At 38.2% G+C, this 144,179-nt stretch overlaps 1 protein-coding gene across 1 annotated transcript; it reads left to right on the top strand.

Moving 5' to 3' along the window:
* The first annotated feature begins 85,159 nt into the window (after nt 1-85,159).
* adra1d (adrenoceptor alpha 1D) lies at nt 85,160-143,581 on the top strand. Its single transcript, XM_039751820.1, has 2 exons — nt 85,160-86,661; nt 142,735-143,581. The coding sequence occupies exons 1-2, from the start codon at nt 85,707-85,709 to the stop codon at nt 143,292-143,294; spliced, it is 1,515 nt and encodes a 504-aa protein (XP_039607754.1). The 5' UTR covers nt 85,160-85,706; the 3' UTR covers nt 143,295-143,581.
* The last annotated feature ends 598 nt before the right edge of the window (nt 143,582-144,179 follow it).

Genomic DNA, 144,179 nt, shown 5'->3' with positions numbered 1-144,179 from the left:
TAAAGTTGAATGGTAAATAAAATAATACTACTCTCGACATGGTAAAAAATAAATTACATTTATTGAGCATGGGAAAGGTGCTATATATTATTATTATTAATTTATTATTATTATTATTATTATTATTATTATTATTATTATTGTGAAAGAATAAAACCAAAAGGGTATTTTAAAGAAGTGAATGTAGCAGCACAAAATGATGAAAGTTAGTTATTGTATTTTTAATGTAAGTTTAGTATTTTCTAGAATTAAAACTCTTTAGAGCGTAAACTGTACTTGTTTCAGCATTTATTGATGTGGAAATAAATGTAATAATACTTTATAAATACTTTTTTTTGCAGTTTCACTAATAAAAATTCCATCAGGCTCACAAGTTTTCTTTGTCTGTACCACATAACGAACCACATCTGAGTTTTCTATTTTAAAATATTAAACTCTATTTTACTTTCAAATGAGAAAAGCTATGACTTCCTTATATAAATTTGAGATTTCTCTATATACTATTATAGTTCCAGTACTTTCACAAACAATATACAGTTGTGCTTGAAAGTTTGTGAACCCTTTAGAATTTTCTATATTTCTGCATAAATATGACCTAAAACATCATCAGATTTTGAGACAAAAATATTATACTTGGTCATTTATTAATTAAAGAAAATGATTGAATCTATACTAATAAAAGGCAAAGCCCTCACTGACTCACTGACTGACTGACTCATCACTAATTCTCCAAGTTCCCAAGTGGGTAGAAGGCTGAAATTTGGCAGGCTCATTCGTTACAGCCTACTTACAAAAGTTGGGCAGGTTTCATTTCGAAATTCTATGCGTAATGGTCATAACTGGAAGATATTTTTTCCATTTACTGTATTGGAGTTGAGCTCGAAAGCTGTGGGTGGCGGAGTTTCATGTGACATCATCACGCCTCCCACGTAATCATGTGAACTAACTGTCAACGCAGTGCGTAGAAAACCAGAAAGACCTCCAAAAAGCGCTGAAGAAAACATGCATTATATAATTGAGAAGGCAGCGAAACAATAAGAAGCGAGTAAGTGACATATACTACCATATTCATGAGCGCTGCTACTTCGGAAAGAAAGCAAGGTGTAAACCTAAACTTTAAATTAAGTTCATAGACAGGCTGCCGCTGGCGTTTCTCATGCCCATGGGTAATGCGGGATACAAGTTTAATGAGAGGACGCAGGATATAAACGAGAGTTTTGATCACTTTGTAACTAAGTTAAAATTGCAGGTGAAGGGTGTGCTTATGCAAATTCCAAGAGACTGTGTTTGTGGGGGATTGACAGTTAAGGCGGGCGGGGGAGTCACGTCATCATCTTCCCTCCCATTTACCTCATTTCGCTCTGAGCTGAGCTCCGCGGCTAACGCCGTCTTTCGAAGCAACTTTGTCACACTGCCACCAAATACTCACAGAAAAATCCACAAGTTAATACACACGCTGTCTCTAGAGTTTCTCCACACTGAATCCTCCAGGCACTACTTACAAAAGGTTACATTGACAAGCGTGTTACATTATTTTTAAAATCTTTCCTTTTCTTAGCACAAGCACAGCTGAGAAGCTTCGATGCATGTGCTCCATAACGCGTTAAAAAATAATGCATTTAATCACACTTTAGATTACAAGCAAAGGAGAGCTTTTGTCAATGCATGATTTCCTGGTACACCGATTACATTGATCAGCGCATCCCGATTCATTTTATCCTCGCACCACCTTGGTTTGAGAAGAAGTATGAAAAAATATGAGGTTAACACAGAAAACAGATCACCAATTCAAGCTTTATGAATAATCGATTCGCCATCAATAATTGTTTTGGTAAAGCCATACTCAGTGTAATCCTCCTTCCATTTTATAATTTTTTCCGCCACAAGCCATGATTAAATGAACGGTAAAAAAGTAAGAGCGAAGTGAGGGTGACTTATTTAGGCAGGCATATATATGACAGCAACACTCAAGACAATGTCAATCATGTTAAAATGTTTCCTTTTCTTTTCATTACTTCTTTACTATTAAAATGTTTATATATATATATATTTTATATGAATGACCTTCTTTAACACGTGTCTGCAAAACTGGGGTCTCCTGCCCAGCAAAAGTCGAGCAGCCGGGCGCCGCATAGTGCCGGCCTTTGAGGTATTTTGCTATATATATAGCAGCTCGGATTATGAAGACACGCACAGGAGTGGAAGACTGACAGTGCCATCACAGCCGATTAATGGCAGGGATGTCTCACTAGTCTACACAAGACCCACCACGACTGTCCCCAAACGGCGATCATATCGTCAGCGAACACAACTCTCTATACTATATAAAAGAAAAAGGCAACTTTCCTTTCTTTACACCTTTTTTCCTTTTATCCCAAACCATAGCCTTTCTCTCTTAACGCTGCAGAGGACACAAAACTAATTTTCTTTAATTGCTGGTAATGCCGGTAAGGCACATTACTAGAGGCAGAAATTTGAAGCGTTCACATAGAAAATGTAATTTCTATACCACAGCCGTCATGTAGCGCCTTTCAAAAGGGATCTACTACCTAGAGATGATCCATATACATTTTAGCTGCTGTTAGTACTACTTACCTGTTGTGTTGCACAGTCTTTAAAATGTAGTTTACCCTAACCACTCCAGTAGTGCTCAATGTACCTGTACTTCTTAAAACGTTAATGTTTTACTGTTTAATAACTTATAGACTATATTTTATTATTTTTCCCTTGCACTCAGTGACCAAAGCTATACACACACATATTGACACATACATATATGTACACATATATATACCTGTGTGTATGTTTGTATGTATGTGTATATATATATATATACACACACACACACCCATCTACATTATATATATATACACACACACACACACACACATACATACATACACACAGACACATATATATAATTTGTGTGTGTGTATATATGCATGTGTGTATATATCATGTAGATAAGTATGCATATATATATATATATATATATATATATATATATATATATGTGTATATGTAGATATGTATATAGATATGTATATATGTATATAGAAGTGATGATATGTATGTGTATATATATGTATATATGTATGTATATATATATATATCTTGTCACACTTGGGTCACAGATTTGCACAGAGATACTCGGGATCGTGGAAAAAAAGAAGGAATTTTATTCAAGCACTGCAAACAAACATTTGACACTTCAAACTTGCTCCTTGACAAAGATGGCTGTTTCGTCTTTCAATTAAAGGTTACATGAGTTTCTTCTTCTTGAATGTAAGCGCGCCAGGAGCAGAGGCAGTCTGAGAGAGAGAGAAAGCAAAAGAAATCAATACCAAATCTGACAGGCTTTTTAAGTCGGCAGAGTACCGCGAGGCTGTATATGCGCGTTATAGTGCAAGGTTAATGAGCAATGCGAGGGTAGCCTGTGTTTCGGGCTCTGTGGTTTTCCCAGGGGCGTCCGTATCTTCTTGGGGTGCGATCAACCCTCCAGCTCACACCCTCCCCCTCAGCTTTATTCACATTCGTGTGAATCAAGCGACTCTCTGTACCAAGTTCATGTTCATGTAGTCATGATAATACGTCTGCGTTGACGTGTTCAGAACCTGGTCGATGCTTAACTGTGAAACTATAAGGTTGTAAGGGTGAAACCATCTCATTAGACGAGAGTTTGTATCTTTCTGTCGGTACAACCACTGGAGTGGAGCATGATCAGTTACCAAAGTGAAGTTTCGTCCCCACAAGTAATATCGAAGTGCCTCCACAGCCCACCTGATTGCCAAGCATTCTTTCTCAATTGTAGAATAATTACGCTCTCTAGGTAATAATTTCCTACTTAAATATGTGATTGGATGTTCCTCTCCATCAAAAATTTGAGACAACACTGCGCCACACCAAATGCACTGCGTCTGTTTGCAAGATAAAATCTTTTGTGAAATCCGGGTTTCTTAGAACCGGGTAAGAAGACAATGCTTTTTAAATCGCTGAAAGAGCGTTCGCAATTTTCTGTCCCATCGATAGGTCGGTTTTCTTGCCTCTAGTAAGTTCTGTAAGGGGCAGCTCTATGTGCAAAATTTGGGATGAATTTCTGTAGTAACCAGCAAGCCCAGAAAGCGCTGTACCTGCTTCTGTGTCCCAGGTCTCGGATAAGCAAGCATTTCTTCTATTTTCCTTAATTGTGGCCTAAGTAGACCCTTGCCCATAGAATAGCCTAAGTAATGAGTTTCGGACATGCCCAGTTTACTATTTTTTGGGTTAGCAGTAAGGCCAGCCTGTTTCAAGCTCCCAAGAACGGCTTCAAGCCGCTCTAAGTGTGTTTTCCAATCATTGCTGAAAATCACGACATCGTCAAGATATGCCCCAGCATATTCAGAGTGAGGACGAGGATCTGATCCATCATGCGCTGAAAAGTTAGAGGTGCCCGTGAAGACCAAATGGGAGTCTTGTAAATTCATAGAGTCCGTCAGGAGTCGCAAATGCCGTTTTCTCACAACTGCTAGCCTCTAAAGGCACCTGCCAATAGCCTTTCGTGAGATCTAGCGTGGAGATATAGCTCGCCTGACCCAGTTTTTCCAACAGTTCATCGACACGGGGCATGGGATAAGCATCAATTTAGAGACCTTATTCAAGCGTCTGAAATCGATACAGAACCGAACCGAACCGTCTTGCTTTGGGACTAATACGACTGGGCTGCACCAGTCACTTCTACTTTCACGAATTACACCCAGTGTCAGCATCTTTTTACCTCTTGGCACAATATTTCGCGCTTCGGTATCCGAAGGCGCATCTGTAACGCGAACATCAGGTTCAGTGGTAATTTTATGTTTTGTAATGTTAGTCTTGCCTGGTAAATCTGAAAAGACATCAGTGTTCCGTTCTATCAAAGATAACAGTTCTGTCTTTTGTGTGTCAGTAAGATCGTTACCAATGGTAACATCGGTCTGAGAAACAGCAGCCAAGGAAGTGTTAACCTCTTGTCGGTCGTGCCATTCCTTCAAGAGGTTAATGTGTAAAATCTGGAATGGTTTGCGCCGGCCCGGTATTCTAACCTTGTAATTTACGGACTCACGCTCCTCAATAAGGGCGGGGCCCTGCCATTTAGCTAAGAATTTGTGTGGATCCGAGGGAACCAGTACCAAAACACGATCGCCAGGTTTGAACTCACGGAGCTTACTGTGCCTATCGTAAAGACGCTTCTGAGTTTCCTGTTCTCGTTGTTGGTGTTCCACAGCAATAGAGGAAAGCATAGAAATTCTGTCTTGCAACGAAATTAGTCGATCTGCAAAGCTTGGACCTTAGCTGCTCTCTCGTTTCCTATCCATTCCTCACGCATACCACATCCAGGATGCCTCGCGCCGCCTGCCGAATAACAACTCAAGGGACTCAAGCCAGTAGATGCCTGTGGTGATTCTCGCACCGCGTACAAAACAAAAGGTAGGACAGTGTTCCATGTTGTGGGATCATTATGAGCAACTCGCCTGATCATCTGTTTCAATGTTTTGTTAAATCGCTCGGTTAAACCATTCGTTTGAGGATGGTAAACAGTAGTACTCAATTTCTTAATAGCAAAGCTGTCACACAATTGTTTCATCACGCGAGAAGTGAAAGGTGTGCCTTGATCAGTTAAGATTTCTCTAGGGATACCAATACGAGTAAAAGTTTCACATAGTGCTTTGGCTACAGCGAAGAGTTGGCCTTTTTCAGCGCAATCATTTCTGGATATCGTGTCGCATAATCAACCAACACCAGCAAATATTGGTACCCATCCTTAGTCTTAGGTAATGGTCCCACAATATCTAATCCCACACGCTGAAAGGGAACTTCCAATATGGGCATAGGACAAAGGGGAGCCGAGGAGGCTTATAAGCAGAGACGATCTGGCAGTCTGGACATGAAGTACAAAACCGTTCAACATCTTTTCCCATATTTAGCCAATAAAATCGTTTTGATAACCGGTCTCTAGTTTTGTCGGCACCGAGGTGCCCCCCCAAGATGTGTGAATGTGCCAGATGCAAAACAGTTTCTCTATGTGCTTCAGGTACCACCAGTTGTTCAATAAATTCCCCCTCCAAATGATCTGAGATCACTCTGAAAAGGCAACCGTCCTTTTCTATAAAGTGTGGGGTTTTCACACCCCCGGAACTACGCTCTTGGTAATAAGAGTCATTAGCAGGGTGAGCCTGTTTAAATGCATATTCTAATGAGCTATCAGTATGCTGCAAACGCACAAAATCTGATTGTTCGTTAACACTCGGTTTGTGTTCGGAGGCGTTTGCAATCTGGGAAGATGTAGAAGGAGCAGCCCATTCTGGAAGATTGTCGGGGGTGACCTCCTCCGTCTCGCTGAGAGATCGGGTTCAATTTCTAAGTTGGGATTTAAATTTTCCCCGGCCGCTACCAGTTCTTCGTCTTGGTTTTCTTCTTCTCCCCCCCCACTAAGTTGCATATTGGACTGATCTACTGGTCCCTGACATTTATTAATCAGTTTAGGAAAAAGGGCATTTCTCCGTCCTATGAGTAATGGCCATGGGCAGGAATCCGACACTGCAGTCCAGACTTTAAAATGCGACCCCTATAAGTTAAAGGAAGAAGTAATGTTTGATAAACTTTAACATCACCATGTACACATCTTATTTTTACAGTCTCACAGTCTCTAAGGAATCTTTCATCAAGACAGTCTCGTCTCACAATACAAAGTTCACTCCCCGAATCTATCAATGCTGAGATTTCTCTGCCCCCAATTTAACTGGAACAAATAATCCATCCTTTCCTTCCGCGAACATGTAATATTGAACAACAAACCTCGCCAGTCCAACTTCCATCGACTGAGCTGGAGACAGACGACATTCTCTTGCCAAATGACCGAGTTGATTACACCGGAAACATCGACGGTCGGCGCCGCTGCCAAAATATCCTCTGCGACGTCCTCGTACAGCTGGTGCAGCTTCACCAGAAACTGGCATCTCTGTTACGACCGGGTTCCCAGAGGCCTACCTGACCCCATTTGATTTTCCTTTCCACCAGGTTGTCGATGTTGCTGTCGCAGAGCGATGTCGCAGATGTCCAGAGCGCTCGTTCCCTGTTTGCGAAGAATTGGCAAATCCACCATCACCGCTTTTCCTCCAAGTTGCTTGTGAACCTTCCAGTCGTCTTGACATAATCGTTAACGACTCAATATCATGGCGTAGAAATTCATCTCGAATAACTGTTGGTATACCGTTCAACAGTATATTCATTACCACTTTCTCTACGACTCGCTCCATCTCACTTCCCTCAAACCAGCAGGTCACTTTATGTATCAAATCTTGAATTTGCGCACAGATCAGGCCATCCATATTCAGCTTCCAGCTGTTTAATTCGAACCCTTTTGCCAAAAAAGTCTTAGTTTTACGTAAAACCACTTGGTCTTTCAGGAACTCATAATCGCCAAGCTTGTCTCTGGGCACATTACGTAAAGAGTAAAGAGCATCTCCAGATAAAAAGGGCGTGATTATAACGGCCCACTGTCGTCTGTCCCATCCCAGCATGGTTGCGACTTGTTCAAAGGCTATCAAGAACATCTCCGGGTCATCGTTAGGGCCCATTTTCGTTAGTATATTCTTAGCATTTTCAGGTAGAGGTGGTAAAGGGATGTACGGTTGACGGTTAACAATTGGAACATTCGGATCACGAATATGTCGTTGATTTCCCACAACAGGAATCGTAGGGATGTCATCTTCCGAATCAGCTGGGAGTGGAATACTTTGAGCCAATTGGTATAAATAATCTTCAGCATCCATCTGTGCAACCACTCCTGGTACCACTTGCCACACTTGGGTCACAGATTTGCACAGAGATACTCGGGATCGTGGAAAAAAAGAAGGAATTTTATTCAAGCACTGCAAACAAACATTTGACACTTCAAACTTGCTCCTTGACAAAGATGGCTGTTTCGTCTTTCAATTAAAGGTTACATGAGTTTCTTCTTCTTCGAATGTAAATGCGTCAGGAGCAGAGGCAGTCTGAGAGAGAGAGAGAAAGCAAAAGAAATCAATACCAAATCTGACAGGTGCTGCGCACGGCTTTTTAAGTCGGTGGAGTACCGCACAAGGCTTGTATCGCGCGTTATAGTGCAAGGTTAATGAGCAATGCGAGGGTAGTCTGTGTTTCGGGCTCTGTGGTTTTCCCAGGGGCGTCCGTATCTTCTTGGGGTGCGATCAGCCCTTCAGCTCACAATATATATATATATATATATATATATAGTGAACGATAGGGGGCGCTCTCGCTCCCTTGAACCCCTGTCCACGACTCCAGACACAAGGTAAAAGTCCAAATGTTGACTTTATTTTTCTTCCACAGTGCACAAAGCACACTCTCCTCCACAATACTCATATAAATCACTAATACTAATCACAAATACACAAATAACCAATCATCCAGCTCCCAGACGCTGCCACGTTGCCACACTTCCACCCAGCTCAGCTCGCCGTCTGTGAGCTGCCACAGTCCTTTTATATCTCCTGACCCGGAAGTGTTTCTGCCCAATAGTCCACAAGTCCTTATTCCTTCCGGGTCAGGGTAAATAGTCCTTTTTTTCAACCCGGAAGTCCGTTGCTCTTCCTGTGACGAACCTCTGGGTGACAGGGCACGAAGAAGCCCTCGGTCCTCCCTGCAGCTCCCTCCTGTGGCCCCCACGGCATCCAGCAGGGCTTTGCATAAAAACTCCAATGTCCATGATGCCCTGCTGGTCTTCTGGGACCTCCACGCTGCAAGGAGGGCTCCATCTGGCGGCTGGGGGTATTGGCCGGGATAAATGGCCGGCCATCCTTCACAGTATTCCCCCCCAGCGACGAATTATTATTCGGAGCGGCCTGCCCCGAGAGGGAAGTCTTCCTCCAAGAGGACGTCCTGGTTGAGCCTTGATTAAAACGAACATCTTGGTCCCTGGAGAACCTAAGGGGAATATTATTCCAAATCGACATCTTGTCCCTCTCTCTCCAAGGACAGTTCCGCCAAATATGGCCCAACCTTCGGCATCCTCTATTCCTCCTGGGAGCCCGGCCGGGGACCACAGTATATATATATAGATATAGATATGAGAACAACACTCATATCAATAACAAAACAATTACATTAACTATCATGTTACGTTATTTTTAAAATTTTTCCTTTTCTTTTTCATACCTTCTTTAACACACTACTTCTCTGCTGCGAAGCGCGGGTATTCTGCTAGTATTACATATTTGTGAACCTTTGCTTTCAGTATCTGGTGTGGCTCCCCTTTGCAGCAATAACTGCAACTAAACATTTTCAGTAACTTTTGATTATTCCTGCACACTGGCTTGAAGGAATTTTAGCCCATTCCTCTGTACAGAACAGCTTCAACTCTGGGATGTTAGTGGGTTTCCTCACATTAACTGCTCGCTTCAGGTCCTTCCACAACATTTCGATTGGATTAAGGTCAAAACTTTGACTTGGCCATTCCAAAATATTAACTTTATTCTTGTTTAACCATTCTTTGGTAGAATGACTTGTGTGCTTAGGGTTGTTGTCTTGCTGCCTGACCCACCTTCTCTTGAGATTCAGTTCATTGACAGATGTCCTGACATTTTCCTTTAGAATTCTCAGATATAATTCAGAATTCATTTTTCCATCAATGAAGGCAAGCCATCCTGGCCCAGATGCAGCAAAACAGGCCCAAACCATGATACTACCACCACCATGTTTCACAGATGGGATAAGGTTCTTATGCTGGAATGCAGTGTTTTCCTTTCTCCAAACATAACGCTTTTCATTTAAACCAAAAAGTTCTATTTTGGTCTCATCCGTCCACCAAAACATTCTTCCAATAGCCTTCTGGTTTGTCCATGGAATCTTTAGCAAACTGCAGATGAGCAGCAATGTTTTTTGGAGAGCAGTGGGTTTCTCCTTGCAACCCTGCCATCCACACCATTGTTGTTCAGTGTTCTCCTGATGGTGGACTCATGAACATGAACATTAGCCAATGTGAGAGAGGCCTTCAGTTGCTTAGAAGTTACCCTGGGGTCCTTTGTGACTCGCCGACTATTACATGTCTTGCTCTTGGAGTGATCTTTGTTGGTCAACCACTCCTGGGGAGGGTAACAATGGTCTTGAATTTCCTCCATTTGCACACAATCTGTCTGACTGTGGATTGGTGGAGTCCAAACTCTTTAGACATGGTTTTGTAACCTTTTCCAGCCTGATGAGCATCAACAACTCTTTTTCTGTGGTCCTCAGAAATCTCCTGTGTTCATCCCATGATACACTTCTACAAACGTGTTGTGAAGAGCAGACTTTGATAGATCCCTGTTCTTTAAATAACACAGGGTGCCCACTCACACCTGATTGTCATCCCATTGATTGAAAACACCTGACTCTAATATCACCTTCAAACTAACTGCTAATCCTAGAGGTTTACATACTTTTGCCACTCACAAATATGTCATATTCGATCATTTTTTTATAATATGTTTGTCTCATTTGTTTAACTGGTTTCTCTTTATCTACTTTTAGGACTTAAATGAAAATTTGATGATGTTTTAGGTCATATTTATGCAGAAATATAGAAAATTCTAAAGGGTTCACAAACTTTCAAGCACAACTGTATTTCTTTTATTCTTCTCCTAATTTCCTAACACAGTAATTTGTGCCATTATATATGTCTTTTCAAGTGACACTAATGAGGAAAATGTGTCCAGAAATCAAAGCCTCAGCCATGAATGGGTAAGTGGAAGACAAAAAAAGAATCAAGCTCTGAAACTTGAACAAAAAATGTTACAACATGTTTTTTTGAAGGTTACAGATGTCAGGCATCAGGATCAAGGACCAGTGGAACATTAAGAAGAAGAAATCTCCATAAGTGTAAAATTAATAGATTTTATTGTTCGAAAATACCAAAAATAAATAAATGTAGTTGTAAAAGCATTCTAAGTACACTTATTCAAAATCAAGTGATCAATAAATAGTCAATAAATGTTTCTGCTTAAGATCCCAATGAAAGTCCAAGTCTAATACACTGTCATGTATGTCTACAAAATAAAAGGATATTTAAAATCTGGAGAGATTAGAAAATAAAATGTTCTGCTAATTATTAAAAGCAAGGTTATACTCTTCTACAATAACAACAACAACATTTATTTATATAGCACATTTTCATACAAACAGTAGCTCAAAGTGCTTTACATATTAAAGAATAGAAAAATGAAAGACACAATTATAAAACAAAATAAATCAACATTAACATCGAATAAGAGTAAGGTTCAATGGCCAGGGGACAGAAAAACAAAAACTCCAGACGGCTGGAGAAAAATAAAATCTGTAGGGATTCCAGACCATGAGACCGCCCAGTCCCTCTGGGCATTCTACCTAACATAAATGAAACAGTCCTCTTTGGATTTAGGATTCTCACGGAAGGGCTTGATGATGATGATGGTCACGTAGACTTCTGCCTTTTAATCCGTCCATCATTGTTGGAGCATCATGAAGCTTTGAGTAGGTGGAGGTGGGCAGGCCACCACCACAAAAAACGGAAAAAGAAACAGAAAGAGAGTAGGGGTCAGTACCGATTTTAGAGCCACCATGAATAGTTATTATGATGAATTGAACATACAGAGTATCAGGATTAAGTTAAATTACGATTAAAATGAAGTTATAAAAGGCCATGTTAAAGTAATGTGTTTTCAGCAGTGTTTTAAAGTGCTCTACTGTATCAGCCTGGCGAATTCCTATTGGCAGGCTATTCCAGATTTTAGGTGCATAACAGCAGAAGGCCGCCTCACCACTTCTTTTAAGTTTTGTTCTTGGAATTCTAAGGAGACACTCATTTGAGGATCTGAGGTTACGATTTGGAATATAAGGTGTCAGACATTCCGATATATAAGATGGGGAGATTATTTAAGGCTTTATAAACCATAAGCAGAATTTTAAAGTCAATCTGAATGACACAGGTAACCAGTGTAGTGACATCAAAACTGGAGAAATGTGTTCTGATTTTCTTTTCCTAGTTAGGATTCTAGCAGCTGCATTCTGCACTAGTTGCAAACGATTTATATCTTTTTTGGGTAGTCCTGAGAGGAGTGCATTACAGTAATCTAGTCGACTGAAAACAAACGTGAACTAATTTCTCAGCATCTTTCAGTGATATAAGAGGTCTAACTTTACTTATGTTTCTTAAGTGAAAAATGCTGTCCTAATGATCTGATTAATATGTGATTTAAAATTCAGATTACAGTCAACAATCACCCCTAAGCTTTTTACCTCCGTCTTGACTTTTAATCCTAATGTATCCAGTTTATTTCTAATAGCCTCATTGTATCCATTATTGCTGATCACTAAAATTTCAGTTTTCTCTTTATTTAACTTGAGAAAATTACTATTCATCCATTCTGAGATACTAGTCAGACATTGTGTTAGTGAATCAATAGAATCAGGGTCATCAGGTGCTATTGATAAGTACAGCTGTGTGTCATCAGCATAGCTGTGGTAGCTCACGTTGTGCCCTGAGATAATCTGACCTAACGGAAGCATGTAGATTGAGAATAACAGCGGACCCAGGATAGAGCCTTGTGGAACACCATATTGGATATCATGTGTCTTCGAGTTGTAATTCCCACAACTAACAAAAATTTTCTCCCTGTCAGGTAGGATTCAAACCAATTTAAGACACTGCCAGAGAGGCCCACCCATTGACTAAGGCGATTTCTAAGAATGTTGTGATCAATGGTGTCAAATGCAGCACTCAGATCTAAGAGGATGAGAACAGATAAATGGCCTCTGTCTGCATTTACCCGCAAGTCATTTACTACTTTAACGAGTGCAGTTTCTGTGCTGTGATTTGTTCTAAAACCTGACTGAAATTTATCAAGAATAGCATGTTTATTTAGGTGGTCATTTAACTGCATAATGACTGCCTTCTCAGAACTTTACTTAAGAAGGCAGGTTAGAGATGGGTCTAAAATTTTCAAGAGCTGAGGGTCAAGATTATGTTTCTTAAGTAGGGGTTTAACTACAGCAGTCTTAAGACAGTCTGGGAAGACCCCAGTATCTAGTGACGAATTTACTATGTCAGAACATTATCAATTAGCACGCCTGATACTTCTTTGAAAAACCTTGTTGGTATCGGGTCAAGGACAGGTGGAGGGTTTTAATTGAGAGATTATTTTTTTAAATCAGGTAAATCTATCCTAGTGAAAGAGTTTAATTTGTTTATAACAGGATGCTGGGGTTTAGGGGATCCTTAGTGTTGGGGAGATATACTATGTTATTTCTAATATCATTAATTTTTGATTGAAAATACAGCGACAGCCTCACAGGTTTCACTGGAAGCACTTAGGAGGCATTCCTTTGAGCTACCTGGGTTTAGTAGGCGATCAATTGTTGAAAATAAGACTCTGGGATTACTAGCATTGTTATTTATAATCTTGAGAAATAGCAGCGTCTCTCAAGACGGACAGTGTTATTGTATTCTGTTATTTTGACTTTTAATATTTCGTGGTGGATAGTAAGTTTAGTCTTCCTCCATTGACGCTCAGCTCTACGGCATGTTCTCTTTAAATCAGACACTCTTTGGGTCTTCCATGGTATAACAATGCTAGAAGATTTTTTCACTGTCTTTTCAGGTGCAACTATGTCAACAGCAGCTCTCACTTTAGAATTAAATCTTTCCACCTTACTATTTACATTGTCCTCGCTATTATAGCTGGCACTATAAACGGACTGATTGCTTAAAATGTTTGTAAGTTTTAAAGCTGCTGCGAATCAAAGAAGCGTTTTTAACAATATGCTTCTCATGAGTGTTTTTATCATTATTTCTATATTAAAAGTAGAAGAAAATGGTCTGATAGACCAATATCAATGATCTGTTTTATATCAACTTTCAGTCCTTTAGTAATCACTAAGTCTAATGTATGACCTGCTTTATGTGTAGGCTGATTTATGAGTTGTCTCAAATCAAAAGAATCCAGGAGGTTCATAAATTCTTTTACTTTTAGATCACACTGATTATCTATATGAAAATTAAAGTCGCCAACTATTAGGAGTGTGTCATAGTTAGTAATTAAAATTGACATTAAGTCAGAGAATTCCTCAAAAAGCGCGTTATATTTAGGAGGTCTATACACGGATAGTACTAGAACTTGAGAATCTCCATGAATAACAACGGCGAGATACTCAAAGGACTTGAACTTACCAAAACTGACATCTTTACATTTTAATCGCTCGAGTAAATGTTAGCCAATCCCCCTTTTCCCTGGCGGTTTGCATGAGTAAAACTGTAATCCGGAGGCAGATTCGATTAAAACTGCGCGCATCTGAATTAAGCCATGTTTCATTTAGTGCAATAAGATCTATTTTTTTATCACTAATAAGATCGTTGATAAAAAACGTTTTGTTAGTTAAAGCTCTAACATTTAATAGTGCCATATTTAATGTTTCGGAGGTGCAGAGATGAGTACTATGTGCGTTATTGTTATTTGGAATAGGAACTAAATTATTATTATTAGCGCTGCTCTGTGTGCATTTTTTGTTTAATCTGTGATCTGTTTTTATAGTTTTAATACATTGTTCCTCTAAAATAGTGATTTTAATTAGATTATTGGAGTTTATGCCGTATTTCCTAGGTTTTCTACGTGCATTGAGATTGCTTATTACAGTATTAATGGTGTGCACTTTAACGGAAGACTCTATTAAACATTCATCATGTCCTGGCACAGCAGTATTATTTCGGAAGGGGTTAAGAGCAGAGATAGATAGTCAAGAAAAACGAATTACCTTCGATATGTTTTCGGAGAGGACCCGGCGCGAAACTGTTCGGATGCAGGCCATCACGCTTGAAGAGACGCGCCTTTCCAAAAGAGATTCCAATTGTTGATGAAACCGACATCCTTCTTCTTGCAGAAACCCTGTAGCCAGTTGTTCAACCCTAGCAGACGACTGTAGTACTTGTTGGATCGTCTGACGAGAGGTAGTGGACCCGAAACGAAGATCTTTGCCGATGGGGTCCTCTCCTTCGTGTCTTTAATCAAAGCTGCGAAGTCAGCCTTCAGGATTTCTGATTGTCGGTGCCTTATATCGTTTACGCCGGCATGCAAGACGATTGATCCAACTGCCCTCTCCTTGTGTTTCTCGTAGACTGCTGGCGCACGTTTCATTACATCTCGGACACGAGCACCGGGAAAACAAGAAACAAACGATTTTGCATTAGGGCATGCGACATTAAGGTTTCTAACGATAGAATCACCTACCACTAATACATCACCAGGTGCTGAAGGCGAAATGGGGACGCGTAGAGGGTCAAACCGGTTCTGAGATAAAATGCTCGCCTGTGCCGATGGAGGTGCTCTGGCCTTGAACCCCCGCCTGCATAGCTGAAATCCACCTAGGTCAGCAGCGGCGTCGCTCCTATGAGACGCGGGGGTGAGGTCGGCACAACGCGGGGTTGATGTTTCGCCGGTTCCAGATGGCAAGGACGGTTTATCCAACAGCCGGGCCTTCAGATTTCTCAGGTATTTCCGTCGGGACAGGAGTTTCTGAATCTGTTCATCAAGTGCTTGGAGTTCCTCAACTACGATTTCAACGCGAGTTACCCCACTGTCGGCCATTTTCTGCTTCGTGCCCTAGGAGAAATGAGAGAGAGAGGTTAGAGTTCATTTTAAGTTCTTAGGACTGGATGTCCACTTCATATTTGTAAGGGGTATAGCACATTCAGGAAAACTGAGAATAAAGCTTCTGTACCAGCCCACCAACCCAAGAATGTAATGCAGCTTTAGGTAGTTGGAGGAGTTTAATTTTTGATCACAACTATCTCCTCCACCTGTGGCATGAATATCCTTAAAAACTATGAGTGAATCTCTCAGTAGGCGTGGGTTCGATTTCCATCACTGTCATCATGTGTGACGGTGCGTGTTCTGCTCCATGCTCCCATCCCCTTGCTTTGTTTGGTGTCCTCATTGTCCAGCTCATCCAGTTAAATTATCGACGGGGATGGATTCAAGAGGCCCTGAAAGAGAAATGGGAGCATGGAGAAGAACTCTCATCGTCACAGAGCCATTAATACTACTGAAGCAGTCTAATATCTGAATGCACTAAAGTCATATTATACAGTATCCATAACCAAAAGTCCTATCCAAGAAGAAACTGCTGTAAGATGTAATAAAATGAAAATATTGCAGCGATCCCGGTGAATAACAACTGGAGAACTCAAAGCTGTTGTTACAGGGTAGAATTGGCATTGCTAGATTTGAGCACAAGTTTTATGTTTAGTTTGCACTTGTAGAACGGAACACTTTTTATATGTATGTTTTATAGGGAGTAGAGCACTATTTTATATATATTTTGATTACTGGATTTGTGTGGCAACATTATTCTGTTTGTTTGCTATTGTTTTTTCTTTTTTTTTTCCTTGTTTTCTCACACCAATCTTCTACAACTGGACACTTACGTGTAAACGTTTTCATTGACTGTTTGATCCATCTCCAGTGCATCCAGAAAGTATTCACAGCACATCACATTTTCCGCATTTTGTTATGTTACAGCCTTATTCCAAAATGGATTAAATTCATTTTTTTCCTCTGAATTCTACACACAACACCCCATAATGACAACGTGAAAAAAGTTTACTTGAGGTTTTTGCAGATTTATTAAAAATAAAAAAAACTGGGAAATCACATGTACATAAGTATTCACAGCCTTTGCCATGAAGCCCAAAACTGAGCTCAGGTGCATCCTGTTTTCCCTGATCGTCCTTTTCTGCAGCTTAATTGGAGTCCACCTGTGGTAAATTCAGTTGATTGGACATGATTTGGAAAGGCACATACCATTCTATATAACCTGGCCAAGACGATGAAAGAATAGTGTCTCATTCAGCATTAACATTACAAGGCACGAGCAATGGGGTCTGGGTGTGTGGCGGGTGTCCATGGCCTAGACAGAGTACCCCAGTTTTTTCAGTTTGTGGTGTATTGGAGTGATGCAATATTGTAGTATGGTACATACGGAGCACTGCCCAGTGTGTGCTTTTTTGTAGATGCAGTACTGACGGAGAGCATATATAGAGACACCAGGCTGAAGGCTTGTGGATGAAGAATGCATGTGTTGTGTCGGGGCAGGGATCGCTAAAAATGGTGCTCTGAGGGATTTTTTTGGTTTTTCCCTGTTCTTGCCCTTTTTAAGGAAGGACCTTACATGACACTCAATGACTTTGTAAGACTTTGAAATTTTTGTTTTTATTGAGGCTGATGGGGATTCAAGTGGGTCTCAAATGGTTGAATTATGGGTTTAATGTACTGTATGTATGTTAGGGTTATTTAACAAGTAAAATAAAACTAGTTGTACTGGTGTCCTGGAATTATTGTGCAACCACAACTCTGGGATAAAAATAACCTGAACAGTAAGCTTGGATCAGTGTGGAATACTATTTGGGTGGTGTAGACAATTCTTTGAATACTTAAGAGGGGGAAAGGTGGGAGTGTCTGGGTTTTGATACTTAGATACTTCCTAGCTTCTGGTATAATTTGCATTAAAAACACTGTCAAGGCCCCTTCCAACGTATTTTACTTAATTTGGTTCCGTACAAATGGAGTACTATCATTGGCTCTGTTATTTTGGGTTACAGAACACACTTCCAAAACTTTAAGCGCTTATCAAAGCCCTATAGCTTTCCTACTTGAACTGTTTTATGTATACGTCTGCCGCACTTGTCAACACCATCTGTCCCCTTTAGGCTCCTCAGTCCTAATCCCTGCACCCTGCACTTCTGCTCCCACCTACCACTAAGACCTTAAGACCTTAAGACCTACCAAAGTCACTTACCCCTTAGGAGGTGTGTCCACCCCTTACAATTAGAAACCTCACCTTCCAGCCCTCCCATTCCCACAGAAAAGGTTAGGAAGTGACTGCTTGTGCATCACAATATATTGTACGAAAAACAGTAGTGCTGTACATCATTTTTAAGGTAAATTGATTACTGATGACATAATAGTAGTGGGTCACATTTCTAATGGCAACATAACTAAATACAGAGAGGAAATCAGAGCCCTAACCAACTGATGCGAGGAAAACTGACTCTTCCTCAGCTTAGCTAAGACTAAAGAGGTAATAATGGGCTTTTAAAAGTAAGGAGGCATACACTCCCCTATCATCATGAAATGGACTACTGTGGATAGGGTGTACAGTTTTAAGTTACTTTATGTACATAGCATTAACGATCTCACATGGACTGTTCACACTGAAACGTGATGAACAATGATCAACAACAGCTCTTTTTATCTCATTTAGCTGAAGAGGCTTGGCATGTTTCTGCACCACTGAAAGCATCCAAATTGGATGCATCACTGTCTGGTTTGGGAACTGCACTGCTATCAACTTCAGTGCCTTGCAGAGGGTAGTGCATTCTGCCCAACAAATAATTGGAGGTTACATTTCCAACCTATAAAACATATGTTAGGTGGTGTGTAAGGAAAGACAGGAAAATTAATTAATCAGGTCCTGAACCAGCAGGCACTGGAACAGCTTCTTCCATCAAGCTGTTAGGATGCAGAACTCTGCAGAGTGACTGATACTAACCCTTATGAGCGCTCCCTCACGTAACGCACACATCCATGCTGCTGATACATTATTTGTACGTTCCATTGCACATTTTTGTGTTATTGGTATGTATTGTATAGAGTACAAAGCATGTGTAAGTGTTTACTTATGTAATGTGTTTGTTTTTGCACAGTGTGTGATATTTAAATGTTCTATTATATGTATACTCTATTGTGTTAATATTGCTCTACTACTGTGGGCCTTGCATACAAGTTTTTAACTCACTTGTACATTCATGTTAAGTGATACGACAGTAAAAGTAACTTGACTTGACTATAAAAGGTGATACTGTAGATGCTTTCACCATCAGGAGCTATTCAATTAACTTGCACAAATATGTATCTATACATTCCTTTATCATCACTACTGAGTGGTAGAGTAGCTGAGTTTATGACCATATTGCATATCTTGATGGTTTGGGTTTAAACAGGAATTGCAATACATAGTTTACTAAACAGAGTTAAATCTTTGAATTTTGCAGCAGATAACAAATCTTTATTTATGCAACCCAAAATATAGTCTGATGAATTCCTCCTTCCTCTCTTTTAAATGACAGCTAAGAGTGGCAAAGTGTGTTTGACTCTGGTAGATTATTTAGTCATATTCAAATTATCATCCTAACAATACACAGTTAAGACAGCTTTTTTACATGAATAGCTGACTAGTTGTATTAAAACTAGTAATCCAAAAATCAATTGCAAATGACTCCAAAACTAACCCCTGTGCACAAAACCTCTCTATGCATGGATGCATGCACCAAAAAAAAATAAGATTAAGTAAACGTAAGGGTTCTTGGTTCAATACCTTTTCAATATGTAATCATTTTAAAAAAACACTGCTCTGTATGCAAGATACTATTTTAATCTCCAGTATGAACTGATTTGAAATTAATTTTATCTCTACTTTGAAGATATTGATCGTATTGCTGAAAAACCATCAGAATTAAATATCTATAAAATATTAAGGAAAACATGTTTGAATAATTAAACTGTTGATAAGATTATATTTCCTTTGAAAGTAAATAGAAAAAGCTATTATGAAGTTTATAGAAACCTCCAACTCAAAAATACAAAAATGTTTCTAAACTGAGCACCCTTTTTAGCTCAGTGTACATATCTCCCCAAAAAAAGAAACCACACCTTAGACAATCAAGGTATGCACTGGGCAAACACTCTGTTAATTTTGTTAAAACTTTCCATGAACATTTAGTCAATAGTATGTGAGTGGAGTCAAAAGTGTGGGTGTAATGTGCACTTTATTGGGACTGGTTTAATGGATACTCAAGGAAAGATTTGGATGTGACAGTCTAATGACTGTTTAGTTTTTTTGCTCTCAAGGCAACACATTCCAGCTGCAGATCTTCATTCCATTGAGGAGGTTATCCCTTTGCATTTTACGTCAGTGATGATACAATAAGGTTCCCTATGGTTAAGATCAGGGTTATGGAAGAGTTATCAGCTACAAATAAATATGACTTTCAAGAAACTGACATAAACATGCAGTCCAATTGGCTTCTTGGTGAAGCTCCTCAATTGTGGTGCTCCAGAAGTCTACAGCTAGGCCCTTGTCTCTCAGGCAGGGAGACTGATGTCCCTAAGATGAACCGCAAATGCTCATATAGTTATACCCCTTACACTTCTTGATCTTAAAAAAAACACTTGAGTTTGTAGATGGTACTCAACGAGGCAGGCTAACCAGCTGCTGCAAAAGATCCATGCCACCCTTCCAGCTGGAGCATAATCTCTTATTAGAAATTTCCTCCATGGCAGAGTTTCACCTGAGTCCAGTGAAAGCTTTCCTGATGTGACCGTAGTATTAGCTGGTTTAGAACCTGACAATACTGAAGTCATGCATGCACAGCATAGACTGACTTCATTAGGCAGTACTGTGGGGAAAGAGCTCTACAGACTATTTGTGCTGGCATATCACTGAGAAGAAAGAAAGAAAGAAAGAAAGAAAGAAAGAAAGAAAGAAAGAAAGAAAGAAAGAAAGAAAGAAAGAAAGAACACACCCAGGTTAAGCTTTTGTCAACTTCTGCTTGGGTAAAGTGTGGCAGTATTCTAAAGAAAATGGGTAAATAATTCAATGTTATTCTTCTTTCTGTCTTTCCCTGTGAACATTGCAAATAATGATGTGCTAGCATGTAGAATGAAATGTAAGGCATTGTTAGGTTTTCGTTTTTTCAGTAGTTTTCCAAATTATTTTATATGACCTGGATGATCTTAATAGGTGAGAAAGGTCTATCATGAATTGCCACGATCTACCCTTTAAATAAACTAAATCTAAAATGTTATAAAAGCTTTGTAGACTTTTGATATCCACGGTATGCAGTACTGTACTAAACTACATTTTCTGCTTTCTTCTACTTATAAACATTTTACAGAGGTACCAAGTTTGCACCACACTTCCCATGTCATACTTGTATGATTCCAAAACCTAGAAAATGATAAATAATGGAGTTATTCTATTTTTCTCTCATTGATGTTAATATTAACAAATCGTGAATGGCAAGTTCCCTGCTATTATTTAAGCAAATATCATAAGTCAAAAAATTAAACATTAGATTTAATTTCTTTTTTTTCTTTTCATCACAATTGGTGGGGAATTCAATGACATGCTCAGTTACAGGGCTTGTCTTAGACTTTACAAATGTAAGATGGAAACAGCCAGAATAGTTTAACACTTTAAAAATGTGCTGCATACACACATTTTACATCAATCAGGTTTACGCAAGATTTTATTGCCTTTTTTGTTAGGCATGTATGGGCACCGATATGGTAGATTAAATAGTAATGATGATTTTCAAGGTGCACAAAACTTTAAATTGCTTTACACAGAAGTCACAGGATGGACAGTTATTGCAATTGTATAGTTTTTCGTGGTGTTGCCTGATTGTTTTTATTTATTTTTATTTCTTTAAGGTTGTTTTTTTAATGAATGTTTCGCACATACAGTACCACCCAGTAGGATTAGTTACCTGCCCACTACATTTTATGTGCCATGTAAGTCTCACCCTTACTTATATACACTACAGTACTAGTGTGTTGTACCGTGTTAGCCATTATGAATGTAGAGAAGAGCCAAGTTGTACCGTGTTAGCCATTATGAATGTAGAGAACAGCCAAGTTGTACCGTGTTCCCTTATACACACTACAGAAAGACAACCATGTGCATCTTAGCCTACTTTCAATCATTTTGTTCTAAGGTGTTTTTAGTTGTATTATTTGTTTAATTCAGATTTTAATCTGTAAAGTGAAAGTGTAAAGCAAGTGAAATCTCACCAGATCATTTATAGCTGTGGTGATGAAGATGAGTGTTCCAACTTTTTCCTGTTTTGTTTGCAGTTTGTTGAGATGATGAGCCACTGCTAATTTGTATGCTTTTACATTTGTGAAAACTCAAAGTACAAGCTATAGAAAAGAAAAACCAGTATTATTTTTAAAGCAGAACATTACAAAACAATTTTTCTCAATCAGACATATAATAATAACACAATAGATTCGACCAATTACTTCAAAACAAGTACAAAGAAAATAAGGGAAAATAGAAATACAAAGAATAAAAACAAAGTTCAGCTACCACCAAAAACAACATTCACATACAGCGAAAAGGGGTACAGTATATCCAAGACACTAATGAGTGGATTACAGTTACAGTTACAGGAAATTATTACAGTGGGATGTGTTTCAGCTTTGACAGAGTTAGGGACTCTCATTCACTTATTCCGGTGTGATTAGCTACAGTATATGGGAACTAGAAGGAAATCAAATTGCAAAAAAACAGAAAGAAATAATAAACAGTGTAGTCCTACCTCAGTATTAACTAGGGTTAGTGTGACAGAAAGGATCTTAATTTAGTTTAACTATAAAAATACTTAAATTTAGTTCTTGTGATGCTATTTAATTCAAAAAGCAATCCTCACACCATATCTGATAGTTGATGATAATGTCATAAACTTTTTTATCAAAAGCTTTTTCAGAATCAAAGTAGGTGACATACATTTGCTTGACTTTACATATTCCTCCTTGCTTGTCAGAATAATATCAACATAGTAATAGTAATAATCATCCAATAATATATCTATGCTGGACTGTTCCTCTTTATTTTGTTTTTTATAACCATTAATATGCATTTAAGGTGTACATTAATCTAGATAACCACTTGCTGGTTTGTGGCTGCACAAAACCTCCCCATGTAAATAACATTATCCTACCAACAACTGAACAAAGTAAATTACTGTAGGATTACGATAGTGTTCTTTTTTAATCAGTTTGGAGATCAATTAACCACAGCAAGCCCTATTACATAGTGGGAAGGGGCATCCCCATGTTAGACACCCGTGTATGTGTGAACCTTTGTGCATAAGATGGTTGGAGCTGGCACTGCCAGTGTACACCCACTTGGACCCACACACTGCTCTTAGCAGTTCCTAGTTGTTAGATCATGCTCAGAAAGCAATGACTGGCAGGAGGTAGTATTACTTAAATACTCAACATATTATTTAGCATACAGTACACTATTTAATTATGTTATGGTTGTTGCTGGTTTCTTAAAGAGTTCAGATAACTTATCAAAAAATCATATTTGCTTCATATTACCTTGCAAAGCATTTAAACTTTTGGTTTTGCAGATTTTTACTGTTTTATGTCAAGGTTATTTGTGTTTTCCAGCTGGCTTCCTGGGTTCTCTGACATTGACACTAGTTAGTATGGCTATGTGGTGCTATGAAATGTTGAGCATGATGATGGATGGCATACATGTGTTTGCTTGTGACATAATAAGAATTATTGGCACTTTGGAGAATGGAGGAAGAACTGGTACTCCTCAGAAAATAAACTAAAAAGATAAAACAATATTTATTTAGAAAAAACACTGCTTTTTCGCATCAGTTTGTTTTATTGGTTTAATATGTTTGGTGCTGATGATTTTGTTCGCTTTTCTGAGTCTTTTTCCTATCACTAACAATCTCATTATCATTTTCTTTGTCTTGCTAGGTGATAATAATTTTTTTTTTTTTTGCATTTTCTGTTCTAGTTTAAAGACTGTAACATGGATTGAATAAGAGTTTCAGAAAGTGGTTAAGAACATTCTTGTTTATTCTGCAATCTTTTCAGTTAGCTCCACACTTGCATGTAGCAGCAGTGTTTTTTATTTGGGCACCATATTACTGAGTGACATCTCTCTGGCCTCCCTAGCACTGCTCTGTTTTGTCCCTATTCTTGCCTGTTACGATCCAAAACCTTTGTCTTGTCTGTATAGTTTTTTGGTTGTTGGCTAACCATTAGCTTCCACACCCTGTTTGTCAATGAGGATGAGGCACCTTGTTAGAATCAGTCACTTTCAGTAATGTTGCTTGAGAGTTCCAAAGACATCCAAGAATGCCCACTATAGGGAGATGGTATCATCAAACACAATGGTTAGATATAACAGCAAAGACAGAATCTGTATAAAATAAAAGATTTATTCTTAACAAAAATGCTCTATAAACATGAATCTCCATGAAACACAAAAAGGCAAAAAGGAGTTACCAGCAAAGACAATCCAAAACTAACAAAGTCCCAATACAATAATCCAAATCAAAGAACGGTGAAAAAGTAAAAATTACAGAAATCAAAAAAGTACAGAAATAATCACAATGAAACGGTCACTAACTCCCAAGCACATTCATATAAACAGCAAGAGATTTTTGGTTGCCCCTGCTTTTATAGGGCTGAGGGCAGTCCCTTGTGGTGATGGGCCTGAGGCTTCAACTCTTCTAGCCAGTGTTTACATTTGCCCTCAAGCTAATGCTCATGAAGTGCAGTAGCAACTTGCTCAGATTGAAAAAGACAACACAGACATCATTATTTTGGGTGATTTAAACCATGTCAATTTTAACCAAGTCCTTCATAAATATCAACAGCAAATAAAATGCCCTATCAGAGATGGAAATATTCTAGACTAGCAAAATACCCGCGCTTAGCAGCGGAGAAGTAGTGTGTTAAAGAAGTAATGAAAAAGAAAAGGAAACATTTTAATAATAACGTAACATGATTGACAATGTAATTGTGTTGTCATTGTCATGAGTGTTGCTGGCAATATTGTTTCAATATATATATTGTGGCATCCGGCTGGGGCTGGATCCTGGCCGGGACGCCCAGGAGAACCGGAGGAGGGCTTGTACCTCATCCAGACCGCAAGGGGGCGACTGCCCTGGTTATGTTGGGGGCCACGGGTAGAGGGCTTGGAAGCCCAGCCCTGTAGGGACCCGTGGCCACCGCCAGGCGGCGCCCCGGTGCCTGAACAACCCTGAAGCCCAGCACTTCCACCACACCAGGAAGTGCTGGGTGGAAGAAGACAGGGGACACCTGGAGGGCTTCCGGGTGCGCAGCCGGCACTTCCTCCACACTGGGGCATGTCTGCGGAGGAGTTCCGGGAAGCAGCTGGAGCCCATCCGGATTCCTATTTAAGGGGCCGCCTCCCTTCAGTCAGTAGCGGAAGTCGGGTGGAAAAGAGATGGAGCTGGAGAGAGGACTGGAGGCGGCCAGAAAGGCAAATTAACTGTGAGGCCTGGACTTTGGGGGATTGGTGCAAGAGGCACTGGTAAGTGCACATGAAGTACTCTTGTAAATATTGTAAATAAAGGGTGTGTTGGGTGAACCTAAGATGTCCATCTGTCTGTCTCCGGGCCAGTGTTCACTATATATATATATATACAGTGGAACCTCTAGATACGAGTTTAATTCGTTCCAGCACTGAGCTCGTAGCGAATTTCTTGTATCTAGAACAAAACTTCCCCATTGAAAATAATGGAAATCCAGTTAATCCGTTCTGCACTCCCAAAAATATCAACATAAAAATCAATTTTCCTAACAAATAATACTGATAAATAATATTTAAATAATAAATAATATATACTGTAGTTTACCTTTAATAAATAACACTGGTAAATAAAATGAGTTACTGTGGGGAAGGAGAGTTCCCCTCTGATTCAGGAAGGCTCTCTCTTCTTGGGAATTTTACCCCACTGGAAGCAGGTTCTGGGTCAGAATCACTTAACTTTCTTTAAGTTGCAGGTTGCTTTACCAAAAACTTTTTTAATGACACTTGCTTCTGTCTTCTTTTTAAGATGCCCCTAAAATGCGACACTACATTGTCATTACACAAGTTCATGGTGCGCCCACACACTGCTTTATTAGGGTGATTTTCTTCAAAGAAAGTTTTTACTTCTTCCCATTTTGCCAACACTTCTTTAATCTTACTGGCAACAGTCTTCTTAAGAGGTATCGTGGAATAATTATTTTCACGTTAAATGCGGGCAGCGTCAGCTTGGGTGAATCCCCGAGTCGAGGCAGATCGGGAAACGCGTCACGCATACCCACAGCCTGCCTCGTGGCTCTTTACGCGAGCCAATGCACATATTTAGATCCAAATTTTTCGCTCATACTTTCCTCGTATCTTGAATTTCCCGTATGCAGAGGTGATCGTATCTCGAGGTTCCACTGTATATATATATATATATATATATATATACATATATATATATATACACACACACACACACACTCACATATAAACATATATATACACACATATATATATACATATACATATACATATTGTGGAGGACTGCCAGCTTCCCATGCCGGTCTGCACCCCCAGGCCGCCAGGAGGAGCTCTCCTGACAGCAGGATCATGCCCCGAGGTCCAGCAGGGCCTTATGGACTTTGTAGTGTTTATACACAGCCCTGCTGGATACCTTGGGGACCACCAGGAGTCACTGTGGGGGGGCTTATAGGCTCTGTGATGCCGTATGACCCGGGAGTACGTCACGGTCATGTGACAGGAAGAAATGTTGTTGAAGTAAAGGACTAATTGCCCTGACCCGGAAGGAATAAGGAACTGTGGACTGTTGGGACAGAAACACCTCCGGGTCAGGGGCTATAAAAGGGCGGTGCCTCGCTCCAGACAACGAGCTGTGCTGGGTGGGAGAGGAGCAAAGTGTCTGGGCGAGGAAGAGAGTATTGTGTTTTGGGATTGTTAGCTTATTGTTTATGAGTAGTGTGGAAGGTGCTTGGTGCACAGTGGATAAAAATAAACAGTCTTGGACTTTTACCTGGTGTCTGGAGTTGTACCTGAGGGTTCGAGGGAGCACTAGCGCGCCCTAGTGACACAATATATATATATACACATATACAAATATATACATATATATACATATATATTTACACATATACATATATATATACGTATATATATACATAAATATACAGTGATCCCTCGCTATATTGCGCTTCGACTTTCACGGCTTCACTCCATCGCGGATTTTAAATGTAAGTATGTCTAAATATATATCGCGGATTTTTCCCTGGTTCACGGATTTCTGCGGACAATGGGTCTTTTAATTTATGGCACACGTTTCCTCAGTTTTTTTGCCCAGTTGATTTCATACAAGGGACGCTATTGGCGGATGGCTGAGAAGCTACCCAAACAGAGCACGTATTACATATTAAATAAAACTCCTCAATGATATATGATATACGATATGCCTCCTGCGCGGTGCTTCTCACATTTCAAAGCTCTAACAGCCCGTATTGATTTTTGATTGTTTTTCTCTGGGGTGTGAGCAGAGGGGCTGTTTGCACAGAGGCTGTTTGCTTAGAAGATACAGACGCTTCTCTAAAAAATGCTGAAAAGACTACCTTCACATTGGTCCCTTCATTGCGGCTGCTTTATCGCGCGGTGCTTTGTTTACTTAAAAGCCCAACAGCCCTATTGATTTTTGTTTACCTTTCTCTCTCTCTGACATTCTCTGCTCCTGACTCACGCACTCCTTTGAAGAGGAAGATATGTTTGCTTTCTTTTAATTGTGAGAAAGAACTGTCATCTCTGTCTTGTCATGTAGCACAGTTTAAACTTTTGACTAAAGGGTGTTATTTCATGTCTAGAGGGCTCTAATAATGTTAAAAAACGTATTTAGAAAGTCGTAAACAGGTTTTCTATGCTCTAACTGCGAAAACATTTATAAATAAAGATTTAAAAATAAAGAATCCTACTTCGTGGAAATTCATTTATCTGGCTGGAGCGGATTAACCGCGATAAACAAGGGTTTACTGTATAACTGTGCGGAGAATATTTATAAACAGTGTGGGAGAGTTTCTAAGGGCTTAAAATATATAAAAATAACCATACAAACATATGGTTTCTACTTCGCGGATTTTCACATTTTCTGGAACGCAATCCCCGCAATCGAGGAGGAATTACTGTATACACATATACAGTGGTGTGAAAAACTATTTGCCTCCTTCCTGATTTCTTATTCTTTTGCATGTTTGTCACACAAAATGTTTCTGATCATCAAACACATTTAACCATTAGTCAAATATAACACAAGTAAACACAAAATGCAGTTTTTAAATGATGGTTTTTATTATTTAGGGAGAAAAAAAATCCAAACCTACATGGCCCTGTGTGAAAAAGTAATTGCCCCCTTGTTAATAAATAACCTAACTGTGGTGTATCACACCTGAGTTCAATTTCCGTAGCCACCCCCAGGCCTGATTACTGCCACACCTGTTTCAATCAAGAAATCACTTAAATAGGAGCTGCCTGACACAGAGAAGTAGACCAAAAGCACCTCAAAAGCTAGACATCATGCCAAGATCCAAAGAAATTCAGGAGCAAATGAGAACAGAAGTAATTGAGATCTATCAGTCTGGTAAAGGTTATAAAGCCATTTCTAAAGCTTTGGGACTCCAGTGAACCACAGTGAGAGCCATTATCCACAAATGGCAAAAACATGGAACAGTGGTGAACCTTCCCAGGAGTGGCCGGCCGACCAAAATTACCCCAAGAGCGCAGAGACGACTCATCCGAGAAGTCACAAAAGACCCCAGGATAACGTCTAAAGAACTGCAGGCCTCACTTGCCTCAATTAAGGTCAGTGTTCACGACTCCACCATAAGAAAGAGACTGGGCAAAAACGGCCTGCATGGCAGATTTCCAAGACACAAACCACTGTTAAGCAAAAAGAACATTAGGGCTCGTCTCAATTTTGCTAAGAAACATCTCAATGATTGCCAAGACTTTTGGGAAAATACCTTGTGGACTGATGAGACAAAAGTTGAACTTTTGGAAGGCAAATGTCCGTTACATCTGGCGTAAAAGGAACACAGCATTTCAGAAAAGAACATCATACCAACAGTAAAATATGGTGGTGGTAGTGTGATGGTCTGGGGTTGTTTTGCTGCTTCAGGACCTGGAAGGCTTGCTGTGATAAATGGAACCATGAATTCTACTGTCTACCAAAAATCCTGAAGGAGAATGTCCGGCCATCTGTTCGTCAACTCAAGCTGAAGCGATCTTGGGTGCTGCAACAGGACAATGACCCAAAACACACCAGCAAATCCACCTCTGAATGGCTGAAGAAAAACAAAATGAAGACTTTGGAGTGGCCTAGTCAAAGTCCTGACCTGAATCCAATTGAGATGCTATGGCATGACCTTAAAAAGGCGGTTCATGCTAGAAAACCCTCAGATAAACCTGAATTACAACAATTCTGCAAAGATGAGTGGGCCAAAATTCCTCCAGAGCGCTGTAAAAGACTCATTGCAAGTTATTGCAAACGCTTGATTGCAGTTATTGCTGCTAAGGGTGGCCCAACCAGTTATTAGGTTCAGGGGCAATTACTTTTTCACACAGGGCCATGTAGGTTTGGATTTTTTTTTCTCCCTAAATAATAAAAACCATGATTTAAAAACTGCGTTTTGTGTTTACTTGTGTTATATTTAACTAATGGTTAAATGTGTTTGATGATCAGAAACATTTTGTGTGACAAACATGCAAAAGAATAAGAAATCAGGAAGGGGGCAAATAGTTTTTCACACCACTGTATACGTATAAATACACACATATATATATATACATATATATACACACACACACACATACATATATACATATATATGCATATACATATCTACATATATATATATACATATCTATTTAAATATATATATATATATATATATATACTAGGGTGGGACTTGATTAAAAAAATTAATCTAATTAATTAGAGGTTGTGTAATTAATCTTGATTAATCGTATGTAATCGTACATGAAAATTTGCCCCAAATTTCAAATGTTTTTTTTTAATTTAAAAGGGTTTTAGTGGGCGACAGAATCAAATAATAGACATGAACATATTGTAAACTCAAGCTCTTTTAATTTCTGAAAAAAAATGTATTTAAACTGCATTTCAATTGAAAACAGAAACAAAAATATCATCCCTGGCTAAAATTGGGCAGACTTAAAAATAAAGTGGTATTTTAAGTACTTTAAGTACATTTTCAGAATGGTATTGTCTTTAAATAATAATAACAAAAATTTCAACATAAAGTGCAGTTTTTCTTCTTAAAAAAATAAGGCAGACACATAAAAGGTAATTTGACCAGCTTCACCTTTAAACTCTGAGTAACCTTAGCCAAAATTATTTTGTACATTAGGCTAAAACAGTGTGATCATTGAACATTTTGTAATTAGATGTAATTAAAATTACTAACGGTCACGAAAGTCCAATGGTCCCCATTAAGAGTCACAAAGTCCGCGCTCTGTAATGCATCTAATTTTGCTTGCTTTTCAGTGTCATAAAGCTGTTGAATTTTACTTGAAATAGTCTTTCGGAACGGCAGTTGGAAAGTTGGATCTCCTGACGCTAACCGTAGCACATTTTCTAACCCCCTATCTTCCACCACTGTTAGTGGTCTACAGTCCAAAGCAATCCATTTTGCAAGAGAATTTGTAAGTTTGACCGATGTTGACTTACTAATTTTGGTCCTGAAGCCAGTCATTTCATGAGGCTTGGGCTGCCGACACCTTTTGTTGGTACTCAAACTGCTAGTGCAGTTTCTGTGCTCGCTGTAACATGTTTTGCATTTAGATGGTACCGTAAGGTTGAAATGCGTCGGTGGTATGCAAACTCATTTTTGCACAGTTTGCACAAAACCATGCTTTTATCAAGGCTTCCGTCGGGTAGTCTTTTGAAATGAAATTTGCCTCTGATCAGTCCTAGCAACGCGCTTTCTTCTGACTCTTACATTTTTGTAGCTCTGATGTGTGCATCAATGTAATCGATGTACCTGGAAGTCATGCATTGACAAAAGTTCCCCTTTGCTTGGAATGCAAAGTGTGATTAAATGCGTTATTTTTTTAACGCTTTATGGAGTACATGTATCAAAGCTTCTCAGCTGTGCTTGTGCTAAGAAAAGGAAACATTTTAAAAATAACATAACATGATTGTCAATGTAATAGTTTTGTGACCGTCATCAAGGATTTGATTATCATTATTTCTTTCAATCAGGTTCGTATTTGGAGGATGTGTTGTGTTCAAGTTATATTCCGTGTTTGTCAACCGTTGTAAAGATAACAGGTTTTATTCATCGAAGTGTTCACCACCCAAATCGGTACTCGTAAATGTAAGATGTTCAACAGGCATTCCCGGTATTAAGTTGTGGAAATTGCCTGCGAATATTTCCAGTCCTGCAAAGTCAGTTGACATGAGCCGCTCGGAGTACATGCATCGAAACTTCTCAGCTGTGCTCGTGCGATCTCGCGATGTCAACGGCTTTATTTAATGTTAGCTAAGACCCGGCACTTAACAGTTTCTTTTCACAGCAATTTTAACTCCGTTACAAAGTGATCCAAAGTCTCGTTTATACCTCGTATCTTCTCATTGAACTTGTATCTCGCGAATACCATATTCGTCGTAGGCATGACAAACGGCAGTGGAAGTGTGTCTATAAACTTAATTTAAACTTACGGTTCACACCGTGCTTTGTTTCTGCAGTAGCTGCACTTATGAATATGCTTGTATGCATCACTCGCTTCATAATCTTTTGCTGCCTTCTCAATTGTGAAATGGCATTTTTTGTTCAGTGCTCTTTGGAGTTCTTCCTTGTTTTCTACATACTGCATTCACAGTCAGTTCACGTGATTACGTGGGAGGCGTGATGATGTCACACGCAACTCCGCCCCCCACGGCCATCCAGCTGAAGTCCATTACAGTATATGGAGAAAAATAGGTTCCAGTTATGACCATTACGCGTAGAATTTCGAAATGAAACCTGCCCAACTTTTGTAAGTAAGCTGTAAGGAATGAGCCTGCCAAATTTCAGCCTTATACCTACACGGGAAGTTGGAGAATTAGTGATGAGTGAGTGAGTCAGTGAATGAGGGCTTTGCCTTTTATTAGTATAGATCACTGCTCTACAGCTGTTAAAGGTGCTGAGCATACCTTCTCCTGTGCCCCACTTAGTAATTCTGACCATTCTATGATTCACTTTATTCCTGCTTACAAACACTAAATGAAAACTATAAAGTCAGTAAAGAGAACAGTTAGAAAGTGGACCAGCAAGGCAACACAGGAGCTTCAGGACTGCTTTGCCTGACAGACTGGAGTACCTTCAAAACTGCCACCTCCATCATACATGAATACACTGATGCTGTAACTTCATGTATTCGTTTTTGTGAAAATGTCTGCATTCCAGCAAAAGCAATGTTGAAGTTTAGCAATGATAAGCTTTGGTCACCCCAGTCAGACAACTGCGCCAGGACAAAGAGTGTGCTTTCTGATCTGGCAATTGTGAGGAATACAGGAAAGCCAAGTATATCTTGGATAAAGGGATCAAAGGTGCAAAAAGAAAGTACTCTGCAGGAAAGAATGCCTGCAAATAACAGTGCATCACTATGGAGAGGCCTTAAACAGGTCACTAACTTCAAGAAACAAACATCAGACAGTTTTGTTGATCCCAGCCTGGCTAATTAGTTAAATCAGTTTTTTTGGTTGCTTTAAAAGACAATGAGACATAAATCTGATGGTTACACTATTAATACTCAGCTTCTTTTCAGCTTCCTCCTCCTATCATCACTGCAAAAGATATGCCACTTATTCAAAAAGCAAAATACTAAAAAAGCTGCAGGCCCAGGTTTTATTTCCCCTTCCAAAGGCAGGCACCGTACAAACCAGTTGTCCGTAGTATTTGCTGACATTTTCAACCAATCACTGGATCTGTGCCATTTTCCCTCCTGCTTCAAAACCTCCACCATCATTCCAGTAGCAAAAAAAACCAAAGGTCACAGGCCCAAAAAACTACAGATCAGTAACTTTAAACTCTTGATAATGAAGACCTTTGAATGCCTTATTCTGAATTACCTCAAGAATGCCACAAAAGACTTCCTGGACCCATTTCAGTTTGCACACAGAGCCAACTGGTCTGTGGATGATGCAGTGAATTTAGGTCTGAGCTTTATTTGCTAACAGCTTGAAAAGCCAGGGGCATATGTGAGGATCTTGTTTGTGGTCTTTAGCTTCTGCTTTCAATACAATCATCCCAGAGCTCCTACATAAGAAACTTACCCAGTTCAACCTACCATTAGATCATAGACTTTCTTACAGATAGGATACAGTACGTATAGTTGGGCTCACATGTCTGACCCATTGACCCTTAGTACTGGTAAACTGCAGTGATGTGTCCTTTCCCTACTACTCTTCTTCTCTTATACAAATAACCGTACCTCTGGCGATTTGTCTGTCAAACATTTTAAATTTACAGATGATGTAACACTAAGAGACCTCATTTCAAAAAACAATGAGTTCATATACAGACATGAATTGGAAAATGTGACATTGTGGTGCAGCCATAGCTACTGTATGTGGATCTTAACATTTAAAAAACTCAAGAGAGAGAAAGATAGGTTTCAGGTAACAGTCACCTGCTCACCTATCACTTGCTACAAATAGCTCAACTGTTGGGATGACAGAATAATTTACGTTTCTGGGCACTGTGCTGTCAAAAAGCCTTAAATGGGACAATAACAACATGCATTATTAAGAAAGCCGATCAGAGAATGTTCTTTTTGTGTCAGCTGCAAAATGACACCTCTTACTGGCTAACTAAAAAGATTACAATATGCAAGCTTTCGGCTGCAGAAATTCAACCTCCTTCAAGCAATATTGGTCCACCTCTACACAGCCATCATTGAGTCCATTCTGACCTCATCTATAACTGTCTGGTTTGGTGCTGCCTCTGTTCAGACTAAGGCCAATCAACAGCATATCATCAAAGACTGTGAAAGGATCATAGGCTGTAACGTATCACACACTGAAGTCCTACACGAGTCCAGGATAAGGAAGAGACCCACAAAGAACATTGCTGATCTGACTCACCCAGGACATCAATGTTCCTAAGACTACCCTCTGGCAAACATCTAGTGCAATGAAAGCTAAAACAACCCTTCCCCTAAACAGTTTTTTCCCATGTGCAGTTATTCTTATTAATCAGGTCTGAGCTTCTACTCAGTATCCATGTACGAGGTGAGACACAAAACTAACCGGATTGGTAAAAAAAATATATATTTATTGATGCATTACAGCATTCTAAACATTGTCAGCTTCTATATACTACCCCTTCCGATCTCTACAACACTCCATAAATATCTTCCATCAATTGAAACAGTGCTGGACGTCTTCTTGCTTGATGTTCTTCAACAGGTTTGCTGTTTTTGTCTTCACTTCATCCATTGAAGAAAAATGTGTTCCCTTCAGGTCACTTTTGATTTTTGGGAACAAGTAAAAATCACAGGGAGCAAAATCAGGAAAACAGGGAGGATGATCGAGGACAGGAATGGTTTTGTTAGTCATAAACTGCTTTATAGAAAAAGAGAAAATTCGCAAGAAATTTGATGTTGAATCGCTGTTCAATTTTTTCACCCGATATTATCATGGCAACTTGTGTAGTGATTATTCTGCAAATACTGACTGGGCTATTCACAGGATATACTTAGCCAGTCGGCAGTTTGAGAGGACGTGTAGGAGAGGATATAGTTCTATGATTCATGTTCGGCCGACCTCCAGACGGTTTTCCAGGAAAGCCCCAAGCGCAGTTCGGTTATTTTTGTGTCTCACCTTGTTTACCAGCACACTAGGCTACCTGGACATTTTAATCCTACTCTCTCTTTAGTTCTTTTTTTATATTGCCCTTGTATGCTATATTATATTTTATCATTTTATATTTTATCTTCTTATATTTATCTTTTGTATTCTGTGTTGTCCTTGTATGTTGTACCAATACTATCAAGACAAATTCTAGTACACATTTGTGTACCTGGCCAATAAAGCAAATTCTGATTCTGATTCTTGGGGAATCACCCACAAAATACAAGGCAAGGGAATTCAGCAAATAATAAGCATAGCTGACTCAAAAATTAACAGAAAAGACATAAAACAAAACTTTGAACCCTAACCATGGGAGGAAGTATGGGTGACATAGATGTAACACTTTCAGTTTGCAAGAGATGCCTACTGATCCATGCAGTCTATATCACAATTCTGGCAGCTGTACAAAACACATTTTGAATTGCTGCTCATGAATCTTTCTGTCTTTGATTTAGAGTCTAGTTGTTTTTTTCCCTCTGTTATGAGATCCTCACCTTTTTCTGAATGCATGGCTCTGACTTGTATCCGTCCTGACAATATTTATGCTTTATTTTTTGACAGAATTCTTTTCTAGAAATTAGGTTGTTGATTTCTAATCACACCTTGTCTCATCATTTCAGGCCACTTTTCCTGCCTTTTCCTTCCATAACATGTATTTAGTTATTTTACCTTTCAAATCAGTAATGATAGTATAGTGTAACATAGCTTCTACACCTTAAACATTTTTCAGTTCTTTCCCGAACCTTGGAAAAGCTATATTAAGGGTGTGTAAATAACAATCTTATATGACCCTTGTAATTTTTTTTTTTGGGAGGTATAACACATTTTATATTATCTCCACATTGAAATAAACCGATATATTACATGTAACTGCTGGTTTATTTCTTACTCTTTTCTTTATGTAAACTTACATAAAGATGAATGTATCACTTAGCATCTTCTTACCAGTGTGATAATTTCCCCCATGTTGTTTTAACACTCATTTAAATCTTCCAGGTTAATTAGTGCATGATTTGTGATATTCACCTCCAGCTACCTTTTCTCCAAGGTTTTCTTTCATTTTAATTAACAGTAGCTCTGATAGTAATGAGTGGTGAAATTCACCAAAGGCCTCTAACTCTGTTGTGGAAAAATCTCTAAGGTTCACAACCATTCATTTACTGCATTTGTTCTTAATGTGTTTATTTAGCTAAAAGACAGGGAAGCTACAATATTTTCATTAAAGTCCCAAATAAATGTAATTACTGTAATGAAGCTCTACTAAATGCAATTTTTGCATCACTTGAACAGCACTTACAGGGTTTTTTGCATTCCTCAAAAGATGTTTCTGTATGAAAATATTTACATGGCTTGACTGATAAGAAAAATGCTTTTTTCAATGAGGCAGGATTACTAGACAAAGAAAATTAGGGTGAAATCGCTGGCTTTCTTTGACAACTAAAATCTACATAACTCTAACTAATAAATATAAACTAAATATTAGCCAGAAATATAAGATGTCAATGAGTGCTATCAAAATATTTGTTCACAATGAGATTCAATTACACACATATGAGTTACATATACAGTAAGTACTACCATTTATTAAAGTAAATGTCCTTGTCTTTTCAGAAAAAAAACACATATTTCAAAGGCCAAACTGTAATTTATAATGTGAATAACGTGAGGAAATAAAAAACTTATAAGTGGCAATATTTTTAATTTGCCTTTTTAGTTTTCTTTTTCAAGATTGACTCTAATGCATTTTCTGTTTATCTTATTGAAAAATATACAGACAGTATAAGAAGTGAAACAAAAAAGACATAGTGAAAATCTTATTTTTGTAATCTATACTAATAAAAGGCAAAGCCCTCACTGACTGACTGACTGACTGACTGACTGACTGACTCACTCACTCACTCACTCATTCACTCACTCACTACTAATTCTTCCCGTGTAGGTAGAAGGCTGAAATTTGGCAGGATCATTCCTTACACCTTACTTACAAAAGTTAAGTAGGTTTCATTTTGGTATTCTACGCGTAACTGTCATAACTGAATCCTACTTACGTACATATATATACGGCCATAGCCTGCAGCTCGGTCACTGTGTAAGGCGGATTTGCGTCCCCCATCATCACACCTCCCACATAGTTGGCTGTCTGCCTATATTGCGTCCCCCATACACACACCTCCCACGTAATTGAGTGCCTGCCCATATAAGGCCGTCCGTCAGCAGCAATCCAAGCTGTGAGTAAACAGTAAAAAGGAGGCATGTCAGGCATTGTGCTGCATTTTCTGATGCAGCTAGGCGAAAACAACTTTGTGACGCTGCCACCAAATACTCGCAGAAAAATCTACAAGTTAATAGAGATGCTGTTGCTAAATACTCATGGGCAGTTCCACAAGATCATAAACACGCTTCCGCTAAATATTCGCAGTCAAGTCAAAAAGTTAATACCGGAAATGTCTGTTAAACATCTTAGATTCGCAAGTAGCTATTTGGGTGTTGAGATGTCTATCGAGGTGATCACTGTAATATTTATATGTCATTGAAATGTATTATTATCAGGCATGGTTTCGGCACCTATGTCATCAGGAAGGCACCACAAAAAGGGACCTCAAGGTTACTATTATGGAAGTTAATTTAGAGCATTAATGCCGTGAATGTAAGAGCTGTAATAAATAAAGTTCCCCTGCATACTTTAAAAGAAAGTCTCGCCATCATTTCATTTTTCACAATTTGTGAAAACAAGACATGGTGTCAGAATAGAGGACAGTCTTGGATTTTGTTGGAGTTCCCTCGCCATGAATTGACTGGGATTCTCTTAACCTGCCGGGAGAATGGAAAAAGTTCCGACAGCACGTAGAGCTGATGTTTTCTGGCCTGCTAAAAGGCAAAGACGAGAATGAGAAATGCAGCTACCTGCTCCTGTGGACTGGGGAAAAAGGAAGAGACATTTTTAACACGTGGACTCTCACCCAGGAGGAAGCCAAGGTACTGAAAACTTATTATGACCATTAGGCGTTTGTCATGCCTAAGATGAATACGATATTCGTGAGATACAAGTTTAATGAGAAGACGCAGGGTATAAAGAGACTTTTCATCACTTTGTAACAGAGTTAAAATTGCTGGTGAAGGACTGTGCTTATGCAAACGAAGATGAGATGGTCAAGGATAGACTAGCGTTTGGCACAAACTCAGCGAAAGTGCGAGAGAAACTTTTAAGTGCCGGGTCTAAGATAACATTAAATAAAGCCATGGACATTGCAAGATCACACGAGATAGCACAAGCACAGCTGAGAACCTTCGATGCATGTACTCTGAGCAGCTCACCTGAACTGACTGTGAACGCAGTACACAGACAACAAGCAAGAGCTCCAAAGAGCGCTGAACAAAAAATGCATTACACAATTGAGAAGGCAGCAAAAGAATATGAAACGAATGATGCATACAAGCATATTCATAAGTGTAGCTACTGCTGAAACAAAGCACACGGTGGAAAAAGTCAATGTCCAGCTAAACAAGGACAGTGTAAAAAATGTGGTAAATTGAACCACTTCGCTAAAGTTTGCAGGACTGGGAAAGGTAAACCCGTGCATGCAGTGTGTGATGTTACAGATAAAGAGGAAGACGAGCTGTTTATTGATGCAGTAAGAAAGGAACAACCCTCTGAAACTGAACAAGCCTTTGTAGACATATCAATAGGAAAGCAAGGTGTAAAGCTTAAGTTTAAATTAAGTTCATAGACATACTGCTGCAAAGTATTCGCAGGCAAATCCACAACTTAATACCGGGACTGCCTGTTAAATATCTTAGATTAACGAGTGGGTAGTGAACACTTCGATAATGAAACCTGTTATCTTTATAACAGTTGACAAACACAGAATATAACTTGAACACAACACATCCTCTAAATACAAACCTGATTGAAAGAAATAATGATAATCAAATCCTTGATGACAGCAACACTCATAACAGTCACAAAACAATTACATTGACAATCATGTTACGTTATTTTTAAAATGTTTCCTTTTCCTTTTCATAACTTCTTTAACACACTACTTCTCCGCTGCGAAGCGCGGGTATTTTGCTAGTATTTTACAAAAGCACAATGTTCTTAAATATGTCTAACCAGTGTCATGGGGAGCAGATCTTATCCTGGTCATTTCAAGCACAAGCCAGGAACCAACTCTAGACAAGGTGCCAGGATATCACAGGACCCTACCTACACACACATCCATGCTGACACGAGTTCAATTCAGAGTCACCAATAAACAAACTCAAGAAGAATTAGGGACACAAGCAAATCCCATATGCAGTGCCTGTGATAGGTTATTTTGTGCCCTAGGTCAAGCTTATTAGTGCACTAACCAACTGTTCGGTAGCTAACCTGTGTGGCTAGGTCCCCAACACTTATGATCTGCACCCTAGGCGAATGCCTAATTCGCTTTAACGGTGGTGCCAGCCCTGCTAATATGGACAAAGACAGAAACCAGTAGGCTTGATCCTGATAAAGCAGGGCTAACTACTACATTCCCACGCAACAACTGCTTATTTCAACAGAATTTTTACAGTATGTCAAATCAAGTTTTATATCAAGTTGTGCTTTCCAGACAAGACCTTCTAAACATTTTCTTTATATCTTCTTCTTGAACTAGAGTCATAGACACACAATTACCTTAGGCGGCACTTTGGTAAAAGTGGCATTTTCATATGAATTATATTCAACAGCCAAGAATCAAATCTTTGAAGCTATATGTCACTGCATGATATTGTAGTTCATTAGCCTGATTTTGGATTCTGAGGATTCTGAGAAATTAATTCATGCATTTATTTCTAGTAGGATTGACTACTGCAATGCAGTGCTCACAGGATGTTCAAACTGTTCTTTATACAGCCTCCAGTTAATCCAAAATGCTGCTGCAAGAATTATTACAAGAACAAGAAAATACAAACACATAACTCCAGTTCTTAAATCCTTACACTGGCTCCCGGTTAAGTTTAGGGCAGATTTCAAAATCCTCCTTTTAACATATAGAGCATTAAATGGCCAAAGTCTGGCTTACTTGTCTGAATTTATCATGACTTACAAACCAGAATGCCCATTAAGATCTCATGATGCCGGTCTGCTTAGGATTCCAAGGATTAATAAAATAACAGTGGGATGTCGGGCTTTTAGTTACAGGGCCCCTAAACTGTGGAATGGTCTGTATCCTACTATAAGAGATGCCCCTTTGGTCTCAGCTTTTAAATCCTGGTTGAAGACTCACTATTTCAATTTAGCTTATCCTGACTGGAGCTGCTGATTAACGGTACATACTGCATCTCTGTTGTTAGTCATTAGCACTAAAACATAAGTAACATGATAGTTATAATTGGATACTAACCCTCACCTATTCTGTTTCTCTTCTCAGTACTCAAATGTGGCACTTGGTGCTACGTCCCACATGAAAAGTTGTTTTGCCTGCCTAAGGTAAAGTCATCCCTGATGGAGGATCGCAGGAATCATGGGAAAAAGGGGTCCTTTTATCGGATTGGCTGGCCCAGCACTGTTTCAGCCGTGGAATGGCCAAATGAGGGAGGCAACTTGATGGATGAGGTCTCCAGGACTCTAAACAAATCCAAATCATATTATGTGATATCATCTACTGTTAAATTCTGCAACATACTTCTAAAATTTTTATTTGTATACTGTATTGAGGATTTGTTCTGTTCTGTATACTGTATTGTATTGTATTGTATTGACCCCCTTGTTTTTGACACCCACTGCACACCCAACCTACCTGGAAAGGGGTCTCTCTTTGAATTGCCTTTCCTGAGGTTTCTTCCATTTTTTTCCCTACTTGTTTTTTTTTGGGAGTTTTTCCTTGTCTTCTTAGAGAGTCAAGGCTTGGGGGCTGTCCAGAGGCAGGGCCTGTTAAAGCCCATTGCGGCACTCCTTGTGTGATTTTGGGCTATACAAAAATAAATTGTATTGTATTGTATTGTATTTTGTAATAAGCAAATATTAATTATGTAATTTTGTGAAAATTGTATATCCTGGAATGTTATTAGGCTGTCTGTCACATGTGCAATGTCTATTAAATGCCTCTTATTTTTTTTGCCTTTTAGCTTGCAGGACAGAGTTTGAATGTGCCAAGGCAGTTGAATTTTGCAGTTGCAAAACTGAATAAAAAAACTTTTGACAGTCAAATAGAAGTGGTGAAGAATGAATACTTTTTATAGGTTTTAATGATTTTTTTGTGTGTTTCATTGTTTTAAAGTTTATCTTTTTCTCTTTTTATTATTTATTATTTATATTTATTAATATATTTAGTGAAACACAGATCTATGGTCCTAAAATAACATTACACAAAAGGCTAGATGTAAACAACTGTAAACTCTACCTATTATTTACAAATGTACACTTGATTATGAATTCTGAACATGTATGAACTGTGTCCTAGGGTGTTACCAATAAGATGCACTTGTGGGGACTGTGTTTTAATTACAATAAACTTTTCTGTCCACCAATAAAGTGCCAATTTATTACTATCGATTTTTTTTAAGTTCCAGAACATATCTGGTGGAAAAATTGAGTTTCCTGATAACACTGGCAGAAAAGATCCCCAGCGGCATTTTACATGGTGGCATCCAGTGTTTCCATCATCCTCTTTTCCAAAACTGCTCCCTGTGATTGCACAGGTTTGCCTGATAAGTTTGTTCAGGCATTGTGTATTTTTTGTGCTCAGGTTGCTTCTCTAGGAGACTGCAGTGTAGAACACCACACTGGTCACTATGGACTGGCAAAACATTTTCAGCAGCTTGCTGCACACATCAAAAGACCTGTGTCTCTTTCGAAAATACGGTCTGCTCTGGCCCTTCCTTCACCACTGTGTTGTCAGACAGGTCCAGTTTGATGTTCATGTGAATCCCCAGGTAACTGTAGCTCTCTACCTCTTCCACATCCTCCCCCTCAACTGTGACTCATCTCAGAGGCTTCTTGGCACGCTGGAAGTCCACCATCAGTTCTTTTGTCTTCCAATTATTGTTTGGCTGCCTCGGTTTTTATTTGGATTTTTTCCTTTGACTTGGCTTACATTTTTTAATTTTAAGTTTGTTTAGTAGATGTATTTGTTAATCTTCCAGTGAACAGCATGAAAAAATTGCTAAATTATGACAAATATCACATAGTCCAAAGACCAAACATGTAACACATGTACATCACTGTTTTTGATTTTTCTACATAATAAAGAGATTATTCAGTAGCTATATTTGGGAGGAGTATTGACCTCACACTCTTCTCAGACTTATGTCAGTGAGCAGCATAACATCCATATGAAATGTTTCTAAGTAACCAGTTTTCAGGTTCTTTGTTTCTTTCGCATCCATGTCTGTGTTGTCCGTAGAGCTGACTGATTCACAATCAGGCTATCATGATCCATCTGGGTGCCTAGAAAAGAAACAATTCTTTTTTCTTTAAGTGTTTTGGATTGCTGATATTATGCAAGAGGTCCTCAGTGATGTGGCCCCCTTAAAAAGTACAGGTTCTCACTGTTTCCAGTGCAACCACATGTAGTAAATGTCAATAGGAGAACAACCCCTTCCAATTCCCCTTAATTCCCCAGTCAAACTTTTTTTCTGAAATTGAGGAAAAGATTGTTGTAGGACATTAGAACAACACTGACAAGAAGAGTCTATCCTGTCCAATAATCCTGCCAAACCTATTCAAATTTCTTCAAAATAACATTAGGTCAAATCCCAAACATCCCAAATTATTACTGTCTGCTGTACCATAATACTTAGTAACTTGTTCCACATATACATGGCTGTCTGTGGGAGGAAAATCGTTCTAACATTTGTGTAGTATCTAACCTTGACCAGTCTAATGCACAACTACGCAATTAAATAGGAAGTTCAACCTTTTCCCTGTAGGTTGCCTTGACATTGTCATTGTTAGTCAGAGCCACTATTGTTGTATTGTAGACAAGCTTGATGATAGACTTGTCAGGCTGAGAAAACAATTAGGCATAAACAGGCTTATCAGCAAAGAAATTCATATTCCCTGTAATATTCCAACTGTTTTGCTCTTGGGGAGGCACGGAGGCACAGTGGTAGCACTGCTGCCTCGCAGTAAGGATACCAGGTTTTATGTCCCTGCATTAACTTTGCATGTTCTCTCTGTGTCTGCATGGGTTTCCTCCCACAGTCCAAAGACATGCAGGTTAGGTGAATTGGTGATCCTAAATTGGCCCTAGTGTGTGGTTGGGGTGTGTGCGTTCGCCCTGCAATGGACTGGCACCATGTTAAGGGTTTGTTCCTGCATTGCACCCTGTGCTAGATAGGATAGGGTCCAGCAGATTCCCATGACCCTGTTCCCGACTAAGCCAGTTAGAAACAGACTGACTGCTTTGCTCTGGTGTTCAAAGTGAGATGGACTCCAGTCTATCACTCAGAATGTCCTGGAACTAGTTAAAGAAACAGGACCCGAGGGTTGATTACTATATTTAGAGTGTCAAAATCAGCTGTCATGGGAAAAAAAAATTAATTAATAAATCAATTAATCCAATAAATAAACAGAAATATTTATATAAATGTCACTGAGTTAACTATTTTTCCAGCAAAATGAAGCAAAAATAAAAGGAACAACGCATGGTACAAACCTTAAGTGGCCCTATCACTATCCTGAAAAATAAGTAGCTAATGGCATTACTATAGAAGAGCTTGCTTCACCCCCAACTTCTTAATTAGCTCATTAATGATTATTAAATATTACAGGAATGAAAATAAAATTCTAAAGTCAACAGTCTTAAAGAAAGCAGGAGGGCTAAACTATAAAACATATACAAAAATGGCACACACTCAAGTACAAATTGCATAGATGTATACAAAACAAAAAAGTCTGACAGTTCCAAAAAAAGAAGAAGAGCCGAGAACATCCATTCTTCTGCTTGTGTCAGCATTTATATTGTTGCAACCACGATTATGTGTCCACATGCCATGATGTCACATGCCCTAACATATGGTGACCATCATAACATAAGGCAATTGTCCTAACATTATGACATAGCCATCATCCTGCATTCACAAAAAACTGTGTTTCTTTTGCTAAGGTGGATTAGTGTTTTGGGAATAGCTGTAGGAATTGAATCCTTCATTGGTAAGTCCAGTGTGTCTGGTATGTCATGACCAACTGCTTGAAGCAAAGTGATAGAGCTCAATACCAAGGACTTGTAGTAATTCTTACACATAATCTTAACTTTTGTGTTGATGGAACAATGGTGGTTATGTTAAAGAAGGTAGGAACTACTATATATCTAGAGCCATGGACATATCATATATGTCATAAAATATGCCTGCTAGCTGATTGCTACATGTTCTGAGTGTAGTGTTGGGAGCGCCATCTACACTTGAAGTGTCTGAGTGTTACTAAGTCACTTTTGAGATCGCCTAACTTTGTCTGTGTGCATTGTGAGAAACTAGCCACTTGGCAGACTTGTGGTTCACCTGGCTGTTTGGGACTTGTCAGGTTAAAAAATAATATAGAAAGCGTTAGGCTTACTGGGTAAGGAGGACTCAGTGGTTATTTGCATGAATTTCTTCCCCTATAATCCAGTTCTGAGTTTTTTGTTCTGTGGTTATTCTTTGTAGCATTATTGACAGCTTTGAGATCGTCTTGGCTGCTCTGTGTGTTTTTTAATGGCCAGGTTGAAATACCGCAGTATGGGCTTTCAGTAGGAAAGTGAATGCACAGTTAAGGCATGGTCTTTGATGATGAAATGTCCTTTTTATTCAAGTAATTACAATATCATTAACACCTTTCTGGATGTAATAATATGTACCATATATACTCACATTTAAGTTCTCCCACATATAAGTCGGGACTTGATTTTACAGGAAATTTCTGGTATTTTATAATGTCGGTCGTACAAGTCGAATGCGGAAAACTCACGCTATTGGCCCAAGAGATTATGATATGTTAACGCCCACCTGAGAGAGTAACCACGGAGTACACTGCTTATTTATATGCATTGTGCCTATGTGACCACACGGTAATACCCATACTATTCTTAAGCGATGTTTGCACTGTTTTGTGTTTTGTGTATTTCACACCCTCATACACCTTTATCATAAGAGCATCCCTTATCTATGATGGAGCGTTTGATCAGAAGAAAATATGAAGCTGGTTTTAAATTAAACGTCGTTGAAGTGGCGAAAGAAATTGTTAAATGCACTGCTGCAACAAAATTCGATGTGTCTGAGAAACTGATGTGAGATTGGAGGAAGCAAGAAGATGTAAAAAAATAAATAAATTAAGTGTTGTATTTATGAAAGGGTGTATAAGCTGAGGTCTGATTTTATGATCGATTTTTCGTGTTTCAAGACCCGACTTATATGCGAATATATACCGTATTTATTTATGTTAACTGCTCTCCTCTCAGTTGTAGCTGCTTTGGGCATACTGCGATCAAACAGGCCTGGAGCATTGATTCCACTCTATCCAGCCACACTTCAAGCTGTTTGAATGTAAGAACCAGGAACAAAGAGATACAGTATGGTCTGAGCAAGCAAATTGGAAAGGATGTTTGGCCTTAAAAGTGTGAAGGATATTTGTATAAATGTGATTGATGTTTGATGCAAACCATAAACAATGACAATGACACTCTCTGAATGTATAGATTCCTGCTGGATAATCTTCCCAGGAATGCAAACCATGATTTTTTTAAATTACAGCAGCCTGCTTATGCAAGTAGAAGGTTGTCATTCTATCATCTGATATTCCAAATCTTATAAAAAAAATAATAAAAAAAAAAAAGTTACTTTGTCTCTAGCATAGCACCAGGAAAAGTTTAGTGAATTTCTGTATATTTTGCATTTTATATATAGTAGTGTAGACATCATACATTTTTTTGTTTTGTTTTGGACTTGTTCGCTTTGTGGAAATAGGTAAGTATTTAAGGAATCCTTCGGGATGTTCCAAGCAGGTACTCTCAGTTGGAGTCACTGTTGTTAACATTTTATTAATGCAGCCACTAGATGGTCTCCTAAAAAATATAAAATTGAAAAGACTTATTTGCCTAACTAATGGCATAAGTCAATAATCATCGACACCCAGCCAACAGCATTATTGTAAACTCTGTTTGTCTTAGAAAAGCAATTCTGTGCATCACATAATAACAATAAAAAGATTCTCAAAAGGTTTTGGAAACTTTAAGTCTAGATACATGCAATACTGATGTATATAACATGTGGCAAAAACACTGAAAAGATGCATTTCAGCTAAAAAGTTAAATCCTGATAACATTATTTAATGAACAGAATAAAGAAACCCCGTTAATATGTTGAAAACCTGGGGGTTGTTTAGGGTCTGATAGGAAATATGTGGACCAAATATGACCTGTACAGGAAACAGATGGGCCATTTTCTAAATCCCCTTGGGTTAAAGTAATCAGTCTGAGTGATTTGGTCTCTGTTATGCAGCTGGAAATTGAGATATTTTTATGTTTCTGCTTTTTTTTGTAAATTGGAACATGCTGAAGAGAAGGAACAGTCATCAGACCAAATGGAGTAATACTAGGTGGTATCTGCTGTTGAGGTTGTGTCATAGCTACTTGTGAAAAATAAAGACTGGGAATACTCCTTACTTTTTAGTAATTGAAACATTAAGTGAATTTGATTTTTATAGAGAAACATGAAGAAGACCCCAAGGTTACATTAAGGATTTGTGGACAAATAAAGATTTTGTTTAAAATACAAAAAAAGACAGATGTGCATTCCTCACTATGAAGTACTGATGAAATACAAAATAACAAACAAAGCAGAAAGGTGACTAAAAAGTCTTCCATGGTCAGTAGGCAGTGCATATGGTTATGATAAAAAAAAAGTATGAAACAGCTAAATATACAAGCCTACACAACCACCATCTGTTAACCACCCCAAGACAACCAATGTTTTTCCTTTGGTAAGTCCTTCAGAATCTGCGGTAAGCGCTTGGCGAACAATGGTAGATCTAAGCATCTTGCTAATCTCCAGTCATGGCTTCTTAATTATGCTACTCAACAAGTTCTGGTCTAACAGAACTAGTACGAAAATGGATGTCTGCTTTTGCGTTCTTTTATTTTGAGCTACTTTTTCAGCTTCCTAAATTAGGGTTTTTTGGCTTTGATTTTGGCACTCTTATTATTGCAGATTTTATTTGTTTCATTCTGGTTTTGTCTTCTGCATTTAACTGTAAGATTTATCTATATGAGTTACTGCTGGCCATGGATTTTGCATGTTAAAAAAATATGAATAGTATTTCATATTATTTTCATAATTATTTCTGGCCTTTCTTCAGATTTCAGGTTTACGCTTTGTATATTTAATCTAGGAATTGGTAATTAAACATTTTAAAATTAACTTGTATTCATTGTTTCTTTTCATTTTAAATTTTTTTCTTCTAGTTTAACTGTTCCTTATGCTTTGTTACATAAAATGAATTGTACACTTTTTTTTTCTTAATCCCTAAATGACTGCTACCTCTTCCTGCTTTGCCGGCTGCCCGACTTTTGTAGTATTTTTGCAGTGCAGGAAACGCCACTTTTTGCAGACATGTTCACGTGAGCAAAACTCTCCGTGCTCTTTAGAGGTCTTGCTTTCTCTGCGTACTGCATTCATATTCAGTTCACGTGAGCCGCTCGGAGTACATGCATCGAAGCTTCCGAGCTGTGTCTGTGCTATCTTGTGCGATCTCGCGATGTCCACGGTGTTATTTAATGTTAGCTAAGACCCGGCACTTAAAAGTTTCTCGCTACAGCAATTTTAACTCCGTTACAAAGTGATCCAAAGTCTCGTTTATACCTTGTGTCTTCTCATTAAACTTGTATCTCGCAAATAAAGTATTCAGCGTTTTTCTTCAGCGCTCTTTGGGGTCTCTTTCTTCTTTTCTATGTACTGCGGTCATAGTCAGTTCACGTGATTATGTGGGAGGCGTAATGATGTCACACGCAGCTCCGCCCCCACGGCCATTGGGCTAAAGTCCATTACAGTATATGGAGAAAAATAGGTTCCAATTATGACCATCACGCGTAGAATTTCGAAGTGAAACCTGCCGAACTTTTGTAAGTAAGCTGTAAGGAATGAGCCTGACAAATTTCAGCCTTCTACCTACACGGGAACTTGGAGAATTAGTGATGAGTGAGTCAGTCAGTCAGTCAGTGAGTGAGTGAGTCAGTGAGGGCTTTGCCTTTTATTAGTATATATATATATATATATATATATATATATACATATACAGTATATATATATATATCTTTCATATGATCATATTACAAAATCATTAATACAAAAACTATAATTCTTGATACTGGCATACTATTATAGCGCAGTATAACAAGCCTATATTTTTTATCTCACTGTTCTTGCTCTAAGCACCAAGGGAAATCTAAAAGTTGGAACAACTGATTGCTTAGGTAACACATTACTGAAAATTAATTTAACCAAATGTCTGTCTTTGTGTTAGTTTTATCATCTTAATATGATTTAATTTTTCACCAGCTGAAGTGAAACATACAAAATATCCTATGTTAGATCAATAAGAACCTCCAACTGCAAATGAAAAATTACAATATTCCAAAGACATAATTTTTTTAAAAGAGGTTTAGGCCTGCACTTTTCATTAAATCAAACATTTACTCATTCCTGTTTATTTACGTACAGTATTTATTTTTTATCTCTGGGTGTACTTGAAAAGATAGGCTGTGCCAAAGGAAAAGTATACCACAAGACATTCACATAAAACATTTAGAGTTATGGTTTAAATTTCCTGATCACTGTTGTGCAGACTATTGTCTGGTTTTCCTTGGTCTATTATCCTTTTGAGTGAATCTCCTACCAAATTAAAATGATCACATGCTGCAAGCATAATACAGCCTATACATCCATATATTTTTTAATATTGTCTGTCCAGGGTCACACTACTGGGATCTGTGAGCCAAAACTTAAAGCAAACTCTTTTTTGGAAGATTTATTATTTTATGGCAAATAAAAAAATAAGCATTCAGTTGTTGAATATACAGTATTAGTATCAGATAAATGGGAGCATAGGCATAGATAGATAGATGGTGTAGAAGATCAGCCTGGCTACAGACAGACAACAAGGACACACGAAGTCCAAAACACTCACGTTTATTATACTCTTCCTTATTTACAAAACACCATGCATAAATCAGCACAATACTCAGTCCCTTTTTACTTCTCTTCTTTTCCTTCTGCCGCCTTCACTCCTCCAGTCGCAAGCTCCTCTGCCTTCTGATTCCAGCTCTTCTACTGGAGTAAGGTGGCCTCCTTTGTATCCGAAGCTGTCAAGGCACACCCCTCTCATGTTCCGAGGTATGAATTGCCCTTCTCCTGGTCCTCTGCTCTTCCAGGCCTCCCGGTAGGGCATAACCCCCGGCCATCCATTACAATTGATAGATAGATAGATAGATAGATAGATAGATAGATAGATAGATAGATAGATAGATAGATAGATAGATAGATAGATAGATAGATAGATATTTTATCAGTGCCAAGGGTAAAACTGCATGCTACGCACAAAAAGTACCCAGAATACACTCAAAATGAAAGAGAAAAATATATAATAAAAATGAATACATTTGTCCATAATGTAACTAAAACGGGCATATTAAAAATGACAGAAAAAGCACAATTTAGTCTGTTTTAGCAGTAGGGTGCTTTTTAGCAAATTGGGATTCATCCCTACAAAATGAGAAGCTTTTAGTCAGAGTCAAATAATGCACTGCTGTCTTCAATAACATGCAGAGACACTTAGGTGTGAGATCAGAGAAAAAGGAAATTAAAAATAAAAGACTTTCTTTAATGACAACGGTAGATCAAAATGTGTATACAGTGGTGAAAATTCCCATCCCTATTGCAGTATTTCCTTTATATTCACTTCTAGGCACTCTTACAACTGGCATCATGCTTTTTTATTAGATGATTCTTTACATTTTAAAATTTCTCTGCTTATTACTGTTAAGCATCATACTGTATACAGTATTTACAGAATGTTAAATTTAAACATTCAGTGCAGTACCATTTGTGCCCATTTGCATCTTACACTTTAATAAACCAATTAACATGACATAAAGAATGCATGCAGGCAATATGTTGAGGCCATAATAATTCAATAAAAGTATAACCATTAATAGTGTTTGGCTTGACTAATGCTGCAAATCAGAATATAATCCATCTTAAAAAATGATGCATATATTCCATTTAAGAAAGCACACTTTAAGAGCATTAAAGAGATTTTGAAAATGTAGTAATAAAAAAATTAATATGAGATTGTCAAGTGAAAACAAGAAAAAAAAATCTTTCCATAAATAAAGTCTGCCAATCTGTCTCATTCAGTGGAAGACCTTCTGCAATCTTGACATTCATTACACGCGAAGTATTCTTTTCCTGGCTGCTCTATTTTTTCCTGGAAATAAGCATTCATTATTAATAATGTCAATGACAGTTTTTGTCTTCAAACAAGTGTTCAACTATTTTTCCTCACCCAACTACCTTGCAATGGAGATTTGTTGAGTTTTATGTTGTCATAATCCCTTTTATCAAGATTGATTTTGAATTATTCAAGTTTATTCTAATCTCTGTGATTATATAGACAAATATGGTTAATACTTTTTGCCTTATGTACAGTCTTATAGCCCCACAGGAATAAACATGATCTTTGCAGTTTTGTTACATACAGTATTCACTCATTCCTGAACACCTATATGTTATTAATTTTCTTGTTGTTATTTTGTAAATATTTAAAGTATCTTTTTATAAAAATCAGAAGTCAAAGGCATACATGTATGCTTCTACATATCTTAGGTGAAAAGTATTTTTAAAGTCTATATTTTTATTTTACAGATTTACCCAGATAATAGTTTAGAAAGTGAGGACTACAGGACAGGATATTCCTACTTTACAGTCAATGTGATTTTTTGGCCATGGATGTTTTCTGTATTCTTCTCGTGTTTATGGGTATTTCCTCCCATGGACATTGCTATCACATTACATAACAATAAGGTGATTGAGACAATACATGTAACAACAGGTCAGTGAGCCTAACAAGTGCCATGAGTAAATTAATGAAAGCAACTTATTAAGGAAAAGCTGGAGCAGTGCAGGTGAAGAGCAGTTGTATTAATGAACACTCAAAGAGTTTAGAGATTGTGTTTCACTCAAAGCTAGATTTCTATGACAAAGTAAAGTAGGAGTTCCTTGGCCTAAATTGCAGTATAGTTGCACAGTATTGTTGCACCAGCAGTACAATGCCAAGAAGTGAACGACAATAGAAACGAGTAACAGTTAAAAATGAAACCTTAAAAAATGATCCAGCAACAGTTACTAAGTATACCTTCACCTGATTCTTGAACTTGACAAAGTATCCCTTACATTGGCTTATCAAAGCAAAATGGGTTCAGAAAATGAATGGATGGACTATGAATTGGTACTTAATGATTTAGAAGATTATTGAGAGGTAAGTGCTGCTCTGATTAATAAAGCTGAAATCAGACAAACTGCTGCATAACCATTATATCAGAGTGTTTAAGAGTGTTAGTGAATTCATATATACAGTTGACCATAGATACATTTTCAAATGTCAAGAGAAATTATTTCAAATTGGAAGCTCACAAATGGTATCCAGTTATAAAAACTTGATTGAGCTGAATTATATTACTATATGTGATTAAGGATAATATGCATCATGGGTAAATTAATGGTAGCTGCTTTTAGGGAAAACACATGTCAAGAAAAAGTGTATTAAGGAACTGTCAACATGGATAGGATAGATTGTATTTCATGAATGAATGATGAAAAAATTCTATGAGAAAGCAATAAAAGTGTATGGTCAGAGATATACAAACTACTGTATACATCTTGAATTTCAGAAAGATATTAAAAGTCTTCCACAGGACAGGCTTGTAATGAAACTAAAAGAAGCTGGAGACTGAGGCACAGTGTGAACAGTGGATGGGTGGAAAACTCTTAAACACAGAAAACAAAGTGTCATTGTTTAACACACTTTATCAAAAATGTTTAATGCATTTTATTGAATTTATTAAAAGCAAATAACATTCCATACAAGCAAGTCAAATTTTACAAAACTAAGTTCACATCAGATCATTCCCCACCCATGTGAAAGAGAGATAGGCCAGCAGAGTAAGTCTTTAATAGTAAGAAAAATAAATAAGTAAATAAAAGTGGGAAGAGAAACAGCTTCCCTTATTTAAATGCTTATTCTAAAATGTCACTGATTAAATCCTGCCAGGTTTTAAAAACGTTTTTCACAGATCCTCTAAGTGAGAATTGGAATTTTTCCAAATTAATCCAATATATAACATCAGTTACCCGCTGATTTAAAAGAGGAGAGTTAGAATTCTTCCAGTTAAGCCTATGTGCCAATAGTGAAGTAAAGGCAATTACAGTTTGTCCTTCTTCATCTTAAGCCCATCTGGAAGTACACCAAACACAGCTGTTAGTGGATTATGAGGGATTGTGACACCAAAGCTGGCTGATAGGCATTTAAAGATTTTGGTGCAAAATTATATTAATTTGGTGCAGGCCCAAAACATAAGACCCAATGAGGCTGGAGCTTGATTGCAAAGTTTGCAGGCTGGATCTTGCCCTGGAAACATTTTGGACAGTTTTAAACGAGACAGATGTGCTCAATATATAATTTTAAGTTAAATAATTGTATGGTTTGCACATATGGAGCTAGAGTGAATTTTGTGCATATTACCTTCCGCTCCTTTTATGAAATGTTGAGTGAGAGATCCTTTTCCCACTGTACTCTTGGATCTTTGAAAAGGAGGGACTTTAAAATGTTTTTTGTATATTACAGAAAAGCTGTTTCAGTCCACAAGACTGATCAATATTCTTTCTGGAATAGAAATGGGTGCCAGGTGAGGAACATTGGGCAGGTTTTGTTTAGCAAAGTTTCTAATTTGAAGGTAGTGAAAGAAATGTGTTTCTGGAAAGGTCAATTTGGAGAGTTAATTGTTCATAGGATTCAAAGACGTTGTCTATGTACAGATCTCTAAGTGATTTTAATGTTTTCCAGACATTAAAAACTATACATTTGAGAGGGTGGAAAAAGGTGGTTATCATGCAGAAGTGCCACAGATAAAAGCTTCTCTATCTTGAAATATTTCCTACATTGGTTTCATATTCTGAGTGAATGAAGCGCAATTGGCTTGTTAGTATATTGGCGATGACCTGTATTTATTGGGGTACAAAGCAAGGAATATAATAAAGTACCGCAGTATTTTATTTCTATTGCGGACCAAGTCTGTGTATGTTCATCTATTTGTGTCAATGTCCAGGTTTTTATAACTTGTATATTTGCCACTCAGTAATAAATTTGAAAGATAGGTAGAACCATGCCACCTTCTGCCTTAGGTCTTTGTAGGGTCGCTCTTTGGATACCTGGATGTTTTGAATTCCAAATAAATGGGTTTATGATTGAATCTAACTTCATAAAAAATAATTTATTAATGTATATTTGAATGTTTTGAAATAGAAAAAGAAGCTTAGGAAGGATATTAAAAGTGTTAATTCTCTAGCTAAAGTGAGATGAAGGGTGAACCATCTATGCAGACAGCAAACTTTTTTTGATAAAGAGCTTTATGTTTACTTGTGATGTTTACCCCTAGGTATTTAAACTGATCTGCGATGATAAAAGGGAAGGTGTCCAATCTAATATTGTGTGCTTGAGAGTTCTCCGGAAAGAGCTTACTGTTATTCAAATTAATTCTGAGACCAGAAAAATTTTGAAATTCTGTTAGTGTTGTTAGGACTGCAGGCACAGTATTTTGTAGATCTGATATATATAGTACCATATTTTCTGCATATAGTGAAATTTTCTGTTCATGTCCTTCTATGATAATCCCCTTTATCTCATAAGTCATTTTGAAAGTGAACTGCCAGTGGCTCAATGGCAATTGCAAAAAGCAGTGGTGACAAAGAGTATCCTTGTCTACAACCACGTTCTAGTTTGAAGTAGTCTGAATTAATATAATTAGTACAAACTGAAGCTTCTAGACTGGTATACAGTAATTTGATCCATGCACATATGTTTGAGCCAAACCCAAATTTCTCCAATGTAGTAAATAGGTAGTTCCATTTAACCATATCAAATGCTTTTTCTGCATCCAACAATAATAATATCTCGAGGGTGTTAGACTTTGTGGGTGAATATATTACATTAAACAGGCGCCGAAGATTGGAAGCTAAGTGTCTGCCTTTAATAAATCCAGTTTGTTCTTGTGTTATTACCTAAAGAAAGACTTTCTCATTCCATTTAGCTAGGACTTTGGAGAGTATGTTAACATCATTATTCAAAAAGATTGGTCTGTATGATGCACATTGTAATAGGTCCTTATTTTGCTCAGGAAAGATAGTAATTAATGTTTGGTAAAAAGTTTGAGGTAGAATTTTATTGTCTCTAGCTTCTGTAAATGTTGCTAATAAAAGGAGAGCTAACTTAATTGAGAATTTTTTTTATAAAATTCGGCAGGTTAGCCATCAGGGCATGCTGCTTACCCACGCTGAAGTGAGTTTATAGCATCTAGTAATTCTGAGAGTGCCAGAGGTTTGTCCAGTTCCATTGCACTGAGGGTATCTGTAACACATCCAGAAATGCATTAGGCTTTATCTTGTAGAATATAAGGACTTATAGTAGTCTCTAAATATGTGCGTTATATTTTTATGGCCAATGATTTTGTCTCCATCTGCATTGGATTGCAATGTGAACTTCCTGTTTGTGGATTTGTTGAGCTGAGATCTTATTAGCCTTCTCGCCATGTTCATAGTATTGATGTCTTGATTTAATAATGAGTTGATCTGTTTCTTTAGTTGTCAAGAGGTTTAGCTCTGTATTCAAAGCCTGTCTTTTCCTATAAAGTGCCTCATTTGGACACCTGGCATGTTCTTGATCTATTCTGGTAATTTCAATGATTAGCTCTGATACCTTCTTGGTTTCTGATTTATTTTTGTGGGAAAGATATGAAGTAATCTTTCTTCTTAAGAAACCCTTCAAAGTTCCCCTGAGTATTCCTGCAGAGATCTCTGAGGATAAGTTTGTCTCTAAAAAAAAAACTGATTTGCTTATAAATTCTGTACAGTTCTCTTCTGCTAATAAAAGGGGTTAAGACATCAGTTTTGAGATGAGTATGTTCGGCATAGTGATTTGAGTAAGTTCCATGATCAAAGGGGCATGGTCGGTGACAACAGTTGTGTTGTACTTACAAGATTTAATCATAGGCAACAAATACTTATCTATAAAGAAATAATCAATTACTGAGTAACAGTACTGCACTGGTGAGTAGAAGGAAAATTCTCTTGACTTTGGATTTAGAAATCTCCAAGGGTCTAATAAGTTGTGGTCAGTTACAAACTGTATAATTGCTTTTGCAGTGTTAGATGACATCGCCCCTGTAGCAGGAGACCTATTTAGGTCTGGATTTAAAACACAATTAAAGTCACCAGCCATTATAATTTTATGAGTGTTCACATTGGGATGGGTGCAAATACATTGTGGATGAAGTCCCTATCATCCATATTGTATACATAGATATTTATCAAAATCATTTTACAGTTAAACAAAGTACCCATGATGATCACATACTGTATTGCCCTTCAGAATCGGATACTACATCTGATATTACAAATGAGATTGTTCTATGTTTAAGAATTCCCACACCTTTAGTTTTCTTTGTAAAGCTGGAATGGAATATTTGGCCAGTCCAGTCTCTGTGCAGCCAAAACTGATCCTTGCTTAATAAGTGGGTCTCCTGTAAAAATACTATTTTAGCATTTAAACCTATACTATTCTAGCATTGTTAGATTTAAATCTCTACACAATGGACACTTTGGCATGGTAGTCTTTCACTTAAGCTGCAGCTGCAGGCCCCCTCTTTCAGCAAACGTGTAAGTTCTTCTCACAGTGCCCCTCACTGTAGTGCAGTTTCTGGGTCTCATCTGATCAATTGATGGCAAATGACATCTAGAGTTATCTATATATGGCACCGTTTTCTAAACTTGATCAATGAACAAAAAAAATAAAATAAAATAATAACCCAGCCTTGATGGGCAAACTTTGTACATCAGCAAAATGTTTGATTTATGTGCACCCAAGAAACCAAAGGTAAAATGTCCACTCCTTCCTTTAGAATCCTTTCCAGCCACTAACTTTCTGCTCTCTACCAGTTCCTAACTCATGATCTATAGCATGATCCAAACTATCTGAGATTGTCACTGTAACAAATGCTGGAGTGTTCCCATTTTAACCCAAAAGGTAAGCTAGTTCTGGAATGTAGGTAGAATAAAGAAGATGCCGCATTTTATCCGGCCATGCTAAACGATAGCAAGAACAATTGTACATAAAGCAACACATTTGTCTAGCTGAAGGAGAGAGTCAACTGATCACCAACTGCCCAGCAGACATACTGTACTTTTGATGCTAAGAAAAAAGATCACTGTGTGTGAAACCCGAAAGACTGTAAGCGGCAGCACAGCCCTCAGCTACAAGGTGCGAGAAGCCAAAACAGAGAGAAAAGCTTTTGGACAAAGAAAGACAAAGAACACTGACAACCTTCCATATGTGCCAGAGAAACTCTCCACGACTCCTGTAGGAATCGGCACTCAGAATAATTCCACCTGGGGTCAATTCCACTTGACTCTAAAAACTGTTATCTGCAAGTCATTTAGAGTAAAGGCAGCAAATGTATTAACATATACTGTGTATTTCTGGCTGTTGGTACTGCCTTAGCTGAAAGTGAAAACCATTGTTAAGGGTAAGTTGTTGGCTAATATAAGCTTCTTCTTCTTCTAAATTTAGTAGAAAAGCTAGAATATCAAATCAAATCAAATATAGCCTTCAGTATTGGCAGTCACACAGCATTTTCAAAGTCATTCACACATATCATGTGCTGTGTGAGGTGAGGTAAATGAATGCAGGTGAACAGTGAAGTACTCAAAATGCAATCCAAAACTGTGACAAGAAAAGCCAGTCCTGAACAAATAACATTTCCTGGGTTATTTCTTTAGATTAATATAAGGGAACTATTATTCATGCATTTTGTTCCTTTTTCTGTAGGAGAGAACAAATTCAAACCAAGTTATGACATATTTACAGTATGTTTGTGTTGCCTGTTATTCTTACCTTTGCCTGTGTATGCTTGCATATATCCATCTTTGTTACCCTTATGTTATGAACAAACTACATTTTTAATATACTGTATTGCATCAATTGTGTTTGGGAAATTTGTTGAAAACAGTCTATCCTCACATCCAACAATTTGATTTGTGTAGACTTTTTCCAGTTTGCCAAATTTACTAATGACATTTCTTAGAACTATTTGTACTTCTGGATCCCCTACAGAGGTTTGAAACTTAAAAGTACATGTTAAGAGAAGGATCTAGAACTTGTGGTGGACCCATCACTTTATAAGAATAAAGCAGTTAAGATTAATAGGCTAGTATGTTGTATAGGGTGATGTGTGCAGTACATGTAAAGGAAGGTTATGCTTAAGTTATAGCAACACACTTGGGAGGCCTCACCTGAAATACTGTGTAAAGTTTCATCTTCATATTACAAAAAATACATAGCAGCCCTAGAGAAAATCCAGAAAAAGTGACCACAATGATTCTAATACTACAAGCACATGAGTTGTAATGGAAAATTTAAAAAGCTTAACCTTTTCAGTATACATAAACTGTGATGAAGAAGTGACATAACTGAACACTTCAAGATTATGAAGGGAACTAGTAGAGCAGATCCAATCTGTTACTTTAAAATGAATGCTTTAACAAAAACACAATAACATTGTTAGTAACTTGCTAAGGGTAAATTTCTCGTAACTGTTACAAAGTTTTTGTATGAAGTTTTCCTTCACACAATTATACACAGTGCTTGAAGTGGTACACAATTACTGGGGGTACTCTGTTTATGATGAGATACATAAATTTGATCAAAAAGCCCCTGCAGGGTTTAGGTCCTCCATAAACCTCTGAATGCTGCTGGGCCTGTGTACCGGTATTAAACAGTATGCTAAGAAATGTAGAGTAGAAATTGGAGTTGTTGCCGGTACTGCATTAACTTCTGAGTGCCGCCCCACTTCAAGCAATGATACACACATGTAATGAGGTACGAGTTGTAGGGATCATTTAAACTTGATATTATTTTGGAGAAATTAAGTGGACAGGAATGAGAAGCTTGTCTGAATGGCCTGTTCTTATTAAAATTATTCAAATGTTTCAATAGTTACAGGTGTCACACACATGTGACTAGGAGCAAGCTGAATGGACCAAGTGGAGGTGATTACCCGCTGAGCCAGGGGGTGGCGGGGTGCTCTAAACCTATTTCTGTTATCTCTGCAGACCAAAAGCGGGAAAACCTGATTGATTTAACATCACTTCCTGTTCCAGCGCCCAGACTGATGTCACTTTCTGTTCTGGCACCCAGACTGCACGTCACTTTCTGTTCCAGTCAAATGACATCACTTCTGGTTTACAGCCTATAAAATCTCCATCTTGGCAAAACTAGTTCAGTTCGATTTGGGAACTCAACCTGAGAACATCCTATTGTTTCTTTAAACCTTTTGCAGCCAGGGACAATATACGGGTGGTTGCCCCAAACCTTTTTCAGTGTGTTGAGACTCATTCTTTCACACAGGTTACTTGTTAACTGCAAATCCCACTGCATGTGGTTTAATTGTATCCCTCTGCAAGTGAAGTTACATATGTTTATATGAATTGGACAGCAAAATACTGCAATATAGATGAGCTGTTCTACCTATTTTTTATCCCATGAAAGAAGAGTCATTTTCAAAAAAGAATGTTTTGATATGAATGGCTTTTTTATAACCTTATAAATTTTGTGTTTAGTGAAAAATTACCAACCTGTAATCAACCTGCTACAGATAAGAGACAATATTAATGGTCATTAAGGGAGTCAGCAGCGTGTTTTTTTTTTTGCACAGTAATATTTTCACTTTTTTATGCCTGTTTATCACAACATTTAACCTGTACACTGTCTTGGAGGAAAACTATACAATCCTGAATGAAAATGCTCACACTCATCAAAGTGTGCAGATTTTGTTTTGGAAGTAATTCAGTCAGAAAGGACTTATAAGCTCAGGACTTTTGAACAGTGAAGGAGCAGGTTGTCTACTAATGACTCAGCAATGGTTTAGAAAAGAAAAAGATACCAGCTACTTATCCAAGCTGCTTACCAGTGGCATGTTTAGGATGGAGTAACCACTGCCTGTACCTGGCTCACTAAACATCTTATTTTCAGTTTTAGGAGGAATTTGGACTTAGAGACATGCAGTCATAATCCAGCAGATGGTAGCTTTGAACTATTAGCTCCACAATCAACCATAAATATTAAATGTCTGATCCTGTGGTTCTTCTTGTACTGAGCAGGGATGAATTTCAGCAACACATAATTATCAGGGTAAATCTAGAGTGTCGAACAATGGTCCAATCTCAGCTCAAGTTTCCAATTAGTGGCTGAACATAGTTATGCTTGATTAATTTGTTTTGTCAATGTTTGGAAGAACTGATATTGAATGTCAGAAAACAACCTCACTATGAATGATTCACCACCACAACCAACGTAACCCTGTGGTAACTTTCTGACGCATCCAATTTAAAATGAAAAATCCAGAAAGATTGTGAATAATGGGAGAAGGGTTTTCCCCACTGTTGTTCTTTCTGTTACTAGGCACTTTCAGCCTAAGGAAGATGGAAGAGTAAATGGGCATAAAGTCTCTTTATGTAGTCTACAGAGAAGTGGGCAAAGTAATTGGGGGTGGAATAATATATATATTATATATATTAGAAATGTTAGAATGTTTGGAAACAGAAGAAAGGTGTAGAAGCAAGGCGAAAAGAAGAGATAAAAAAGTGGTCTAAAACATGAAGGAAAATGATATGCAAGGAGGGATGAGAGGCTAGATTAAGTTGAAGGCCAACTGCGTGAATAGCAGGAAATACATAAACAAATGTCAGACAGAATAAAATGGATATCAATTGGAGCTGATGAAGTGATCACAAAGTAAAAAAAAACAAAATAACTACGGAGAGGAGGCAATTAAGAAGTTCTTACTTGAACATGGAAGGCTACAGATTATGCTGTAAGAAAGGTTTCTGAATGGCATAGAATTCCAACCTAGAAACAGAATAGAAAGGGGGAAATAGAACAGTAAAAATGTCCTTAGGCGTCCAGAGAGGTCCTGTGCTGTCACTGCTTCTAGATGTGTATGGAATACGATAAAGCCTGTGTGGAGGAGAGTGCTTTTGGCAATGCCAAACTGAATGAGGTAATCCAAGTTTCAAGCAGAACTGTGGATTCAACAAAATGATCAGACATAGGCAGTAATGAAACCTTCTTTGTTGAAAAGTGACTGATAGTCTGACAAACCACCAGAAACGAAAGAAAATGTAGTAAAAGGAAAGTACAAGAAATGTAGATTTGACTGCAATGGACATTAATCCAAGAGCACAAGGTAATGTCAAGGATATGATGATTACAGGAAGATAAAATCAGTGCATTTGAAAAAAGGTCAGAGAATCCACAAATATATGTAATATTAGAAACTGGCCAATCTAAGCAAGAATGAACACTGGTGAAATTCATTTAAAACTGCAAACCAGTTTCAGAGTTACTTAAATTGCTAGTATTTCTAGCTTAATAACATGTCAGATGAACAAGTGCAGTAGATATTTCTGAGCTGGCAGGTCTATAGCAGTTCTTCTGCTTTAAATTTTATAAATTGTTTTCTTACATTGCTTTCTTCTTGTAGACTTAAAACAAACTGAATTGTTATTTAACGAAACATTTCTAGTTTAAAAACTTACATCTCATTGATACTTGTTTTCAAGGAGAAATCAGTTGACCTGGGATGTTACCACATGATTCAAAAACTTCTTAGTCACTATCCAAAATGTGATGAATGTGTACACACTGGAGATTTTTAATCAATGAATGGAAATTTGTAAATCATTTTGTTTTCTTTTCAGCATAAAACTGCTTTACCTCATCTGGCATATCAAGATGCAACCTTGAAGTAAGCACAAGAATATTGCTGTCTCTTGCAAATGTACTGCATGCAATTTATAGGAGGTGCTCCATCACACTGGACAGCTGTGCTTGTTATTTATATATAAATGTATCTGCATAGTGTTTAAAAGAAAATTATAAACTGAGATAAAGCCATTGTTTTATAATGAAAATGTCACTGATGTAGAATCAATCTTTGTCCTTGCATAAACCTTAACAGTAAAAATAAAGAAATTCCTAATGATGGATAATTCCTTTTCAGTAAAGGGTTTTTTATTGTCATGAGACACCAATATTTAGCATTACTTTTTTCTCAGTTTTACAGAAATGTTTTATTGTGCTTTAAAAACTTCTGTTATCAATATAGTGACAATCCATTTACTTTTACACGTGTTCCATAAAATGTTTCACGTACTACTCATATATATGCCATTTTGGAGGTCAGTTTGATTTTCTCAATGGTCAGGGGGCTTTTTATTATTCACTTCTAGCTATTATTTACAATAATGTTGTCTTATAGTCCTCAGACCTGCACTGTCCATGCATTAAACTGGAATTAATGAAACCAACTGTTTATTTTACAGCACCATAAGAGAAAATCAAATTTCAACCCACAATAATTTTAGATGTGTCATTTCATTACCTGAATCTTCAAGGTTTTGGCATTATTTGCTTCCCTTTATTTACACATATGCATTCAAACACATTTTATTTTGTAGCAAAATCTGTGGAAAAATGCAAAACAGAAATGTCTTGTTTACTTACATATTAACATTCTGAGCCAATACTTTGCACCAGCAAATTTGACAGCCACTTGCCGTCGTCAGTAGGTATTGTGATGTGTGAGTCCCTGTCTTACACCCCAAACCACGAGGCTGAGTCTCAGTACTTTAGCAAAACCAACTTTATTCAGCTTTAAAAAGGAACAGCACAGTTATTTATTGTAGCAGGATCTACCACTCTCCTATACACAGACACAGCCATCAGGCAGGGTCGTGGCCAGGTTAGTGGCCAAGTAATCCTGTTCCCTGCATTTATAATGTTCCTTGCATCACCCATCGACGGCAAGCGCTTAGAGCGTGACCTCAATCGGCTTGGATCTGCTTTTGCTGCGAGCTGCTACAGCGTTGGGAGCCTGTGGTCGCCCTGGCAACTGATAAACTGTCTTCCACAGACGCAGCAATCGTGCTTCAGGACACTCTTCGGTGTGTTGTCCCATTTGGGGGAGTCCCAAACAAGTTCAGAAACCTTACAGTATATATAAATTATATATACAAAGAAATATTGTCACAAAAGCAGACCACAGACATAAAAAGGTTTGAGGCAGCCACCCACATATTGTGCCTAGGCTGCAAAATGGAGTTAAAATTGAATGAGAGGTTTGAGTCCAAAGCAGAACTAAATGTAATATAAAAAGATGGTGGCTTTAAAGCCCGAGACCGGAAGTGATGTCATTGGGACCAGAACCAATAGTGACATCTTCTGGCCCTGAAGTGGATACATGGCACTGGAACCGGAAGTGACATCTTCCATGGAGCCCCCGGCTGGAAGTGATGCTATCCATGACGCTGGGACCTGGCAAGATTTCTCATAGATTATCAGAAGATTGAGAAGAAGAGTCAGTGCAGCTCGCCACCACCTGGTAGTACTATTCTTAAGGCCATTCAGATGTCTCCCAATCACACGTGAGTGACTATATATATATATATATATGCAGGTACCATCTATGGGACAGCAAAACTGTCCCTGCAGTCCTAAAATCAGGAAGAGAACCTTTCTTGTCCAACTCCTCAGTCCAAGAGCAATGCTACAAAAAAGCTGTGATGGTGAAAATGAGATGAAAAGTCCATACCAGTTCAGTTTAAGTCTATATGTTACTACAGGCTACTAAAGCTACAGTATATTCACAGTGCAGTTAAAAGTGACTTAATTCCAAGTGTTGGGTCATAGCCAATTGCTTGCCTGATCAAATTAGTTTTCCAAGAGATTAAGATCTGAGGTGACTGTGTATCAATGTCTATTACAAATTTGCAAAATAAATAAAAATAATTAATTAAGCAGATAGATGCAACAAAATAGTCAAGAATTCAAGAAACATACTGTCTTGCTGACTTCAAACTATTTACTGTGCAGGATGTCCATGTATTTATCAGCTCATAATGCCAAAAGCATGGTTTGAGTAGGATCATCATTATTAGACCTGTACAGAGAAACTTGAGGGCGGAGATAGGAGTGGTGGTGAGATCATGTGAAAGGGTTTGATGCAAAACAGTGCTTTGCCAATTTCAGAATACTGAAGGGACATTTGAGTATGGTAACAAATGTCTGCAAGACCTGGTAAAATGTAAACGTGAAGAGTAACATTTTGGAAAATAATGAAGGAATTGGGAAATATCATTAGTTTTTTTTTTTTTTTTGAAATTCATATTTCTCTAAAAAGATTGAATATGAATATGAATGAAAAAATACACTTGAACAAGTGTATAAACAAGTACAAACATTCGTTGTTGTCTATTTAATCCACCAGCCTAACAGGTGCTTTGCTGCGTTGGTTTTCTATAAATCATAAATTTAGGCCCCTTAAATAAACTGGATTAAAATAATCAGATATCCATCCATCCATTTTCCAACCCGCTGAATCCGAACACAGGGTCACGGGGGTCTGCTGGAGCCAATCCCAGCCAACACAGGGCACAAGGCAGGAACCAATCCTGGGCAGGGTGCCAACCCACCACAGGACACACACAAACACACACTAGGGTCAATTTAGAATCACCAAACCACCTAACCGGCATGTCTTTGGACTGTGGGAGGAGACCGGAGTGCCCGGAGGAAACCCACGCAGACACAAGGAGAACATGCAAACTCCACGCAGGGAGGACCCGGGAGGCGAACCCAGGTTCCAAACTGCGAGGCAGCAGCGCTACCACTGTGCCACCGTGCCACCCCAATAATCAGATAATTTAATAAATTCAAAGTATAATTATTGTCTTTAAATGTTTACCCATGATTCATGTGTACTGTTTATTCACAAAAGTATGCAAGAAAAGGTAATATTCAATCCATCCAATCAATGCACAATGACAGACAGTTTTTCCAGAGAGAGAGAGAGAGAATAACTTTTTTAGCATTCTAGGACCAAAATATGAAAAATATAATCAGTTAAGCAGATGGTACAGGTCTATGGATGATAGAAATTTAACAGAATTTTAACATATTTTAATGTAAGACTGTATGAGAGATGCTTATACACTGAAATAATTCAGCATTTAGGGATGCAGTCCTGTTGTTGTCTTGATTGTTTAATTTTATTTTGTGATGTCTGTGTCTCCTATACTATGTCAACTTCATATTAATGATGATGATTATCCTTACTGTTATTGTTGGAAATACCTATGCTGATCCTATGTTTTTTTTAGCCCTCCAATGTTTATGACAAGTCAGCACCCATCTAAACATATAAGTATATAGGGATTTTGGTGTGTTCTACTCTGCAGATTTTTTAAAGCGGCAAATTTCAAGTCTTTAAACAGTTTTACACTGGAATTGTATTCTGGATGGAGACTAGGCTAGTCAAGAATAATTACTTTTTTTAGAACAACTACACTGTTACTTGGAATTCTTAAACTGATCAAAAGTAATTACTCTATCTACTCTGCTTTCTTTGAGTATCAATTATTTGTTATGTCATCACAAATATCCCAGTGTTTGGAACTCAGCACCATCTCTGCAATTTTTAATCTGAGTTAACCAGGTGTCCTCTTGTAAACGGAAGGCACTCTATTAATGGGGTCTTTTGTCTGGTGGGTTTGGTTTAAATAAAAGTTAACCCACATGGCATAGGGCAACATCTATCCAGAGAAGACAGCTGGTGGTTGCTGAGGTTCGGCAGCAAGAGGAGGCAGAGAGACATGCAAGGGCAGTCTCACATTCCAAACAGGGCTAGCAGTCTAGCTGGGAAAATCTGGTGCATCACATCTCAAGCTCATGTGGAAGGATCTGTGGGAGATGGAGGGAAGCTGAATGAGCACATCAGAGCCACCTCTGATGTTCTTCCCACAACAATGAACCTACATCACTGGATTGGAGAAGATTCATCATGTTCTTTCTGCCAAACCCCAGCCATGTTACATCACATCCTCATGGGCTGTAAAACCAGTCTATCCTAAGGCTGCTACACCTGGAGGCATAACCAGGTTCTACAACAAGTGTCTGTTACCCTGGAAGAAAGAAGATAAGGAGATTTACCACCAATGAGCCACCCCACCCCTAAATCACCTCCCATTCGTAACAGCAGCACAACCGCTAGTGAAACCATCTACAAAAATGGAACTGACCCTCCTGGGGACTGCCTGGGACTGAAAGATGCAGGTTGATCTAAATTAGAAGCAACTTTTTTCCAGTAGAAATTATTATATCAATTCTTAGGCCAGACCTGATCTTGTGGTCAACCTTGCAGAAGTCCGTGTTTATTATAGAGTTAATAGTGCCATGGGAGGCAGCAGATGATGAAGCATATGAACGCATAATTCTTAGGTATGTAGACATAGCAGCTGAGGCAGAACAGCGTGGCTGGCGTACCCAGGTGCTCTCAGTAGAGGTAGGATGTAGATGATTAGTAGCCTCATCAAGAATTAGGCTTCTGAAGGGGATGGGAGTAGGCCATCAAGTTGCTTTCAGAAGCTGCCAAATGAAGCAGCAACTGGATTTGACTGAAGAGAAAGGATTCCAACTGGGCCACAAAATGACAAACAATGGGTACAAGCAGAGGGAAATGCACCTGGGATGCCAGGCTGCGCTGTTGAGCCCTATGGAGGTGTCATGAGCCTATTAATGAAACACCAATGAAGCATGGTGCCCACCTAATTAACCGAATGAAGCAATTGCCCTATACCCATTCAACAAGTCGACAAAGTGCTGAATATTGGGTTTGTAATATCAAGTCCTATGAGCTTGACCTATGATTCTTCTCCGTTCCGTTGCAGTGAAGGTTCTAGACCTTCTTTGAAGAATTTCTGTTCTTAAAAGTGTTGTACAACTTCATTCACATAAATGTAATCCATCCATCCATTTTCTAACCCGCTGAATCCGAATACAGGGTCACGGGGGTCTGTTGGAGCCCATAAATGTAATTCATCTTCTTATTCAGAGGCTAACTAGTATATGTTTTATTTTTTTGAGTTTCTAGTTTACTTAACTTTAAAAAAAAAAGACCCTGGGTTTATTTCAAATTCTAGTAAAATGTATATTTTTCTTTCCACATCTGAAAAAAAATGAGTAAAACTTATGAGATTTTTTTACAAAATAAATATAAGGATATTCATTAATTTACTAATTCCCTATAGAAACCAAAAGTCAAAAATAGTCAACTTGTGGAGAGTAGAGATGAACAAAGACAGAATGAAAAGTATCAAGTATGGGCCTACTTATATAGGATGCCACTCTCTTCATTTCCACAGTACCACTATCAAAGACCTTAATCTTATCATTCATATTGTTATTCTCTTTGCTCGTCTAAACATCTGGGGCCTCATGTATAACGACGTGCATAGAACTCGCACTATAACATGGCGTAAGCACAAAAGCCGAAATGTGCTTACGCACAGCAAAATCTAGATGCAGGAATCTGTGCGTACTCCAACTTCCACGTTCTTCCGCTACATACTGTTAATCCCGATCAGCGTGAAAAGTAACGCTCGTGCACACGCTTTATGTAATGCCCCAACTCCTCCCAGAATTACGCCTCTTTGAATATGCAAATCAATATAAATTGCCCTTAAGCTCAGCCATCTGTGAAAAGACAATGGGAAAAGCACGGGGGAAAATATAAGAATTTCAGTGAATACCAAGTGGAGGCAAAAGAAAAACATACTATTTGTTCAAATAAACCGTGGTATAATCAACAAAAGGAAGTTGATCGAGTGACATAGCGTGTTGGAGAAACTTGAAAGCTCACGTTCACAAAATTGCACAGTGCCAGAAATAAAAAAGAAGTCACATATCAAAGTTGCCGTAAAAAGGCGAGTTGTAGCCCACTGTCTGAGTGTCATATGAAAGCTTATTAGGGTACAGAGAAAAAAGGCACACAGTGGGGAAAAAGCACGAAATGTCAACTTCAATCTCGACATTTCCACTTTAATCACGTAGTTTATTTTGTCATTAAAGTAGAACATCATAAACTTCATCTTAAAATCGTTTAATTAACCAGTTTCTAAAATCACATCGTAATTAAAGTAGCACGTTAAATGCTTTGTTTTGTATTTGATCTTCTATGTGCCTATGTGTGTGAATCACTACTTGCTTCTTAAACCGGCTCTCTTCCTCCAACTGGACACAGAATCCATTACATTCGTGATATTACAGCTCTCTGAATAACTAAAATACTGAGATGTATACGTGATATTTTTATGATGAAAGGAGTTAAAGCACATTATTGAACATGTGTTTCACTTCGATGAAATAATTTATTGCAGCAGTACTCAGGGGCGGCTCTAGGCTTGTGGTTGGCACTGGGCAGAGGAAGAATCGGTGGCTCCTTCGCCCGCCAATGTCATTAAGGTAGCAGATGGCCACGTCCGTTGCAGACACTGCATAGTCGCCTCGTGCTCATGACACAAGCATTTAACTTTTGCCGAAATTTGTCGCTGCGTTTTTAGCTGTGTTGTTATTTTCTCTTTCTGTTTTATATTCAATATATATTTGGGTAGCCGCCACTGCAGTCCTTGCTTTTCTTTCCTCAAGTAACCGATCGCCACACAATCAGCTCTGTAATAGAAGTTAAGCAATCTGTAAGCTTAGCGCCGATTCTTCAAAACGTTTAAGGAACATTGAAATATCTTCGTAGTACATGTTTAATTATTCTATCCTTCACGACACTCCCAGTGAAGAATATAGATTATTTAAATGAAGTTAAAGTTTTATCTGTATAATTAAATAAACATATTTTGCTGCATTTCACCTTAAATATGTGCTTTATAAAGTGGCTCAGGTTGTGCGATATTATAACTGTAGTGCAAGTTTACAGTGGGGTGATTGTACTTATAAGTACAAACAGTTTAACAAGGTGCAATTGATTGAGTCTATTTAAAGTTCTTGGGATGAAACTGTTTCTGAACCGCGAGGTCCGTACAAGAAAGGCTTTAAAACGTTTTGCAGTGGCTGAGACAGCATGTCCTTGAAGCTGTATAACGATAATTCTCTTTCCAATCAGCTGGCGCTGTGATTCACACTCAGATACGGTGATATAAATACTCTGAGTGCTGCAGTGAGAGTAATATGGAAAAAGATGATCTGCTGTGGCAACTCCTAACGGGAGGAGCTGAAAGAAGAAGAAGAAGAGGAAGAAGGAGAAGTGAGGGTAACAACGCTAAAGCAGTTATGGTTTTTGGAACACTATAGCTGTTCCCTGGACCATTATATTGTTACAAGTTAATTACAATCAGATGCATTACAATAATAAACAATATGTGGTTAGTTTCAGTGTATTTATAAAGCCGCGTCAGGAAAATAAGGTGTAACCAGACAGGAACAGTAGCACTGCTTTGACGCTGGGTGCCGCCAGTCTGCAAAACCGAGCGGAGAACTTGCGTACGACAAGGTATGAGGTACCATGGGAAAGTGCGTGGCTTTACGCCAAGTGTAGGTTTTATACATCGTGATTTGAACGTGGAAAAGTTCTTACGCAACATTTCTGTGCATACGCACCGTTTATACATGAGGCCTCTGGTCTCTTTTTCTCTGTGCCAGTGACCCTTTGATGTATCTCAGCTTGCCCACTACAAACTTATCGAACTATTCTGGAGTTACTTCTGAGTTCAAGGGAGCTGTACAGTGATCCCTCGCTATATCATGCTTCGACTTTCGCGGCTTCACTCTATCGTGATTTTTTTCTCAAACACGCTTACGTCACTACGCATGCGCTTTCTGAGAACTTTTATCTAAGCCCTACGATGGCTCCTAAACGTGCTGCTTTTTCTAAGCCTTCTGACAATAAAACTAAGCGCCGGAGGAAGATGCTTACTATCCAGGAGAAGGTGAAACTCTTGGATATGATTAAAGATGGCAATACCCTACAAAAGCCTCCTCACGCATATGAAAAGACAGCGCCAGGAACTGCCTATCAAGATGTTCTTCAGCTGCGCACCCAGACACCCACTGCCTACTCCTAGTACTCCTTCAGCGGAAGAAGACAACAACGCACCTGCTGAAGATACTGCACCACCTCTGAAGACTCTCCTACTGAGGTCGTGCCTTCATAGGTTAGTGGTTGTGTGTAATTAAATGTACAGTACAATAATCTACTATATAAAAGCGTTCGGGATTGTTCTTCCATCCCGTAAGTGCAAAGCGTAGCGGTATTCCGCTTATTACAGACTTACTACTTGCGGCTTGAGTGCAAGCGACGTGATGTGAGCAGAGTTCTGGTGCTCTCATTGTTCCCTTGCTTTTGTGCGCGATGCGCTGGAAAAGTAGACAAAATTATGTCTCTGGAAATAATTAATGTTGATGGAGTACAAATGCCTCACCGCGTAGTAAATATCAGGGGAGATAGTGCTTGCTTATTCTCATCTATAGGTTATTTAGTGCATGAAACTCCGTCTTTAGCGGTACAGATTCGGGCTGACATTGTACGACTTTGGTCAGGCACTTGAGGGGATAAAAAAAAACTTTCGCGAGATGTTATGAATGGGCACTTTGATGTTCTCATTCCCTACACTTACATGCCTGATGTACACATGGAGCGCACAAAAATTGGTCGAGTGCGCCTAGTAAAATGATATTTGTAACGTCTAATATGTCTTATGTTCTCTTATTTTGTCTAATATATTGGGTAATACGAGTGTAATGGTGACTAAAGGGTGTTATTTCATGTCTAGAGGGCTCCAATAATGTTAAAAAACGTATTTAGAAGGTCATAAACAGGTTTTCTATACTCTAACTGTGAAAATATTTGATTTATAAATAAAGAATCCTACTTCGCAAAAATTCATTTATCACGGTAGAGTCTGGAACGGATTAACCGTGATAAACGATTGTTCACTGTATAGAGTTTCAGAGCCACAAGACCAGTGTAATATTTGGTGGCTTCTGAGACTACAGCATGTCTACATTTTTCACAGTATTTAAATAACCAGGGCACTTTAAAATAGTTAATAATAATTAACTGGTTGGTGTCACCCACAGGAGAAATCGTATTGTCCTCCTTCTAAATCCTCAGAGAGTCAGTATCTCTAAGTGTTATCTAGGCTGTCTGTTCCACACACCTTTGACAAGTATTGTTCACTCATGCACATGACACAAACCTCTGACTGGACAGGGTATCTGTTCAGTCTAGTAAAGAAAGGGGCAGGACTGAAGCAAAAACTGCCCTGGACTAGGAAATGAAACCAAAACTAATGATCTCAAAAATTGTAAAAGGGTCTAAGAGAAAAATCAAAATAAAACCAAAAGTATGAAAAAAAAAAAAGATCAACCAGAGACTGTTGTAAAAAACACAAATATCCTAACTCCAGGAACATCTGAGGACTCAATAGACGCACCACTAAGATGTAATTAATATTCACTAATAATGACACATCTTGAAACTGCAATAATAATATGTGCTGACTTCAACCATGTGACTTTAGAAAGAACTATGACAAATTTCTCTCAATTTGTGTCTCGTTCCACTCAAATAAATAAAAAGCTGGATGTACTCTGTTCAAATATTAAAGTTGCTTATAGCAATGGAGTGAATTAAAACAAAACTGGGTGCCATTTTGAAATAACCTGCACATCCTCTCTCTAACACACTAACAATGAGTACTTTCAGTTAACAAATTATTCAGCAGAAGTGTGTCAAGAAATTCCGTGGAGCTACTTTATACCAACTGCCTCTGTGTAACTGTGATTGCCCAGCCAAAAATTTTATGTTTACTTATTTGGCTTATTCCAAGATGACTTACATTTATGATACAATCGGTTACATTTCTTTTGGTTTTTCAATTGGGGCACAGGCAGGTCTATCTATCTATCTATCTATCTATCTATCTATCTATCTATCTATCTATCTATCTATCTATCTATCTATCTATCTATCTATCTATCTATCTGTTTAAATAAGGACAAATGAGTCACAGAATGGTTTGGGGATAACTAGCCCGTATACTTGAAAAAACTCTCAAAAAAGAAGGAAAAATAGGCACGTCATTACAAACAGGGATCCAAAACAGAACTAACAGGTTGAGGGCTAGTCTATAAATATGGCTGAACAGAGAAAGAGGCAGAGTTAGGAAAACCGAAACAGGGACTAATGTGGCAGGAAGATGGGGTCTGGGTACCAGAAATGACATCATCAGAGGGTGCCAGAAGTGACGTCAACTGCGGGTGGACCAGTGATGATATCATCTGCTGGTCAGCAGAGGGACAAAAGGAGAAAGGATCAGGTGACAGTGCCAAACCCTGGTCTGACTGAGAAATAACACTATTTGAGCCTATAAACCATTTCTCATTACATGTTTAACATTATCTATCTAACACTTGTATCAGGCCAATTTAAATAATATAAATCAATAAATCTTTCAGAAAAGGACAATTTTTACAACAAACAATGACAATAAAAAGAAAGAGGGACTGAAATCAGATTGCTACGGCTGTGATGCAACAGACTTTATCAGTTGGCTAATGCTCTGTTGTATAGTTAACATTAAATATCAAAAGCCTTCAAATGTTAGCATATTTTAAAAGTGAGCAAATACTTTATCTCAAAAGTGCAGTATTATGAGACAAGATGCGTAGTGTTAACAGCATAATTCAATTAAGTGTCATTTTCTCACGTATAGCAAACAGTGAGATTTGAAATCATTATTTTTTGAATACATAAGACGCAGCAAGGTCTTCTTAATGGACTGATCACTGTGTACAATTTACTAAATGTGGCAAAAGTTATATTTTATTTAAGTGCCATAATATTAGATGACAATGAAAATTTGAAATTTGTACAAAATGTATACTGTATTGTGTTTTGAAACAAACATATATTAGATTAGATTAGATTAGATTAGATTAGATTAGATTAGATTAGATAAAGCCAAGGCTGTTTATACAATATAACTTTCAGTTGAAACTTTGCCATTATTTTTTTTTTCACCAAATGACAATTTGTATTGATTTATGATTATCAATTCAATTATGTACAACTTTGGTTATATTCTCTTTACACAATGTTCTTACGCTCATGTTATTATCTTGATTACTTTTCTTTGTATTCTGTGATTGTTAGCATCTGTTTTAAACTAGTTCTTATATATCATGCAATTCCAGAAAGGAAAACAGATGTTAAGATGCCACCATGAAAATCATCAGAACAAAATCAGAAACAACAGTAAATACTAAATCTTAAGTGCTTTCATCAAATTATCTTTAGATTCCAAGTGAAGATAAATGAATTTAGCATAGAGTCTTTAACATAAATACAACAAGTCTACCATGAACTGTCAAATAACCTCTTTACAAACTAACCAAGCCTATCACAGTTTGTGTTATTTTTGCCAAAGGAAACAAAATCTTCTTTCACTAATAAAAATACACATATAAAATGCATTATTATTTTTTCCCTGCATTTTTTCAATATTTTTTTATCACAGACAAAGATGAATGAAAAAGAGTAAAGATTTGCATTAGTTGATGGGTGGCCCTCTCTGGCAGTGTCTTAAATTAGTTTCAGTCTTACTTTACAGGCAGACAATTCTTTCTTAGTTGGGTGATTGTACTTCAGAGATACACGATATTGTATATGGTGCACCACAAAAATATATTTTGTGTCTGCTGCTCTTTTCAATCTACATGCTTCCATTAGATCAGATTATCTCAGAGCACAAGGTGAGCTACCACAGCTATGCAGACGACACGCAGCTTTATGTATCGATAGCACCTGATGATACTGACGCTCTTGGCTCTCTGATCCAAAAATCTTAGCGGTATTTCCGAATGGATGAGTAGTAACTTTCTCAAATGAAATAAGGAAAAAACAGAAATCTTTGCAATTGGCAAACATGGATATATTGAGGGCATTAGAAATAAACTTGATCTCTTAAGTTTAAAAATGAAGGTGGAGGTAAAGAATTTAGGGGTAATCATTGACTCTGACCTAAACTTTAAACTGCATATTAACCACATTATGAGATCTGCATATTATCACTTAAAGAATATAGCAAAAGTTAGACCTCTTATAACTTTACAAGACGCTGAAAAATGAATTAACACTTTTATTTTTAGTTAACTCTATTCCACTCCTAACAGGACTACCTAAGAAAGACACTAATCAGGCAGAATTTTAACTAGAAACAGAAAAACTGAGCACATCTTACCAGTTTTAGCATTGTTACATTGGTTACCCATGTCATTCATAATTTACTTTAAAATACTGCTAATGGTTTATAAAGCCTTAAATAATCTCACCCTGTCCTATATTTTGGAATTCCTGTTCCCTGCATTCCAAGTCAAAACCTTAGATCTTTGAATGGAGGTCTGTTTATAATTCCAAGAGCCAGTCTTAAAAGTAGTGGTGAGGCAGCGTTTTGCTGTTATGCACCTAAAATCTGGAATACTTTACTGATAGAAATTTGCCAGACATATACTATGGAACATTTTTCTAAAAACTGCTAAAAACCCATTATTTTAATATGTTTTTTGTAACTATACTTCAGTTGTATTCCTAATAGACTGTATTGGATTATCATATTCTTCAGGGTTTTGCAATCTGTACTAATCCCCACTATTTTCTGCTGTCTGTTCCAGTTCTTCTGTGATGGCGATCTCCTCAACCAGCACCTGATCAAGGCACCACAACTTCTGCAGCACAACATCTGGTTCAGGCTTTGGTCTAGTTGCATCAGGACTAATAAAACTCGCTTCTGGCAGGAGTACCTGCATGTGCTATGAAGCCACTGCAAATGGTCCAGAATAAAGCAGCCCGTCTTGTACCAGCCGAGATGAGCACATGTTACTCCTCTCTTTACATTACTCATCGGCTCCATGTAGGAGCACACATCAAGTTCATTATCCCTGATACCTGCCTACAGAGTAGTTAAAGGGTCCACCAATGTACAGTATATGGAGACAGTGGTAAGGTGCTATGGCTCCTTCTCATCCACTCAGGTTTGCCAGTGATCAGCATCTGGTGATGCAATCTTTGTGTGGTATTAAGTCTCAATCCAGACTTTTTTCCTGTGTAATTCCCAGTTAATGGGATGAGATACCCACCTTCCCTTGTGTCAATCAAATTTTGTTACATGTCCTACTACACTTGAAGCTTTTGATAGAATACCTAAGTAAGGGCATCTTTAAACTGACATAACATTACCTATATTTCAACTGCTTTTTTTAAACATCCTATATCACCCCATTTTCCTTCTGGAAACTTACAAGCATCATAAAATAACCAGTAACGGCGCACTGCTAATACACTTAACTTGAGCATTCATAGTTTTCATACTCTTTCTCTGTACGTTTAGCATTTGCTTGCTCAGAAGCTGATGCACTTGCTGCTTCCTGAGCAGCTCTTCTTTCCTCCACCCTAGTGGCCCGCTTCTTCTCTTTTTTCGTCGACATCTTTTCACGTTAAAACTGGTAAGTCAGTGTCAACTGATTAAGTTGTCAATCTGCCTCAAGAATGATTTACGATAGAGGAAGTAACGGCAAAGGCGGTAGGGATGAGAACGGCACCTGTACACAAGCGCTGCACGGCCACCATGCTGACTATTGCCAAGAGTTGATTCTATAATTAAATAAAATAAAAATAAAAAGAGGAATAACCATGGAGGTCAATCATAACCCTGAAAGAGGATAGTAGACGTCACGTAGTATATGACTACAAAATTTTAGGTCAACAAACAGTTTGTGAGCTACTGGTGATTTAAAATTCTGGACAGAATAAAGGACAGCCACTGTAGGGTATTATATATAAAGATATTTAAAAAACTTTATAGATTTTTTAATTATGCTTGGTTGATACTTGTGAGAATATCTGTTTCTAATTGCAGACAATGAGCACGTTTACTATATCATTTTTAATGTAATGTGTTAAAATATGCATTTTATTAATGTTTACTTTTCATCTTTTCATCATCTTAAACTGATACTTAGACATTTCCGTGCTCAAAGAAATATACAGTGAGATTTCTAATCATTATGAGGTGTACTAAGAGAATAGTCATGGTATTATTATGGCTATCCACATGGCCCTTTCTCTCATTTTGAGAAAGAGAACAATTATGTTAGAATGATGTTCATTAGCTATAACTTAGCATTCAAAAGAATATAACTGGGCGCAAACTGACAAACTGAAAATCCTTGGCCTGGATCCCTCTATTAGTAATTGGACTTTCTTATAGACAGACCCCAGCCTGATGGAACTGGGATTCTTATTTCCAGCACATTTCTAATTAATACTGACACTCAAGAATATTGTTTCTTCAATTCTGTAATCTACACCCTCTACACTCACAACTGTGTTGCCTCCATTGAAAACATCAAATTTGCAGCCAACACTACAATCATAGTGTGGTGTGTGGGTGTGTGGCGCTATCTATGCAAAAGGAAGAAGATCCAAGTCTTTAGAGTCCTGGTGCTTCCTGTCTTACTATATGGTTGTGAGACATTGAAGCTATCCAGTGACCTGAGACGAAGACTGGACTCCTTCGGTACTGTGTTTGTCTGGAAAATCCTTGGGTACCGTTGGTTTGCCTTTGTGTCGAATGAGCCGTTGCTCATGGAGTCCCAGATGAGGCACATTGCCTGCATTGTGTCAGTTACGGCACTACGACCATGTGGCGCGTTTCCCCAAAGGTTGATCCGGCTCATTAGATCATCATTGTTGGGGACCCTAATGGCCAACGGTTCACCCAAGTAACACCTGGCTGCGGCAGATAGAGGGTCATTTCCAGAGGGTAGGACTGGACCACGTGTCTGCCTGGGGGGTTGCCAACCGGGATCCCGAGCTGTTTCGATGTGTAGTGGGTGCGGCAATGTACTGTACCGATGCATGCTCCCCAACTTAACTTGACTACAATCATAGGTCTGATCACCAGGGTGTGGTGCAAGGACAGCAACTTGTCTCTGAGCATCACAAGATAAAAAAGAGATGATTGAGGAAGGGAGAAAAAAGGAGAGCATTGCGTATCATTATACATTGGCTTGGTGTGTACATGAAGTACTCACCTGGACACAAAACACCACCCATCTGGTAAAGAAACTGCAACAATATTTACAACTTCCAAGAAGACAGAGAAAATTCAGAATGCCTCCTGACATTTTAGTTACTTCTTCAGATGTACTATTGTTGATATTTTCACCAGTTGCTTCAGAATCTGGTATGGGAACTGCTCTGCCATGAATCACGTTCCTATAGCGAGCAGTAAAGACAGGCCAGGCCATCAAAAGGATTGCCCTCTCACCAGTACAGGACATGTATGTCAAAAGGGTCCCTAATAAGTCCTACAGCATCATTATATACTCTACCTATCCCCAACAATATATGTTCACATTCCTGTTGCCCAACCAACAAATGGTACAGGAGTGTGATTATTTGTTAAAAGCTTGTTTAACTAAGTTTATCCATCCACTATATCCTAACTACAGGGTCATGAGGGTCTGCTGGAGCCAATATCAGCCAACACAGGGTGCAAGGCAGGAAACAAACCCCAGGCAGGACGCCAGCCTACCACAAGGAGCGCACACACACTCACCAAGCACACACTAGGGACAATTTATAATTGCCAATGCACCTAACCTGCATGTCTTTGGACTGTGGGAGGAAACCCACACAGACATGGGGAGAACATGTAAACTCTACACAGGGAGGACCCAGGAAGTGAACCCAGGTCTCCTAATTGCGAGGCAGCAGCACTACCACTGCACCAGCGTGCCGCCCAACTAAGTTTATATTAAGAGAAATATTTAGGTCAACGACCCTAACTAGATTTTCTGAATTAAGCAAACAATTATCAAAAAAGTCCTTGCTTAATCAAATACTTAACTTTACTAAGAATGGAAAATTCAGTAAGACAAACAAACCATTCTACGTTAGTCCAGTTTTGGAAATATGTGCTAACCAGGCATTTAACAACTTGCTTCACAACTGAACAATCTGAGTTAAGTGAACTTCTTTGGTCATAAGTGGATAAAACTCAAAAAAACTTGAATAATGTTACCTTAATAGTATGAACTATCTCACCTTTTGTTGTTTTTTTTGTAACAGTGGAGACCTTAGACTTCCAGATTTAGAAACAGTTTTTACCCGCAAGGCATTCAGACTTTCCTTCATAAAAACACCTCATTTTGCCTACCACAGTCTATTACAGCCACTACTTCTTTTTAATAAGCTAACCTTTTACTCTCCTTGGTACTTGTTTTTCATTGCACAATATTGCCCAAACATTGCTAGTTATTACATATGTAACCTACAGATTGTAAACACTGTATATACGTTTTCATGGATATATGCTCATGTGTTTTTATTATAGTTATTAGTTTATATATTTTAATATTTCTCAATTTCTTTAAATGGTATCACAAGATGCCATAACCAAAAAATTCACTGTGTAGTGTAACATTGTAACTTAGCTGTGGATTTGACAATGGAACATGATAATAATTTAAATGGTAAGGAAAAATAAGCAATAGTTAAAAATGTATAAACAATATACAGTATCGATAACTAAGCAATCAATATAATTGTAAAACATATAAACAACATCACTTGGGCTTACATTTGCTTGTTTTGCTAATGAGAAGTCAAGCAAAATGAACTCTTTTATTGGCTAACTAAAAAGATTACAATATGCAAGCTTTCAAGGCAACTCAGGCCCCTTCTTAAGGCAAGATGTAACGCAGAAACCGGTGTTCCCTGTGTTTATATAGAAACTAGGACAGATAAAAACATTGGAAAACTCTAGAAAGTTGATTCTGTTTATCTGTACATAGTTTTTTCTGATACGTTTCATCACTCATCCAAGTGACTTCCTCAGTCTCAGTTGACTGCAGGTTTCTCCAACCTTATAAACAGTACCTTGGCCTAATGACAGAACTAGCACCATTCACTAACAATGGACTGTGTGGTCAATGATATACAAATTGTCCATTGACCAATGGTCATGAGTACCATTCACAGAGACTTGGGGAATGGCTGCAATCACCACATTGTAAGAGGGTGAAAGATGTACCCTTAGGTCAACTCGTCGGTTCAGAGATGGTCATTCCTTTTTCATGTAAATGGCCTCTTTCATGTAAATAGACTGTGGAGTCCTGGCCTGATGAGGTAGCTCTTCAGTGTTGTGCCATCTGCTTTGCTAGCGGTTGTTTGGTTTCCCCAATGTATAATTCACAGCAATCCTCCTGGCACTTAACTGCGTAAACTATATTACTCTGTCGGTGCTGGAGCACCAGATCCTTTGGGTGAACCAATTTTCACCGTATCATGTTTTGGAGTTTGAAAGCCACTGAGACCTGGTGTTTTGAAAAAATGCATCTCAGCTTTTCCAATACTCCTGACACATAAGGGACCACCAAAGGTTTTTGCATGGGTAGCAGTTGTCCTTCCTCTCTCCTGGATTGCTTAGAGCATTTTTTAGGTGTCTTCCCTGCTTTAACAAAAGTCCAGCTGGGATAACCACATTTACTCAAGGCCTTTTTGATATAATGTTCTCCTGCTTCCCTGGCCACTGCGTCTGTGGGTATGGTGTTTGCTCTGTGTTGTAGAGTCCTGATAACACTTATTTTGTACTCTAGCGGATGGTGAGAGTCAAAACTTAAATACTGATCCATATGCGTAGGTTTAGCAGAAGAACATCTTTCATCATCTTGCAATGCTGTGATTGCAGCCATTCCCCAACTCTCTGTGAATGGTACTCAATACCATTGATCAATGGACAATTTGCATATCACTGATCACACCGCCCATTGTTAGTCAATGGTGCTAGTTCGGTCATTAGGCCAAGGTACTGTTTATAAGGTTGGAGAAATCTGCAGTCAACTGAGAATGAGGAAGTCACTTGGATGAGTGATGAAAAGTATTGGAAAAAAAACTATGTCCAGATAAACATAATCAACTTTCTAGAATTTCCTTACCTGGATTATTGAGCATGCATCAAAACACTGGAAAACCTTTAAGTGAGATATCTTAAATGTAAAAAATTAATAGACCTCTTCAGGCTAAGATTCATTTAGCAAGAGAGAAGAACAATGTATAGTCAAGATCGTTGGATAAGATAACTGTCCAACAAAGTCTTTTTTTAACACATTACAGTATGGTTTAAATAGAGACAATGGTTTTATGGCCAGATATGAGGATTGTTTGCATCTCTCTTACTGACACAGACAACCTGACTACAGATCCAAATTGTTTTGAAAAACTCATCAGAAATTTCAAAGACTTTGTTGGACAGTTATCTTATCGAAAGATCTTGACTATACATTGTTCACCTCTCTTGCTAAATGAATCATAGGCTGAAGAGGTCTATTAATTTTTTTTACATTTAAGATGTCTCACTTAAAGGTTTTCCACTGTTGTTTTTTTTCCTAGTGTGTATATAAACACAGGGAACTCCAGTTTCTGTATTACATCTTGCCTGAAGAAGAGGCCTGAGTTGCCTCGAAAGCTTGCATATTGTAATCTTTCTAGTTAGCCAATTAAAAAGTATAATTTTGCTTGACTTTTTGCTACATTCATAATGGCTAACACGGTACAACACCCTAGTGCTACTTGTTTTGCTAAGAAACGTGAACTCAGTCATTAGAAGTAGTTGATGAATAACACAGAGTAACGAATCTACTGTAATGTAATAAAAGATCTAACTGCATGGAATGGGAATGCATTGTGTTTTGTGCTCTTTCATCAGTATAGCCGATCAGATCACTAGACTTTTATTTAGGTGATTCTCTGTTGTGCAAGCCTGAATTCTCTGTACCAATGCAAGTAAACAATAATTTTTTGGAGATGTCATTCAACAGCACTATTTTCTGCATATCATTTTAGGCTCTCATTTTTAATTATTGTGTGTGGTCAGCATGTGTAGATGGGAGTCAAACAGAATGAAATAGAAAAGCATAAAATTTATTCTGGAGACTTTTTTTTACTGTACAGCATTTCTATTAATAGAATTAATTTTTTGATTGGTCATTGACTGCAATATGGAGGTACGCCACATTCATGTTTCCATGCTAGATGGGTGGACGGATGTTTATCAGTATATTAAAATGTGTTATGTTGTATGGTAAGAAATGTTCTAAAGACAAATAAATCATTCTAGTCACCTCAGTGTATGGGTTGACAGATGAATTGTACATTTTTATCCAGCTCTCTGAAATAGGGTCATGTACTCGAATTTAAATACAATTTAATTAATTTTAATGAATCTGCAATATTCACCATTTACTCAAAGATACAAAATTCATTTTCTGTCTGTTTCTTTTATAATTCAGTTGTTTTATATTTAGAATCACAATTAATGTTTAAAGCATGAAGCTGACATATTACAGTACAGTACAGTGTCAAACCAGAATATTCAAAGGAAAACCCTGCAAACACAGAGAGAAACTCCATCTAGACAGTGAGCAGGTACAGAAATGTAGGTGCAGGATTCAAACCTATGATCCATGAGGTGGCCGTGCTACCCACCATACTGTTGGAGCTGACCACTTACTAATAACCCCAGTGTAATATTTTTGGTAATGTCCTGTGTCAAACAAACTGTGTACACACAGTAAAGCTATGACCTCATCTAAAATCTTTACATTTTATTGCACACTATTTCAATGTTCTCTGCTTTGCGTCTGATTTCTTACTTTTCTACATTGGCTACAGTTACATCCTCAGTGATTAATGTTTGATACAAATGTTTCAATTTACTTTATCTGATAAAGGAAAAATAGAATGCACATAGTAGAAGGTCTCTGATATAGTGGCTTTAAGAATTTCTGTTACTTACTTTAAATACAGAAAAGTTGCATTTTTGTTTGTGAAATTATTTTATAAATTCTCATCAGTATGGAGTAACCACAAGAGAAATTCACTAAAAGTGAGACTTTGTTTTTTTTTAATATAATGTCCACATCCCGATAAAAATGACACCCATTTTTATGTGATTATGATGACTGTAACTTGCAAAACTTAATACAGCATGCAATAACATCCATCCATTATCCAACCTGCTATATCCTAACACAGGGTTACAGGGGTCTACTGGAGCCAATCCCAGCCAACACAGGGCGCAAGGTAGGAAACAAACCCTGGGCAGGGCGCCAGCCAACCGCAGGCATGCAATAACAATCATTTAAAAATCACTTTGCTGAAATTTATCAATTAAATGAAAACTAAAATTTCAGTTTTACTAGATTTTTAAAATAAACATAACTGTTTTAGCAGTTTAAGAGTTTAAAAAAAATGCTGGTTAATGTGCCTTCCCTTGTTTGGTACATCTTGTATAATGTGTGCACTTTCAGTACACATTACCCAACCTTCTGCAATTGTATATTTTAAAATTAATGGAACACATTAAATAATAGAAAGAACATAAAAATAGTGCAACATAAAATTATTTATAAAATAGGTGCTTCTGTATTATTGTTGAAAGACAAAACAGGTTGCAAAGGTATAACTTATTAACAAGGAGTGCGATCTGTGAATTAAGAATGAGAATGTCACTTTCTTAAAAACTAAATCTGAGAGACACATCTCACATAAACACATTAGGACGGAGCTCTAGAATGTGAGCACCATGATTTTGTATGCAGCACGGCAAGTGCAGACGACAGCTCCAGAGTGTTTCATTATGCCATATTGTAGGTGAGCACTGCAATTTATAAGAGGTTTCTCAGATGAACTGTGACTTTCTCAGGATTTAAACAGTTTTGGTAGTCGGTAATCTGTATATCAGGATTCCAGAAGTATTTTTTCCTCTGTTATAGTCTGTTAATACTTCTTACTTGACATCAGTAAAGTATAAAAAACTATTAATATCTGGGAGTGCAGCTAGATGACAAATTGGACTGGACTGCCAATACTGATGCCCTGTGTAAGAAAGGTCAGAGCCGACTATACTTTCTTAGAAGGTTGGCATCCTTCAACATCTGCAATAAGATGCTGCAGATGTTCTACCAGACGGTTGTGGCGAGTGCCCTCTTCTACGTGGTGGTGTGCTGGGAAGGCAGTATAAAGATGAAGGATGTCGCACTTCTGGACAAACTTGTTAAGAAGGCAGGCAGGCAGGTAGGGGTAAAGTTGGACAGTTTAACATCTGTGGCAGAGCAATGGGCATTAAGCAAACTCCTGTCAATCATGAAGAATCCACTGCATCGACTGAACAGTATCATCTCCAGGAAGAGGAGTAGCTTTAGTGACAGACTCCTGTCACTGTCTTGCTCCACTGACAGACTGAGGAGATCGTTCCTCCCCCACACTATGCGACTCTTCAATTCCACCCGGGGGAGTAAATGCTAACATTATTCAAAGTTATTGTCTGCTTTTACATGCATTTTTATTACTATTTAATTTAATATTGTTTTTTGTATCAGTATACTGCTGCTGGATTATGTGAATTTCACCTTGGGATTAATAAAGTATCTATCTATCTATCTATCTATCTATCTATCTATCTATCTATCTATCTATCTATCTATCTATCTAAAACTAAGAAATAATGTAGGCATGACTAAACTCTTGTGCATGTGATGTTCTTTTGAATACATTGAGTTGAATGAGCCTTAACTGTACCAGGTCTCATTATTCTTAGGCTGAAACTTTTAGTTTTTACTGAGGCACAGGCAGGCGAATTGATGTGTGTGGTCACACGGTATCAGCAGGAGGATTTGAACCCACCACATCGGGATCTGAAGTCCAAAGTTTTAACCACAGCACCTGCCTATAACTATAAAACATTCTGGCAAGCACAAATATAAGATACATATTTTGACCTGCTAATTTCAGGTGGTTGTATAAAGTCTTAAAATATCTTCAAAGATCTACTGTTTCAGTATAACATAAGTATTGAATAAACAATAATGCAAACATTAAATATACTGTACATTGTATTTGGAATTTACACGAAATCAAGATAAGAGATACACCTTTCAGATTAGGTTTACAGAAGCTACAAGAAAATGGAAAGTTGACCCATCAAACAATTTAGCGTTATCTGAAGGCTACATCTAGGTTACCAGAACGTTACTCAGTAATATTACCATAATCCTAAAATAGAAAGTTTTTTTTATCTGTTACCGGAATGTTATCTGAGACGTTACCAAATAACAAATTGGGAACCTATTAAGAAATTGCATTGTACATGTTTGGAGGCTGCCAGATTTCTTGTGCTTTGCTTCTAGGACTGTAGGGATGAGCTCAGCAAACTAGCAAATCTGTGTTGGAGGTTGCAGAGCTAGAAAATTCAGAATTGTTTTTAATAAAGGTCAAGAAAATGGAAATTCTGAACATGATGATGCTAACATGTTTATGCAGCTTAACATGTATTCCTCTTCATTTGCATCTTCATTCATAATTGCTTAATATCTGGCCTTAGTTTTCTCCCTCTTACCTAAACAAAAAGAGCAAAAACCTTTATGTAATGTGAAACAAGGTAAAAACCAAAAAATTATAAATGACATTATTTGTAAAATAAATTATAATAATATTGGCAGAGATTTTTATTAATAAAAAGAACTGTGATGATGTAGTACATTAATGTAAATGTACTGTATGATTCTGATCACTTAAAATGCATGTTAGATTATCCAGTGACCAACAGGGAATCAAAACGTAGCATTACTATTACATTAGCTGTTTACTGAGGAGATCACTGGGGTGTGTTAAATATTTTTTTTCTCACAGAAGAATCTAAGACGTTTGGCAAACAGGAAGAAACCAGATAGTTAGCTAAGCTCATTTGGCTTTACTCTAAAATGTTTATGGTATACTCTTAAAAATAATGGTGCCAGAGTAGTTCTTCAGAGCGATGCCACTGGGGAAACATTTTGGTTCCCAAATGACCCATTCACATGAAGGTGCCAGAAAGACCTGCCATTTATTGAGATCTGTAACAGACTCCATACAGTAAATAACCATGATGGTAATAGATTTGTGAAATACCTTTAGCTCTTGAATTTAAAAGGACTCTTGATGCATACAGTCACAGAGGCTAAGTCCAGTTTTTTTTTAATCTGTTAGTGTCCTGCTATAGACTGCCATACATTCAAGATCTCAGTTTTTTTCCCTACATATCAGTACCCTTTTCAAAACACAAAGAAACAACTTTATATGCAGAGTACCCCTCCCAGAATGAAATAGAGCTTTGTCAAGCAATTGTTCTATGAGGAACCACTCTGAGCACATGTGACAGACGTGAAAGGGTCTGGAGAAGCCATAGAGAACGTTATGCTGACTGTAACATTGTTCATCATGACCATTTTGGTGGTGGGTCAGTGATGGTCTGGGGAGGCATTTCCATGGAGGGACACACAAACCTCTACAGGCTAGAGAATGGCACCTTGACTGCCATTAGGTATCGGGATGAAATCCTTGGACCCATTGTCAGACCCTATATTGGTGCAGTGGGTCCTGGGTTCCTCCGGGTGCACTGACGATGACCGGCCTCATGTGGTGAGAGTATGCAGACAGTTCCTGGAGGATGAAGGAATTGATGCCATTGACTGACCTAAATCCAATAGAACACCTCTAGGACATTATGTTTTGGTCCATCCGATGTCGCCAGGTTGCACCTCATACTGTCCAGGAGCTCAGTGATGCCCAGGTCCATATCTGGGAGAAGATCCCCAGGAAACCATCCGTTGTCTCATTAGGAGCATGCCCCCCTATGACGTTGTTTGGCATGTATACAAGCATGTGGGGGCCAAGCAAACTACTGAGTATGATTCTGAGTTGTTGCAATGAAATTTTGGCATAATGGACTAGCCTGCCACATCATTTTTCACTTTGATTTTGAGGGTGTCTTTGAATTCAGCCCTCTGCAGGTTGATAATTTTCATTTCCATCAAACAATGTGGCATCCTTTCGTTCCTAATACATTACCCCAGTCCGTATCAGTATAGATATCCAGCATGATTTTTTCCCATTGAGATCTGATGTGTTTCCAAAGTGTTCCATTCATTTCCTGAGCAGTTTATATCATCTGTCTGTAACTTCGTTTAATGTTCTGTGTTCTCGGTATATACAGTAATTAAAACACTGTGTACAATCTCTTTTTTTGTCTGTATGCTATTATTTTTTGTTTCAATTAGTGTTTCACGGAATAGTGCTGAAGTTGCTCATTTACTTTCTGCCGCTGATGAAAATTGGAAACCGTCTCCAGGTTGAGTATTAATTAATCAAAAAACGACCTCCGACAGGACACTTATTGAAAGGTTATAGTATACCGCTTTGTTTGTTTTCTTATGTTTTCCCTTGTTTGCTACCTGCTCAAAAATAACACAGAAATGAACTTAGTGGCTCGTTTAAGTCCTGGAAAGAACTCTTGAGTATCTTTAAAGGTTGCGCTGTCCTCTTGCGGCGTTGCCAGGAGGTGCAGGACCCCAGTGACGTGCGGAGCGCTCGAGCAGCTGGATGGGAGGAGGAGGAGGAGGCTTGAGACACGGTGCACGACTTTGCACAGGCTCGCCGATCTGGAATTGAGATTTTTCACAGTTGTTGTCTACAGCGGATCAGCAAGAAAAAGAGAAATGTGTCCACATGAGCCAAATGATAACTGCTTCATCTTATAGATAAGAAGAAGTACAGGATTCAAAAACACTGGAAAGGACCTCTTCGAAAAATGACGTTTAAACTTGAATACAGTTTTAAAACATGGGAATTTTAAATCCAAGTTGCATTACACTGCAGTTTTGTGATTCTAAACTGTGGCTCTTCAAATTGCAATATGTTTGCACAGAAGATGCTGGTACTCGCAAGCCGACGGGCGCCGTAAAAGACGTGCATCAACCCCGACAACCGAGCATCATTTTCAAAGATGAATTCCTCTTTTTCCAAAAAGTGAGTGAATGCTGTTTGCGCGTTTGAACTAACGAGTGATTTTCGTTTCCCTTCTCGTGTATGGATTTTCAAAGATGACTTTTTCTGATTTGATTAACAAGAGCTTCAATGGAAACTTTTCACGAGTCACGGCTACTCAGCTCCCTTTCGATCAGCCTTTGGCAAACTGCAGTAGCAACAATTCTACGAAGCTCATCCTGAACTCTCAGGCGATTGGCGTGGGAATTTTCCTAGCAGTCTTCATTTTGTTCGCGATAGTCGGGAACATTTTGGTGATACTGTCAGTGGTCTGCAACAGACATTTACAGACTGTGACAAACTACTTCATCATAAACCTCGCGATTGCAGACTTGCTCCTAAGCACTATAGTCCTTCCCTTTTCTGCCTCTTTAGAGGTTTTGGGATTTTGGGTCTTTGGAAGGATATTTTGCAACATCTGGGCTGCTGTTGATGTTCTTTGCTGCACTGCATCTATTATGAGTTTGTGCGTAATATCAATTGACAGGTACATTGGAGTAAAATATTCCCTGAAATATCCAACTATTATGACCGAGAGGAAAGCCGTCGTGATTCTTATTGTTGTGTGGGTGTCCTCCATGGTAATCTCAATCGGTCCTCTTTTAGGATGGAAGGAACCCCCGCCCCTGGACGAAAGCATATGCAGAATTACTGAAGAACCTGGCTATGCGCTCTTTTCATCTTTATTCTCTTTCTATCTCCCTTTAATGGTGATCCTAGCCATGTATTTCAGAATTTACATTGTAGCCAGGAGGACTACTAAAAGTCTGGAAGCAGGGGTGAAAAAAGAGCGCAACAAGTCAATAGAAGTGGTCCTTCGAATCCACTGTAGGAGCGTACTGGAAGAGGCGGCGGCGAACAGCTCCAAAAGCAAGTGCCACCCTTTCCGTAGCTCACTGTCTGTGCGTCTTCTCAAATTTTCAAGGGAAAAGAAAGCTGCTAAGACCCTGGCCATTGTGGTCGGAGTGTTCATTCTGTGCTGGTTGCCCTTCTTCTTTGTGTTGCCACTGGGTATGTATATTGGGCTTTACTGACCGTTGGATACTGACCGTTATGGAAAAGGCAGTTTTTTTTTTGTTTTTTTTTTTTACCGGGGAAATGATTGTTTTTCGGTATCTTTCTGCATGTTCACGCTCATTCTATAATATAATTGTAATCATTTGCTAATCATAAAGCTACTGTATGTACAATGCCAATTGCACCTTACGCACACATTATTTACGTGCAGCTGCAGGTGAATGACACTTTAATCCCGACCAGTTCGTATCTCAGTTCCTCCCACCATGTGGGTAACGATTACGTGCAGCAGTCACAGCTGCCACCTTTCCAGTGAAAATCTCCTCCTTTGCGGAGTTTTTCTGAGATCTCTCGAGGTTCGCGATTGACTAACCCTTACATTTATATTTCATGTCAGCAAAAACAAATTTTACAAAATGAGAAAAAAGTACTAGACGAAACCGTCCAGATTTTCCCAAGCTTGAGAGATAAAGTAATTTCAATGGAAAACGAGACTTCGTGTTTAACAGCGTACTCTTGACAGAAATGACACTTGAAAGTACAGTATAAGTTTCTTTTCTAACATCGAGCACTAACATAAGCTAATGGGGTTTTCTTTTTCCGAAAGCTGCTAATTCGGAAAAGCGTCTTTAAAGTAACCAACCTGTGGCGACTATTCATATTAGATAAAATTAACATCTGTTTAGCAGTTACCCTTAAATGACTACATTCTCCTAGCCCAGGAGTCAGTTCAGGCTATCGCTTAATTTATTTTTAATAAAGTAAGATTCAAATGATTCTGTATATTGTAAGAGAACGTTTCATTTTGTATTAATTTATTCCGCCACATTATCATTAAAATATTGAAAGCAGTCGTTGTGAGATCAGCTGTGCACAATCAGGCCTTTTGCGCTTCGCATAACGATAATTAATTCTCACATAAAAAGAAAATATAATTTAGAAGAAAAACGTCATCACCACAGAACAGCGGCATAACATACTAATGGTCTTAGACAAGTCATGGGTTATTATGATGATGATGATCATTAACAAGGCAGCACGGTAGCTTACTGGTTGAGGCTGCTGATGCTTCACTGGCAGATCGTCTAGATGTAAGTCGCGCGCCCGTTCACTGCCCTTACGGAGTTTTCATGTTTTCCTTTTGTTTCCATGGGTCTTCCTCCGAGTATTCCTCTTTTCCTCCCAAATACTCAAAGACGTCAATGCCAGGTTACTTCAAACTGGCTCCGCGTAACTGTGCACTCTGACAAACTGGCATCCTGTCTTACCTTGCGCCAGACACCGGCTGTCCGCAACACTAAATAAGATTAAAGGAGTTTTCAGAATATTATAATATATATTTACATTAAAATTCTGAAAAAATACATATACATATACAAATACAGAGAAAAAAAAATCGAAACAACAGAAATGTGACTGAACTGCGCTGGATAAACATTAATAAATAATTTATTATGCAAAACAACTTTCGTGACCATTCATCGTTATTCATGTACTGGCTTGAATGCACGCAGGTAATTAGAACTGAGTGATATAGACTACTTTCCACAATCCAATTGATACATTAATTAATGTTTCTACATAAACAAATAAATCTATGCCAAAAGCACTTTATAAAAACCTTGAGTCAATTATTTGAATTACATGTTTGACTATCTTACTGCAAATGTGATGAGATTACATATATTAAAGCCAATAAAAGACTCAATTAAGGTGTGGATGTTATCACTAATTGAAAGAATGCTAAGAGACAAGTTTCATTATTCTAAAATGATAGACATTTTTCGCAAATGTGGCACTGGAAGTTTTCAGAGTTGTCCATTTCAGACAGTTGAAAGACCCAGTTACTAGTTAATTGGAGTTAAGTAGCTTTTGGGCCTTTAAATATCAGATTTTTTAAATATGACAATCAATTTTTATAATTACACTTATGTAAGTAAAAATAATAAATAAATAAATAAATAGAACAGCCAATTGCTATTTCAGAGAAAAACATAAATAAAACTTCCTCCACTTCCTTTCCCTCAATAGACAATGTAATATATCATTGTAATTAATATAGAGTAGGTCTGCTACTCACACTAGTATATTCTAATCTGGCACAGTCACATTTGATTTCTAAATATACGTGACTTCATAAACTGGTATGGGTTTTAAAAGAAGGTAGCTCTTACTCCATTAGAGAATAAAACATTAAGGGTATGTGTGATACACAGAGTTGGAAATCCCTTGAGGCTTTTGTCTCTTTCCTTTAGCAATTAGTAACTAACTACTGTATTAATGCAGGGTGTTACACTTACCAGGCTTTTGAAATGATGTTGTGCTCAGACATTTTATGTCAGAAGTCGTTTTGATGGCATTTTTGCTTTCACTACATTAGTGGTTCTCTAATTTAGTCCTAGTGGTTGCCTGGTGGCTACAGATTTTTGTTCCTTGCAATTTCACAAATAGCAAGTCATTTTTACCTTTAATTGAATGTTCTGTTTGATTAGCTGACTTTTTTTTTGCTCCTCTTTTTTGCATTTTAAAAAGAGTGAGGTTTCCATTTGTTATTTTCTTTTTCATTAATTTTTTTTTTGGCATTTGCTGCCTTAATTATAACTCAATACTGAGAAGTTTATGATGAACAGAGCAGATACCAATGTGCACAATACTAAAAGCTAAAGGGTTAAGGCTACTTCAGTGATTATTGACAAATAACCAAAACATTAAAAAGAACAACATATTAAAAAGCAAAAATTTCTTACATGTATAACACTCATTTCATTCAATAAAAGTGGGAAATAGCATCTTGTTTAATAAAGGTATAGGAGAACAACTACACGAAGATATAGATTGGGAGAAAGACTGACAGGCACAGGATGTGCTCAGGTTGAACTTGAGTACCAATAGGTCATCTATAGGCCAAGCTAATAAAATGAGGGTTTTGGAAACAACTTCACCAAAAGTGATTTGTTATCTTTTAGATGTTATACTGCATTTCTTCTCTTAAACATATAAAATGAATTATTTATTTTTATAATACAAATTACCTTCTTGAAAGTCACTATATAGTATAAAGATTGACTGACATATTGCAGTCAAGGAGGACGAAAGTGGGTCTTATGTACTTTACAATTAAAACTTGATACGTTCTAGTAAAAACCATTGCATGTACTGCATTGTGAATTGCCTACAACACACAAATACTTAGCATATAATGTACACTCTTAAATACAAGGAGTACTCTTATATGGCCGCTTTATCTGTTTGGGTAGTGGCCTTACAAATCCCCAACAGGAAGATCTTCACGTTTTAGAGAGTTGTGATTTACTGTTAATTTTAAATTCATATACTTAATACTTCTGTGTATTTTCTTGCAATAAATGTTTTATTGTTGCCAGTTAAAGTTGCTACATTCACAAAAAAAGTACTGTTTTAAAATAAAAAGTTTTAGGCAAGAGTCGCCTTAAGAAAAGACAGCTAATCTGTAGGTAACTTGGTCAAGTCTTTACCTATTTTTAAAATATCACTGAATTAAATTTTGAAACCAAAATGTTCATTTTAACCATCTTTCTTGGTAACCTGTTTCAAATATTTAGATTTTTCTGTGCAAAGAATTATTTCCTAACATATAAGTCAAATTTTCCTTAATTTTTTTATATGCCCCTCAGCCCTTACTGAAAACGTTTTAAAAAGTAACAGCGAACATCTACCTTTTTAATTCCATTGATTAATTTAAACAGTGCTATCATGTCTCCTGTTAATCTTCAGTTGCTTGAACAAAATGGAATTACAGTAAATTCTCTGTGTTTACTCATAACTCATTCTTTGCAGTAATGGAATAGTTCAAGATGTCCTTCACTAGAATTGTCTCTGTTTGTTTGTGTGATATTTAACCAAGAGTGTATACACTATTTCTGAAGTGAATTAATAAGTTAATAAACTCTGTTAGTTTTGTTTGTTGTTATATACAGAATAATGCAATTTAGGTTAGTCTTATATAGTGCAGGGTCAGTTCACAAGTAAAATGCGATTACAAACTGTACAAATGACTATTTACATAGTTCATATACTTAAAGACACAGATTTATTTAAACAAACCATAAAATAAAGCAGTTTTAAACTGATTAACATACTGTAAGTGAAACCTTCTAATATAATTTCCCATCAGCATTATTATTGAGCTACTAGGCTGACCTGCCTTTTAAGGCGACCGACTTTTAAGTTGACCACTTCTTAAGGCAATTCAATATGTAGATCAATTTGATATTTTATACAAACTCATTAATTTGGTTATATTGCATTTGAGCGGTATTACTTTAATACTCGTAGTTTCTGTTATTTTTGTAATGAAATTTAAACTTTTTTTCTATATTGAGGTCGCCCTTTTGAACCCCCCTGATATTTACTACGCGGTGAGGCATTTGTACTCCATCAACATTAATTATTTCCAGAGACATAATTTTGTCGATTTTTCCAGCGCATCGCGCACAAGAGCAAGGGAACGATGGGAGCACCAGAACTCTGCTCACATCATGTCGCTTCGTTCCGCAAGCTGCTAGTAGTAAGTCTGTGATAAATGGAATACCACTACGCTTTCCACTCACAGGTCGGAAGGACAATCCCAACCGCTTTTATATAGTAAGAAAGAAGATATCGCACAGTCTGGAGTAGAAAATCATCTGTTACCTGGAAAAACGAAACTACAAATCCCATCGTGCATTGCAAAATGGACAGGGCGTGTGTGAAACTCCACGCCTGCGTAGCACTCATGGGATGGAAGGACAATCCCGACCGCTTTTATATAGAAGGATGGTCAGTTGACAATTTTACAATGCAATGATAACTTGCATTCTTCTCCCTTTTAAACAGTAATTAAAGTGTAACAAAAAACTGACAGCTTAAATATTTAACAGATTAAGAGAAATGAAATTATAACTGTATACATTATTAGGATAAAACAATGATCATATGGAGTATTATGAGATGTCATTGAAGACTTTTATTAAGTTGGGAAAAATCAGTTTATGTCTTCCCAATGCAATATACCTCATGAAACAATGCCTCACCAGCCTAACATAAAATTGCCCAATTTGCGATATGACTGGAAAATAAACTTTCTATTGTATATATACAGGGCTATTCAAAATGAAACAGCAGATTTGAAAAATGTATTTCAAACAAACTGTATAAGACAGAAACCCATTTCGCACATCACTGGGTAGAGGAAAGTTCAAAGTTTGGTCCTATAGTCCTTGAGGTTGCACGCACTCAACATGAGCACCACGTGTAGTGTGACAAACATCAAAACGGCAGACCACACACGAGTCAACTGATCCCTAGTTAATGAATTCACAGCTTCCTCAATTCGATGTCGCAAATCTTAAAAAGATTAGCGGGCATAAGAAGAACAAACACTAGATAAATATCACAGGGGGCCATAGACGATGAGCAAGATCTTGCTGACCACCTCTTCCAATCCATCGCCCTGGAATCAGGTAACGCCGGACCACCAAATGCAAATGAGGCGGGGCACCATCTTGCATGAAAATGAAGTCATTCAAATCTTCTTGAAGTTGGGGAAACAACCAGTTTTGTATCATGTCCAGGTATGAAAATCCAGTTACAGTTTGCTCTGCAAAAAAGAAAGGTCCATAAACTTTGATTGCAGAAGTGGCACAAAACACATTTACCTTCAGTGATTTCTCTTGTGGTGTTGTCACCATTTTACTGTAAATGAGAAACAGCGCTCAGTGGCATTCACTGGTACTGTTAGGCGGGATTTTATACTTTGAACTTTCCTCTATCCAGTGATGTGTGGAATGTGTTTCTGTCTTGTACAGTTTGTTTGAAATAAATTTTTGAAATCTGCTCATTTATTTTGAATAGCCCCGTATATAGAAAATGCGAAGTGATTTTGAAGAAATATCTGTTACTTGAGATACACTAAAAAGGAAAGCCATTAACAAGCCTTTTGATTAGGGAACTTACTGTATTCGATAGTTACTGAATAAGAGAGTCAAAATGTGAACATGATGGCCATTTTTATACCACACCCATTGATGTAAATGGCAGCATGTTTAAATGATAGAATTGAAGTTGCTGTCAGGTCTCCACAGTGCCAGGTCTTTTCCCCGATCTTCAGAAGAATTACTAATTATTGCTGGTGAACACATCTGTAAAGGTTTTGCCTTTGAAATATGAAATGCAAGATGTGTCTAGCCATAGTGCATCTGATTTAGTTGGGTTTCAGTTGTTCCTATGATTACATCAAATTTGTCATTCTAGAAGACCGATTTACCTTAATCCATCATCTTAAAACTTAGCCTCTATAATCACAAAGCAGAAACTACACGAAAAAAATTCTCAATTGAAAGAAAAAAAAATCACAAACTTTTTTCATTTATTTACCTGTTTTATGAGGTCAAAAGAATTCCAATGAAATTAGGTTAAACATCCTTGCACATTGTTCTGTGTAATCCAGGACTAAAACATTGGAGGAATGCATGTAGTCCTGGGATTCCCGTGTTCAAGAAAACACAGAGGGTTTCCTGCTGTCAGTTGACATAAACTGAGCTGTTCCAGTCAGAAAATCGACAATCCTATTGCTTAGAGTCTAAGCTGACAGGAATGCTGAGGCTGATGTGTGCCATTACCAGTCCACTCAAACACTTCATTATAACTGATGTATAGTAAGTGCTACTGGACATTAGTCACTGAGGCAGGTCAACATATTTTTCATTGTAACTGTTACTAATATGCTTTACTCAGGGGAGACTGAGAGAAGAGAAAAAGTAAACATGTACATCAACACAGCAGCCAGCTTATCTATGCAGGTTTTCAGAACATGGCCAGGGATGCTGCCTGGACCTGTGAGTTTGTGTTTTCTGTTAGTAGGAGGAAACCCTCGTGGTAGCCATCTGAACACGGAAAACAAAAGGAGCAGAAGATACAAAAATATTTCATATCTCCATGCATCCAACCATCCATTTTCCTAACCCACTTAACTAGGACAGGATCACAAGGCAAATCAGGAGCAACAGCTGGACAATGATCAACACCAGTCCATCACAGAATATACACATACACACACAACACAAATACTCGCACACACACGCTGAGGCAATTGAGCAATACCAGTTCACCTAACCCGTTATTCACAGGAATTCAATGTAAACCTTTATTCCTTTTAGAGAAACTGGGTTATTGGTCTCAGAGAAAGCTACATAACAGACATGAGTAACCCGATTATTTGGCCATGTAAACCCTTAACCTGGGTTACCTTTGTGTCTGTGGACTGTGGGAGAAATAAGTAGTTATCCTCAAAAGTGCTCCTAGCTTAATATACATTAAGTAAAACTCTTTTGGGTTTTACTCTTATAGCACTTAATGTAAAAGAATATCCTTTTACCTCTTTTGTTCAGTACACATTGATTAATCAGCATTTATATGCACACACAAAACTGGGATAAGGAGAGTAACTTGGTTTCTTAAAAACACCCATTTATAAGCTTAAGCACTTATCTGGTGTGCTCCTTTGGCAAAATGCTGCACCGTCATTCAGCTGCGCAAACAAGAGTTCAATGACATCATTGGCCACCATAAATCCAAAAACAAGTAAGAAACCTGTGGTGATTTTCATGTGTTTTATAAATACATTTAATCTTTCATGTGCTTTGAATTCAATTACATCCATTTACATCCTTGACCTCCCAGTATAGACACTGCCCATTGCATCACCTAATCAGACTGTTTCAACGTATGTATAGCAAATAGCAGGACTGAAACTAAAGAGACACTTTAGTAGTATGTTTCTGTTACCGAACTGCACACAGCACGCTCTTCTGTTTGGCTGTATGATTGAGCTCTGCAAAGGAGCGGCATACCGGTATGTTTGCTTCTTGACTTACACTGTGCTGCTAGGATAATAACAATGCAAGTATTTTTACCACAGTAAAATAAGTATTGTGTTAGATTATTGATTACTTTAAAAAGTAATCAAACTAAATATGTAACTTTAAACTCATCAACATTAACTTACCAATTTTTGAAATACTTAATACAGGAGAAGGAATAATGTGATTGCCAAAGCATTTCCTCAGGAATTGTATCTTGTGGATGCTTCTAACCTGTGGCTGCTGAAAGCGTGTGCAAAGCAAAAAATCCTTAACTATAACCAGGTTAATGGTTTAAAAGGCCAGTAATCAGGTTACTTATGTCTATTACCCAATTTTCTCTGACACCAGTAACCTGGATTCTCTAACAGATATAAGGATTTAGAAATCAGGTTTCTGTGAATAACCGGGATATTAAAGCACATATAAACATGCTGAGTGACTGGTCCAGTGGGATTCTCATGTGTTTTTTTAAGGCATACTTTCTACTTTCAAACCCCAATTTCTCAAGATTTGTATAAAGAATTGATGGCATTTGCCCGTAATTATAAGCGTTAGCTCAATAAGAGGAAAATGTAGAAGCTGGGGATAGCCGATTTAACAACTTAGTTATTTCTAACAATTTCTTCTTTTTGCAGAGGATCTATAAATACATGACTCTATAAATGCATGGTAAAGGTTTAGATATAAAAACAGTAGCTTCTTGAGGACTCAAGGATAAATATTGTTTGTTTCTTTTGAGTATTTTCATCTTAGTAGAATATCTCTCTATAATAAACAAATCGTTTATTGTGGTCTGAATATTACCTCTGCAGAAAGAATATAGTTTTCTATTTCATACTATTTATTTGTTTCTCCTCTGGCAGTTCTTAACATGATTAACCTCTTTTTTTGGCACTTTTCTTAGAGCTATTATAGTAGGTTTCGTGCAGGCCTATTACAAAATGTAAAAGGGTATAAGAGTATGAGAAATATCACGTTGCACAATCAAGAGCCAAAAAACTGTTAATTTTAAACAAACTGCCGTAAGCTTGATTGGAAAAGAATACCCTAGGGGCCAAATTCACATCAGGAAGAAGTGCACATTCACATGAGTTCCTTAAGATACAAGGCTGGATTAAGAGTATTCAGTAAATGAATGAATGGATAGATAGATTTAATATACTAGCTTTTTCCAAGCATTTTGACAGGACTGCTCTTTTCTATGATTTTGGTAAAATTCTGTTTCTGAATTCTGCCTTAATTAGAACAGAATCTTATTAATATTATCTCTTGGAGATACTTTAATCTCACATACTGTCAGAAGAGTTTACAATAATTAGTTATGAATTCCCTATTGTTGCTGTCCCCTATATATGTTTGTTTTCTATTTTACATTTATATTTACAGTATATATATATATATATATATATATATATATATATATATATATATATATATATATATATAATATAAAGTTATCTATGATTATGAAATATCAGTGGTCCTCCTGATGTTATTATAAACATGTTGTATAGCTTGGCGGCATGATGGTTAGTACCGCTACTCTACCATAACACAATTCTCATATTAAATATGCAATACATCATAGTTACATATATAGGAATCTTTGTGATTGTATCAGTCTAAAGCCATTCTGCCATCTATTTACTTAACTCATGTAGTATAATTATTGGGTCATAGAGGCTATCCCAGCATCATTGCCTGCGTGGTGAAGTTATGCAAATCCATTTTAAAAATATGATTTTTAATCCTTTAAAGGTATTGTGCATAGCTCAAAAATTATATTAATTAATAAAAAGGCTACCAATTACTTTGTACTTTTTTAAAGAAAATGTACAAATTGTCTGCCACCCATCTTAAGTTAACTTTTCTATAAAATGTGGTCTTTTGTGAGATAACTGGGGCTCAGAACTGTTTGTTATTGACTGCCTGCCTAACACTTTTCAGAGCTTTTCTGAACATTGAACTATGGCAAAACACATGCTTAGCACAGAAATTTTTGGCATGGCAGCAGTCTTCAATAATTTGACATGACAACAGTAGTTTATAATTAGCTGTACTTTACTTTCCAACATGGATTTCAGTAGAATGTTATATTATAGTTTACCTGTGAATATATGTTTTCTATTGGAGGAATAAATTAAATCTCAGTTTTCATTTCCTAACATCATTTTCTTAATAACAACTGTTTTCCTTATATAGCTTGCTTACTCCTTGGTATGCACTTTTGAAAATTAACAAGAGAAAAAGAAATTTACCATGAAGCTGAACAGTTCAAACTATAAAGACAATGTACTGATCTGTCGTGTGAAGCTAGGTCTGGGAAATATGAATGTGATAATTAGGTTCTCTTGAGAACTAATGATCACATAAGTTGAAAAAGGCCTACAGAAATGTTTGAAATTCTTTTGAAAATTATTTCCTTTCAGTGATCAGTGAACAGTTGACATTTACAATTAATGCTGTTAATAACATGGTTTAGGTTCAGTGAGATAAACTGCTGTTTACGAGTGTATAATGATCATACACTTGTTGATTTTGATTCATGATTTGTGTTTTCTAGTAATGGCATTCATTTGTATACAGTGTTCTATAAATTGAATAAATGTTAAAAAATTATTGTAGATTTTGCATTTGTGTTTTTACCTGGTGAAATCTTTTAAATAAATATTTATAGAATAATACTACATATAGAGTATAAAGTAGTCAAAGCTTAGATGACAATTTTAAATCATTTTTGTTTCATAATAAGATTTTTATATATTATAATCACCAGACTTTCCACTGAGTCTATATTGTAGAACAGGGGTACTCAATTACAGTCCTGGAGATCCACAGTGGGTGTAGGTTTTCATCCCATTCTGTTTCGTAATTAGAAGTCAGGCCTAGAAGATTATGAAACTTGTTATTTAATTATATGACTTGTTAGTGATTTCAGTCTTTCAAAATTATTTTTTATCAAATTGTAGATTTTCATTTTCTGAGAACATTATCCATATGTTTTGTGATCCAGAACAGATTTGTACCTCATAGCTCTTTCCTTTTATCACGTTTATTTTAAAACATTGTAATAACACATATGCTGCATTAAATTTATACAGAGGTTTAAATGGAAGCACATTAGTATGTTGGCAGCAGTGTTGTGCAGTGGTTGAGGCTTTGGACTGCTAGGAAAGTGTCACCCTGAGCAAGTCACATCACCCGTCTGTGTTCTAATTGGGTAAAGAAAAGAAATGTAGCCAATTGTATCTCAAATGTTCAAAGCTGTTTTGGGTAAAGGTGTTGACCAAATAAATAAATGTAAATGAGCTGGAGACCTGGTGGTTCTCTTTGTCATTTTCAACTGTGTTTTCGTAGTGAAATAACAGTCTGAAAAGTAAAGGGTTTTTGGGACACCAACCAGGTTGCTTCTTTTATTTGTCGTCAGATGAAATGAAACAAATTAGAAAAGAAAGTAAAATGTACAGCTTTGCGCTAGTCCCCAAACCGATGTTTCTCATCAATATTTTTTTCCTTTTTATTAATTTTATATCCATACAAAGCAATCAAGTTTTTACAAAAGAAAAACTGAGTTAAGAACAGATCGATCCCCACCCCTGAGAGAGAGAGCAAGCCAAACGGCGTGAAATTTAAGGCTTGTAAACATACCTAAATTAATAAATTCTCTGTGCTTTTTGAGCTTATTTTAAAATAATACTGATTAGATCCTGCCATGTTTTGAAAAAAGTCTGTACGGATCTTCTAACTGAATATTTTTATTAATTTTTTACAATTTCAAAAAGTATAACACATCGGCTTCCCACTGACTTTAAAGAGGAGAGTTTGGGTTCTTCCAGTTTATCAGAATAAGTCTGAATGCCAAAAGTGTAGTGAATACAATCACAATTTGTTTGTCCTTCTCCACTTTAAGCCCCTCTGGAAGAACCCCAAACACAGCTGTTAATGGGTTAGGAGAGCTTGTGAGTCCAAGGCTGTCTGAAAGGTAATTAAAAATTTTTGTCCAGAATAATGTTAATTTGGTGCAGGCCCAGAACATGTGACCCAGTGAGGCTGGGACTTGGTTGCAACGTTCGCAGGTTGGATCATGCCCTGGAAACATTTTGGAGAGTTTTAGTCGAGACAGATGTGCTCGATATATAATTTTGAGTTGTATAATTGGATGCTTTGTGCAAATGGAGCTTGAGTGAATTCTCTGCATTGCTACTTTCCACTCCTTTTCTGATATATTAATTGATAGATCTTTTTCACTGTGTCCTCTTCAATCTTTGAAAGGGTGGGATTGTAAAATGTTTTTTTTATATTGTAGAGATGAAGTCTAAATCCTTGAGATTGAGCAATATTTTTTCCAGCATAGATGAGGGTACAAGATGAATAAAATCTGGAAAGTTCTGTTTAAAAAAGTTCCTGATTTAAAGATAGTGAAAGAAATGTGTAGCTAGAATGTTAAATTTGGAATGTAATTGTTCATAGGATGCAAAGACGTTGTCTATATAAAGATCTCTAAGAAAGTTAATTCCTTTTTTTTTTTTTACCGTGTCCTGTTCGGCTGTGAAGCAATCAGAATTGATGTCTGAATGCTGGCGACTAGCCTTACAGTTTTTCTCTCAGGTGGAGCGTTACAGCTTCTGCTGACGTCATGCCTGATACCAAAACTTTATTAAAAAATATTTTTAGATGTTTTTAAGATTCGAACCGGACACGGAGACAAAAGTGAAAGAAAAAGAAGAGAGAGAAGGAAGAGATGGAGGTAAAGGGGGGGGGTTTCGTATAGAATAAACAATAAATGAACCAGAATCCGCTTCTAGACCTGCAGAAAGAGGGGGGAAACAAAAAACCACAAGACAAAAACATTGCTGCATCAGCTACATGAAGATATATAAAAGTAAAAATGTTTGCTGACAATCATACAGTAATTATTACTGAGGCATTTAAGGCCACCACAACCTTAGATCATGTGCTGAAGATGTCCAAGTCATACTTATGAAATCACCATGTGAGCACCTGTGTGTGCACGCGCTTGTATGTGTAAGGTTTCTCTATAGGAGCATCCAATAGTGAGTGTGAAGGGCCACAGACCTGCCCCCAAAACGTCGGAAGATGGAGGGAGTTCCAAGCCCAGAGATCCAGAGGTCACCCCAGAGCGGAGACCCCAGGGAGGCCGTCACCAGAGAAGCCCCAACCCCCACCCGAGAGGCGCAGAGGATCACCCCGGGGGTCACAACCAGCAGCCGGCAGAGTCCCGGGAGATATCAACGGCAAGCCCTCAGGCCCGCCGCAGCCGCTCTCCCCCGAGTCGGCCGGGCCCGGAACCCAGCAGCCCGGGACCCGAGGCGACCCACCCGCCGAGGATCCAACAGAGCCCAGGGAACCAGATCCCACCAGGCAGCCACCGGGAGCGACCAGACAGATGCTTAAGGCAGGGGGAGGGTAGGCAAAGATGTTGTAGTATTGCCAGATGTCCCAGGAGAGGGGAGGAGTCCAAAACCCCACCTGACATATACAGTCACACACAAACACAGTCATACACTCCCTCCCTCATGCTCTCACATACACATACAACCCAAGACTTACAAGGATGTACGCCAGACACCCATTCACACTCCCACACACACCCTACCTAACTCTGGTCCCGGTGCTGCCGTACCTGAGGTACAGCCATTCCTGGACGTCAGAGTTAGCCCCGTTCCGCAGGGGTAATAGTGAGCAGGCACCCCCATCCAACGTAGAGCAAAGCAACCCACCACTCCAGACCACAGGCAGACGGCCAGCTCCCACTCCTAGCCTCCAGCCCGGCAGCTAACTGAGAACAGAGTGTGATAAGACCTCTAGTCTCCCTCCGCCTGCTCTAATGTAGTGTTGGTGTGTGCTGATAAGGTGCATTTTGTGGTTGGGGGGGCGCAGGCAGTGCCGGCACCATGTGGCCTACACCAGCTGATGCCAACACACAGCCCCACCTCCCCCCCAAAACTCTCCGTGACTAGGTGCAGTTTAAAATTGGAAGTGGACACCGGCACTCGGAGTGAGGCTGAAATTTCCCCCCACCGGATGCCGTTGAGTGTGCCCACTCCCAAGGCCCTAAGTGTGCATTTGTGTGGAATGTTTTTGTGGAAGTGTTTAATGTGCAAATAAAATTGGGGTGTAGGCTGCCACAGGACTGCGGAACGGGATCCATACCCGCACCCCCTGACTTACCCACACCCCAAGGCCCTATGTGCATGTTTGTGTGATGATGTGAAGGAGCAGGAGGAGGGAAATGTCTGAGGATGGGGAGGAACGGCTGAGGGGCCTGAGCCCTCCAGGGAGCCAGCTCCCCTACTGGCCCCAATAGGCACCTCCGTTCCCAAAATCCACCCGGGCACGGAGGCCCCAGCCTATCTAGCCATGGCCCGAAGCAGCAGCATCACAGAGCCCCACGGAGTCTGAGGCCACCAACCCACACCACCCCAGCAGAATATTTACTCCCATCCCCACATTTACTCAACATTCAGATTAAGTAAGACATAAGACACCCAGGATAAAGCTGGATCCTCCCCTCCCGGACATCCCTCCCCATGGTGGAACTGCCGCGTTCCGCCCTCTTCCCGCAGCGTACATGCCAGGACCCAATCCCCAAGGCCCCACCCATATCCCCATCCGGGACGGCCGCCCCAAACCCTAAGCCACCAGGCCCACACCCAGACCAACCCAGGGGCATTGCCGGCCACTAGGCAGCGACCGCAGCCACCGTCAAGACCCCCCTAAGGCCCTACACACAACCACCAGAAGCCCACCCCCGGAGGTAACCCAAGCACCACCAGAGTCGGGCAGCAGCCCCCAGCCCAAGACCCCCCTAGTGAACCCACCCCAGGGATCCTCCAGATACTCCAAGCTCAGACTCTCCACCACATCAACCACAGCATCCCGCAGGACCATATCAATGACCCTCCATCATCGCTATGTGATGGAACCGATCAAAGGAGCCCAGAGAGATTGATTTGAAGTGGAGGCAGAGGCTGTCTCAAGTGTAATATGATCCAATAAAAGATTTCTATACTGGTTAATGCAAAGATTATCTTTGTTTTTCCAGTTTATGAGGATAGTTTTCTTAGCGATGCATATGGCAGTGAGAACCACGTGAACCAAATTTGTTTCAATCGGGACATCCTCTAGGTTCCCCAGCAAGCAAAATGAGGGGGAAGTTGGGATATCACATTTCAGACACTTTGACAGGTCTTCACATACTCTATACCAGAATCCTGAACAGGTGGACATGACCACAGTGCGTGGATATAACTGTCAGGAATGTTGTCTGTGCAGTGTGTGCAGGTGTCAGATGGCACAAATCCCATCCTGAACATCCGATGACCTGTATAGTGTACTCTGTGTAGAATTTTGTATTGAATTAGTTGTAAATTGGGGTTTCTGATCGTTTTAAAAGTTTTTAAACAGGTTTGGGACCAGAAAGTCTGATCAAAGCTAACTAATAGATCCTCCTCCCATTTGCCTATAGGAATTGCTATTGTATCATCTATTTTGGTCAATGTTTTATATACTTTAGACAGTAATTTGGGGTGTTTGAGATTACAGAAGTCTAATACCCTTGATGGTGTTTGTAATTCTACTTTAAGCTTAAATTTTTCTTTAACTACTGATTTAATTTGGAGATATTCTAAAATCTATTCTTGTCTATCCCAAATTGGGAGACTATTCTGTTAAATGGAATGAAATCCAATCCTTCAACTATGTGTTCCATGTATAGAATTCCTTTACTTTTCCAGTATGGGAGGTTCATCATTTTATTGTTTTGCAATATGTCAGGATTATTCCAGATGGGTGTGTCTGCATGGAATTAGTGAAGACTCCGTCATTTTTAGATATTCCCACCATGCTGTCAGTGAGGTACTGATATTAATACTTTTAAAGCTTTCATGCTTTCTTATTTTTGAGCTAATAAACGGTAGGTCCGAAAGCTCTATAGTATTGCAAAGTGTCTGTTCTACATCTAACCAGGACTCATCCAGCGGGTTATGTTGCAACCATCTTGGTATATATTGGAGCCTGTTGGTTAAGAAATAATGATAGAAGTTGGGTAGATCCAACCCTCCTCTATCTTTGGTCTTCTGTAGTGTTTTTAAGCTAATTCGTGGAGGTTTATCCTTCCAAAGGAATTTAGTGATGGAGGAGTCCAGGGATCTAAACCAATCAGATGATGGCTTGTTTGGGATCATAGAAAATAAGTAATTGATTCTTGGTAAAACCATCATTTTAATTGTGGCAACCCTCCCCATAAGTGATATCGGTAAGGATTTCCATCTAGCAAGATCATCTTCCACTTTCTTTAATAGTGGGATGTAGTTTAGTTTAGTTAGATCTGCCAGCCTGGGAGACACATGAATGCCCAGGTATGTAATATTCCCTGATTCCAATTGTGTATTAAGGGAATTGACAAAAGAGAAATTAATTGGAAGAACTGTGGATTTTAACCAGTTTATTGAATAATCTGAAACTCTTGAAAAGGAGTTTATTAGTTCAATTGCCTGGGAGAGAGAGGATTGAGAATTCTGAAGATAAAGTAACACGTCATCTGCATAAAGACTGATTTTATGTTCTATGTTCTTACACTTTATGCCTTTAATAACTGTAGTTTGCCTGATTGCTGCTGCTAGTGGTTCAATAAAGATAGCAAATAGCGAGGGAGAGAGGGCATCCCTGCCTGGTCCCCCTCTGAAGACAGAAGCGATCTGATGTTTGGTCATTTGTCCTGACGCATGCTGTTGGTGAACTGTATAAAATTTTTAACCAGTTTATGAAGAAGTTTCCAAAACCAAATTTATGTAAAGTTGCAAATAAGAACTTCCAGTTAACTCTATCAAAAGCCTTTTCTGCATCGAGAGATAATATACTGGTTTCCATGTTTCTGCTATAAGAAAAGTCTATTAAGTTGAGTAATCTACGTGAATTTGTGGATGAATGTCTCCCCTTAATGAAACCAGTTTGGTCTGGATGTATTATGAAAGGGGTTACCTTCTCTAATCTTTTTGCAAGGGCTTTACAAATTATTTTCAGGTCAACATTAATAAGAGAAATTGGGCGATAGCTGGTAGGAAATATAGGATCTTTGCCTGGTTTTAACAGGAGACTAATGTTGGCTGAATTCATGTTTGGCTGTAGTCTACCATTTTCTTGTATTTCACACATCATTCTGAAGAATGTTGGCGCCAGAATGATCCAGAATTCTTTGTAGAACTCTGCTGGAAACCCATCTGGACCTGGAGCCTTCCTATTAGGCATGGAGTTAAGAGCTTCCTGAAGCTCATCTGATGTTAATGGCGAGTCCAGGACTGTAGCTTGGCTATCTGATAATTTAGGAAGTATTATCCTGTCTAGAAACTCATTGATCTCATTATCTGATGGGTTAATCTGTGGTGAGTACAAGGTTTTGTAAAAATCTCTGAAAGTGTTGTTTATTCTTTCAGGGTCATATACTATATTCCCAGTTGAGTCTTTAACAGCAGATATGGCAGTTTTCTCTTTGTTTATTTTTAACTGGTTGGCTAAAACTTGCCTGATTTATTACCGTGTTCAAAGTTTTCTATTCGTAGTCTTTGTGCTAAAATTGTGTTTTTGTCAATAATTCCTTTAAGTTCTAGTTTACTTTTACGCAATTTGTTTTGTAATTCTTCTTCTGGGGATGCCTCTAGAGACTTAATGATTTCTTCTAATTCCTGAATACGTTTGTTTTCTATTTTTTTCTTATGTGATGAGAAGGAAATTATTTTACCTCTCATCACTGCTTTCCCTGCCTCCCAGAGAACAGATGCTGATGTTCCAGGAATGTCATTGTGTTCTAAATATAAAGCCCACTCTTTTTTATAATATTCCACAAAACCTTCATCTTTAAGCAGTGACGTATTAAACCTCCAGTTTTACCTGATGGGATTGTTTTCTTATTTAACAGAGTTAAAGAAACTGGAGCATGATCGCTGACAACTATAGGGTGTATCTCAGTGTCTGAAATGTCAGCCAATAATGAGCTGCTGACTAGAAAATAGTCCAAACGTGAGTGAGAGTGATGAACATGTGAGAAAAAGTATACTCTCTACGGCTGGGATAAAAGATCGCCATGCATCACAAAGCCCATAATCACTCATATACTGTTTGACTATATTAGTGGAATGCCAACTGCGCTGAGTCCCAGCTGTACTGAGCCTGTCTGAAGAATGATCCATCCAAAATTAAAATCTCCGCAAGTATAAGTGGACAGTCCAAGTGTTCGGAGAGTACAGAGAAAAATTATGAAAGAATGCGGGGTCATCTATGTTTGGACAGTATATGCTAACAATACATAAGCTTTGATTTTGTATAGATAGTTTTAGTATTATAAATCTACCATCTGGATCTGAGACTGTGTCCAATACTTTGAAATTTGTATTTTTGTGTATTAAAATAGCTACACCTCTTTGTCTAGAGTTATAGGGGGCAGAGAACAGTCTGGGAAACTCAGATGTTTTAAGTTCATCTGCAACTGTGGCAGACCTATGAGTCTCTTGTAATAAGACAACATCTGCCTGCAGTCTTTTAAGCTGATCAAAAATCTTTAATCTCTTCTCTCTAGAGCCAGTTCCATGAACATTCCAACTGACAAACCTTGTGTACCCATAGTTGTGTGTGTGATTAGCTAATGTATGGTGCCTTCAGGTGAGTTAGTTAAGTAAATAAATGTATAATTTAATCTGAAGAAAAAAATATATATATATATATAAATAAAAATAAAGCAATAAATAAGTAAATAAAAATATATGCATAATAATGCTAATAACAATAATAATATTATTAATGCTGATGATAATAATAATATGAATGCTGAAAATAAATAATAATAATAATGCTGATAATAATAGTGCTAATGATAATAATAAAAAAATAAAAATACTAATAATAATAATAGTGCTGATAATAATCAGACAATAATAATAATAATAATAATAATAATAACCAGACAGAACCAAAAGTGTTTGTGGTTGTATGATAAAATGTAATAATTATAATCTAGTGTTTGTATGCGTTGTGTGTGTGTGTGGACGCAGTGTAGGAAAGTTGTGTGATTGTGTCATGCGGATGTAAAGTTCCAGAAGCAGGTAAAAGAAGGAAAGGAAAGAGTGATAAAGGTTAAGAAAAGAAAAAAAGTAAAAAGAAAAGGTGTTAGAGGTGTGGGGTGGCGAGAGAACAGGTGATCACATCATCTAAACACGGATATAGCAAGCTTTTTTTTATATCCTGACATACTCATACCCAGTGAATCCCGATAAGAAAATAAACTTGTGACCTGATGTTGGGCTAATAAAGCCAGTCTGTCACTCCTCGCTCCTTGTACAGCCTGTTGTTGACGTAGAGCTTGTCCACAGAAATGACAGCGGCTCCCTTCTTGGATGAATTTTTACGTATTGGGAACAGAACTCTGCGGCGATCCAAAATTTCTTTAGGAAATTGATCATTCACGCTAAAATTTTTCCCTTTGAGCTCTTTCCCGTGGCTCTTAACAAAATCCTTCTGTTTAAAATGCTCAAATTTAGCCACGATGGGACGAGGTCTTCTGCTGTCTGCTCTCTTGGCTCCAAGGCGATGTACCCGGTGAAAGGTGATGTTTTTTACCGTTTCTTCGGGTATCTTCATGTGGGTCTGGAGAAAATACTTGATTGTTTTTTCACAATCCTCTGATTGTCCTTCCGTCTGCTCCGGCAGGCTCGAACACCAGATTGTCTCTCATGCTGCGGGCCTGAAGATCCAAAACCGTCTCCTTCAGGGTCTTGTTGTCTTGGGAGATCCGTGTCCATCCCTCTGTCAGGGAAGACACAGTCTCCCGCAGAGACGCGTTTTCAGCAGCAAGCGCTCCACCTGATCCTGGCTGAATTCCAGAGATTGTCGGAGGTTCTGGAACTCCTGGTGTAGAATTTCGAGCAGGTGGAGTCGTCCCTCAAATCCCAAAAGCCTTTTATCTATAGAATCTAATAATTCTAATATATCCTTGCTGGGAGATGAGGTCGCCTCGGGGGAATCTTGAGGACGGCTTCTCTTGGTAGCAGGTGTTTCCGTGATAGCTGCTGATTTCTTAGACCCCATGACAACAGACTCAAAAACTTGATCAATATAATTTTGTAAACTTTCCAAATTTTCTTCACTTACCTCCAGGTTGAGCGAGTTATACTTACCGGATTAATTGCGTTGTCAGTAAATAAATTTGGCGTAAATGTGTCTTAATTGTTTAGAATGTTAAGCTAAAGAGCTGCCATCTGCTTCAAACGCTGCCGAGAATCCGTGATCTTCCTAGCCAGCGCTTCTCTCTCCCAGCATGCTCCTCCAGTTAGTTAGTGCATTTAAGGTGATATGACCCTCTGTTATGGAGTCCTTCAGAAAAAAAAAAAAAAAAGTTAATTCCAAATTTTTCCAGATATTAAAAACTGCATATGTTTGTGAAGGTTGAAAGAGGTGGTTCTCTTGCAGAGGTGCCACAGATAGAAGCTTCTCCATCTTAAAATGCTTTCTACATTGGTTCCAGATTCTAAGTGAGTGGAGCACAATTGGGTTATTTGTATATTGCCGATAAAGTGTGTTTATTGGAGCACAGAGCAAGGAATACAAAGAAGTACTGCAGGATTTTACTTCTATTGCGGTCCAAGCCTGTGTATGTTCTTCTATTTGTGTCCAGGTTCTTATCGCCTGTATATTTGCTGCCCAGTAATAAAACTGGAAGTTAGGTAGAGCCATGCCGCCTTCTGCCTTTTGTCTTTGTAGGGTCGCTCTTTTGATGTGTGGATGTTTTGAATTCCAAATAAATGAGGTTATTGTTGAATCTAATTGCTTAAAGAATGATTTATTAATGTATATTGGATGTTTTGAAATAAAAAGGAGCTTAGGAAGAATATTCATCTTAACAGTGTTAATTCTTCCAGCTAGTGTGAGATGAAGGGTTGACCATCTATGCAAGTCTTGTTTAATTTTTTCCATGCAGACGGCAAAATTTTGTTGATATAGAGCTTTATGTTTACTTGTGATGTTTACCCCTAGGTATTTAAACTGTTCTGCAATGATAAAAGGTAGGGTGTCTAATCTAATATTATATGCTTGAGAATTCACTGGAAAGAGTACACTTTTATTCAGATTAATTCTGAGACCAGAGATCTTTTGAAATTCTGTGAGTGCTGCTAAGACTGCAGGCACAGAATTTTCTGGGTCCGATATATACAGTACCATATCATCTGCATATAATGAGATTTTCTGTTCCAGTCCTTCTCTGCTAATCCCCTTTATCTGATCAGTATTTCGACAATGTATTGCCAGTGGTTCAATGGCAATCGCAAACAGCAGCGTGACAAGGGCATCCTTGTCTAGTGCCACGTTCTAGTTTAAAGTAGTCTGAGCAAATGTTGTTGATGCAAACTGAAGCTTCTGGGTTAGTATACAGTAATTTAATCCATGCACAAATGTTGGGCCAAACCCAAACTTCTCCAATGTAGTAAAAGGTATTTCCATTCAATCATGTGAATGCTTTTCTGCATCCAATGATAATAATATTTCTGGGGTGTTTGATTTAGTTGGTGAGTATATTACATTAAACAGGCGTCGAAGATTTGAAGATAAGTGTCGGCCCCTAATAAATCCAGTTTGGTCTTGTGATATTACCGAGGGGAGCACTTTCTCCATCCTTCTAGCTATGATTTTAGAGAGTATTTTAACGTCGTTATTCAGAAGTGAAATTGGTCTGTATGATGCACATTGTAATAAGTCCTTATTTTGTTTTGGAAAACAGTGATTAGTGCATGGCGAAAGGTTTGTGGAAGAGATTGGTTATCTCTGGCTTCTGTAAATGTTGCTAATAGGAGGGAGCTACCTGAGCGGAGAATTTCTTGTAAAACTCTGCAGGGTAGCCATCAGGGCCTGCTGCTTTCCGCCTTGGAGTGACTTTATAGCATCTAGTAATTCTGATAACGCCAGAGGTTTATCAAGTTCCTCCACACTAAAAGTGTCTATTTGTGGTATCTGTAATGTATCCAGAAATGCATTAGATTGTGTATTGTCTTCTTTAAACTCAGTAGTATATAGGGATTTATAGTAGTCTCTGAAAGTGTGCATTATATTTTTGTGTTCGATGATTTTATCTCCGTTCGTTAGTGATTACCAAGATTGCATTGCACACTTCTTGCTTGTGAATTTGTTGAGCTAAAAGCTTATTAGCTTTCTCTCCATGTTCATAGTAATGATGTCTGGATTTGTAAATTAGTTGTTCAGTTTCTTTAGTTGTCAAGAGGTTTAATTCTGAATGTAGAGCCTGCCTCCTCCTATGTAGAGTCTCGCTTGGTAGTCTGGCATGTTCTTCATCTATTTTAGTAATTTCGCTTTTTATCTCTGCTACTTTCTTGGCTTCGGATTTATTTCTGTGGGAAAGATATGAGATAATCTGTCCTCTTAAGAAGGCCTTAAGAGTTTCCCAGAGTATTCCTGCAGAGATCTCGGGGATGTATTTGTCTCTAGAAAGAATTTGATTTGTTTGGATATAAATTCGTACAATTCTCGTCAGCTAATAGAAGCGGGTTGAGGCGCCATCTGCGGGTGAGTGTATGGGGCTTAGTAATTTTAGCTCCAAGATCATAGGTGCATGGTCAGAAATAACAATAGCATCATATTTGCAAGATTTAATCTTAGGCAAGAAGTTATTGTCTATAAAGAAGTAATCAATCCTTGAGTAGCAATGATGTACTGGTGAGTAGAAAGAATATGTTCTTGAATTTGGGTTTAAAAACCTCCAGGGGTCTGATAAGTTGTGATCAGTTATAAACTTTGTAATTATCTTTTGGTGTTAGATGCCTTTCCCCCTGTGGAGGAAGTCCTATCTAAAAGTGGATTTAGAACACAATTAAAGTCCCCAGCCATTATAACTTTATGAGTGTTCAGATTGGGAATGGATGCAAATAAATTTTGTATAAATTCCTTATCATCAACATTAGGTGCATAAACATTTAGTCTCCCATGACCATTACATATCTCCCTTCAGGATCCAATACTACATCTGATGCTACAAATGGTACTGTTCTATGTATGAGAATTCCCACACCTCTAGTTTTCTTCGTAAAACTAGAATGGAACATTTGGCCAGTCCAGTCTTTTTGCAGCCGGAACTGATCCTTGCTTAGTAAGTGGGTTTCCTGTAAAAATACTATTTTAGCATTTAGACCTGTTAGGTGAGAAAGTACTTTCTTTCTCTTTAATTGTGATTCAGGCCTTTAACATTCCAGCTTACGAAGTTAACTGTCCCATCATGGAGACACTGATTCTGAGTTTTTGATGTCATTTTATAGTCTTAACTGGAAGTGAGATAGTTTAGGTCTTAATTTCCTATTTCCCCAAGAGTTGTTGCCATGCAGCTTATTATTACGTTGATAGTTATAATTATAAAGATTGAGAGGATAGATTAGGTATAGATCAAGCCTGCTCTCTTTCTCTCCCCCCCTTAACCCCCCCTCCCTTTTTGCCTCCCCAAGTGAGGCTAAAACCCACTTCACACAGTCCCAGTCCTCTGACATACCCAGAGACAGAGCACGTCCAAAGCAAAACAAGCCCCATGCAGCTGTGTTTTAGGGTTTAAAAGATAGAGATATCTATTACCAATATAGTCTTTAAAAAAAAAAAAGAATTTTGCACTTAAAATATATATATAGTCTTCAGCAATTTTAGTGCATTAAGATGATACACCCAGATAATAAACCCAGGGGATGGTGTTAAAAATGTGTCCAGAATAAGCATAACAAGTCTTAATGCAGTAACAGCAATAACAATAAACCAAGGGTATGATATTGAACAGTCTCTTTAGGGTAGAGATGAAATAATTAGAAAAGAAAAAAAAAAAGAGAAAAAAGAAAAAGTAATTAAGCACAATAAAACATAAACAGATAGCTCCCTAGTAATACTAAGTAATAATGAGAATATATGCTGATAAAAACCCGTATTTTAAAACAAATAGATCAGACAGTAGATTATTAATCCTTGCTTTATCATTAACCGCCATGACTCACTATTATGTATCAGAATAGTCCCGGGATCAGCTTTCTTAATTCCTTTTCTGCTTCTTCCTTGCTAGCGAAGACATAGAATTGACCCTGCCATTCCACTTTCAGTTTTGCCGGATACAAGAGGCTGTATTTGATGCTGGCTTGCCGTAACCGCTGTTTAATGTTGTAGAAGGCTGCACGTTTAGTAGCTGTTGCTGGAGAGAAGTCAGGGAAGATACGAATGTGGTTATTTTCATATATAATATCTTCCTTGTTTCTGAGGAGTGCCATCACCTCTAGCTTAAATGATAATCTTTCAAAACGAACTATAAAAGATCTGGGTCTGGGTCTTACGGTGTTTGATCCACGTACGTGGTCAGCCGCTGCTATCTCAGATTCTGCTTTAAAGTCGTCCCCCGATTATTTTAGAAAAAAGTTCAGCTGCGAACTTTCTCGATTCTCAGGCAGACCTTCAATTCTGACATTATACCTTCTGCTTCCATCTTCCAAAGCAGCCAGTCTGTCTCGAGTTTTTTGCATTCGGAGCTGACATTTACTGCTTTTCCTTGGCACTGGCAGCTAAATTTTCGGCCATTTCAATCCGAGTCGTGAATGTCTCCTTAAGATCCTCCAATTGATCAGTAAGCGTGCTCAGTTTAACCGAGTTTTCCTGAATGTGCTCTTCAATTTTACCCAGCACCTGTCGCAGCTCAAGTTGCATTGCCTGTTGGAATTCCTGTCGCAGCCATTCATTTGCCTGTTTCAACTCCTGTCTCACCTCTTGTCTCATTTTTCATTTGCCTTTACCCTTGCTTTCTCATTAGCCTTCTCGCTTTTCTTTATTTCTTGCATGAGCTCAGCGAGCATCACTTGCAGTTTAGACATTTCAATTGTGCTTTCTTGTACCGTAGATGAAGCAGCAGACTCTACTGTAGCCGGTGTCCCCGCTGCTCCCGGCTCGCGTGGAGTAATTGAAGCCGCGGACTTCAAGGCCTTTTCCAGTTTCAGATGATCTTCTCCAATCAGCGAACTATCGAGATCTGCACTCACGATCGTACCTTCACTCCCCTTTTCGCTCTCAGCCGGGCGATGTAGCGGACCGTGGTCCCGAGGAGTCTGTACTTTCGCCCATCTGATCCAGGTCTGTCTCTGAAAGGCCGTATCTTGAACTAGGGCTTGCTGATCTTAGCTTGGGTGTAACTTTAGTTTTCTATTCTTTCGGACCCCCCTTCTTGTTGGCCATGTTTATATGTGTTTACATATACTGTAGCAGTCCCTCTTGGGTTGAATAAATACAGGATATCTCAGGATAATAAGCTAATAATATGAAGAATAACACTGCTGCTAGTGGAGCTCCACTTCAGACGTCCATCTCTCGCATCGGATGAGACCCATGGTTTCTCATCAATATTAAGGCAAAGATTCAAAATGAAACGGTGCTCTGTCCTGCAGCATACTCTGGCCTCAGAAGGCATTTTCAACTGGGACTCCCAGACTTTTATGGCAGTCAGACCAGAAGGGGCCAGGCTAGGAGCCCTTATTGGGCAGCTTCTCAACACTGGGAAGGAAGAAGACAAAGAGGACAAAGTTAGCAGTAGCCCCTGTCTCATCTTGGCAGGTTATTGCATACCAGATCTAAGCCAGCGATGGAGTCCTCTGATGTGCATGCGTAACACACCTCATTATTTACTGATGGTTGGTTAAGAAAGCCTAAATGTAAATTAAAACCTAATTTACTAGTTAAATAAAACTAAGCCCTACCCCCCAAACAAAATCGAAAAACAAATAATTTTGCTAAAGCAAAAACCTGCAACCATTGCAGACCTCCAGGACCGGAGTCGGAGTACCCCATTCTAGAACATAATATATAATAACATACAGTGATTCAAAAGTGTCCAGACCATTTCACTTTATGCACACATTATTGTGTTGTAGATTTTTTCACATCTGCCTACACTCAATAATCCATAAAAATGTGTTTCCAGAAAGTTTTTCAAATTTATTAAAAATCAAAAACTGAAATCTCTCATTCACATAAGTATTCAGACCTGCTTCAAGACTGTGGTCAGGTGCATCCTGTTTGCTTTAATTATTCTTAAGAAGTGTCTAGAATTTGATTGGAGTTCACTGGTGGCAAACTGAATTGAATGTAAATCATTTAGGAAAACACACTTTTGTTTGCAAGGTTCCCACATTTCACAATGCATGTCAGGACAAAAACTAATTGATGATGTCCAAAGAACTCTCTGCAGATCTCCGTAATAAAATTGTGGTGAGGTATCAACCATGACAAGGGTATAAAACCATTTCTAAAGCTTTGTGTGATCCCAGGAGCACAGTGGCCTCAAAAATTGAAATGGAAGAAGTCTGGAACCAGACTTAATAACCAGTCAAGAAGTGTTCTGATCAGGGAGATGACCAAGAACCCAGTGGTCACTCTAGCAGAGCTTCAGAAGTCTTCTGCTGAGATGGAATAACCTTTTGTAAGGATGATCATCTCAGCAGCACTTAGCCAATCAGTTGTTTATGATAGCGTGACTAGACGAAAGTCATTACAAGTCATCTTATACTTCATCTATTAATAATAATAATAATAATCTTGCATCCTGAATAGAACAGAATATCTGTATTTGCGAATGGCTTGGATTTGTATTTTCAATACAATTTACAATGGACATCTTTGCTTTCTGAACGTTTCTTTCTGGATAACCTGTGACATTTGCAAATTCAAGAAAGAGCTGTAACTAAGCTTTCAGTGAGGTCACAAGTTGGGGCTTAGTTATCTAACACAACCACAACAATTATATTTTTTGATTTTATATAAATTTGTAAACCGTTCTAAAAAATATTTTCACTTTGTCATCATGCATTATTTAGCGCAAATTGATGGGCAAAAATGGGAAATCTATCAATTTCAAATTAAATCTACAACACAATGAAGTGTGTCAAAAGTAAAGGGGCCTGAATAGTTTCTGAATCTATTTCTGAATTTATTAGTTACTAGCAAAATACCCACGCTTTACAGCGTCGAAGTACTGCCTTAAAATTTTTATTAAGAAGAAAATTAAACCTTTTTAAACTGAGGGAAAATATACCAATAATTATTTGTTAAGGATCTCTTTGTATACCATATTGTGAGTTCGGCCCTCCGGTTGTAATATGACCAAACTGTGCGCTGAGCTTACTCTTGAGCATGCACCGTACAGTTGGCCATGTGAACAGTAATCTTGCCTTAAATCTCACAGCTTGGATTGCTGCTGTCATAATCGGCTTGAGTTTCATGGTTTGTTTCAGTTACAACAGTATTTGTAGGACTTGTGTTGAAGTGACATTCGGCATCTGTCAAGCGTTGTAAGCATACAACCGGTTTCATCGATAACTTCACATCCAGCTTTTGAGAGTTTAAACATTCATAAACATGAAAGTGTCCACTACTGAAATTGTCACCTGTGAATCTAAGATGTTTAAGAGGCATTGGCAGTTGTCAAAAAGTGTAAAATATTTGGCCATTTTGGTACACTTGAAAGCAACAACCGAACAATTCAGCAGCAGCCATCAATTCACATGCAGAACCATAGGTGAAGGGTTTAAGCATTTTACTCTTATAGTGCTCCTGTGTAGTATAATTATCTCCTGCACCGTCATCAGTCCACACCTTGAACCTGTCCCAGTCTTTTAATACATAAGACACAATGTTCCTCCGGATATCAAGAGTGAGCCTGATATGGCCGTGCAATATGTAACAAAGAGAATGGAAAAGATAGGTGCCATCTCTGGGCATGGAAACCACTCAGTAAGTGACAGTTCTTTGATCGATGGTGATCACCTCGATGGACATGTTAATGGGCTTATGGTTGGAATGATAAAGGAAATGGGTACCTGAACAATGTAAAATAAGTCTAAAATACCTACACAATAACTATAATCGTAATAAACGAACAATAAAACAGCGGAGAAGCCGTGGATTAAATAAAAAGGCTGTAGTTATCAGCAGGGGAGACGTGAATCCCGTGGCAAAGCAAGGAAGGGAATGTAGAGACCGGAGCGACGGACGGCCTTATATAGGCAGGCAGCCAACAACGTGGAAGGCGTTAGGATGGGAGACCCAACGCCGCCTCACACGGTGACCGAGCTGCAGGCTATGGATGTATATATGTACGTAAGTAGGATTCAGTTAGCGTTGGGAACCCATGTACCAAATTTCTTGAAGATGGGCCCATAAATAACAAAGACCGTTGAAAAGTTCAATATGGTGGTTGACTGTGGCATCATACCACCGAAATAAGTACATACATTGGTTTCAGTTAGCGCAAGGAAGCCGCCTACCAAATTTCGTGAAGATGGGGCCATAAATAAGAAAATTCAACATGGCGGACGTTGTCGACCGTTATGACCGTTATGCGTAGAGTTTCAAAATGAAACCTGCTTAACTGTTGTAAGTAAGCTGTAAGGAATGAGGCTGCCAAATTTCAGCCTTCTACCTACACAGAAGTTGGAGAATTAGTGACGTTGGAAAGTTCAATATGGCGGCCGACAGTGGCGTCATACCACCGAAATAAGTACGCACATCGGTTTTGGTTAACGCAGAGATGCTGCCTACCAAATTTCGTGAAGATGGGGCCATAAATAAGAAAGTTCAACATGGCGGACATTGTCGACCATTATGACCGTTACATGTAGAATTTCGAAATGAAACCTGCTTAACTGTTGTAAGTAAGCTGTAAGTAATAAGCCTGACAAATTTCAGCCTTCTACCTACACAGGAAGTTGGAGAATTAGTGATGAGTGAGTGAGTGAGTGAGTGAGTGAGGCCTTTGCCTTTTATTAGTATAGATTACATCTTTTCACTTGTGGCAATCAACTTTTGTTACCTGCTTAGTATTACTTGATTATATTACCTCTTTGGTAAGTTTTGGGAGTGTCAGCCTTGTCAAGAGGTTTAGTTATCTCAGCAGTGACATTCATATCTCTGGTGGCTCTTCCTATGTAGTCAGTAGATGGATTGGGAGAGCTTGGGGGGGTCATGAGGTCCCTGGAAACGGGTGTCCTGATATCTATGCAAAAGAACGAAATTCCAAGTCTTTAGAGTCCTTTTGCGAGAAATGGACGCTATCCCATAACCTGAGATGAAGACTGGACTCCTTCTGTACTGTGTCTCCTCAGAGAATCCTTGGATAATTCTAGTTTGACTTGGTGTTGAATGAGCAGTTGCTCATTGAATTCCAAATGAGGCACATTACATGCATTGTAAGGGCACTATGGTCATGTGGCATGACTCCCCGAGGGTGATCCAGCTCACAGGATCCTCATTGTTGTGGACCCAAGTGGCTGGACCAGGCCAAGGGAGCACCCATGTAACACCTGGCTGCGGCAGACTGAGGGTGGTAAGTGATACTGTCTTCACAAAATCAGGATACAAAACTGATCAGCCATGCATTCACTCAATTTTATGCTAGACGATAATGGGCACTGATTAATGCATACAAATATTACAGTTTTGGACAACTGGAAGTCTGGCAGGCAGAAGCATAAAAACCTGACCCTTAATAATTTTCCAACTCACATAAACAGCATAAAGTAAGGACCACTTAAGGAAATAGAAAAAGTACAATTACTTCTATATAGAATGCTGCTTTTTCTATCAACTGCACTTATAACAGATACAAAAAAATAGCATATCATTATTCTGTTGACTATATTAGGCCATACTAGAATAAAGCAAATATCATAGTGGCTGTACCATGATGGTTTGACTGCAGGGGCATTAATTTTGCTGTACTCAATGGAGAGCTGAGTTTTACCAATGTTATACAGTTTTCAAAGGGTAAACAAGTGAAACTGCTGAAAGGGTACTTTTCAAAACTATTGAATTGCCGGCAATATTTGTGCCATTTGACCACTGTAAATTGCTAAAATTTATTGCAGCATTTCTTTTACACATGAAAATGCCATTTTTATTTCTTTTTCATTCAGAGACAAAGACAAGGTATGAGTAATGCATTATTGCAGTAATAGGCATATAGAAGAAAAATATGAGATAAAGCAGTGCAAACAGAACACTCTACCACTGCTAATATTTCATATTCTAACATTTCATGGAAGCTACAAATCCTGTTCCTCCAGCTGCATTTACTGCACGTGTTAACTAATACAATACAGAAGCCCACAAAATAGTTCAGTAAACTGCACTTTTTAAGTAAAAATAAATTTGCATTAACTCTTTGAGGGCTGAATATTTTTTCTGAAAAGGATACAAAGCAATGATTTCACAAATAGATCAACATAAAATGTCTGTTACTGTGTTCTGTAGCCGACAGTTCGGCAGGAATGTGTGGTGGTGGATGGGGCGGCTAGATGGCTGCAGTGCATCACAATCTGGTTTGTACCTCTTGTTATTGTAAGTGGCTGTCCTCCCAGACGAACGCTGCCGTAGGTGTGCCCACTACACAAACCTGTTCAACACCATGATCAGTTGGTGCCTCAGATTTGTTTTTGATCACTTGTATGAAAATCTGAGTCCGATAAGTCAGAGTCCAATTCAAGGATAACATGCAAAATGTTTTCCATGGAGTATTTTGCTTTAGGCATTCGCTTCGCTGTCTTGCCAGCTGTAGATACCATTGTTTCTTCCTCACTACTCACACCAGCGCAGGGAATCTCAGCCGAAACAGTAAAGCTAACTTTCCTTCTAGCAAAGAGAGTCCAACTAAAATTTAACTGCAGATTTTGTCACCATTTACAGTTGATCACTACCATCAACCCCCTCCCGCCCCTTAACAAAAGTCAACATCTGCCGTGAAAGAGTTAACTTCAGTGCTGAATAGTGTACTGACTATGTAAAAACAATCAGCCATTCGAGTTTTTCGAAATTATTTTCAACTTTTGTAAACAAAGCAAAAAATTTTCTTTTTTGGCACAAAAGTTCCAAATGTATTTGATAAAAAATTACACTGGATATGTTAGATCTAGTAATCACAGTCTCTTGTGGATTACTTTCTACAAACTAGACCCACTATAGATGTAATATTATTAAAAATATTATTTTACTTCATTATCATTGTATACAATAATAAAAGGGAAACCAGTCTGCTGTGTGTTTTTTGTTGTCTGTATATATCCCTGCCTGAAAAATTTAGAACACATTAGAACATTTTCTTGATGGTGATCTGTAATGCTAAGTAATTTCTTTTTAAAATGTGTAAATCACTTAAAGTTGCCACAGTAACATGTAACTTTTGCTTAACTTGTAACAACATATCACACATGCCATTCCTGCAATTAGAGTCGCCTCTATCCTTGCAGCTGTCATACTCAATAAATAAATAACTGCATGGTGATTGATAAATTGGGAACAAAAGGAGTTTCATGACGCAGCTCAGAAGCCAGGCCTGACTTTCAACTTAAATGACATTTTGCCTCAAGTATGGATTTATATTAAGCTTTAGCTTTTGTTACATGTATTGTCTTCGATCATTATTGCCATACTTATTTACAGAATTTATAATGAAGTCATATTTAAAGAAATGTTTTGCTGTAGCAAGTGATATAGCTAGCTTTTATTTCTTTCCTAATGGTAGAGTATCTAAATCACCTTTATTTTCCTTTTCTTCTCATAACTATCCTGCTCAAAAACTAAAACAAAATTGTGTATTTTTTTCTAAAACGTTATATTGTCATTTCATCTATGCTTCTTTTTAGATTGTATACTTTAAGCAGATATGTGTACAAATATTTTTTAAGTGGTAGTATGAGATCACCTTTTCTATTTTACTTTGATACTATGTCCTTTTCTTCAGCAATGCAGAGTACAAATACATAAAACATTTTGCAATCATAATTACAAAAACTCTATATAACTTAATATAAGAGCTAATATGAAGCTCAAAAGCATGCTTCAGGGGAGAATTGGAATAGAAAGCCAAATCATTTTTTTTTTAAGAGTGCTAGGAGTTCACCATCAAACACCAAAACATGATTGGACTGATGTAATATATCTGATCTGATATATCTGATATATTTGTGTGCTAATTCAGTGGCTTAAATCACTGGTTATTAAGTTTAGTACTATGGACCACTATGGCTATAGGGGGTTCCTTCCATGCAACTCTTGCCTTCATTAAGCAATCTGTTACTTCACAGTTTCTACCTTTTTGCGTTAGTCCAGAAATTACAAATTGGTTTTTCTAATTTTTTTATTGGAATGTGTTAGGAGTGTATTTGTGTTACAGTAAGTGAATTCTTTTTCATTTTCTTGCTTTTTAAGATTTTTTTCCTTTTAATGTTCTGGTTATTTAAGTGTTTTCTAATTAATAAGAGTACAATGCACAAGACTAGTAGAATCAAAGTATATAAATTGGCAGAACTTTCTAATATGTTTCAGCATCCGTAGCTGTATGATTAGTGATATATTTTTGTGAGGTATCATGATGTCTTGTATAATACTCCATTCAAAAATTTGGTTGACATTCTTCATTAGAGCACTCGGTAATGGAAAATATAAATTACTAAAGAATTTTGTGACCATGAACTTAATTAATTCTTAAATGTAATATTTAAAATTATATTAGCTCTAAAACAGTAATATGAGTACAAACCTCATACTACTGTATATAAGTGTAAATGTATTAGTGTGGCAACAATACCTTAAAAAACAACTCTCACAAACATTATCACATTTGGGTCTTTTTTTGTAGAATGATGTTTACATGACATTTCTCCTGGTAAACCAAAAGTACCCAGCTGCAGAAAGACACTCTCAAGTCTCTGTGCCTTTAATCCCATCTCAGATTTTTGTGCCTATTCACAGCCAAACTCTTCTTAGGTAAAGCAGGGAATGCCACTCTGTGTCTGTGATGGAGTCCACTTTAGCAATATTCTTATTATCTTTTTCGTGTAATACAGTAAATGCTTTTGAAGTCTGACAGATATTGAAATATTATACACCTTTGTCTCGATATGTTTCTCACCAATGGGTCAGTTCTACCTTTGATTGTACTTGCATGCATTCAGCAGTGTAGACAGTTTATACAATAACTATTAGCTAGAACTGAAACTGCAAGCTATCTGTAATCTTAGTCATTCTATATTTTTAATATAAATTCCGTCTTATATGTTTATTTTCTGCATTACTGTGTCAGTAGAAAAGAGCAATGAACACTAAAATTTAGTGTTTCATTAGAGAAAATAACATATTAAGTAAACAGACCATTTAGGTACTACACCACTTTTTAGATAAAAACCTGGTCACTGTGTACGTATATAGCACAGTGCATGATTGAGTAAATATAACACCTTTACTTGATGGGTTTAACACTTAATATATATTTGCAGTTTGTGCCAGAAGAAATATGTCTGCTCAAGTCTGAATTCTGTCCAACAGAAATGGTTATAGAAGGAATGAGATTTCCTTAAAGGACAACCAAATACAAAGATCGGAAACTGAGTGCAGCAGATGAGGCATATATTTTAAACTGGCAGCCCCTCAGAAATTTGAAGAAGTTCAGTGAAAAGGAGAACAATGAATTCTGTAAGAAATGGCATTGCCACAGAGACCTGATCTCAGAATCACGGAGGTGATCTAGGATTACCTGGAGAAACAGAAGCAAGTAAGGCAGCTGATGTCTGCAGAAAAACTGGGGCAAGTTCTCCAAGATGCTTGGATCAAATTACCAGCAGATGTTTTTTTTATAAAACAAGACTATCTAAGAGATATTGTACAGTTATAAGGGTACAGAGTGGTCACAGCAAATTTTGATAGGGTTTTACTCTTTACTGCTCATTATAGTTCTTTTTACAATCCTTTAATTTCATAAATTTTTAACACTTTGTTTTGCACAATTGTTTCACATGTGCCTTTGCCTTTTGCACATTAACTAATTTTACTTGAAAGTCCTCCTCATATAGGTCAGAAGGCATAAATACTAGAAAATTATTATATCTCTGTAAAACTGTAGGTAAAAAAAAAATTCTGGCACTTTATGAAATAAGTTTGCAGTGTACAAAATAAGTGTTACGTAATAACACTTAACACGTAAAAGGAAGTAAATGAGTACAATGCCAAGTGGAAAATAATGTTATGTTGGTAACTCTCCATAATTTAAATAAAATTACCACAGTTGACACATTTCCATATATATTATCTGTGGGAAAGTTAACACGTTAATTTTTGCGTTTAATGTGGCCTGTTTAGTTCAAAAACATTGTCACATCCCGGCCCGGCAACAAGGCAAAAGCCTCAGGCAGTGCTTAGGTCAGGGCAGCATTTTCATGTATTTTTTAACATTACAAAGCAATAATACAAGTAAGTGTGTACTTAAAGAATTACATATAAATCCAGTATCATATTTATATACTACCTTTAAAAATTTCCATCCATTCATCCATCCATCCATCCTCTTCCGCTTATCCGGGGTTGGGTCGCGGGGGCAGCAGCTTAAGCAGAGAGGCCCAGACTTCCCCCTCCCTGGCCACTTCTTCCAGCTCTTCCGGGAGAATCCCAAGGTGTTCCCAGGAGACACAGTCCCTCCAGCGTGTCCTGGACCTCCTCCCGGTTGGACGTGCCCGGAACACCTCACCAGGGAGGCGTCCAGGAGGCATCCTGATCAGATGCCCGAGCCACCTCATCTGACTCCTCTCGATGTGGAGGAGCAGCGGCTCTACTCTGAGCCCCTCCCGGATGACTGAGCTTCTCACCCTATCTTTAAGGGAAAGCCCAGACACCCTGCAGAGGAAACTCATTTCAGCCACTTGTATTTGCGATCTCGTTCTTTCGTTCACTACCCATAGCTCATGACCATAGGTGAGGGTAGGAACATAGATCGACTGGTAAATTGAGAGCTTCACCTTACGGCTCAGCTCTTTTTTCACCACGACAGACCGATGCAAAGCCCGCATCACTGCGCATGCCGCACCGATCCGCCTGTCGATCTCATGCTCCATTCTTCCCTCACTCGTGAACAAGACCCCTTGATACTTGAACTCCTCCACTTGGGGCAGGATCTCTTCCCCAACCCTGAGAGGGCACTCCACCCTTTTCCAGCTGAGGACCATGGTCTTGGATTTGGAGGTGCTGATTCTCATCCCAGCCGCTTCACACTCAGCTGCGAACCGATCCAGAGAGAGCTGAAGATCACGGCCTGATGAAGCAAACAGGAAAACATCATCTGCAAAAATCAGTGACCCAATTCTGAGTCCACCACCCTGGCTGCGCCTAGAAATTCTGTCCATAAAAGTAAGGAACAGAATCGGTGACAAAGGGCAGCCCTGGCAGAGTCCAACTCTCACTGGAAACGGGCTTGACTTACTGCCGGTAATGCGGACCAAGCTCTGACACCGGTTGTACAGGGACCGATCAGCTCTTATCAGGGGGTCCGGTACCCCATACTCCTGGAGCACCCCCCACAGGGTTCCCTGTGGGACACGGTTGAATGCCTTTTCCAAGTCCACAAAACACATGTAGACTGGTTGGGCAAACTCCCATGCACCCTCTCGGATTCTGCTAAGGGTGTAGAGCTGGTCCATTGTTCCGCGACCAGGACGAAAACCACACTGTTCTTCCTGAATCCGAGGTTCGACTATCCGATGGTCCCTCCTCTCCAGAACCCCACTATCCCCGATGTCCATGCGATGTTGCAGAGACGTGACAACCAAGACAGTCCTACAACATCCAGAGCCTTGAGGAACTCCAGGCGTATCTCATCCACCCCCGGGGCCCTGCCACCAAGGAGTTTTTTGACCACCTTGGTGAACTTAGTCTCAGAGATGGGAAAGCCCACCTCAGAGTCCCCAGGCTCTGCTACCTCATTGGAAGGCATGTTAGTGGGATTGAGGAGGTCTTTGAAGTACTCCACCCACCGACCCACAACGTCCCGATTCGAGGTCAGCAACGCACCATCCCCACCATATACGGTGTTGACACTACACTGATTCCCCCTCCTGAGACGCTGGATGGTAGACCAGAATCTCCTCAAAGCCGTCCGAAAGTCGTTCTCCATGGCCTCCCCAAACTCCTCCCATGCCCGAATTTTTGCCTCAGCAACCACCGAAGCCGCATTCCGCTTGGCCTGCCGGTACCTATCAGCTGCATCCAGAGACCTACAGGACAAAAAGGTCCTATAGGACTCCTTCTTCAGCTTGACGGCATCCCTTACCGCCGGTGTCCACCAACAGGTTCGGTGATTGCTGCCACGACAGGCACCGACCACCTTGCGGCCACAGTTACGGTCAGCCGCCTCAACAATAGAGGCACGGAACATGGCCCATTCGGACTCAATGTCCCCCACCTCCCTCGGGATGTGGTCGAAGTTCTGCCGAAGGTGGGAATTGAAGCTACTTCTGACAGGGGACTCTGCCAACCATTCCCAGCAGACCCTCACAACACGTTTGGGCCTACCAGGCCTGACTGGCATCTTCCCCCAAAATCGAAGCCAACTCACCACCAGGTGGTGATCAGTTGACAGCTCCGCCCCTCTCTTCACCCGAGTGTCCAAGACATGTGGCCGCAAGTCCGATGACACGACCACAAAGTCGATCATCGAACTGAGGCCTAGGGTGTCCTGGTGCCAAGTGCACATATGAACACCCCTATGCTTGAACATGGTGTTCGTTATGGACAATCCATGAAGAGCACAGAAGTCCAATAACAGAACACCGCTCTGGTTCACATCGGGGGGGCCATTCCTCCCAATCACGCCCTTCCAGGTCTCACTGTCATTGCCCACGTGAGCATTGAAGTCTCCTAGCAGAACAAGGGAGTCCCCAGAAGGTACGCCCTCTAGCACCCCCTCCAGGGACTCCAAAAAGGGTGGATACTCCAAACTGCTGTGCAGCGCATATGCACAAACAACAGTCAGGACCCTTCCCCCAACCCGAAGGTGGAGGGAGGCCACCCTCTTGTCCACCAGGGTAAACCCCAACGCACAGGCTCTAAGTCGGGGGACAATAAGTATGCCCACACCTGCTCAGCGCCTCTCACTTGGGGCAACTCCAGAGTGGTAGAGAGTCCAGCCCCTCTCAAGGAGATTGGTTCCAGAGTCAAAGATGTGCGTCGAGGTGAATCTGACTATATCTAGCCGGAACCTCTCGACCTCGCGCTCTAGCTCAGGCTCCTTCCCCTTCAGAGAGGTGACATTCCACGTTCCAAGAGCCAGTTTCTGTAGCCGAGGATCAGACCGCCAAGGTCACCGCCTTCGGCCACCACCCAACTCACACTGCACCCAACCTCCTTGGCCCATCCCATAGGTGGTGAGCCCATGGGGAGGAGAACCCATGTTACCTCTTCGGGCTGTGCCCGGCCAAGCCCCATGGGTGCAGGCCCGGCCACCAGGCGCTCGCCATGGAGCCCCACAATCAAGCCTGGCTCCAGAGGGGGGCCCCGGTGACCCGCGTCTGGGCAAGGGAAAACGTTGTCCAAAGTTTTCTTTCGTCATCGGAGGAATAAAATTTTCATTTAAATATTTAACATTTCGTATTACACGGTTCCACAATGATACACAACATGTCAATATGTAGCACTGGTGTTCATTTTCTTGATTTACACAGCCTGACATAGGTCCAGTGGAGTAGGGAGAAAGGGGGTTTTATGCAGTCATGGTGCAATGCAAGAGGAAATTTGCGAAGGTAAAAAGGTTATCTTTCTTTTTTCTTTATTTCTTATTTCTTTAAGAAGATCAAATCAAAGTCATATCACATAAGTGCTAAATAAGTTATCTTTGAGGTGCACTAAAACCAAAATAAGTTCCTAGTACCTCTCTATTTAACTTACCAGTCAAGCCAGCCAGCTTACAGTGCTGACTATCCTAATAAAATGACAAAATTCCACAAAATATTCCTAGTCATTTTCAAGTTTGCAGTATCTCTGTTAATTTATACAAAGAACGCAACATAACCACCCAAGTAATGCACAGTGTCATTTTTTAAGTGAGATAGCAGCTATTGACATCATTTTTAACATGCCAGGAACAAAGATGTAGGTAGGGCAGTGTTTTCCAACTGTTTTTCTGTGGTGGCACACTTTTTGTAACCCATAAAATCCCAAGGCTCACCCCAATTCTACTTACCCCAAAAGCATTAAATATATACATGTGCTAAACTGTCTGCAAAACAGCAATCACAGAGTTGCTTTTATGTCGGTAGCTCAGCACCTCCAAGTAGTTCCGTCATCCTCAGGCAGGTCTCGACCACCTGAGGAGCGTGTTTCGCTTTTGTCTGGACTTAGGGGCACTGCACTGTTATTTCTGTGGTGCGCCAATTGAAAAACACTTGTGTAGAGTATAATTACCAAGTCATTGATGGTGACGAACAATTGAGGATAGTATCGACAGAGTTTTAACACAAGGTTTAATGTATGCCCATTTAAGAGTTGCTTGTTCTTTCAATTAAATCAATCTTCAGCAGTCCATTCAAAGTCAACAGTTGTTATGAACGTTTAAATTTTACTTTCGCACGTCTGTGTCTCATACTGTATGCTATGCTAATCTGATAATTAATACATTGGCCTTGTTTTCTTATTGCCTTCTTTTCAACTTGCCTTTTAGGAAGGCATTATAATTCAGGTTGTTCTTGCATAAGTAGTATTTTGTTAAAAGTTCAGGTTTAAAGTCATAGTTTCAGTTTAAATTATGTTACTATTTTTTTAATTAGTTTATGTTGATTCTACATTATGTTTTTGATTGTGTGAATATTTACTACATGATTTATGTATTAATTTTATAATTACATGTTTTAATGTTTAATCTCGAGTAATTACCGTATTTACTCGTGTACCACGCGCCCTCATGTAAAATGCTAACCCTAATTTTTAGAAAGAAAATCTCAAAAATCGTTTTTTTCCCCATGTACAATGTGCATTGTGACTGTATAGGAAGCTTTTAGAGAGAGAGAGAGAAAGAGAGAGAGCGCAATCGAGAGAGAGCATGAGAGCGCAAGCAAGCATGAGAGAGAGAGAGAGCGCGAATGCGTGAGCAAGCGAGAGAGAGAGAGTGCGAGTGCGCGAGCAAGAGAGAGAGTACGAGCATACGAGCGAGAGTGAGCGAGCGAGCCCAAGCAGAAGAAGTAAACATTACATTACATTTCCTCGCGTATGATACTCACCTGATTTTCTAATGCTAATTTTCGGGAAAAAATGTGGGTGTGGTACACACATAAATATGGTACATACATTTATATGATTAATTAGTTAATTTTTTAATAAATTCCCAGCCCTTATATAAAGTCAGTCAGTCAGTCAGTCATTGTCCAACCTGCTATATCCAAACACAGGGTCACAGGGGTCTGCTGGATCCAATCCCAGCCAACACAGGGCGCAAGGCAGGAACAAATCCCGGGTAGGGCGCCATCCCCCCCGCAGGACTTATATAAAGTGTCCACCATGCCTGTGTATGCCTGATGAGCCCAATTAAGGGAGAAATATGTGTCACGTACTCTTTGCATTATTTGACAGTAAACTATGCAACATTCTATGATCTGTTTCTCGCAACTGAGAGGGCCCATGGCGGATGTTTACAGACTAGCAAACCAACCACATGCATTACCTGGTAGGTAACCATCCATACATTTAGATCGAGACTCAGACTATGGATGCTATGAATGTAATTACTCCAATCTTCAGGCTGTCAAATAAATGAACCACACGCCATGGCGTAGTGTAAAGGGACTCCGTCCGAGGTTCAATTCCCGTGAGGGGTGCAGTGGAGTGTGTACGCCTGATGAGCCCAAATAAGGGCAAAACACGTGTCGCGTACTCTTTGCTTTATCTGACAGTAAACTATGTAACAAAATATATATATAGTAGCCAACCCGCTGCATACCATACGCCACATAATCAGGCCGTTTTTTAAATGATTTTTAAGCACTGGGAGAAAATTAACATTTGAAAAATTGGTAATGTAATAAATCAGCAAGAAAAGCAACATTGTAACAATGCACGGAACAAACCAACACACAATCGTCCGCTCAAGCGCGGAGGGTGGAATGGGAAGAGAGGAGAAGGACATCCACCCCGCTCACCTCCATCATGCTAGTCTGCTGATTTCTCGTCCAGTATGTACTGCCCGCTCATTGTCTTTGCACAGTCCAGATGCACCTGTGAGTCACGTAGAGTTGTCATTGCTCTTTGCGGTTTTGGCTGCCTTTCTGTATATATTCCACAAAGACACCCGACCATGGTAGTAGCGAGGTGGGATGGGGGTGTGTACAAAGTGCAGGAGCATCTAAGAAGATGCATGTTTGTCGTGGATGCGAATTGCTGTATGTAGCATGTAAAACAGTTTGATATGGTCACGCGCCCGTGCGCTGTAACCGGAAACTCGGTTTTTAAAGACTGCTTCATTGTGTATACGACTGTAGGTGAATGAAAAGATATAACTCTGGAGAGGGTAACATACAATACAGCGTTGTACACGCGGCACACAGCGATTCACATCCGCGACAAATGTGAATCTTCTTAGATGGTGCTGTCGCGTCCACCCACGCTCTCGAAGCACACACACTGCGTGGTCATGTGCCCGCTCGCAAGAGCAACCAACAGAGACTCGCCCACCAACTGTAAGACAATGGAATACCCTCGCAAACTGCTCTACACGACGCATACAACGATTCACATCTGCGACAAACAAACTGTTTTACACACTGCATTCAGTGATTCACAGCTGCGACATGATTTTTCTTAGATGGGTCTAAGACCATGGGAAACCCCTCGGAAACTGTTTTACACACTGCATACAGCGATTTACATCCGTGACAAACATGCCTCTTCTTAGATAGTCCTGCCACGTCGTGTGGTGCCTCTGTGTGAACCGGTCGGGCACAGAGAAGTTCAGCTGCTGAGAGAGCGTCTCGACTGTTGCAGGGCCTGCATTGGTGAAGCAGGTGAGACGGTAATGAAACAGAGGCATAGGTAGCGAGGTGGGTGTGTACAAAGTGCAGGAGCATCTAAGAAGACGCATTTTTGTCGCGGAAGCAACTTGCTGTATGTAGCGTGTAAAACAGTGTGCTATGGTGCATCGTAACTGAAAACTCGGTTTTTAAAGACTGCTTACTTCATTGTGTTTCAACCTTAGTTGTAAAGGAATGTTTTAAGGATCCCATGGGATAACCCTCGCAAACCCGCTTTACACGCTGCATATGGCGATTCACCTCCACGAGAAACATGCCTCTATGAACAGTCAGCGTGGGTCGGAGCCGCATGTTGCCTCTACGACAGACGAATATAAATGATGCCATTTTTTCTGAGTTGGTGGGCGTGGCTCTGTGAGTTGTCGTCGTATCCAATGGACTTGGAGTTTGTCGGCGTGGCTCCTTCCTGCGTGTGCCATAGTTGTCTTATTTGTCGGCGGCTTAGTGAATCCACGCCCCTTCCGGCGTGCTTTTCATGGTCGTCTTGCCTTAGTGAATTATATATATAAATATATAAAGTTCTGACTACACAAAACATATACATCTTTTAGGTAATTCGAGCATTTATGAGATTATACCTATTTGCACTATGCCATTGTGACATTTCTGAGTTAATAAAGTTAATAAAGCTATTTTAATAATCATAACCTGTCTATCTTCTTCCATATGAACAACTGTAAACCTACTTTTGCTTACTATATATATATACAAGTAAAAACATATACAGTGGTGTGAAAAACTATTTGCCCCTTCCTGATTTCTTATTCTTTTGCATGTTTGTCACACAAAATGTTTCTGATCATCAAACACATTTAACCATTAGTCAAATACAACACAAGTAAACACAAAATGCAGTTTTTAAATGATGGTTTTATTATTTAGGGAGAAAAAATCCAAACCTACATGGCCCTGTGTGAAAAAGTAATTGCCCCTTGTTAAAAAATAACCTAACTGTGGTGTATCACACCTGAGTTCAATTTCCGTAGCCACCCCCAGGCCTGATTACTGCCACACCTGTTTCAATCAAGAAATCACTTAAATAGGAGCTGCCTGACACAGAGAAGTAGACGAAAAGCACCTCAAAAGCTAGACATCATGCCAAGATCCAAAGAAATTCAGGAACAAATGAGAACAGAAGTAATTGAGATCTATCTGTCTGGTAAAGGTTATAAAGCTATTTCTAAAGCTTTGGGACTCCAGCGAACCACAGTGAGAGCCATTATCTCAAAGGAGTGGCCGGCCGACCAAAATTACCCCAAGAGCTCAGAGACGACTCATCCGAGAGGTCACAAAAGACCCCAGGACAACGTCTAAAGAACTGCAGGCCTCACTTGCCTCAATTAAGGTCAGTGTTCACGACTCCACCATAAGAAAGAGACTGGGCAAAACGGCCTGCATGGCAGATTTCCAAGACGAAACCACTGTTAAGCAAAAAGAACATTAGGGCTCGTCTCAATTTTGCTAAGAAACATCTCAATGATTGCCAAGACTTTTGGGAAAATACCTTGTGGACTGATGAGACAAAAGTTGAACTTTTTGAAGGCAAATGTCCCGTTACATCTGGCGTAAAAGGAACACAGCATTTCAGAAAAAGAACATCATACCAACAGTAAAATATGGTGGTGGTAGTGTGATGGTCTGGGGTTGTTTTGCTGCTTCAGGACCTGGAAGGCTTGCTGTGATAGATGGAACCATGAATTCTACTGTCTACCAAAAATCCTGAAGGAGAATGTCCGGCCATCTGTTCATCAACTCGAGCTGAAGCGATCTTGGGTGCTGCAACAGGACAATGACCCAAAACACACCAGCAAATCCACCTCTGAATGGCTGAAGAAAAACAAAATGAAGACTTTGGAGTGGCCTAGTCAAAGTCCTGACCTGAATTGAGATGCTATGGCATGACCTTAAAAAGGCGGTTCATGCTAGAAAACCCTCAAATAAAGCTGAGTTACAACAATTCTGCAAAGATGAGTGGGCCAAAATTCCTCCAGAGCACTGTAAAAGACTCATTGCAAGTTATCACAAACGCTTGATTGCAGTTATTGCTGCTAAGGGTGACCCAAGCAGTTATTAGGTTCAGGGGGCAATTACTTTTTCACACAAGGCCATGTAGGTTTGGATTTTTTCTTCTCCCTAAATAATAAAAAACATCATTTAAAAACTGCATTTTGTGTTTACTTGTGTTATATTTGACTAATGGTTAAATGTGTTTGATGATCAGAAACATTTTGTGTGACAAACATGCAAAAGAATAAGAAATCAGGAAGGGGGCAAATAGTTTTTCACACCACTGTATATGGATATATATATATATATATATATATATATATATATATATATATATATATATATATATATATATAAATATATGATGTGTATAAATGTATACATGAGAAATTAGTATATATATGTATATATATATATATATATATATATATATATATATATATATATATATATATATATATATATATATATATATAGGCTACAGTATGAATCCTTCTGTACAAAATTACAGAGCTCCAATGGGTTAAATGGCACAATTATTAAACAGAACATATGGAATGGTTTCATTTTTTTCGATAAGAACATTTTCATTAGTGTAGTGTCCAAGCATTCTAGCATATCAGATCTATTTTATCTTAATTTACTTTAAATATGTTCAGTTGTGATCACCAATATTTGCTTTTGAAATCCCAAAGACCACTTTATTTCAAAACCATACTTTTCACCCTTTTTTGGCATAACATCTGCTTCAGTGTAAAGCCATTTGATCCCTAATTAAGAAGTAAGCACAAGTTCATAGATGATAAATGTCACACCAGAAGGCAAATACTTTGAGTGTTATCCTGAAAATGGAAAACAAAACAGTTGAACTGCTCTGGTACTTTCTATTTAAAACCATAACATTAAAATGCTTAGGTTTTTTGTTTGTTTGTCTGTTTGTTTGTTTTTACAAATCTGTTAAATGGTTCAAACACTATGCATTAACACAAGAGTTTTCCTGTGAAATGTACACATTCTTACTTTAGAGTTCTTTTGTTTCCATGGTTGATTCCTGTCTTTCCCACAAATGCTACAAACATTGGAATCAGAATCTCCAGACCTGGTAATGAAAAAAACACTGGGTTAAGCAAACACATTGATGAATTACCCCAAAAATGTCCAACTAGTCATTATAGTGGTTGTCATAAGGATTACTAATTCATGTCATTCTGTCACTCTAGCAAAAACACAATTTTACCACTTGCTTTGAGTGGAAACATCACAACCAATAGGTGAAATACACATAAACTGTAAATATTGTACCACTATTGCATTTTCACTTGAACTTGAACACTCATTAAATATGCCATGGGACAGCTTGAACCCTGCGCAGTCTCAAAGGCACACACATCCTGGACCAATGCAGATTTCCCAGTAATGCACTATTTGTCTCTCTTTCACTCTCATGCAGACATCAACAGACAATAACTAGAAATCTATAGGGAAGCACTTTCTGCACAAACCAGACTGTCAGTGAATGTAGACAACTAAATAAATAAGGCTACATTAATGATATTATAATTATTAAACTTGCGTTTCAGCAGTGTGCGTGTTGGACCTTCATGTCCGCCAAGATCTTATCTGTATTTCAGTTTTCAGTGCCAACTCATTTCTATAAAAATTGTAGCCAGTCCATAAATAACTTTTGGCTTTAAGAAGCTGTGTTCTCCAGAGCCCACTGAGATGGAAAGGATGAGTGTCATGCTAAATGCTATTGTCAGAGTCAATGTAATTTAAGAATTAGACATTGTGTTTTTGGAGTGTCTTCTCTTTTAATAGTCTCATTTTTTTGTATCTGAAGCTTAACAGTTTTGGTTTTGTTTTTTCATGTCTTACCCCGCTTGTCAGAATTTACATCAGTACAGTAAAATTAGGTGTAGGCAGCACAAGCTGGAACTGACATATTTCTTGGCCATTCAACATGACTGGTGAGAGCCTGGTATGCTTTGTCATTAAGTTTCTTATCGATCACATAATAGATGAAGTGGTGCAATTTGAGTGCCAGTGCCCTTGTTCAAGAGCTACTTAGGCAATCATATAGTTCTTGATATAAACAGGCCAACCTTATTCCTGCATAATGCCATTTAACCAGAAGTACACTCTTCCAGTAATAACTGTTTCACTAGATACACGATTAACTATTGTGCATGGCAAATGCTAAACAAATAATATATTTATCAATTGCAGCATCTTGCAGTCAAAATGCATGAAATGAAGGCGTGCACGTTGATTAATTTAAGGACGAAATACAAATAAACATAGTTAATTTAATTAACTGACTATAAATGCTTGGTACAATACTATGAAATTAACAGTTGTATGAGAACCAGAATGTGTTGTAGAGTGCAGGTAATAAAGACTCACAACTAAATAGCAAAGGAGCAACCACAAACATACAACCTGGTAAAATGTAATTGTGGACTTCTAATATTTTTTCTGATTTTAACACAGGTCATGTTCTTGGGCATTGCACAGCTTTGAAGCAAACACTAGAATGCATCTGGAGAAAGCAGGCATAGTAAGAGAGGCTGAGAGAGAATGGGATGCTATACCTATGAATCACTGACTGGAGAAAGTGAGATGAAGAGTCATGCAAGGAGCTATAGGTCAGAACAAGAGTATGTCATTTGATCCTTGCAGCAGTGGGACACTAGTGAAGTTAAGCATAGTGTGAAACTAAGAAGAGAATACAACGCAGTTTTCATATTAAAGTGGGGAGATCAGATAGCACCTACTGAGAGTAATGTCAGCAAGATATGTCAGTTGACCAACTTTAAAGAACACAAATCTTAACAATAATTCCAGCAGCAAAGTTCATGAATTAAAGAAACATCTTCCATCACAGAAATGACAGGAGTGGGTCATTAAGGAAATTGGGATTGGGAGTTATCCTGTGTAAAAGTGAAAAACATTTTATATGTGTATTTTGGTTTGGTTTATGTTTATTTGAGGTTGTTTAATCAGTTTGATGTGAATTAATACATTTTTATTTTATTCTTGTGTTTGTTTCTTTGCTTACGTGACACAGTTGGATGCATCATGTGACTGTGTTTGTCACATTGATTACATCATTGATTACATCATGGGGTGTGACGCTATAATATGGTTTGGTGGCAATTATATTACACAATTTCCCTTGGTGGATAAAACTGACTGAACCTGAAATCCAGCATTGTTAGTTTCCTCCTTTTGCACCACTTCTCGTTTTTTGTTTTTTGATTTCCTTTTCCTACTTCCACTATTGGTTCTTGTATTTTGGATGCCTTTTTGTTTGTCTTTTTTGAAACTGACCTGGGTTTACCCTCTGAACACAATTTTTGCTTCACTTCACCATTGCCTAGTTATATTCTATTTTCACAATAATCCTTTGACACCATCGTGTCTAGACATACTGGTTCATGCTGTTGATTTTAATTTAGATTTTTGTAAGCATTATTTTCTTACTATTTTCCATCCATCCATCCATTTCCTAACCCGCTGAATCCGAATACAGGGTCACGGGGGTCTGCTGGAGCCAATCCTGGGCAGGGTGCCAACCCACCACAGGACACACACAAACACACCCACACACCAAGCACACACTAGGGCCAATTTAGAATCGCCAATCCACCTAACCTGCATGTCTTTTGATTGTGGGAGGAAACCGGAGCGCCGGAGGAAACCCACGCAGACACGGGAGAACATGCAAACTCCACGCAGGGAGGACCCGGGAAGCGAACCCAGGTCTCCTAACTGCGAGGCAGCAGCGCTACCACTGCGCCACCGTGCCGCCCTTCTTACTATTTTGCAATTTTTAATTTTATCGAATTTTGAATTCTAATTCTCATGTTCAGATATACATAGTGCTTGGGTTAAGAAAAAAAATATATTGAGAAGACATTTCTTAAATTTAGCCAGGTGTATAACATTTCAAGATTGTTCGCTGTATGTAGTGGTAAAGCCTTTATATAGTTCCAGTAACGGAGCACTGCACAGATACACTTGAGTTGGCTTTGTAGTTTTCATACTCTTTCTCTGTATGTTTAGCATTCATTTGCTCAGAAGTTGATGCGCTTGCTGCTTCCTGAGCAGCTCTTCTTTTCTCCACCCTGGTTGCCTGCTTCGTCTCTTCTTTCGTCGACATCTTTTTGAGTTAAAACTGATTAAGTCAGTGTTTGTGTTGCAATTACTTAGTACATTTTCTTTAATTTTTCACTTAAGCTGGCACTTACTGCAAGTCTTCAAACTGCCACTAGAATGATTTAAGATATGAAGAGGTAGGGGAAGTGACAGTGAAGATGGTAGGGATGAGAATGGCACCTGCTTGACTGTCCTGCTGGCTGCTGCCAAGAGTTGATTCTGAAATAAAATAAAATAAAAATATAAAGAGGAATAACCTTGGAGGTCAATCATCACCCCGAAAGTGAATAGTAGACGTCACTTAGTATATGTGTACCAAATTTCAGGTCAATAGGTCAAATGGTTTGCGAGCTACAGGTGATTTAAAATCATGGGCAGACAAATGGACAACCACGGTAACCTATTGTATATAAAGATTAAATCTATTGGGAGGAAACTGAAAATAAAAGGGACATCTTGAATTATAAAGTTACATTCCCAGAAATTGGATATTTTAGCCATCGAACTGTCGTCATTCAGAATAAGACCATAATTCTAGGAAACAGTTTTTAATGTCTGGTGTAGTGGCTTAATACAAGAAGTTCCCAAAGAGATTCTTGTGAATCCCTTTGGCTACTAATTCTTCACATAATTTATATTTCCTGTGTTGTTTCATTGATTCTTCTCATGGTTCTGTATTTTAGTAATGGCAGTATGATGCCACATTAGGGAGAATTACAGTTTGGTTCAGAACACAATTTCATACAGCAACTTAATAATTGTCATTTAGCAGTGGTAATATTTCTGTGTAATAATGTACACAATTTTACAAACTAGAAGAGCGTGCTTAGCTTGTTGGGTTAGCTGAAAGCAGTGTGCCATGGACTGGTACCCTGTCCAGGGTTGGTTCTTGCCTTGTGCCTAATGCTGCTGGGAGAGGGTGTACCCTATGAGCTCTGAGCCTGAGAATGTTCTGTTATGTCATGTTGTGTTTTGTTGTGTTACATTTATGTGCCTGCCTAATAAAAATGAGAATAATGGTGCCAAAATAAAAATGTATAGAATACTTTTAACTTTTCTTTGAATATGTTGATGATTTTACTCATCACTACATAACAGAAAAATGGTGTGGAGAATTAATGCATAACATTTATAGCAATATTTACATTAATTGAGAAAAATATGCATTATTCATTAAAAAGCCCATACTTTTCTCAGGCATATTTTTCAAAGAAATGGCAAAAATGTATACTGAAAACCAAATTAGCATACTTGAAGAGTAAGTGCTCTTTTCTACATAAGAGCCTTTTAAACTACATGCCTTAAGACTTAAAAAATAGCTTTTTAATACAAGATTACCTATGCCTAATACTAATACTAATCATTGTTTGAGTTTAATATGCATTTCATCAGATGAATTGCCTGAGAATCTAATTTATGCAACATACTCAACAACTCAAAGAAAGAACGATTAAAAATGAGTTATTAAAGCATTGAGAGAATGTAACTCTGTTTAACATTTATTTTATGATAATGACAGCAATTCTGTTTACATTATTGTCGACAGTTAAGAGTTTATTTAAAGACCAAAATTGCATGTATTAAAAAGGGAAATATTTGACACGGGTGTATTCTTAATTCTATTGTACAATACATTATACTGCAAATTAATTTCATCATGCAAACTTAAGAAATGTAATCAGCATTAAATAGTTTAAATGTGTCTGTATTTAACATTTATTGATGGGTTCATGTACATTAATCATTTTTTGTATATACATCACATTAATTGCAGACATTTTCACATAGAAAATATATAATTACTAAATAATTAAATACAATACAATAATTATTAATCAGGCATGTACAATGATTTTTTTATACAAGGTGTAGCATGGCACATTTCAAATGGTTAAATCTTTATTATTATATTTTTTAAAATTAGTTCATTTTAATATTTATTATTTGACTTACGATTGCCCACAAAAATAAACTGGGTGATCAGAGCAATAGAACCAGTTTCCTGCAACTGTTTTAGTCAAACAAAAGCATTTCTTCAACATCTTTATGATTCACACTTAGCTTACTTCAAACTATGCTGCATAAACTTAGATATGTCTTAAAATTCAAGTAAAGAAATTTGTTACAAAGTCCATGTCCACACAGAACCAAGCACTATACTGTGTAGAGTGACAGACAATGCTTTTGAAGCAGTGAGCATATTGGACTTGTTTCCAGCACCATCTACTGACCCAAGCAGTTATTACAAATAAAAAGCATCGGCCTCTCACACTTCATGTTACTTAGCACTGTTCACTATGATTAAGTGACTTTGTATCGCACAGACGATCAAAACACAAACCATTTGACCTGGTAATCTAGAAACTTGCTAGAAAGTCTAATTTGGAAGGCTGTATTTTAACATGAAATAATCAATAAATCTGTAATATTTCTTATAAAAAAATAGAAAGATTAATACAAGTAAAAATTACACACTGCCAACTGACTATGCTGATGTATGGCATGTGCTGTCTGCTAATGCCTCTTTTGTGATTGATGGGTACTGGAGGTTGCTTGTTATGTGGATGTGCAAGTTTAATTTTACACTCAACATTTTTCTCTAATATGTGTATTTTGCTGTATTTCCAGTAAGGTGTTTTGAAGACCTTAATTATTAGCTCATTTCTATTGTATTATATGAGTGCCACTAGCCTCTGCGATTTATACAAGTAAGAATCACATTATACTCTGTACTAGAACTTATGCTTGAATCAAGAGGCACAGGTTTATTGGACATTAATGCAGCTTTAGGAACAGAGGAGCCCTGTGCAGTTGGAACAGATGACAATTCCCATTTATATATGATTACTTAGAAGATGTTTTTATCCAAAGCAATTTACAAAAGATGGTAACATAATTGAGTAAACATGAGTCTGGGGAACTTTTCTGGGAAGCAAGTGTTACAATATTTCTCATCTCAAGTGAAGAGCTCAGAAGAAAATACAATCTAGTTACAGATCCCAAGTTACAAAAACATATGTCTAATATCAGTTAGGCAGAAATTCACCAAACAAGAAAGTCTTCAAACATAAACTCATTGAGTGAATTAGAAGTTCAGATGGAGATTGTTTCACCAGCTAGGATCTACACATGTAAAGAGTCTGGGTTAAGATTTACATAATGTCATGCCATTTATCAGCAGACTGGAGTGGGTGAGAAGGAGCATTGGACCGCACAAGTGTCCCCATATTTATAGGCGCTAACCTGTTCACTACTCTGTAGGCAAGCATCAAGGATTTGAACTTAACATGTGCCGCTACAGGGAGCTAAAATATTGATACAAAAAGAGTGACATGTGCCCACCTTGGCTGGATGAACACTAGACAGGATGCTACATTTTGAATCACTTGCATCTACTTTAAGACACATGCTGGTACTCCTTTCAGCAATCCGTTCATGACAAGACCAAATCCTGGACTGGAAGTTGTGCTGGATACTCTGTCAGATGAGATCTGATCTTGCAAATGTTGTATGAAGTAAATATGCAAGACTGAAAGACCATAGCAACATGGTCATTGAAGGACAGCTAGTCATCAACCATCACCCCAAGGCTGCTTGCCAATTTAGTGGATGTTAGTGATAATGAACTGAACAGAACAGAGATGAATAGACAGACAAATTGGGACAACAAGAAGCTCTGTCTTTGCCAGGTTGAGCTGGAGATGCTGTTCCTTTTTCCAGGTTGCAATCTTAGGATATATGCCGAGATTTTAGCTGATACCTTGCGGTTCTCTGGAGGGAACAACAGGTACAGCTGCTTAGCATCGTTATAGCACTGGTAAGAGAAACCATGAGACATGATGATAGGACCTAGTGATGAGGTGTAAAGAGAGACGCAGAGGGGGCCTAGCACCAACCCTTGGGGCACCCCCAGGCTTGACTGGTGTACCCTTGACATCTCTCCTTGTCAGGACACATGATAGAATCTGTTCAAGAAGTACGAGTTAAACCATCTGATCCCACTGATGTCAGAGAGGGTGTCACAGAGGATCTGATGGTTAACCATGTTGAAGGCATTAGAGATCTAGCAGGAGGAAGACAAATGATGGTTTGGCAGTTCTAGCAAGCTGTGATGTGTCAACAATGGAAAGCAGAGCCAGTGGAATTAAATTAGAGGGCAATTGATGAATTACATATATTGAATTATATATACAGTATTGCATGCAGATACTGTAATATTTCATTGTAATGGCATTTATATTTTCAAATATTCAATATTCTATTGGCTGACGATAGGCAACTCGTTACTTGTTCTGTATATGTAAATACATTCATCTTGTGTCTTTCTGCTGTGCGTTGTTTGCTGTTATGTAAATCCATCATTTTGACTAATGTGTTTTACAAACACAAACACTTTTGTTTATTAGATATCATGTCTAAGCTTTTCATTTTAAAACTTACCATGCAAGAGAAATTATAAGCAAAATCCCTACTTAATATGTGTTTTCATTTGAAAAGGTGTGCTGATAAAGAGCCAAATTCTTAGCATCAACCACCACAATAGTATCTGCTCAAGATCATGTCTCTCTTCCAAGACTTGCACAAATTTGTTAGCCAGTGCCACAATGGAGTAGTAGGCTGATGTTTTTTTTGCCACATGCAGCTAAGACATGCAGTCTAGTATTATTATAGAAAGCTGAAGCGATAATTCAGTGTATTGTTAAAAGCAGATAACTGTCCATCTAGATGTGATGGGCAATTCTATTGTTTGAACATTTTACTGACTGCGAGCCTTTCCTGAGCAGATTGCAGCAGTGTAGAAATAAAAATGACTTATTGTAGGTGGACTTCGCATATCATACTATGATGATTATAATATCCTAAAGCTAGAAGTCACATGACAAAAAGATCTTTATGAAACTTAGAAGACTAATAAAGAATGAACATGCAACTGGAGGCAATTTATCTAATAACTGTGCATCACAAAATAAAGCATTTTAAAGTGTTGCATTAGTAAAAGGGTGTCGTTCTCAGATTCTGGAGGTCCACCATGGCAGCAAATTGTTGTTCCAGTTATTTTCTTATCAAGTAATCAGTTATTGTTGCTAATGAAACAAATTCCTTTTGCCTTTATTTTAATTGATGTGCTTTTTAACATTCAGAGGTTTTGTCCCTTTTTTTTAACCAGAAGTCAACCATTAAGCACCACAGTAAACCAAAAGATGATCATATAACTTATGGTTCTCAAACTCAGTTCATCAGTTTCTTGGTGTTTTCTGAGAAGCCAATTAGAAGCCAATTACTGCTGTTAATGAAACATGTGATTTAATTCTTATAAGAAAATCATTAGCACCTTGGATATTTCAGGATCTGAGTTTGGCAGCCTTTTATTAGCAGAATTAGCAGGAAAAATCAGTGTTTAAATAATGGTTGTCAAGGTTAATTTGACAAATTGAGATCAAAAGAGTTCATAGGGTCATTAATGTGACATGTACAGAGTACAGTGAAATTCTTTGGTGCGTGCTCTAATCAACATACAACACATCAACGCTCTGTGGTGTCATGATCAGTGACAATTGTTACCTTAGTTTAAAACTTCTCCCTTCCTTACTTTGAAACCTCTGTCTTCCTTGTCTGAAGTCAGAGTTATAATTAGAGAAGAGCCATCAGTCTAAGGATCATAAACTCACTGTAAGAACCTTTTAGGAACACATTATAGACATCTCATCCGTTTATGCAGAACATGATGTAATTCAACACAAAATTCAGATTGTTCAGTTGTAATGTGATGACAACACATTACCACACTGACTAAAAATATATGGCTTCTATCAAAAAAAAAGGCAGCATCTGTAATAACAAAATTAAATTGGAAAAATAAAAACATATAACATTAAAAATGATCAAAAATGAACAAAGATACAAAATAAACAAACAACTAAAAGCAGCAGAATATACACCACTGCTGACAATGTGCATTTTTGAATAAGAAGGGGCATGTTCAATTGAGGGTTCAAACTATGGAAGTCGCTATAGTGAGTGTATCTCAAATATGTCAAAATCTGAACAAACTTATTACTTAATGACCTAAAGAAAGTGAATGTATATTTATCCCATTGAAATGAGAACAATGAAAGGGCAGAATTATGTGATTGATCATCTACTGTGTGATTGATTGTCTACAATAATCTGTGTATTATGACTCATGAAGCAGAGAGACAACGGCTGTTGCGCATGCTAATTTAAGATAAGGACAATGTAGACTGGTATTCTGGGCATTTGATCTTTTGATGTTGTATAAATAAAAACCAAGTCTTTGTTGTGATCTAAGTTTCATTGAAAGATAAAATTAAGCAAAGCCAATGTCAGCATATACAGTATATAATTAGTTTTAACAGTGTAGTGTTAGTGAGCTGCTGATTTTGTTATTTGCAACCCTGGTTAAGGACAAAAGAAGCAAATAAAGTAGAGAACGCAGCTGTTTAAGACAAAAAGAATCAAGAAAGCACTGGGAATCATAACAATCAAGTTAACTTAGAAACACAAAAATGTTGCTTGAGAAATAATTGTTTCAGCAGCAATGATTGATTTTCTATTAAGAAATGAAGTTTGAACAAAAACCTGCAACTTGAGTACCCCTCAAAAAACAACTTAATGTATTTTCTATCTGCTCCGGACCACGAAAAAGCACATAAAGATATATGTATTAAAATTTTGAAAACTGAATTGTTGATCTTTATTTTCATGTATGTGTTTTATTTTTATGTTCTTGTCCAAGGAAGATTTTTAAAATTTTTTAAATGTGTCACAATTTAATTTTCCATTGTTAGTATTCAGTTAATTAGTTGCCAGGGTGCATGTAATGGTGGCTAATGCCTTTTTTGATGACTCACATCACAATGGCTCAATAATAAATTTCAGTGCAGAAACAGAACCTCTTGGAGTCTTTATTGTGATCCCTGAAGGGGTGCCTAAATGGAAAAATACACTATTGGGTACTGCCTTTTGTGGTTGCAGGGCTTCTTAGTAAAGGACATTCTCGAGTTTTGCTTTTGTGGTGACAGCTCGCCTACAAGACTCTATGCTTTTTTTTAGCAGTAAAACTCACCTTCCAGTTGCCGAGGTTTTCTGAGTTTAGATTTCTGTGGGAACAGCTTATCTTCTAGCCTCTGTGCTTTTACCAGTCATGAAAGCTCACCTTCTGGTCACAGAGTATTTCCTAGTTTTAATTTTTGTGTTGGCTTATCACATAAACATGATTGGTCTTTCAAGTGATGTTTTTGTGGCAACAGCTTGTCTCGTAATTGTGGTGCATTTTTGATTTTTTGTATTGCTCATACAAATTCAATCAGTAAACATGTGCTCTTACAAATTCTCTGACTCTTTCGTTTTGAGTTAGCATTTGTTTAGTTGTTTTGGGTCTTGCAGTATTGTAAACTATTGGTGAATGATTCCTCACAATACCTCCCTGAAAATCCTTTTAGAAAAAACAGAAATGTTTTGTTTTATTCCTGTTAACAAGAAAGAGTTTGTGTTATTTCTGAAAGAAACCCACTTCTCCTGGTTAACTTCTTTTAACATCCTAACAGTGCTCTCTAACAGATAATATCAGGAGTCAACCTGGGAACATCACTTTGGAAAAACTGACATGTGGATCTTTTGAGCTGTTCCGTAGTTTCACAACTGGCATAGCAAATTAGATTGCAGTTCAGTGTAATGTTGTGTGGAATTGGAGTAAGGCAGGGTTTTCAAAGCCTTGATGCAATTTCTACATTTATGACACTGTCCGTGAGGATTCTAGAATAAGCTAAAGCTCCCTGTGATTTCAAACTGGAAAAGGTGGGTTAAAAAGATTTTGGAGGAATAGGTGGTGTTTTTAACTTTCATGAAATGATATTCATGGAGAGCACTGCATTTCAATAAAGTGAAAATTATATTGAGGGCTGCCCTCAGTATTGAAGTTTAAACACATGGTTTAAATTTCTTTTCTCTGTTTTATTTGCTCTTAAGGTACTCCATAAAAAAGGCCGCAGGATTATAAAGACTGTATTAATTGTATATTCCGTATTTCGGGTATTTAATGTAAGTATCTTTGTTGATCCTCAAAGGTTACAAGGCCTTCATTCATAGTTCATAAATATTTGACTCTGAGTTTGTGAAAAAAAACAGGAGATATAATAAAATGGCTTATGTGGAAACACATTGGCTGTGGAATGCTCTCTCATTTAAGATGGTCTTTTAGGAGTAATAGAGACAAATGGTACTCTTTGTTATATAGTATATGAATAAACAGCCAATACACTTAATACTGAAGTACAGAGCAAGATGCAGAAGACAGGACGATATGTAAAAAGATGATCCATTGTGGCAACCCATAACAGGAGCAGCCGAAAGAAGAAGACACTTAATAATGAAGCGTATATGATGCAGTCACAAGATGATTATAGTACAATCAGGGATCACTGAAACTTTCACAAGATATTTTACTTTAGTTGTTTAATTCTTTAAAAAAATATGTCATTTCCTGTCTGTTTTGGCGAGTGTCGTAATAGTAAAAAGCACTTTCTTACCAGACTTCCCTATAACAAAACAGGTCCTCCTGGATACTCTCTGGCCAACAGAGACATATCAAGTTTACCTTTTCATGAATTTAAATAGGCTCTGATATTTGAATACAGCATATATCATATAATGCAGTAGTACTGACATAAGTACTACAAATTTTAAAGTGTAATTGACATTATTGTACATTTCTTAGTTTTATAATGACTAGGTGGAGGCTCCGCTATTATTAAATGATTTAGTCATTTAAAGCAAATCTGGCGCACAGCACAGTCACTCATGCACATACCCAGAGTGACTCATACAGATTAAAGAGTCGCTAATTAACGCTGAGTGTGGGTGGAAAAACAGAGTTCCTAGGGGAAAGCCAAGGAAACTTGGGGAGGAGACAGAGATGATAAAAAGACTCTGTCTGGGTGAACTGTAAGGCCCCAGAACTAACGTTTTTGTTAACGATACAGTGAGTTAATGAATGAGAAGTATTAATCAATTCATACAATTGTGTCTTTGTCATCTTCCCATATAAAAAGGCTTCATTTGTTTATTTTTACTTTTTTTTTTTACAGGTTCTTTCTTTCCTGCTTTGAAGCCATCTGAAACAGTTTTCAAGGTGATCTTCTGGCTGGGATATTTCAACAGTTGCATCAATCCTATTATTTACCCCTGCTCCAGCAAAGAGTTCAAAAGAGCTTTTATAAGATTGCTGAAATGCCAGTGTCAGAGAAGAAGACGTCCACTCTGGAGATTCTACGAACAAAAGTGGAGAACATCTACCAATAGCTCAGGCCGGGGATCATACGTTGACACAAAGCCTAGATTTCATCATAGAGAGTATTTCTCACCTAATAATTCCTTAGTGTACAGCTCTAACAAAGAACAGACTCTTAGTTTTCATGGTTGGAAGCTTTTTCCACCCTTTCAAAAGTCTTCTTTTCAGCTGAAGGAAAAAATGAACAACCTCTCAAAGAAGATAAAGAATGGCCCTGCTAAAAGTAGAGTGCCCACAATCAGCAAAGTGGAGATAGAGTCAGTTTCAATGGGAATTTACACTGATTTTAATGACCAGCAAGACTATCAGATCTATGATATAGCAGACTGCTATGGACTGAAAGAAACTGACATTTAGCATTGGAAACACAACAATAAATTGCATGATTAGCATTTTACATGCATTTAATCTAAACAGAAAAAAATCAAATTGCTTTTCGGCACAACTTGCAATTACTGTGGCCTTCCTTAATGTAATCTCCAGTAAGGAATTCGGGCATTTACTTTGACAAGTTTACTTAAGCACAAAGAATTCCTAAAATCAGAAATTTAAATTTGGGGAACAAATATAGTGTTTTATGAGGGTGGAATTCTAAAAGTATTCAAGCTGAATTCTGTGTTGAAAAATGGTTCAAGTGAATTCCAGTTTTATGGAATGAGGTGAAACAAAAATGTGTTTCAGATTTCTCTAATACATTTTACATATATATATATGTATATATATATATATACATATATATATATATATATATATATATATATATATATATATATATATATATAATAACATACATTTGTATGAGAAAATTTAGGAACAGAAAAAGTCATGAATTCTTAAAGTGTGTCAACGATATACCTTTTTTAAGAGGTGTTGAAGGTGAACAATTTTAATAAATCCAAGCCATGGACTGTAGCTTTTACTGAGCATCTTGTTTTATATGTAACTTTATTTCTTACAATCACACTTTGTCTTTTTATATCTGCAAAAACAAAAATAGGCCAATATTTTGTAAAGTACCACAATTTGGTGTTAAGTGATAATTCTAAACATGCCTGTACCTTGCAGGGTTATGGTGGTGGTGTTTAATGCTTAGATCATTTCCATGCCCAGTGAATGAATGTATGGTGTTTGCTCAACCACATCCCAAAGACATGCATGTCAGCTTCATTGAGGAATCTAAACTGACAGTCAGATGTGGGTGAGCGCAGTGATGGATAGACATCACATCCATGGTAGGGTTCT

The sequence above is a fragment of the Polypterus senegalus genome, chromosome 4, assembly GCF_016835505.1.
Source record: "Polypterus senegalus isolate Bchr_013 chromosome 4, ASM1683550v1, whole genome shotgun sequence".
In the NCBI taxonomy this organism is placed as follows: domain Eukaryota; kingdom Metazoa; phylum Chordata; class Cladistia; order Polypteriformes; family Polypteridae; genus Polypterus; species Polypterus senegalus.
The sequence above is the reverse complement of the archived record's forward strand: the minus strand, read 5'-3'. Positions and strand labels throughout refer to the sequence as shown.

Excerpts from the sequence above, each read along its gene's own strand:
- adra1d (XM_039751820.1), top strand. The coding sequence starts at position 85,707 with ATGACTTTTTCTGATTTGATTAACAAGAGCTTCAATGGAAACTTTTCA. Across the intron at positions 86,662-142,734 it reads CTTCTTTGTGTTGCCACTGG|GTTCTTTCTTTCCTGCTTTG; the intron begins GTATGTATATTG and ends TTTTTTTTACAG.